Source organism: Stenella coeruleoalba (genome assembly GCF_951394435.1).
Source record: "Stenella coeruleoalba genome assembly, chromosome: 3".
Classification (NCBI taxonomy): Eukaryota; Metazoa; Chordata; class Mammalia; order Artiodactyla; family Delphinidae; genus Stenella; species Stenella coeruleoalba.
This window is the reverse complement of record NC_137148.1, coordinates 166,251,742-166,354,292: the sequence shown is the minus strand read 5'-3', so window position 1 is coordinate 166,354,292 and position 102,551 is coordinate 166,251,742. Positions and strand designations below refer to the sequence as shown.

Genomic DNA, 102,551 nt, shown 5'->3' with positions numbered 1-102,551 from the left:
AACTGAGGCTAGGAGACTTTAAGTAATGTGTCAGTGATTAGGGCCTACTCCCTCCAACTCTCAACCCTTGTATTGTCTGATTAGCTTATTAGCTCAGAATAATAGTATTCATGCTGCTTCCGCCAGCGGACTCACCCAGGGAAGGGCCTTATCTCCCTCAAAGGCCTCCATTCCTTCCTCAGACTAGGTTATTTGCCCCTTCACCGGGGGAGGAGCTAGGAAACGTCGATCTAGCTTTGATGAACAGATCACTGGACCAATGGAGAAGCTAAGTGCACTGTAACCAATGCGACCCCGTCCTGGGCGGGATCAAGGACAGGAACGGGCCGCCGATTGGACAGAGGTACGCTGCGAATGGCGGAGACGCTGAGGCGGGTGCTAAACTCGGGCGGCGCGGCTGGCCCCGGGGAGGAGAACACAGCTGAGGTCGAACCGCCTTTGCTGCTGCTCGGTGGTCACGGCTCTGGAAAGACAGCGCTGCTATTCGCGGCGGCCCTGGAGGCGGCAGGGGAAGGCCGAGGCCCTGTCCTCTTCCTGACTCGGAGGCCTCTGCAAAGCCTGCCTCGCCGGATTGGAGCTGCGCTCGAACCCTTGCGGTTACAGGTGGGGCGGAGCGGGACCAGAGGTGGACCAGCCAGTAGCGAGGCGGATGGACGATTGAGTGACAGGCAGAGACAGGCCAATGGCGGAGACGAAGGGAGGGCAAGCCGGAGCAGGCATTATGGGACGGAGTCTGGAACGAGTTGCGGGTGGGACTACGCGAAGCTTTGTTAAGATTGAGTGAGAAACCATCCAATGAGGGGGCGGAATTAGCAAAGGGTGGCGCCCAAAGACGGGAGTCCGGGGCGAGTAGGGGGCGGGGCTAAACATGGTCGGGTCTGGAAAGAGTTTCTGGGCCGCTGGAGTCAATGCTGGGGTCGGAAGTCATGGGCAGGTTTTCCGTGGAAAGATTGCCCTAGAGATTTGACAAAACGATATGCCTTGTTCTTAACTAGTACCGGGAAGTGATGAGTGCAGAATTAGAAAAACAAAAAATAAAACGGGGTGGGGGGGCGGGCGTGGCGAACAGAAGAATATTCGACCACTCTGAGCTAGCTGCTTCACTCTGGAACCAGCAGTCTGGGGAGTGAGAACCCCGTCCAGGAAAGTATGCAAGGAAGCAGGGCTGCTATAGCTGAGAGCCTGGCTTCCTGTGATGAATCTGGCCGTTTCCTTTTTTCCTCTCTAGAAGATCCGCTTCCAGTACCCACCCTCAACCCATGAGCTCCTCCGGCTCCTGTGCTCTGCCCATGAGACGCGGGGGCCAGCCCCTTCCCTCCTGCTGCTCGATGGCCTGGAGGAGTACCTAACGGAAGACCCCGGGTCCCAGGAAGCCGCCTACCTGGCCGCCCTGCTTCTGGACACAGCTGCCCACTTCAGCCACCGGGTTGGGTCTGGCCGGGGCTGTGGGCTCATTGTGGCCCTCCAGACCCAGGAGGAGGGAGACAGTGCGACTGCCCTGCAGTTGGCACTGCTTCAGAGGTATTTCCCTGCCCAGTGCTGGCTGCAGCCCGATGCACCAAGCCCAGGACAGCACTGCCTCCGAGCCTGCCTGGAGCCAGGTGGGCTGGGTGCCAGGGCAGAGTGGCGGGTGACTTTCCGACAAGATGGAGAGATGACAGTCACCCCGTGGCCCATGCAGGCTGGTGACACCAGCTTGCACAAGGGTTCAAGCTCTGGAGGCCAACCTTGAGGTTTGGAGTGTGACAACCTCTCTATGCTTCAGTTTCCATGGCTGGAATACCTACCTCAGGGACAGATGCAAATTCAGAGACCTAAAGATTATAAAGTGCTTTTTCTCTCATAAATATAGCATTATCCTGTACATATTGTCAACATATTGTTTAACTTTGCTGTTTTGAACTTTGTAAAGAGTTTCATGACAAATGTAATCTGAGACTTCCTTCTTCTCCCGCTCAACATTGTTACTAAGATTCGGCCGTGGGACTTCCCTGGCGGTCCAGTGGTTAAAACTCCATGCTTCCAGTGCATGGGACACGGGTTTGATCCCTGGTCTGGGAACTAAGATCCCACATGCCATGCAGCGCAGCCAAAATACAGAAAACATTCAGCCACATTTTTTCATTCATTCCTTTTTCCGTACTTTGTATAATTCCTTGGGTGAATATACCCCAATTTACTCATCAGATTGACTTATTTACTGCTATTAACACTCTTGTACACATATCCTGGTTCATGTGTGTGAGGGTTTTTAGCGTACATACCTAGAAGTGGCATTGCTGGAGTAGAAGGTATGCAGACGTTCAGCTTTCCTAGGTTATGTCAAACTATTTAAAAGCGGTTAAACCAGAACTCCCATTGAGCCACTTGATGACATTTGGTGTCATCAGAGTGCTGTCTTAGGACAGGGCCTGATTCAGAATAAAGCCCTAGGAATGAATGTCATCGGTATTATTATTAGTGGCAGAGACTAGCTAGCAGCTCATTAAACAGCTTTTCTCTCTTGGGTGCACAGCTAAACTACATCTCCCAGCTGTCCATGGTTCTCGCTAGGGTCACGTGACCGTTTTGTGAAGAAGAGATGGCGCCCACCTCTAGGCTAGGCCCCTAAAGGCCACAGAATCTTCTGCTGTGTCTCTCGCGTTGGCTGGCAGGATGCAGAGGAACCATCTAAAGACCCCAGGGTAGCCCTGGGGGATATTAAAGTTACAGTCTGGGCTTCTGACTCGTCCCAGGGATAGCTGCCCACCTGTTTGAATTGAGAAATGAGAGAGAAAATATTTAATGTGTTCAGCCACTCAGTTTCAGGGCAGCTTCGTTAGGGCAGCTAGCATAACATACTAACTGATTCATTTTATTATCATTATTCAGAGTGCCAGGGCAGAATTTCAGACTGAACTCAAGGCCTTTTCCTGCTTCTCCTATGGCCTGGGCCCAGGGAAAAGATGGAGCTTAGAGGTATTTATAGAAGCCGTGACAGAAAACTTATATATATTTATATATCTACACAAAAGACTGTACATTTAAAAATACTGCAAGGTTGTGACTTTCTGACCAGGATGAATTGAGCAGAAAGCCAAGGTCAGCAGGCCTCACTGACCCTGCCGGATAAATCTTGGGCCTGGAGTAGCACTTGAGGTCATTCTGGGTCCCCGTGCATCTGAGGGCTGGAGTCCTAGGAGCAGGCCACGTAGCTCGGGGGTGAAGGCTCGGGGGCTGGGATGAGGCTGTTCTCATAAGGGTTGGAGTAGGGGCCATTGGATGAGCCCCTCTGGGCTTCCTGGGAACCCCCAGAGCTGTAGTCAGTTGAGATGCCAGAGTCAGACACCACGAGGTAGAGGTACTTTAGGTGGGGTGGGGTAGGGGGCAACTCAGGGGGAAGTGCCCTCGGGCGCAAGAGCTGGGAGCTGGGATCCAGGATGGTGTACTCAAAGCTGGCAGCCGAGGCCCCCTCTGGCACAGGCTTCAGGGCCAAAGCGGATGAGCAGGAGAATGCTTCCGAGGCTTCATCCATGGCTGCTATGTCCAAATCGCCACCAGGCTGTGGGAGGTCCTCGCTGGGTGGGCTCCGGGGCAGCAAGCACTTGTCCAGCACCAGGTAGCTGTCTTGGGCATGCTCGCTGCCCACCGGCTCCAACAGGGGCCCCTCATCATCTGCCCCTGGCTCCACTGCCTGTGTCACCCCCCAGCAGCGCTCAGAGAGGACCTCCAGGGGGGCAGGTGGGTCCTCTGTGAAGGGGGTGCAGGGGCTCCACCACAGACAGCCATCAGTTTGGTACAGCCACAGCTGGGGAGACAGCAGCAGCCTGCTCAGAGACCGGGGATTCGGCCACAGGAGCAGGGAAACCCCAGGCCCTGAGGGGACAGCCAGGCCACCTACCTGGAAGTTACCCTTGTGGGTGGTGAAGAGGCCCTCGAACTCGCTCTCGGGGCTTGGGATGCCAGGCCATATCTTCTGCTTCAGAGTCCTAGTGAAGCCAAAAGAAACGAATACCTGGGCATGTGTCACTGACCATTCACCAGCACCCCCTCAGCACCAGTCGCAGGGCAAAGGTACTCCTAGCCCCTTGTGATCATGCTGAAGGCATAGGAGTGTGTGGGGCTGAGGAACAGGGGCTCGGCCAAAGCATCTGCCAGGCTCTACAGAAGGGCAACTGGAACAAAGTTTTGAAGGATGCATAGGAGTTCAATATGCTCCGTCTAAAACCCACCCAGTCTTGTCTGAAGGTCCATTGTTACTTCCCTCCTCACTCCTTTCCATAGTTCCTCAATGCATTCAGAATAAAGTCCCGATTCCTCCCCACAGCCCTGCAGAAGACCCTGCATGGTCTGACCTCTGTCACCTCCTTCATCTCATCATCCACCACTTACCCCCTTACACACTCTTCTCTAACCATACAGCTCTTCTTGCAGCTGCTTCAATGTTCCAAGCTCATTCCCACCACAGGGCCTTTGCACTTGCTGGTTTTTCTCCCTGCTTTTCATGCGGCTACCTCCTACCAGACTTCAGGTTTCTGCTCTGATGTCACCTCCCAGAGGCCTTCCCTGACTATCCTGTCATGGCCCCACCCCCATTAATTTCTGTGATATCACTCATCACAATTTATAATCAAATATATGTTGATTCCCTTATTTGTTGTGTGACTCAGCTATGAGATCCACAAGGTCAGTGATACGTCTGGTTTGTTCTACACTTTCTCCCCAGTGCCTAGCACACAGTTGGCATTCAGTATGTATTTTCCAACCAAGTAAATGAACAGGGCCTTGAAAGACAACGAGGAAATTGCTTGGCAGACATGGCAAGAAGGACATTCCTGGCAGAAGGAACAGTATGTGCCAAGCCTTGGGGGTGTGAAAACACATGGTTTGTACTTGGAATTACAAAAACCTCAGGATGGCTGGTCATATCGTAAAGCATCTAAGGAGCTTGACAACAGGGGTGGGAGGCACTTGGGGTTAAATCGTTTCAGTAAGCCCATCTGGTTGATTTTACAGAAGTTGATGAAATTGGGAAAAAGTACAAAGGAATCCAACAAGGGGCAGCCACTGAGGTAGGAGGAAAACCAGGTGAAAGTATGCCCAAGAGCAGAGAATTTTAAGTAAGAGTCTGCGTCTGACCTGGCTTGCATCCCAGTCCTGCCACTGACTCCTCATTGTGTGACCCTGGGCAAGTGCCTGCCCCTCTTTGAGCCTAGGTTCCCACAGGGAAAGGAGAACGTTGGTGGGGAGGAATCTGAGTTAGGTGCCGAGTGGGGCGCTCACCGGCGGTGGGAGAGCAGGGTTAGCACGGCCAGCAGCAGCAGAATGAGCACGAGGACGAGGGAGAGCGTCAGGATGAGGGGGTCCAAGTCTGGGGAGCAGGGAGGAGGTCAGGGCGGTGAGCTTGCCCCATGCTCCGCCCAGCCCCTTTTACACCCCTGCCTGGGGCCTCACCACTAGCCGTCAGCAGCGACACAGGCTCGGACCAGGCGCTCCAGAAGCCACCGAAGCTCGGCTCGGCCATACGCGCGCGTACCTTGAAGGTGTAGCGCGTTCCGCCCCGCAGGTTGCTCAGCACGCACTCAGTGCGGCCGTCGAGGATCTCCACCTGGAGGCGGGGCCCAGGTGAGAGGTATCGCCAATAGGGGCGGGGCGGGCAAAGGAGGGCATGTGAGGGTGGGCCCTGAGGGATCGAGCCAATCAGAGAAAGGAAGAACCGAGCCCAAGCATGGGGAGGCGGGCAATGAAAGCAGGAGGCGGGGCCCAGGAAGGGTCGGGGCCAATCAAGATGGGGCCCCAGGTAGAAGAGGGCGGGCTCGGGCTATTTAACTGCGGGGCCAGCGCACGGGGGGGCGGGCCCTGAAGAAGTCTAGGGTTTGGGACAAGGGTTTAGTGGGATTGAGTCCAGGTGGGCTGGGGAAAGGGGACATCGGGAAAGGGGACAAGTCGTTGGACGTGGAGCTGTCTTGGGCGGGAGGTGGAGGGGCGAGGCCATGGGGGCGGGGCCGTGGTGACTGTCTGGGTGGGACCTAGAGGGCCTGTCGACTCTGGAGCCCTTGGGGCTAGGCCGTAGGAGCGAGCCTCACCCTCTGCGCGCCACCAGCGGCGTTCTCTGCCGAGATGTTCATCTCATAGCGAATGAGGCTTGCCATGGGTGCCCCAGGCGGTGGGAGCCAGCGCAGTACCACATGGCCGCCCTCGTCTGCCCGCCGCGCCAGCAGCCCAGCGGGAGGGTCTAGGAGCACTGTGGAGAGGGGTTGCTCAGGTGGGCGGAGACTGGGACTTCCTCCCGACCACTCTCCCGTTCCCAGCGCTCTTACCCACTTCGTTGATGTGGATGATACGGCGGTAGCGTGAAGAGCCCGAGGAGGCCGCAATGACGCGCAGCTCTAGGGGCACGAAGCTCGACGTGTCGGCTGTAGGCAGCGAGCACCAGAAACGCACCAAGCCGCGGGTGGTGGGCGCCTGATGCAGGCGGCACGGCTTCCACGGCTCACCCCTGTTCGCCCAGGAACCAGCGAGGGTAGGGAGCAAGTTGGGAGGCATTGCCGGGACCGAGGGTGTGTTCTGGACACTACCACCAGGGGGCGTCCCAGCCCCGACGTACGCGACGCCTTAGTCCTGCTTTGGAGCGGTGTTGTCCCAGCCCTGAAGTTTGGGGTCGCACTCCAGCAGTGATCACGGGAGTGTTCCAGCCCCGACCACTAGGCAGCGTGTCGGCCCTGACCCCGTGGGCTTCCCAGTAGTGACTACCAGCGGAGGTGCCATCCGGCCCCTGGCACCAGAAGTCCCAAGGTGCGAGCTCCGGGGAGCGCTGCTCGGCCCGCCCGCCCCCTCCACCTGTGGGGCGCTCCATTTGCCCCGTCGGACTCACTCGAGCTGGTAGGAGAAGCTGTAGTTGTCCGGGCCGACCCCGGCGCTTGCCGCTTCCTCCCAGAAACACACCAAATCCTCCAACCTCTCGGTGAAGCACAGAAACTCTTCAGGCTCGCGGGCTGTCAGCAGGGCCGCTGGGGATGGGGGCCAGGGGAGGGGGTCAGGAGACCCGAGCCCCGTCCTCGGGCCACAGCATCCTCCCCTCCCTCCTGCCGCCTGTGCGGACCGATAAGAAAAATGCCCCGCCCCTCTGTCTACCCCAGCGGGGCCCTTCGAGGGGTCTGCAGAAGTGCTGCCCCCCGAACTCCCATGCGTAGGTTGAATGTCTTATTGTCTCCCCACACACGCCCGCCCACCCCGCGACCGGCTGAGCTGAGCGCAGCATTCAAGGCCTCCGCCTCCCGCTGCCGGCCCCGCCCCAGCCCAGGACGTGCGTGAGGGTGAGTGTGTGTGTGCAGGAGGCGGGGTCCCCTATCAGCCCCGGCAGGCTCCCGGCTGCCCGATAGCGCCAACCGTGCCCCCCGCCCCCGCTCCCTCAACCCCGCGGACCCAGGGATATGGCGCCCGCATGCAAACAGTGTTTACAGACGCCTGCGGCCCGGCCCCTCTGACTCGGACCCTGGTTTTAGCCTCCCTCCCCCACTGGAGGGTCGGCTAGGTCCCCTCCCCTTGGGGACCCTAGACTACAGGGCCTAGAACCAGCACCACCCCTGCCCCATTTAGTGTTTAGCATGTGTCAGACTCCTTGAGAAGATAAAACAGGACTCTTACGCCCCTCTTTAGCTTCTCCCGCAGACGCAGTCTGGGGATACAGACCCGCAGTATGCCATATCAGGTCCCAGTCTAGGGTTCAGACACCAGCTGGGGCTCCAGGACACAGACGGGTTCAGAACCTGGCATAGCCCCCAGGACCCAGGCTGGAAGTTCAGGCCCCAGCATTGCCCTCCAGGACCTAGTGCGGGGGTCCACACTCAGCTCCACCCTTACCTTTCCTTTCAAACTTGGGATCCGGTGGGTTGGGTGGGGGAGCCCAGGTTGCCCCAGCGAGTAGGAGACAGAGGAAGCCAACTCCAGGCCAGAGGGATGCCCCGAGATGATACATGATGCAGCCCCTGCCACGGGAGGCCCAGGGCTCCTGCCACCCCCTTCCTCCGCCCCAGGCACAGTCCACAGCTGGGTCAGCAGCTGCCTCCGCCGGACACAACTGACCAGGCCTTCCCGGCCAGGCGCCTCCAAGTGGCAGCTCCCCCGAGGGGGCGGGACCAGCAGGCAGCCTGGGCTGAGATAAGAGGGAGGCAGCCGCCCTGCCAGGGCCTGGCTAGAGAGGGCAGAGGCCCTCCAGGGCCTGGGGGCCCCTTGGGGGATGGGGTGGGGGGCTGGCGGGAGCAGCTCTGGTTTCTGCGTAGGACCCACTTTCTTGCTGTGTGACCCTGAACAGGTGACTTACCTTATCTGAGCTTCAGCCTTTTCATCTGTAAAATGCGACTTGGCACCTAGCAAACATTCCAAAACTGTAAGCTACTGATATGATCATGCTAATCAACATCCCTTCCCAGTCTGGGTAGGAAAATAATCATCGTAATAGTGAGTAGCGGTTGAGTGTTTGCACAGCGTTGGGCAGTGCTGCCGGGCAGTATGTGCGAAAGAGCCTGCATTTGTAAGATTACATATATTCTGGAGTGTGAGGTTTCATGTGTGATTTTTTTTGCTTTTTTTTTTCTGCTTACATTTCAATACTATTGGGATTTTATTTTACAAGGAATGTGCAGTTCTTTTAATAATCTGGAAAGTATAGAACAAACTATAAAAGCTTTTCACCTGGGCTGAGCTTTAACTGGGGTAAACACCCTCCCCACAGAGGTACATGCCTGGGGAAGGCGGAGGGGGTGGTGCTGATACCTACCTCATTGCGGCAGCCTGCCCCAGATTAGCCAGAGAGCTCCCTGGTGGCGCAGTGGTTAAGAATCCGCCTGCCAGTACAGGAAACACAGGTTCGAGCCCTGGTCTGGGAAGATCCCATATGCTGCGGAGCAACTAAGCCCGTGCGCCACAACTACTGAACCTGCGCTCTAAAGCCCGCGACCACAGTTACTGAGCCCGTGTGCCACAACTACCGAAGCTCACGCGCCTAGAGCCCGTGCTCCACAACAAGAGAAGCCACCGCAATGAGAAGCCTGCCCACTGCAACAAAGAGTAGCCCCGCTTGCCTTAACTAGAGAAAGCCCGCTCCCAGCAAAGAAGACCCATAAATAAATAAATTTATTAATTAAAAAAAAGAGAGGGCTTCCCTGGTGGCGCAGTGGTTGAGAGTCCGCCTGCCGATGCAGGCGACACGGGTTCGTGCCCCGGTCCGCGAAGATCCCACATGCCGCGGAGCGGCTGGGCCCGTGAGCCATGGCCGCTGAGCCTGCGCGTCCGGAACCTGTGCTCCGCAACGGGAGAGGCCACAACAGTGAGAGGCCGCGTATCGCAAAAAAAAAAAAAAAAAGAGAGAGAGAGAGAGAGAGAGAGCGCGCGAGAGAGCGCGCGCTCCATTCCCTGGAGCACAGTGATTGGTTCAGGGAGGGCATGTGACCGAAAGGGATCCAGTGAGCTTCCATCATGGGACTTTTCCTGGAGTTACTGGGAAATGGGGTGCCGCTTTCTGTTGGATGATGAGGTGAGCAGATGACTAGCCAGAGACATCTTTGCCATTAGGAGGGAAAAAATTGCCTGATAATGAAGCTAATGTGGGCTTCTGAACTGTCTGTTACCTCCACCCGTAGACTCTTCCTCTAACTAGACATGGGGCTCACTCCTTCACTTTACTCAGGCCTCTGCCTAAATGTCACCTCCTCAATGAAGCCCTCCTTGCTCACCGTATTTAAAATAGCAACCCTCGGGCTTCCCTGGTGGTGCAGTGCATAAGAATCTGCCTGCCAAGGCAGGGGACACGGGTTCGATTCCTGGTCGGGGAAGATCCCACATGCCGCGGAGCAACTAAGCCCGTGCGCCACAACTACTGAGCCTGCGCCCTAGAGCCCGCGAGGCACGACTACTGAGCCCACGTGCCACAACTACTGAAGCCCATGCGCCTAGAGCCCGTGCTCTGCAACAAGAGAAGCCACTGCAATGCGAAGCCTGCACACCGCAATGAAGAGTAGACCCCGCTCACCGCAAGTAAAGAAAGCCCGCATGCAGCAACAAAGACCCAACACAGCCAAAAGTAAAAACAAACAAACAAACAAATAAATAAATAAAATAGCAACCCTCTAGCCCCACACTCCCCATCAGCCCTTAAACGGCTTAGTAGCAGTAGTAGTAGTAGCAGCATTTTGCATTCCCTGTACTTATTATATCTAATACGTATTTGATGCTTTGTTATTGATTCACCACCTTTACTAGTCCGTTTTGTTCATTTCTGCATCCCAGTACCTAGAACAGGGCCTGCCATACAGTAGGAGGTCAGGAAATATTTGTGGAGTAAAAGATTCGTGAAAAACCAAGCTGAGAGATGTAGAGAAACAGTTGACTTTGTGTTAGCCACTGGATAGAGCTGTTCCTGAGTACTTCTGCACTTTTAAAAAAAATAAATTTATTTATGTATTTTTGGCTGTGTTGTTGATGCACGCAGGCTCTCTCCTTGCGGCGAGTGGGGGCTACTCTTCGTTGCGGTGTGTGGGCTTCTCATTGTGGTGGCTTCTCTAGTTGCGGAGCACGGGCTCTAGGCGCGCAGGCTTCAGTAGCTGTGCCATTTGGGCTCAGTAGTTATGGCTTGGGGGCTTAGTTGCTCCGCGGCACGTGGAATCTTCCCGGTCCAGGGCTCAAACCTGTGTCCCCTGCATTGACAGGCAGATTCTTGACTACTGAACCACCAGGGAAGTCCTGTTCTGCACTTTTAAAAACAGAAGTCGGGGAATTCCCTGGTGGTCCAGTGGTTAGAATTCCATGCTTCCCCTGCAGGCGGTATGGGTTCTGTTGCTGGTAGGGAAACTCAGATCCCACAAGCTGGGCAGTGTGGACAAGAAACAAACAAACAAAAAGAAAACAGAAGTCCAGGAGAATCTCTTCCTCTGGAAATTGGCATTTGGTTTGAGTGTGTGTGTGAGAGAGAGAGGGAGAGAGAGAGAGAAAGAGGGAGAGAGAGGGAGAGAAACTAAACTTTGATTGTGAGAAGCAAACTAGCCCTGTTGGTAAGTGCATGTGTTCTGATGTATTGCAGGCCATTCATGTTTGAACCCCAACCTTGCCACTTACCATGCCACCTTGGAAAAGTTACTTAACCGTTCCTAGTCTCAGTTTTTCATGTATAAAATGGGCATGATAATAGTGCACCCCTCCCCGCCCCCACATAAGGCTATTGTGAGGATTATGAGATAGATTATGTCAACTTCTGAGAACATGCCTGGTGCATTGTAAGCACTCAGTAAGGATAGCAATTATTTGCTTAAGCGAACTTAAGAAGGATGCTGTTACTTACATCTGGTTGGTCTTTTTTTTAATTAAAACTTTAAAAATTTTTATATTTATTTTTCATTATTATTATATTTTTAGCTGCGTTGGGTCTTCGTTGCTGCACGCAGGCTTTCTCTAGTTGCAGCGAGTGGGGGCTGCTCTTCGCTGCGGTGCACGGGCTTCTCATTGTGGTGGTTTCTCTTGTTGTGGAGCATGGGCTCTAGGCGCGCAGGCTTCAGTAGTTGCAGCACGCAGGTTCAGTAGTTGTGGCGCACGGGCTTAGTTGCTCCGCGGCATGCGGGATCTTCCCAGACCAGGGCTCAAATCCATGTCCCCTGCATTGGCAGGCGGATTCTTAACCACTGTGCCACCAGGGAAGTCCCGATTGGTCTTAATACTTAGAGAAAAAAAAAAATCCTGTAAAGTAGCATGCTGTGTGCTTAACTGTTCTTCATGAGACCCTACATGATAACTAGATTCTTCTAGTTCCTCTCCCACTCCAGACAATGCCTGGGCATTATTGTTCCAGGGACAATGTTTAGAACCCTAGGGATTGTTTTTTGTTGTTTGCATGTTCACCAGAATTCTCCCTTTTCCTAGTAACAGCAAATGTAATTTCTATTTACATGCCCTCCCAGACTCCATTCCTGTGATTTGAAATGTTTCTGCCAGCTGACAGAATGAGCACAGGACCCAGGCCTGGCCAATGAACATATCACATTCCTCTGAACACAGTGATTGGCTCAGGGGTGGTTACAAGACACGCCGGTCCAGTCAGCATCTGCTCTGGGACTTTTGCTGGAGCTGATGGGATGAAGGGATTTTCCTTGCATGGGAAGGTGGAGCTGGTGGGATGTAAGCCTGGCACTGCCCCAACGAGGGTGAGGCTGCCTTGGAGTGGGGCAGTAGTCATTTAAATGTTCTTTTGGCTACTGTAAGAGAGACTCAAATCATAACGTAATGGCTTAAATAAGATAGGCATTTAGTTCTCTCTTTTGTAACAATCCAAGTAGCAGCAATACAATATGGCTTCTCCCTGGTCTCAGAGGGCCACACTCCTTCCAGTTTATGGCTCAGTTATTCAGAGGGTATGAACCACCTACTCCAAGATGATCTACCCCACGTCTTCATTCTAACCACCAGGAGGCGGAAAAGGGAGAAGGAGAGGACACAACCCTTCTCTTCAAGGGCAGAGCCTGGAATTTACCCATATACTTTCCCTTTACATCTCATTGGCTAAGACTTTGTCATATGACCACATTTTGCTGCAAGGGAGACTGGAAATGTGGTTTTTACTCTGGGTAGCCAGCTAAAAATCAGTGTTTCCATTACCATAGAAGAATGTGAATGGATTTAGGGAGACAATGGACAGTCTCATTCTCAGAGCAAATCAGAGGCAAGAGATTTTGTTACAAAGTCCTGGTGACATCTTTTGAGTCCCTGGATCCAACTGTGCCTGAAGCTGGACCCATGGAACTTTACAATTACACGGGCATTCATTTCCTTTTTTGCACATACCTGTTTGATTTGGGTTTTTGACGACTTGAAACAGAAAGAACCCTGATTAATACAGTTAGATATAAAGCCCCTAGTTGATGTCTGGCAGAGTGGGAGTTCATGAGTCAGTATCATTCTTGTTGTTACTGTTGTTGTTATGATTATGTTGCGGGTGGCCCTACAGCTCACTTCGTCTGTGCCTTCTCTACCTGTTTCTTCATCCTACCCCAGTACCGCTAGCTCACCCCTCTCATCCTCACAGCCCTTAATGACTCACGGGTGATGATGTTATTTGTCTCTGATTCCAATGAAATTTCTTCTTCACTCTCCCATATACATGGCAGAAAAGAATCATACCACCCCAACAATGTTGAGGGAGGGAGTCCTGAACCCTCTGTTTGTGACAGAGACCCCCCTGGATTCAAGTCATGCCTCACCCTGTGGAGCACAAGCTCCGGACGCGCAGGCTCAGCGGCCATGGCTCACGGGCCCAGCCGCTCCGCGGCATGTGGGATCTTCTCGGACCGGGGCACGAACCCGTGTCCCCTGCATCGGCAGGCAGACTCTCAACCACTGCGCCACCAGGGAAGCCCTCAATTCTTATCTTGATGAAAAGCGAACATGAAGCACAGGCGCAGAACAAACAAGACTGACTCCTGTTTCATAACTTTGATCACTATTTTCATCCACTTCTATCACTTCAGCTATGTCTCCAGCAGTTACAAGATTTCTCTGGGAGAGGGTCTGACCCCTGACACCGCACCCCTTTCTATGTTTATGGGATGAAGCTCTCCACCAGCCACCCATGGGCTGATGTCTTTGGAATAGGGGTCTGGTGCCAAAAGGGTCAGAGGGATGAGGTCCAATAAAGTTTGGGGAGGGGGAGTTTACAGGGTATGGAGGACAATGGCCTCTACTGGGGAATGAGAGATTTCCAGAGAGGAGCTCCCTCCCTGCCCCCTGGTGAAAGAAGCCAGGCCCCTTGCTGCCCATGGGGCCCATGTCCTGGAGGAGGGGGAGAACCACCTCAGGCTGGGGACACTGAGGTTGTGTGCCGGGCCCCCTCCTTCCGCCGCAGCACGAAGTCTCCAGGGCCGGCTGGGCTCATTGCGTAGAAGACATTGGCATTGTCAGGAATCAGGAGCTCTGACCAGGGGCGGAGATGATGGTGAAAGGCCCACACAACCTCATACTTCCCTCACAAAGGACCTAGGTAACCTTCCACCATTCACCTTGGAGCCTGACAACCTTGGGTCCCTTCAGCTACTGCTAAGCCAACCTCATCCTCCTCTCTTTGTGAACCTAGACCACTTCCCACTCAAAGCCCGCACAACCTCATGTCTCCCCCCACCTCCAACCCCGTGAACCTGGGCTACCTCCTGCTATTTCCCCCTGGAGTCTAGACAACCTGCACTACAAGCTTGAACAAAGTCAGGCCACCCAGCCCAATCAACTTCCTGCCCATCCCACCCTTCCCCCACAGCCAGCTCCCAGCCAAGTTCATGCTGCTCTCACCATGAACTTGGACAACTTCTGACTTCCCACTTCCAGCCTGTACAAACCTCACACTTGGCACGTGAACAACCTCATGTATCCTTCCTAATGTCCAGCCAACCTCACATCATGCCCTTTAATGTGTTGCTTTCTCTCTGGTTTTTTTTTGGCCACACTGTGGGGCTTGCGGGATCTTAGTTCCCCGACCAGGGACGGAACCCGTGCCCCCTGCAGTGGAAGCACAGAGCCCTAACCACTGGACTGCCAGGGAATTCCCTAGCATGTCAATCTCTTGCCTCTCTCTCTTTTTTCTTCCTACATTATTTTCTCCATTTAAAAAACTTTTTAATTGAAGTATAGTTGATTTACAATATTGTGTTAATTTCTTCTGTACCGCAAAGTGATTCAGTTATACAGTATTCTTTTTCATATTCTTTTCGATTATGGTTTGTCACAGGATACTGAATATAGTTCCCTGTTGCCTTTCCCTCTTTTTTTTTTTTTTTTTGCGGTACGCGGGCCTCTCACTGTTGTGGCCTCTCCCGTTGTGGAGCACAGGCTCCGGACGCGCAGGCTCAGCGGCCATGGCTCACGGGCCCAGCCGCTCCGCGGCATGTGGGATCTCCCCGGACCGGGGCATGAACCCGCGTCCCCTGCATCGGCAGGCGGACTCTCAACCACTGCGCCACCAGGGAAGCCCCTGCCTCTCCCTCTTGAAAACTGGATAACCTCCTACTCACCTGTACACTGAACGATCTCATGCTTCCCTACCCTGAATTTCAGTACCATGTGGCCCTCTCCTATGCCAAATTCAGAGTCCCCATGCTGAGCCCGGACAAACTCATTTCCCCTCAGATCCAAGCCCAGACCCTGCTTCAGTCTTGTGCTCCACCAGGTTGAGCCTGAAGAACCTCATGATTCTACACGTTTAAGCCCGGATGACCTTCTACACTCCCTCTCCACTGGACCCTGGACAATCTCATTTCCCCATAAATCCTAGGAAGTCACCTTTGGTGCCCGCTTCCCTCACACTGAGACAGGACAACCTCATGACCCCACCTAATGAAGGTACCAATATTTTTCTGCCTCTTACCCCAACCCTGCTTCATCTCACCCCTACTCTGTGCCAGAACCAACCCGGTCAGTCTGCCGCCCCCCTCCTGAAGCTGTCCCCCCCCAGCTCTGGCTCCAAGCTGTCCCTGCTCACCCCTGTCCCCAGGAAGGGCTTGGAAGAGCTGATAGTCCTGGGCCCAGGGCTGAGCCACATTGTGCTTTTCCAAGGCTCGCTGCACCACGCTGGAGGCCTTGTCCTGACTAGTGAGCTGGGAAGAGAGGGCGAGAGGTGAGGGATGACAGCCCAAGCCCCAAGGGCAGGGCTGCCACCAGCAGGTCCCGGGCACAGCCCCTCACCAGGATGCTCCGATACAGATTTCCATGGTCATTGTCGATGCTGACTCGGACGACGCAGGCCTCTGAGCCCTGTTGCCCCGGGAGGGAGATGTGAGGGCCACTCAAGGGCAAGGCCAGGGTCCGGGGGCCTGGTAGGTCTGGGCTCAGTGGCGGCTGTAGGCAGTGGGGTGGGGACTGAGCGGTGAGAGCACGAGGCCCCTCCCTCATTGTATGCAACACGTCTTCCTGCACACCCCAAGCCTGGGACATGCAATTAGGGTACATACACAAGCCCACATCTATGCAATCCCATCATATACAGACTTTCACGCCCTGTTACATGAATTCACACACGACTCATGTTCACACACAAGAAACCCTGTGTAACCAGAGAGCGGCGACTGTACCCATTTGCTCACAATTGTTGGATACGCACAAGCCCATGTCCATGAAAAACCCTGCACATGGTCCTGTGGACACTGTGGATATTCACGCCCACATTTCCCCTCTAGGTATGCAAATTCCTAGGAAAATGCATATCTGTGCAAAAGTGGGTGATTGCACCCCAGAGTACCTTGTGTCTAAGTGGAAGCTCTGGTCCAGATCTGAGCATAACTCATGGACAGTCCCTCAAACGGGGCCATGGAAATGCACGTGCCTTCCTGGACATATCCCTAGAGTGTTCAGCCAGCTGTGTGCATAGTCTCCTGTGTACATACCTAGCCCCCAAATCCTGTACACACACACACACACACACACACACACACACACACACACACAGCCCCGGGTGCCCGCAGTCCCACATGTACACATAGTCCTGGTACCTTGGTGCTGGGGCCCTGCGGCCCTGGAGAGGCCGGAGGACTGCCGGGAGGAGGGTCCCTCATTCTAGGACTGGATGGGGGGGACGCTGGGGACAGACTGGGGGAGACACAGAGTCTGAAGTGGGGTGGCTGCCCTGATCTCTGATCCTGTCCTCTCCAGCCCCTTTACCAAATGGGATGCTGACCTGGAGGTGGAGGATGAGGGATCCCTGGGACTCCCACCAGGGGATGAGCCTCTCTCTCGGGACAGCTTCCTGAAAATAGAGACAGGGGGTGAGGCTGAGCCCAGACTGAGTCCCAGGAGCGGATGCCATCTCTGCCCACGTCACTCCCCACATACTCCCTGAGACTCACGCGCTGAGGCGCTTGGTAAGGCTGATTCGCCGCCGGACGCGTGGGGAGCTGGGGCAGGAGGCGGCCGGTGGCTCAATGACCCGGGAGATGCGGTAGCTGAGGGGTCAAGATGCAGATGGGATGGGGGGGTTGGGAAATGAGTTAGAATCGGTCGGGAGCTGGGTTTTGGGGGTGTGTGTGTGTGGGAACAGCCAGGGGGTGGGCACCCAATGTTGGGGTCAGGGCCGTTACAGCTGTGGGGTCTTATCAGGGATGAGATGAGATGGCTTGGTTGGCAGGTCACACAGGGGTTTACAGAGTGGGACTGAGGAGTCAAATTGGGTCGGGGATAGAGTTCAAGGTCAGATAATCACTGAGGTCAATTGTTTGGATCATGGATTCAGTAGAATGAAAAGAAACCATTGGGACAGTTGAGTTGGATGCTCTGACATAAGAGTCAGTTGCTCAGAATTGGGGGTCAATGATTGGGCTCAGAGTCAGATGGGGGTTATGAATGGGGTCATGGGTCAGATAGGGCCAGAGGTGGGGGGAAAGAAAAGATGAGATGGTTGAATGGAATGGCCAGCTGCATGTTAAAGGTTGAAGTCAGAAAGTCAGATGGGTTAAGGTTTGGGGTCAGAGGTCAACTGGGGCCCTCGACTGGGCCGCAGACAATGCAAGGTGACAGGCTGGGCGGGGGGGTGTCAGGGCTCAGGAAGGGGGTCTTAGGAGGAGCTGGAGAGGTGCATGGGGGAGGTGGATCCAGTGTGTGATCCAGGGTCAGTGGGTGGGAGGTTGGTCAGGCCAGGCCACGTGTTGGTCACCTCTGCTCCTCGCTGAGCTGGCGCTGGGTGCGCAGGGCAGCCAGGATGGGCGGGTGGGAGCTCAGGCAGTAGCTCTGACAGCGCCTCTGCAGCTGCTGGATGTGGGCCAGGATCTCCCACTCCTGAGGGGGTGGCCTCTGAGACCCCATCCATGCTCAACCCCCATCCTGGACCGCCCCCCCCACCCCAGCATGCCCACCCCAGTGCCCACTTACCTTCCTCCTCTTCTCAAAGTTGATGAGATCCCCCTGGGGGCAAATTTTGTCTGAACTGGAGCCTCCAGGGTCAAGGATCAAGGGTCAAGGTCAGGGGTTGGGATGTCAGGAGCCCTACCGCACTAAGGGGGCTGGGGTCAGGAGCACAAGGCAGGGTCATGGGTGTGAGGTCAGGAGGCCCTCTGTGCTGAGGGTGAGTGAGGCTGGGGTCAGGACTCAAGGGTCAGGGCTCAGACCTCCAGCATGTCCGGCAGGGCTGTATCCAGCATAACCAGGTCCGTGAGAAAGGTGCCAAGGTAGGGGATGGGGCCTGGGGGCAGTTTCTGTGGCCCCCAGAGCTCCAGTCACTCTCAGCCATCACCGACCCCACCAGGCTCCACCCCCCACCCAGGATCCTGCTTGTCCCTCATCCCAAACCACATCACTCACTGAGGGCAGGCTTCCTGGGGGGGCATTCTCCTCGGTAGCCTCCTCCTGGGGGAAGGGGAAGGACTGAGCAGTCCTGGGCTCTCTTTGTCCCCTCCCTCGGGGAAGATGCCTCCATCACAAGCAGTTGTAAAGGCCATACCCAAGGGAGAGTGAACAGGGAGGGGGAAAGAACAGATAAGCAGCAGGGGGCAGGGCTCACTGGGGATGATGGGAGGTGGGGCTTGTGGGTGCCTTGGCCCCCAAGGCTGGCCTTAACACAGGTGAAAATCCTTGTACCTGGAGATCCCCCAGAAATGCCCTGAACCTTGTTGGCACATTTTTTTTTTTCTTATCAAAGTCAAGTCCTTAGCAGAATTTTTTTTTTTTCCCCTCTTTGCTCTGACTCTGGCCTTCAGTGACCTTTTCCCTGTAACTCTGGTATTTGTTGAATGAATAAATAAGGCAGCCACCAAGTGTGAGCTATAATGAGGGCAGCAGAGGGAGTAAAAACGCAGGGTGCCCACAAACAAGAGGAAGGTCATTCTCGAGGCATAGGGAAAGGACACTGAATGTTATGACAATGACAAGCAATGCCCTGCCGGGCCCCTGGTCCCCTTCCTGGGCCCGGGATCTGAGGGGTCCTCATCCATCTGTACCTGGGAGAGAATCTCTCTGCTGCTGAGGTGATTGTTCTCATCGGAAAAAATCTGCGAAAGTTTCCTGAAAGTGGATAACGGTTCCCTGGGGGTACAGGAGAGGGGTCACGGGTGGCCGCGGGGAGAGTCAGAGCTGGCATGAGGTGGGCAAGGAGTACCGCGCCAGCACCCCGCCCCTTGCTCACCGGCTCAGGGCACCCCAGCTGCGCTTGAGCCGGTAGATGGGGTTAGACTGCAGGGCGGACAGGATGGCGCGCAGGGAGGAGAAGTTCCGCAGTTCCCGGCAGCGCTGGGGAGCGGGGTGGGGGACCGCTGGTCACACCCCCAAGCCTGAACCCCAAGTATGATCCACCTTTGATCCCGTGACTTGTGACCCCAGGTTAGATCCTTACAGCTCGCCCCATGTCTGACGGGCTACCCAGATTCAGCCTCCTCCCCCAGGGGCCCCCTCCCCCTCTCCAACCTGCAGTCCCAGCCCCTCCCCCAGCTGCCCCTGCATTCCTCTCCTCTGACCTTGGCTTCCCGTGTCCCCACTCCTTACTTCTCCCTGGGCCCCAGACGGACCCGTAGCATCTCTCCTAGACCCAGACTCCTCCCCGCCCGCCCAAGTCTCACCCCAGGTGTCACCCTTCTTCCCCCTTCGCCTTGCCACGCCCCCACTCTCTTTCCTGGCCCCCATTTCTACTCTTCCTCTCTGCTCAGGCTCCTGCCCCGCTTCCATCCAGTCTCTTTCAGGACCTCTGCCTCCGTCTCTTGGCTTTGGTCTCTCTTCCAAGCCTATCCCCTCCCCAGTGCCCCCATCCCATCCTTATTCCTAGACCAGCCCTGCGTCCCTCTGCGGTCTCAGGCGCCAGTCCCGTCCAGCCACGTCCTAGGCTTTCTCTTAGGCACCTCCCAGCCCCAATCCTCCAAGTATCCCCAGACCCCAGTCCTCGGCCTTCCGCCCGCCCCCGACCTCTCTCTGGCCTCGGTGCCCCATGCCCCCTTCCACCCACCCCCCGACAGGCACCTGCGCGATGCGGATCCACTTCTCCAGCCGCTGCGCCCTCTGCGGGGCGGCCAGGCCCGGCGACCCGAGCACCGAGCCCAGCACGCAGCCGGTCACCGTGTTGAACTGGGTCACAGTGGCGCGCACAGTGGAGGTGGTGCCTGTGGCCCCCGGCCGGTCCCGCTGCGACCACACGGAGCCCAGGCACTCGAAGGGCCGCACGCGCGAGAAGAGCTCCTGCGCGCGGGAGTTGGGGGTGGGTAGGATCTGTGCTCAGCTGGGCCTCTCCCCCTTCCCCCTCCTCTACGCCCCGCCCCCACCCGGCCGCGCCCAGCAGGGATCCTCACCGCATCCATCAGGGTCAGCTGCTCGGCCACGTCGTCTACACTGAAGTCCAGGAGCTCAGGACCTTCCCGCACGAGTCCTTCCACCTCCTCCAAGCAGCCTACCGGGGAGTCTGGACGGGGTATCTGGGCAACCCCTGGATGTCCTGAGGGAGCATTAGAGGGGGTTAAAAACTCTGAAGTTTGAATCCAGGACTGGCTGCGTGACCTTGGGCATCTGTGTCCTCACTTTTCTCGTCTGTGAAACAGAGATCTCCTTGAGTGTTTTTAAGAACGTCAGAGCAGCAGTAACTGTTCATTGAGCATCTTGGGTGGATTAACGGGGAAATTTATACACTAACCCTGAGAGGGAGGTACTATTATGCACCTTTCTTAAGGGCAAAACTGAGGCAGGAATTTGCTCTCACATCTTCAGTAAATGGCAGAGATCTGAAGCCAGGTGCTCAAAGTCTAGAATAGAAAATAGAGCTTTTTGACTTTGAACCTGTATTAGGATAGGATCCACCTGCCCTTTTCTGGTGGTTAGAGGTGGTATAACCTTGTGGTTAAGGAAAGGTTATCGTCTTAACGTCCCCAGTTCAAATCCAAACTGGTCCACCGGGGTGCTGTGCGAATTAAGCAAGACTTTAAACCTCTCTGTGCCTTGGCTTCTTCACTTGGATTTTTTTTTTTAATCACATGAAATCACGCATACCAGACGGCTATAAAGTACTCAATACATATGATTTTTCCGAGGTGGCGTTCAATGGTGGCGCCCCCTAGGGGGACATTTTGGAAGTTGAAATCTTGCCACAAGAGGGGCTTGGCACTCAGTGAAGAATTGCATCACCAGCCTCCAAATGTCCCTCCAAGAAATTTGTGTCCTTGAAAAACCTGTTTACAATACTTGGCACCTAGAACTCAACTATCTTCCTCATAAACACTAATTATTTTGGCTCTAGAAAGGCAAGGACTGTGAACTTTGTTTTGTACGGAAATGGCGAGTGTTGTTCACCATTTTGGAAATTGATGTCACCAACATCTATGCTGCTGCATCTGTGTCGCCAGTGCATCCCCCTGCATTAGTTTCTGGCTGCCATATTCACCATGATGCTATGGCAGGCGAAGGCACTGAACAACTTCATCATGTCTCCTGGTGAGGCATGCCCAGACATTGACATACCAACAAGTATAGCTGATTGTTGTGTAAATTGCTTTTGTTTTATTTCTCCTTCCTATTACAATTTCAGCATCATATTATTATTTTTTTCATATTATTATTTTTAAACTATCTGTGTAAGTCTGTTTAATTATCTGTCTTTCATTTCGTATTAGGACAGGTAGCATTGCAAAATACTACTTTATTTTTATTTTTTGGCTGTGCTGTCATGCTGCATGCAGGATCTTAGGTCCTGGAACAGGAATCGAACCTGTGCCCCCTGCAGTGGGAGCACAGAGTCTTAACCACTGGGCCACCAGGGAAGTCCTGCAAAATATTAGTTTTTAAAAGTGGGCATAGGGGGAAAAATTACTCAGCCATAGAAAGGAACGAAATTGGGTCATTTGTAGAGATGTGGATGGACCTAGAGACTGTCACACAGAGTGAAGTAAATCAGAAAGAGAAAAATAAGTATTGTATATTAACGCATGTATGTGGAATCTAGAAAAATGGTACAGATGAACCTGTTTGCAAGGCAGAAATGGAGACACAGATGTAGAGAACAAACACCAAGGAGGGAAAGTATGGACACCAAGGAGGGGTGGGATGAATTGGGATTGACATATATATACTAATATGTATAAAATAGACAACTAATAAGAACCTGCTGTATAAAAATTAAATAAAATAAAAATTTAAAAAAATCCCATAACTTGAGCACCAAAAAAAAAAAAAAAGTGAGCATGGGGAAAAAAATTGCACGTAAATCTAATCAAACCTTTAGCTCTTACAGCAAGTATGGTGAATAGAGGAACGTGCTTCATGTCACCATGAGAAAGCTAACAGGCAAATGGAGAAGAATGTGAGACATTCCTCGGGACAAATGACCCATTATTTTCTCCTAATGCCATTAATCAAAAGGCAAAGAGGAACAGTCATAGAAAAAAAGAGATCTAAGAAATGAACACTTGGGACTTCCCTGGTGGCATAGTGGTAAAGAATCCGCCTGCCAATGCAGGGGACACGGGTTTCAGCCCTGGTCCAAGAAGATCTCACATGCCGCGGAGCAACTAAGCCCGTGCGCCACAACTACTGAGCCTGTGCTCTAGAGCCACAACTACTGAGCCCGTGTGCCACAACTACTGAAGCCCGCACACCTAGAGCCCGTGCTCTGCAACAAGAGAAGCCACCGCAATGAGAAGCCCGAGCATCGCAACGAAGAGTAGGCCCCGCTCGCCGCAATTAGAGAAAGCCCGCGTGCAGCAACGAAGACCCAACACAGCCAAAAGTAAATAAATAAAATATATAAATTTATTTTTTAAAAAAAGAACACTTTAAATGGATCTTTGGTTTTGGAAGAAACAACTGTAAAGAAGACAACTTAGGAACAATAGGGGAATTTGAATATGAGTATTTTTTGATATTGAGTAATTATTGCTGATTTCGTTGGAAAAGATTGTGGGCATGAAAGTTATATATATTTTAAAGTCCTTGTCAATTACCAGTGAGAACCAAAGTATTTGTGTGTGAAGGGACGTAAGTCTGGGATTTGCCTTCAAATCATCCTGAAAAAAAATTTTTTTTTTTGGTCAAATTGATAATTGTTGAAGATGAGTGATGGGTGTTTCAGTGTTCTTTACATTACTTCTCTCTACTTTTCTATATGTCTGAAATTTTCCATGGTAAAAAGTAACCCCCAAACAAGGATACTAAGGTTCCCAGATCCTGGCATAAAGTCAGTGTTCAATAAATGTTCATTTTCTCCTCTTACCTCAAGAACTCATAGCTTAGGGCAGTACTTTCAATAGAATTTTCTGCAGTGGTGGAAATATTTTCTACCTGTGCTGCCCGATGTGGTTACTGAGCACTAGAAATGTGGCCATTGTGACCAAAGAACTGATTTTAATTTTTATTTAATGTTAATTAAGTTCAATTTTAATAGCCACATGGGGCTAGTGGCTACCCCACTGCCCTGTGCAGCTCTGATGACTTGGAATCAGCTGGTGAAATCTTGAAGGCAGAGGAAGAAAGATACTTGGCAACCAGCAGGGAAGATGAAGGGATAAAATGTATATAAATAACTCTCACCAGGGGAGAGAAGTGGTTGCTACTTTGTAAAGCAGAGAGGAATGTGGCCAGTTTAAGGATTAAAGAATGGATTAGGGATATAAAGCTCTTGTGACAGGGATCAGATCAAACACAGATGGGTGAAAGATGATACTTTATAAGCAGGATGCAATTACTCAGTAGACAAATCCGTGTTGTAACTGACCCTGGGGATAGCGTTGGGGACAAGACCAATAGGTTCTATGCAGAAAAATAAGGCAGGTAATAGGACTCAGAGTGGGAGGCTGTATTTGTTGGGAGGGGATCTGAGAAGGCATGTCTGAGGAGATGACAACTGAAAAAAGATCTGCGTGAAGTATGTGGTTATATTTCCTTCCCCACAAAGCTCTCTACAGCAGAGGTTGTAGACCTCTGCTGTAAAGAGCAACAAACGTGGCATGTGGGATCTTAGTTCTCTGACCAGGGATTGAACCCATGCCCTCTGCAATGGAAACGCAGAGTCTTAACCACTGGACCACCACGCAAGTCCCAGCAAACTTTTCCATAAAAGGCTAGATAGTTTGCTGACACCCACTTCACTAGAAAACATCAGTATGATTTATTGTATCGATTTCATTATAAGTGGTAGATTCTAATAAGTAAGAATCTGTGATAACAACAGTAATGAAAATAATGCTATTTGCCAAGCTCTCATTACTTGTTTATTTACTTGTCCACTAATTGTCTTCCCCAGGGAACAGGGAGCTCCTGTCCACTGTTACGTGCCCAGAGCCGTGGCTAAATATCTGTTGAATGAATGAAGAAGCCAATGAGGTAAGTACTGTCATTGCCCCCATTTTGCAGATAAGGAAACTGAGGCTCAGAGAGATGATTTATCCAAGGTCGCACAGTCAGCAAATGGCAGAACTAGGATTTGAACCCAGGTCTCTGTAGCTCCTAAGGCAAGTAGTAATAGATGATTTGTAGCCAAAAACACAGGGTATCCTGACCCAATGATGGACTATCTTTGTAGTTGGGATGTGTTGTGTGGGGGAGGTGATAGACAAATGCCAATACTTTAAACAAAGGGCTATTATCCCCATTTTACAGGTGGTGAAACTGAGGCTCAGACAAGGTTAAGAACCTTGCCCAAGATCTGTAGCTCCTCCGTAAGAGGAGAGGACCCCTGGGGGAGGGAGAATGCCTGTTCCGGACACTATAGGTTCCCCAACCCGCTCACCTGCCCATGTCTGGGACCGCTCCTCTTCTTCCTGCTGTGGCTCAGCATTCTTCAGGAAATCTCCCAGCAGCTTTTCTGCCTCCCGGGCCTCAGCCCCTGATGGGGCTGCCCAGCCCAGAAAGGTGCAAACACTGCCTAGGTCCGAGTGGGCAGGGGGATCCCAGAAATCCTGAGGGTAGTCCCGCAGCCAGGAGCCCAGCACTGACACCACAGCCCTGGCCAGAGGGGTGGGGCCTCAGAGCCCAGCCCAGAGCTCTGGACCTCTGGAGCCCCTACACTTCAGATCCTTTTGACCTCTATGCCCCCCTGCCCACACCCGACGGGAGGACAAACCTCAGGTTGTTGTTGAAGGTCAGATCTCTTCCCTCTGTCTTCTTGATCTCTACCCTGGAAAGACATCCCCCCTCCGCCATCAGGTGAGGAAGAGGGCGGCTGGAGGGGACTCAGGAGGAAGATTCTGGGGTTGGAGGGGGGGGTCCTGGTTCTAAACCGGAGGGAGCAGAGGAGTATCCAGGTGAAGGTCTGGGGAGGGAACATGAGAGTCCCCCGTTGGTACTGACCCCGGCGGCAGGGGCGGCGGCGGCGGTGGCAGGAGAAGGTCCAGCACGCGGGCAGTGGGCACAAAGGCCCGGTGGGTGGCCAGGAAGGCAGGCACGAAGCCTGGGTCCTGCTCGCGGTCTCCAGACACCAACTCCCGCACCAGCCGCTCCAGCCGCGCTGCCCTCAGCGCCCGCACCTTGCTGGTGCGGTAATGGAGGAAGGTGTCGGCACCGGGGCTGGGGGCCTGCGGGGCAGGGTGATCGCAGTGAGACACAGAGGAGTGGGCCCCAGCATCCCATTCCAATCGTGTCTTTGGGAAGCACCGATCTTGCATCTGATCCTGTCCATTCTTCTGAATCCTGCCCCCTGAGTTCATCATTCTTCCCCATTGCACAATCGACCCCCGAAACCCGCCTGGAACCTCCTCATCCGCCCAGGCCCCGCCCTGCCCTCTGCCCCATTTACAAGCCACCCCTACCTCACCCCCACCTCCGCCCCCAGGCTGCTCCCAGCTCTCCTGCCGCGCTTCACTGGCCCGTTCCCAGGCTCTCTGCCCCACCTCGCTCTCGCCTGGTCTCTTCTAAAGACCACTCCTTCAGTTCCGCCCCACTAAACCTGGCTTACCTAGGCCCTGCCGTCCAGTTCCGTCCCCAAGTCCTGCAAGTCACCTCGGCCTCACCTGGCCCCGCCTCCTCATCTACCCCACTCACCTGGCCGCCCCCGGGCCCCACTCCATCCTTACCTGGTCGCCTCTAAGCCCCGCCCCTCCTTCGGGCCCTAGTTCCTCCCCTCCACTCAGCCCCGCCCTCACCTGGTCACCTTCCGCTCGGCCCCAGCCTCCTACCCGTTCCTCACCTGGGTGCCCCGAGGCCCTGCTCCCGGACTCAAGCGCTGACTGCGCTGCCGCCGCAGGGAGACACTGTACACCGCGCCGTCCTCGGTCTCCTCGCCCCAGTCCTGCAGCGGCGCCTGGACGCGGAGGCGAGCTCAGGACGCCGCAGGGGGAAGGCTCCCGGGACCACGGCCCCGCCTCTTCCGCGGACTCAAGCCTGATCCCTCCAGTTTTATCCCCCTTTGCCGGCCAGAGTCAGTGAGACTCGGGGCAGGGGTCCAGGCTCGGGAAGTCCCCTCGGCGCCGCGGGTACCCTCCTACCTAGCCCTTGGGAGGATCGGGTGGCATCTGGGGACGTCCCAGGGTCCAGTCTTAGCGAGTCTGTCTCTAGTCCCTCCCGCAGATGCGTTCAGAGACACTCCCGCCACCAACCATCCCTAAAAGGAGCCAGCCACTTCACTGGGTCAGGGGCCGGGAGGCCAGAGGTAGGGACTCCCAGGCTGTTCCGAAGGGTCCGATTTGAGGGGAGAGAGGATCCAAGGGGCGGTCGGGGACCTGGAGTTTCTGGACTTGAGGGTCGCCAGGGATGTGGGGTCCTGGGACCCCAGGTCCCCTTACCAGGGCGAGCTCCTTGCTCGTCGTCCGCTCCATGGTCCGCTCCCGTCCCGCTCTGCCGCGCGGCTGAGTGAGGCGGAAGGGCCGGTCGGGGAGCAGTGGCCGGGAGTCGGGCCGGCGGGGCGGGGCGGCCGAGCAGCGCGGGGGCGGGGCGGGGTGGACCCACTGCTCGCGGTTGCCCCTGCCAGACCCCAGCGCCCAGCCCAGGGCCCTGGGGAAGAGGTCCGAGCTCTCCGGATAAATGTGTATCAATCTGAGCCCGGGAGACAGGACGCCCTTCTCTCTCTCCCAGGGGAGGGCTCTTTTTTGTGTCCCCAGGTGTGGAGGAGCTAATGTGTATAGCTAAGTGGGGTACAGGTCTGCGTCCTCAGAAGGAGAGTCCGCTTGCTCAGACGGGGAGGGCTGGTCCGCCCCAGGTGTGGAGGTATTTCTCATTTCTCTGCAGGGACGGAGGGAGCTCAATCTGCGTCCCTAGCTTATGGGAGTCATCACTCCCCAGGTCGGAGGGGGCTGAATCTGCGGCCCTGGTTTGAGGGGCAGCCATCTACGGGGTGGTGCAGGATCAAGGAGAGGCGAATACTCAGGGAGCTGGTGGTTGACCTTTAATGCGCGATTCCGAGGCCGGCGCGGACCAGCCTGGGGAGATTTACTGTGGGAACGTCCGGCAGCCCAGCCCCCTTCTCTACTTCGGGCATCGCCCGCCCGCTCCGCTCCCTCGTCCGGGCCGCGTTCAGCCCTTGAAGGGGCCCCGTGGGCCCGCCGCTGGGCCCAGAGGGGTTTGGGGGCTCCGCAGGGGCCCGCAAACGCCAGATGGGCGCGAGGGCGAGTCTAGGACCTCCGCGAACGACCGCGCCTCTTGCTGCGGGATTCGATTAATTTCTGGGAACGCATCTTGAGCTCCGCGCGGGTCACCACGTTGTTGTCTTCGTCCTCACTCTCCTCTTCGTCTGCAAAGGGCGATGAGGGGATCAAGTTCCCATTCCCGGCTCAGATGTTCCTTCCCAGCCTTTACCATCCCACCACCACCTTGGCCCTAGGTCCGGCCCCTGACCACCTCCCGATGCTCTGCTTGGGCCCCCGGCCCCGCCCCCTTTCCTTGCCCGTACATACCGAAGAACCTGTCCTTGAGACCGGCAACAGGCAGGGCGATGCGGGTGTTGTACATCGGCAGCTTTCCCTCTAGGGTGGAGTAGAACTGGGGGAGGGGGGAGCGGGAAAGAAGAGTGTGAGTGGGCAGAGGCTGCAGCGAAGTCCGTTCCCCCTCCTCCCCAGCCCACTCTGAGACATAACCTGATTCCATTCAGCACATCTGCCCACTGCTGTAAAGTTTTCTTTGGTCGCTGCCGCGTCATTTGTTCTCAGCGTGCATCCTGATACCCCTCCCCCTCCCCCTCCCAGGCCCGCCCGTGGTCTCTAGGTCCCACCTCTGGTCCTCTCGAGGCCCCACCCTTGATCCCCCCAGCCTTGACCTCTGGCCCGCCAGGGCCCTCTGGAAACTCTCGTGGTGCATCCCTAGCTCCTTAAACCTCACGCCTTGTCCCTAAGGCCCATTCCCGGTCCATGGGCCTCCTCTCTGGTCTCCTGGGGGATGCCCCGACCTCCTGGTATTCCGCCCCAGCCCCGGCACCCTCAGCCCCACCGCCTGGCTGAAGGGGTACCTCGCGGTCGGCGATGTGGCGCAGCAACTCTGGCACGTTTTGGTTCTGGAGTTGCGCCTGTAGCTTCAACAGTTTTTCCTCCACGAGGCCCAGTAGGTTGGGCAGATAGTCACCTGCCTTGGGATCCAGCTCCTTTCTGGCGAAGTGGCCGGCCTCCTGCGGCCGGGGGCGGAACCAGGTGAGTTGGAAGGGGGCGGGGTCTCTGGGGCAGGTTCCACCCAGGGGCGGGGCTTTTCCTCAGGGACCAGGCCTTTGAAGTTAGGGGCCACCAACCCGAGTGGTGCTATCCTCTGTGGGGTGGGGATTCTGTGGTCAAGGGCCACGCGTATAGGGCAATTGCCTCTGAATTCCAGACACCCAAGGCAAGGGATGGGGGCAGGGGGAGTCTTTTAGTGGGAGGGCAGGGATACTAACTGGAGAGAGGCCATTGCCGGATGACCTTAAGAAATGGGATTCTGCTGCGGGCAGGGTGGGGCTTCTCTCATCTGTGGTCGCTCCAGGATCGGAGCGGGGTCTCTGAAGTTTTGGGTGTGTGTGTGTGGGGGGGGCTAAGTGGGACTTTCCCATGGGGGCGGTTGAAATGGGACAGGGTCTCTAAAGTCCTGGGCCTCTTGAGGAGTAAGGGGGTGCCCCCTGAGACGTGGGGTGGAGACTCAGGAGTGGGTTGAGGTTTCCCCTGTGTCTAGGCCTCTCATGTCCTGGACAGGGCCTGCGGTGGGATCTCTCGAGTCGGCTACGGGGCAGAACCCCACACCTGTGCGCCGGCACCGCCTCTCACGTCTTGCGGGGATTCCTCGTGGGCGGCGCCTGCCACTAGGATGTGGTTCAGTTTGCCAGCCAGGTGTTCCAGGCCCTCTTTGGTCATTTGCATTGCCCACATGGCGAGCTGCAGCTGATCCTGTGTGTCAGCGCGCCGCTGCTCCTCCGCCTTGATGCGCCCCTGCAACTCGACTTGCAGCTTCTGCTCGCTGCAGGGAGCAGGGAGGCCACCACTGGAGCTCCACCGACCCCGCAGGCCCCACTCTCGCCCTCGGGCACCCGGGACCTCACCTCACGAGCGTGGTCTCCCCTGAGTACTTGAGGTCTTCGAGCTCCCGCTGCAGCCGCTGCTTCTCTTGATTCAGCCTCATCAGCGTCTGCTCGTTCTGGCTTTTGAGCGTCTCCAACTGCGTGAAGGTGTCGCCCTGTGCCAGGAACCGCTGCACCACCGCCTGGGGGCCGCCCAGCCCGAGTCAGAGCCAGGGCTGGGGCAGGCAGGGGTGCACTCCTCCTTCTTTCCCCCGCTTCTTTCCCCCGGGGCACGCAGGACAAGTGGCTGAGCTGATGGCTTCTGCATAATGGTGTTTAGACACTCTGTGAGTCCGACCCAGGGCTGCCTCGAGGGTGTGCAGCCCCGAAGAAATGATTTTTGCGGGCCCTTCCTTGTCTATATAGGGAAATTGAATCAGCCACAATCAGATTGCGGGGCAGTGATAGCAGTGAGCACAGCTGCTTTCCAAACTCAACATGCCAGCAACGTTCTGGCAGTGAATCTTGCCCACTTCCATGAGGAAATATGGCTGGGAAAGGCGCCTGGCCACAGTGCTCCAGATGACCCCATATGTCCAAGTCCTGGAACTCCTTGGAGGCTACCCCATAGGAGTAGTGGGTTGGAGAGCGCCGTAAGTGGAGAAACCCAACAGGGATCCAGGGGAATTAGTGTTCGCCAGCTGGGGACATAAATAAAGTCTTAGGAAATTTCAAGGAAGACGCTGCCTCGCGTGGGCCCCAGCTGCTCTGGGGCTGAGGCTGGCACTGGGCATTTTACTGCGCCCAGACCCTGCTACAGGTGCTGGAGGCACAGCAGAGAGAAAACACTCATAGTTCTCCTAGAGCTGATATGTCAAAGACGTCAGCACCAGTGTAAGCCGGAACATTAGAGGATGATGGCCAGTGTAGATAACTCGTGTGGGTTTTGCTGAGAGAGGTAGCGGATTAATGAGGCAGTAGCTGGAGGAAGAAGGGGTGTCTTTTGTGTGCTGAAGAATTGACCCGGCAAAAAGGGGAGGCTGGGTGTGTTGGCTTCCCAGGCTCAGCTCGGGCGTCTGGGAGCTGGGAGGGCCGAGGGCAGCACTCACGTGCGTTTCTGCCACGCCGGTGGCGTCCTTGACCTTGCCGAAGAGCACCTCCATCTGGTACATGTTCCAGCGCCGCCGCAGCTCCCCCTCTTTGGAGTGCATGCTGTCCTGGAGCCTGTCGTTGGACTGCAGCAGCACCTGCTCGCGCTGGGTCTGCTGGTGGGTTGAGGTCAGGGCCGGGGTCAGCTCGCAGACAACGGCTTAGGGCAGAGGCCGCGGGGGTTGGGGAAGTATCCGCACTGGGGTAAGGGAGAGGGTGGGGCCCAGGCGTGGGTAAGGGCACCCAGAAGGGGTCAGGAGTGCTTGGCAGGGCCTCAGAAGCAGCGCAGAGGGACGGGGTCCAGGGGGCGGGGCCTGTCGGGTAAGGGGTGGGGCCTGTCGGGTAAGGGGCGGGTTAGAGGCAGGATCAAATTTCCGACACAGGCAAGTCTTGTGGGGAAGGATGAGGATAGACCTGAGAGTAAGGGGAGGGCTGGAGGGCGGGGTCAGGGATGTGAGAGGAGCCCTGGCATCTAGTGGAGATGGGGCCGGAGTCAGGAGAAATGTCAGAACTGCCGAAGGGTCTAGGGCCTGGGCCAAGGTAGTGGCGCGGCCCCGGACACAGCACGGCCGCATCTAAGCAGGAGCAGGCTGGGGTCGTCGCAGCCCCGTACCCCTGGTGCGCCCACCTTGCGCTCCATGCGTTCGTTCTGCAGTTTCCTCTCCTCCGCGCGCTTCTTGCACTCTGTTAGGTAGCGTTCACGCTTTTTGCGCTCTCGGAACACTGTCTCTTCCAGATGCTGCAGCTGGTTCTAGAGGGCGGGAAAGGGGGACAGCAGGACCTGCGGGCTCTGGGCCAGAGCTGCAGGCCCAACTCTACACAGCTGGGTCAGGCTGTGGGGTCCTGGGAGAGAGATGGGACGGGTTCCGGGACAGCTGAGGTTCAGATGCTGGGGCCAGAACAGAAGACCATGGTGGCATCGGGGGTCGGGGGGCAGGACCCCCACCCCCCACCCCGCCCAGGACCTGACGGGCTGGCACCTTGGCGATGTCCCTCGCATTAAGCGCCTCCTGATTCACTAGGTTCAGTTCCTCCAGCTCCTGTTTTGTTCTCAGCACCTCAGCCTCCATGAAGTCCAGCCGGTTCTCCAAGCGAAGGCTCTCCTCCTGGGGCGTGAGGGATGAGGCAGGCCTGTGACCGCTGTCCCTAACAAGGCTGGCTCTCCCACTTGCCGCCTCCCACCCCCAGTCGCCCTGGTCCCTACCTGTAGATAGGCCTTGAGCTGCAGGTACACATTGGTGATGTGTTCGGCCTCCTCCACCTTCATCTGGGCCTTCTCCAGGCGGTTCTCCAGGTTCCGCATAGTCTAGAGAGAAGCAAGCCTGGGCTGGGTCCCTTCCCCCCTCAATTCCTCCCCCAGGATCAAGGCCTCTGCAGACCTCACTGGCCCCACCTTGGCCACCTCTGTGTTGCTATCTTTCGCCTCTGCCATCTCCAGCTCACGCAGACTGTGCTGCAGCTGGAGCTCCTCCAGCCACTTCTGTCGCAGCCCCAGCTGGTACCGAAGAGCATTCAGCTGCTTCACCTTCTCACTCAGCCGGTGGTCCAGGTGCTCCAGGGCCTGCTGAGGGAGGGGGGCAAGAGCAGGGGCCTGAACCCCTCACCTAGTCCTTCCTTCCTTCTCCCATATCTTTTTTTTTTGTTTTAATTTTATTTATTTTTTGGCTGTGTTGGGTCTTTGTTGCGATGCGCGGCCTTCTCATTGCAGTGGCTTCTCTTGCTGTGGAGCATGTGCTCTAGGCACGCGGGCTTCAGTAGTTGTGGTGCGCGGGCTCAGTAGTTGTGGCCCGCGGGCTTAGTTGCTCCGTGGCATGTGCGATCTTCCTGAAGTAGGGATCGAACCCGTGTCCCCTGCATTGGCAGGCGGATTCTTAACCACTGCGCCACCAGGGAAGTCCCCCTTCTCCTATATCTTGGTTCTCACCTCCCCTGACTCTTAGTAGTGTCTGACCTGGTTGATCCCCCTCCTCCTGCAGACTCTCTTTTTTTGGGGCTTCCAGGACCCCCACTTCTTGGTTTTCCACCCACCTCCCTGGCTGCCCCTTCTCCATCTCCTTTGCCTTTGAAGAAGTTCTTCTCTCCTCTGACCAACCTTACCCCCTTGGTGATCCTATCCAGTCTCAGGGTTTCAAAACTCACATATACACTGAAGACACCCCAATTTTGCCTCCCTCCTGAACTGCAGGCTGGTATATCCATATCTACACTGCCTTCCAGATGTTTCCACAGTCAGCTGATGACCATCGTGTCCAAAACTATGTCCTTGATCTTTCCCCAAACCTGCCCTTCTCGAATCTTCCCCATCTCAGCTCATGGCAGCTCCACCCTTCCATGTGCTCAAGTCCCAAACCTTGATGTCATCCTCACCTTCTCTTTTTCTCTCCCACCTGCATCCAGTTTGTTAGCAATTCTCTGTTCTATTTCAAAGGTTCCTCCAGAGAGAGCTCTTTCTTCCTATTTCTACCCCTTTTGTCCTAGTGCAGCCAACACCATCTTTCACCCGGTTGACCTCCTCCTGGCTTCTATTCCTGCCTCCTCACAGCCCATCTTCCATTTCTCTGATTCTTAGTATAAAATCTGCACTCTTGCAGTGAAGGCTGCTGCAAAGTCTTGCCCCTGCTGACCTCCCTGACCTCACTTCCTGCAGAACCCCCCCGTCACTCACTACCATCCCGCCACACTTACCTCCTTTGTGTCTCCAACACTCTACTTTTGTTCCTACCCTAGGCACTTTGCACTTCCTATTCCATCTGCCTGGAATGCTTTTCCCCAGATCATTACCTGCCTGTCCCATTCTCAGCTCAAATATCACCTTCTTAGAGAAAGCAAAGACCCCCATCCTGCAGTCTAAAAGGCAAACCCCTGCCCCCATCCATCTCAAGTAAGTCAGTCTGTTTTATTTTATTTGTTTCTCTTGTCACCACTGGGAATTACTTTGTTTCTATATTTGTTGTTCTTGTTTTTTTTGGGTGTGTGTGTGTGTGGGGGTCTGTTCTCTCCACCAAGATATGAGATTTTGGGGAGTGGGGACATGGTCTGTTTCTTTCACCTCACGGTGACCAACACCTAAAACCATGCCAGGCACATGGTAGGTGCGTGATAAAGGTTTAGAAATAAATGAGTGGCGCCAGGTGTGGAGAAGGGATTGGAGAGGCGAGATAGTGGGCAGGGAGGCCAGTTGGGTGGGGACCCAGGCTGGAAATGAAGGGAGATGGTCAGTGGAATGGGAGTGGGGCAAACCTGGCCTGTCCTGTTCTTCAGGTATGGCTTCTCTGATTTCCATTCCCGAATCACTGCCTGGATCACTTTCTCATCTCCCTGCAGAGAGAAGAGCCCAGTCACACTACTGATTCAGGCCACTTCTACTTGAGGTGGTGCTCTGCCCCTGGGGATGCTGCTCCCGCCCCCTGGCACCTCTTCAACCTCACCTGGAGCAGGTCTGTCAACTGTAATTGCAGCGCCCTGGTCTCCTCATGGAGCTGGTTGATGGTCTCCTGATTCTTTTTGATGTTCCACTGGCTGGTCTCATAAAAGGCCTTCCGGTCACCCTCTGGGGTCATGTGAGGTGGGCAGGCAGAAGCAGAGGATCATGGGAAGGGGGGACTTCCCAGAGGGAAGACCTTTCAGTAATTGTCAACCTAACACCGTAACGATATTTCACTTTGAGCATTTTTCATGTGTTGGATGCTGGACTAATAATTTTCTAGGTATCAAATAGCGTGTGCCAATAGGTACATGTCCATATACATATTATACCCATTTTACGCATGTGAAGACTCAGGCTTATTATATTGTTCCAAGTCACAAGCAGTTGGACTCCCCAGCCCATACCTTCAACCACTATGCAAAATTATCTCCTAATAATAAAACAATAATGGTTTATACCAGGATTTCCCAATCTTGGCACAACTGCCATTTGGGATGGATAATTATTTGCTGTGGCGAGCTGTCCTGTGCACTGTCAGATGTTGAGCAGCATCCCTGGCCTCTGCCCACTAGATGCCAGTAACCACCCCACCCCCCCCAGCAATGTGACAAACCAAAATGTCTCCAGACATTGCAGAATAGCCCTATTCCATTGAGAACTACCGGTTCACACTTTATAGTGTTACTATGTGCTAGGCACTGTCCTAAGCACCTTACGCATTTCAACCACCTATGAGGTTGTACTGTTACTATCCCCATTTCATGGCTGGACAGACTGAGAGCAATGAGGTTACTCTTGGTCCCTGAAAGTCAAACAATTAGTATATGTAGAGCCAGGATTTGAACCCAGAAAATCCAGCTCTAGAAATCTATATTCTTTACCACTCCATGCATGATAGAAGAGTTGAAATTACATAAAAGTATGAAATGCAGTCCAGTCAGTTCTGAGCTCAGGAAAAGTTTTACAAGAAAGGTGAGGAAAAACATGAACCAGTATGAGTTTTTGCCTTCAGAAACTGGCCACTGGATGAACGCCAGTGAAACGCTCCTGCCAGCTCAGAGGACTGTTGACTCTTGACCCTTCTGTGCCCTGTGGAGCCATCTTACCTAACAGTTGTAGCTTCCTTTGTAACTCAGCCACCTGCGTGTGCACAGCGGACTTCCCCTCGCTGGCGTGGAAAGGTGCCGCCTTGGAATGGAGTGAGTGCCAGGCCTGCACTGACCCCTTGCCTCGAGGGTGGTAGGGCTTGATCTGAGCCTGACCGCCCTTGACTTTGGAAGGAGCTGAAATCTGGACCTGAAAAGGCATGGCGTTGGCGGAGGCCGCCCAGCTCAGGGGAGACGTCATAATTGGGTTGAGGCCAAGGATCCCTGGTGGTTAGGGGATCCACTAGGAATTGCCTCTGTCCGGCATCCGTCAGCTCCTGTTCCTCGGGCTCTGGGAATGCACTTGTCTACCGCTTGGCGGGGCCTCGCAGCATCTACGGTTGCTAGGTAACCTTCCCCGCCTCCCTCCAGCGCTCCCAAGGAAATCGCCTGCATTCCAATCTACGGCTCTCATTGGCTGACGCTGAACTGAGGGGCGGTCCCAATAGGGGACAGACCGGACCAGCTCCTCAGAAAGATGGGGGAGGGTACTTTGGAGTCACGTGCTCATCCCTTTTCCTCCCCACCCCTCCACCCTAACCCCGCCGAGGCGGTTCGCGGGCGTTTTTCAGGAACTTTCTGTTCCGGCTGCAGAACCCGACACTCCCAAGATGGAGGCACCTTGCGCCGCCATTAAGCGCTAACCTTCAGAACTATTCCCTTTAAGGCTTCACAGTCCTATCCAAGATGGCCGTCTCGGTTCCGGCCCCGCCACTTGCCACTCACAACATGGCGGCCACGAACCGCCGTTCAGGGAACGCAGCGTGATACCGGAAGTGATGCTTCCACACATTTCCGCTTTCTTTCTGCGGGAGGAACAGTTGGCTGCTGGGTCGGGGGGCGCGGTGGATATTGACCTTTGCCCCAACCTCGTGTAGGTGGTGAACTAGTGGGCGGGAGGGCACCCCAATTTCCTCTTGGGGGCAGTCGAAGGTGGGAATTGGATAGCTAACCACCCCCTACTCATGGGGAGCGGAGGTTTTGAGATCTCCCCACCGTTGATTTGGGCCAAGTGAGATTCCCCTCCACTGGGCAGGATTGGGGAGACCCCCCCCCCCCGCCCCCAGTATGGGAAGCAAAGTGAGCCCTCATTGCCCGGAAGCGATGGAGGAATCCAGTTGGCTGGAGGGAGAGGTGCCTTCCTTCGGCTGGAAGTAGCCCTCTCCCACTGACCTGCCACCCCTTTCTTGCTGCAGCGCGAGGGCACAGCGCATCTCCCAGCAGCCTCCTTCCTCTGACAGAACCCGTTTCCGGCTTCCGAGGCTCCAGCGAGATGTTACTAGTGCTGCTGCTGCTGCCCATGTGTTGGGCCGTGGAGGTCAAGCGACCCCGGGGCGTCTCCCTCACCAGTGAGTCGGCCACTGGAGGTGGTCAGAGGTGGGGGTGGGGTGTGGGAGGCTCCTGGGAGAGGCACTTAACAGCCTTCGGTCTCAGTGTTCTGGTCTCTGGGCAGGAAAGGTGGCAATGCTCAACTGGTGGGTGGGGGGAGAGGAGCCATTGGGTGGAAAGGGCCTCTTCCTGCCCTGGGCTGAGCCCCTTGCCCCCCTCCCCAGACCATCACTTCTACGACGAGTCCAAGCCTTTCACTTGCCTGGATGGCTCTGCCAGTGTCCCTTTTGATCAGGTCAATGACGACTACTGTGACTGCAAAGATGGCTCAGATGAACCAGGTGAGCTCTTTCTTCATTCGTTCATTCATCATGCATTTATTGAGCAGCTGGTGGGTGCCAGGTCCTGTGCTGTGAGCAAAACAGACCCAGTCCTGTCCTCAGAGAGCTCGCTGTCGAGTGGGGGGAAGCGGGCACAGAAGCGAGTGGTCAGTGGTTTGGTGAGGAGAGCGGGAGGTGCTGTGGGAGCCCGGAGGGGGAGGGGGAGGGGGTTTGGCAGGGTCCTGTTCTGAGGGCCTCAGGGAGGAGAGGCAGGAGGGAGAACTGAAGAGTTTTGTTTCAGGCCCCGAGCGTGCAGCTGTCTTTCCTCCTCTTACTCGGGATCAGTTACTCTCACATTCCTTGTTCCTTCTGTGTATGCGGTGGGTGTGACACGCTGGATTCTGAGCACACTCCACAAACCCTCCCTCCCTTCGTCCCCCCAGGCACAGCTGCCTGTCCCAACGGCAGCTTCCACTGCACCAACACTGGCTACAAGCCCCTGTACATCTCCTCCAGATGGGTCAACGATGGAGTTTGTGGTGAATGAGATCTCCCTGGGGTTGGGAACAGCGTGCTGGGTGGAGGGAGGGAAGAGGCGCTGCCGGGTCCGATGGTGCCCACACCTCTTCCCTCAGACTGCTGCGACGGGACGGACGAATACAACAGCGGGATCGTCTGTGAGAACACCTGCAAGTACGTAGGTGACACCCCCCCATCCCCCCCCACCCCTCCAGACCTTGCCTTGCCCCACTGGGTGAATCAGGGTTCCCTCTCTTTTCTGTTTTTGTGTACTGAGTGCTCACCCCGTGCCAGGTGCCTTGGGAATGCTCCATCAGCAATTTCCTCTCTGGCCTGGAAGCAGGTGCAGTTTGCCTAAGAACAGATGAGGAAGCTCAAGGTTAGAAAGGAGAATGACTTCCTCAGGGTCACATAGCTAGGAGATAGCAGAGCCGAGACTCAAACCCAGGTCGGTCTAACTTGAGACTGCATGCTTTTAACTGCTGTGCTCTGCAGCAGGACCTGAAAACTGAAATGCCCACAGGTAGGTAATCTAAACAGCACAAGCAGGCTGAGTATAAGGCAGTAGGGAGTGGTGGGCTTGTGACATCTAAAGGCACAGCTGTCCTCCACTCCTGTGAGTTGAGGGCAGGTGGCAGGGCTGGATTTGTTTTTCAAAGAAGCTGAGAGTCCCAATACTTCTGTAAACTCTTTTGATGGAAGGTCTTTGAAACAGAGAGTGGATTAAGCGAACAGCTTACCGGCCAGATTGCCCTTAGTGTCTGGGGGGTCTGTGACTTCTGTGCTTTTCTCTCCTCCCTCTCTTGGGAGCCACCTCCCAGCCCCACATCCCAGCACCCCCCAGTCCCTCCCCTGACCCTGAGGGTGGACGAACCCTGCCCATTGTCCTTCCCCCCAAGGACAGGGATGAGGGACTCTGAGGCCAAGAGAGCCTGGGGAGGTGGGGAGAGGAGGGTTTGTTCTCCTGTCTTTGCCCACATAGAGGGTGTGAAGGCATGGGTGTTGAACCCTTTTGGAAGGAGCAGACCTGGTGGATGCTAAGTGCCCCCGACCCCATCGTGCCTATGTGTCCCCTCTCCCCAGAGAGAAGGGCCGTAAGGAGAGAGAGACTCTACAGCAGATGGCGGAGGTGACCCGCGAGGGGTTCCGCCTGAAAAAGATCCTAATTGAGGACTGGAAGAGGGCCCGAGAGGAGAAGCAGGTGAGGGGCCTGGTGGGGCTGACCCAGGACAACCTGGAGGTATAGGCTGAGGAGGCCGGCTGGCGTTGACGTCTGCTCCTGACTCGTGGTGTCCTGGGGCCAGTTACTGTCTCTCTGCGCCTTGATTCACTCGTTTGTCCACTTGGCGCTTAGTCGTCGCTTCAGCGGGTACCAAGTGGGTGGCAGCCAGTACAGGCATCGACCTGGGCCTTGGGTGCAGACTGAAGTGGGCTCAGAGGAGCTCTGCCGCCCCTAGGACAGGAGGGACACGTCTGCATCCCGGTCCCAGGGTTCTCTCATCTGTAAGTTAGGGTTAATGGCTATGTGACTTCCCAGTCTGGGGGAGGACTCGAGATGGGGGTCAGTCAGTCGCAGTCACGTTAGTTCAATAGGGTGGGTGCTGGGGGGGGCAGAAGAGGGTGTACCCCCAGGGGTGTGTCTCTCCCTCCCGTCTACCACCCTCTTGGCTGTTAGATGGGTCAGAGTCCTCAACACTCCTCCTGGGCTCTTGCCCGACCCACTGAGTAAGGGCTCCAGCTCTGTTTCTCTGCCCTGGGCAGCTTCCAGGTTTTTCTCTCCCACCCCCATGGCCTGGCTAGAGAGGTACCTCCCGAATTTATGGGGCAGTGAATTCAGAGCCAGTGTGACACCTCCCGAGTTCAGAGGATGCTGGGGAGCCACATGGTGAGGTTGGCTCCGGGTGATCTTTGCCCTCCTGGGCAGGTGGGAGGATCCTGGCAGCAGACCAGGCTGAGGTCTTGGGAGGAAAGTGATCCCGTGTGGGCTTGGGCTAAGACCCTACAGCTTGGGACCCCCATCCCTAGGCTGGAGTCCACCCAGCACACACATTCGTTTTTGAAATAGCCACAGAAGCCCAGGATGCACTGGGCTCATGCATCATGGCTAGAAGCAAACGTGGAACTAGATGTGGAACTGCCTCAAGAGTGCATCAACTAGTGGGAGGGACCCACAGACAAAGTGATAGCCAGGGCTGAGGGGAGAAGGGATGTTCGGGGCTGTAAGGCATAGAGAAGACTCTTGCCCGGTCCCTCTGTTCCCCGAACCCGTCTTGGGGGTAGGAAGTAGGGAAGACTTCCTGGAGGAGGAGGCTTCCATCTAAACTTAAATCTGTTGGGTAATTCAGAGTTAGCCAGGCAGAGTGTTCCAGACAGAAGGAAAGCATGTGTGAAGAACTGGAGGCAGAGAGTGGGGCTCTGAATGTTGTCAGGGCAGTTGGATCTTAGAGTTTAAGATGGCAGTGGGGTGGATGGGGCTAGAGAGGTGGGCAGGGGCCTGGTCATGCAGGGCCTCGGGGGCTACATTGACGTCTTTGGGTTTCTCTCCAGTGGGCTGCAGGGAACCATAGCAAGGGGGAGACCCAGAGAGGGGTGTGTACTTTGAAAAGATCCTGTGGCCACCCTGTGAAATAGAGTCAGGGAGATGGCCGTCTGTGAGTAAGAGGGTGGAACAGGAAGAGAGCTGGCCCCTGTCTTCTGCCTACCCAGAAAAAGCTCACTGAGCTGCAGGCTGGAAAGAAGTCACTGGAGGACCAGGTGGAGTTGCTGCGGACACTGAAGGAAGAAGCTGAGAAGCCAGAGAAGGAGGCCAAGGACCAGCACCGGAAGCTGTGGGAAGGTACATCACTACGTCCCAGGGTGGCCGTGACTTGGCCTTGGCTCCTGGCTGGGAAGAGTCTGGGCCCAGGAGCCTCTTGCTGGTTATCTCTCGTCTGTGGTTTTGCTGATTTTTTAAATCATGGCACTTTAGTTCCCTGCGTGCCTAGTTATCTTTGACTGTGTGTTGGTCGCTGTGTTTAAAAGTCATTAGTAGGAGTAACTTGCAGTCTAGGATGAGAGGTTCCTCTCCAGAGAGGAGGGGCTTTGCTTCCTGCCATCTCTGAGCACTACCATTCAGGGATCCCTTGAATCCAAATTCAAGGCTGGAGATTGTTCCGGCCTCACAGGCCGTGTGAGCCGAGGTCTAAGCATAGGCTGGGTAATTTCTGGCCCAGCTTATCCCTGAGGGGAGCCCCGTGGGGTCACAGTTATGCTGGGGGGGGGGGGCGGTTCACCTTGGACTTTGATTTTCATTTCTCTTCCCTCACAAGTTAGCAAAATGGACATCCACATTTGCCAGGATTGGCAACATCCCTTAGGGTGAAAGCGGCTTCCATATTCTCTTACCTTCTTGATTTTCTCTTGGTCCTGGAAACTCCTACTGTCTTGGTTGGTTTTAAGATGATTTTCTTAGGCTTTGTCCAGCATTTCGTTGCTGTTGGTAGATTGTGTTGCCATTATGGGAAATCTGAAGCCTTGGCATTTGTTCTCAGTCTGCTCTGTGCAGGGGCACATGGTGGAAGGAGGATAGAAGGGAGAGGGGGGACAGAAACCCATTCCAGGCTAGTTAAAAGACCAAGCATCGCTGGGAGCATTTGGAGGTGCGGCTCCAGCTGGTCACCGGGCTGGTGACCAGGAACCGGCAGTCTTCTCTCTGAGGCCATTCTGTGATCTCATCCATCTCTTTGAGCATCTGCTGCGTTCTCCCTTCCTTTCCTATCTCTGCTCTGATTTCTCGTAATCGGTAATTCAGTCATTGATTTAACAAGCATTTGCTGTGTACCTGTCATGGGCCAGGGGCACCCCAGGTGCCAGCAATACAGGATTGAACAAGACAGAGAAAGCCCTCTGACCACGGAGGGAGGGAGGGGGTGCCGGCAGAGGGAACAGGTGCAAAGGTTCCGAGGCAGCATCTTGTCTAGTTTTTAAGGAGCAGCGAGGAGGCCATGTGGGGGAGTGAGAGGAGACTCTCCCCTTTATTTACGTAACGTCAGCTGCTTTTGTGATACAGCTACAGAGCCGAGTGGTTGCCAACAGAGACCTCATGGGTTGCCAAACCTAAAATAGCTTAGCATCAGGCTCTTTACAGTAAAGTGTTCCGACCCCTGACAAAGACACTGATATTTTCTCCCACACTGATGATAGCTGGACCAGAGCACCCAGTGCTTGTTTCATAAGGATCATCGTGTCGCTCCTGCCTCCCTTCCCTATGAACTGCACCCACACGTAGCCCTGTTTCACAGATGAGGAAGCTGAGGCCTTGCCCAGCTAGGTTGATGCCCAAATCTCTCTGATTGCAGACCCTGTCCCTTAACTGGAGGCTTGAGTCATCTGCCTGTTACGCCTGGCTCAGGGCCCAGCATTGCCCTGGCCTCCTGATGGCCTCCCTCCATCAGGCCAAGCCATTCTTCTGCCCAGCAGTCTTCCCGGCTCCCCAGTGCCTCGGGTGGGACAGCGTTTGGGCCACCACTGCCTGGTTATGGTGCCCCCTGCCTCGAGGAGTCGAGCACTTTTCCCTGCACTGCACCCTGTGCACTCACCACATTGGTCTGATTGCCTTTCCCCTGAAACTGCTGCCCTTTATTGCTCCCAGGCCTCTGCTCTAGCCACTCCCACTGCAAATACAGAGGTGTCTAGTGGGCTCTAGGCCCCGTGCTCAGCAGCGACACATGAGGCCCCATCCTGCAGCCCTGCTCACCTTGAAATGGGAGCAGCAGATCAGTGAGTCTGTCCCACTGTGCCCCAAGCCCTCAGATGGCGCTGCCTCCACAGAGACTTTCCAGCTTCCTTCCTGAGATCAGCCCTTCTGATCACATGTGACAAAAACCCAACTTGAACCCACTTCATAAAAAGTGGAAGCTTTAGGCCCAGTGGGACCCTAGGCTCCCTGGATGGCAGGAGTCCTCCCTCCACCTCTGGGCTCTGCCTCCTCCTCTGTGGGCTTCCTTCCCAGGCAGGCTCTGCCCTCCTGTGCCAGCACAACCACAGGCAGCACTAGGTTTATTTCCTTCTGGCTCAGCAGCCCCAGCCAGTAGAGAATACCACTTTCCCACAAGTCCCAACACAAATTCCAGGGCAAGCTCCTATTGGCTTGTCCCAGGTCCCGTGGCTGCCCATGAACCGATCCCTGGAGCCAGGAGGTGCAGCACAGGTTCTGATTGGTCAGGCCTGAGTGTCGGGTGGGTAGTTGCCCACAGGGAAATGGAGGAGGGGTAGTGTAAGCAGGTGGGGTTGTTTGCTGGAAAGGTAAAGCTGAGGGTTGGAATTACCCTCCTTTGCTGGGGTCTTATTGCTTCTACTATTCTCTGCCGTCTTGGGTTTTGGAGTGAGTAGGTGGTGACCAAGTCAGACCTGTCAAGGGCCAGCACAACAGGGGGTCACCCAGCTTGGACTTTTAAGGGTGGTATGAGTTCCAAGGCCAGATCATTGGAGGTGGGGTGTGTGAGTGTGTGTGAGAGACGTGGGATGTGACTGGGGCCTTGAAAGAAGGCTGGGAGTTCCCTGCTCTATTTCTTCCTAGTTTCCATGTGATTTAAAATATCCCATCTGACTTCCATATTCTCTGTTAAAAAGATTTTTGGGGGTAACAATCCTGAAAGTAGTAAAGTAGAAAGGGAGAGTTTTCCTCCAGGTTAATCTCTACCAGGAGGCGTGAAACCTTCCAGACCTTTTTTTTTTTTTTTTTTTTTTTTTGTGGTATGAGAGCCTTTCACTGTTGTGGCCTCTCCCGTTGCGGAGCACAGGCTCCGGATGCGCAGGCTCAGCGGCCATGGCTCACGGGCCCAGCCGCTCCACGGCATGTGGGATCCTCCCGGACCAGGGCACGAACCCGTGTCCCCTGCATCGGCAGGCGGACTCTCAACCACTGCGCCACCAGGGAAGCCCTTTCCAGACCTTTCTTGTCCATCCCAGGCAGAGATGCAATTCTTCAGAGGGTAGTAACTCTGGGTGTCGACCCCAAAGCCACACTTCAAGTGCCCAGTGGCCACGTGTAGCTGGTGGCTGTCATTTTGGCCAGCAGATGTAGACCATGTCCATCTTTGTAGAAAGTTCTGTTGGACAGCACTGGTCTACATGGTGTATGGGTGTTGTGCTATGTCTATGTGTACCTCGTTTCCTTTTTTTTCACTCAGACCCTTCACTTTTTTTTTTATTGTGGTAAAATCCACAAAATGTACAACTTACCATTTCAGCCAATTTGAAGAGTACAGTTCAGTGGCATCAAGTACATGCACCATGTGCGCCCATCTCTGCTATCTAGTTCCAGAGCATTCTCGTCTCCCCAAAAGGGGAATTCCATGTCCATCAAGCAGTCCCTCCCCATCCCCCCGGCCCCCAGCCCCTGGCAACTACTCATCTGCTTTCTGTTTCTATGGGTTTGCCAGTTCTGGACGTTTCATATCAACAAAACCAGGCAGCGTGTGGCCTTTGTGACCGACTTCTTTCCCCGAACATCGTGTTGTCACGGGTCATCCACACTGTAGCCTTGTGTCTGGACCCTACTTCCTTTTAACAGTTGTGTCTATTCCGATGTATGACCCTGACAGGATTTATTTAATCCAGGTGCCATTTTTTTCTATCAGGTTCGCAGTGCTGGTTTTCATCATTTGTAAACGCCTGTTGTGTATTAGGGTGTTGGCCCTTTGTGACCGAAGTTGCCGGTGTTTTCTTATCATTCATCTTTGGTGCCAGGTTCCTGATGTTTTCTTGCTGGGCCATGTGTTAGAAAGTGAATTCAGGGACTTCCCTGGTGGTCCAGTGGTTAAAACTGTGCTTCCACTGTAGGGGGTCGTGGGTTCGATCCCTGGTTGGGGAACTAAGATCCCGCATGCCGCAGAGTGGCCAAAAAAAAAAAGAAAAGAAAAGAAAGTGAATTCACTCTTGTCTTCTCTCTGCTTCTGTTTCCACTGTTTTGCACCACGGCGAGCGTCCTTTTACACAAGGCTGGGCGTACTCATGCCCCGTTTCCCTTAGCCCGAGTTCTCAGCATGGAGTTGCCGACTCAGGTTCAGGGGTAACATGCCAGGGTTTGACCCAGATTCCCAGAGGGTGGTGGGGATGAGCACGGGCTCTGGAGGCAGACGGCCCGGCTTGGGCCCCCGGCTGTGCCCCTCGCCAACTGGGTGACCATGGGCGGGTCCCTTCATCCACCTGAGCCTCAGGCCCTCGTCTGTGAGGACGGTGTCGGCGGAGTCTGCTGGGGTCTCGTGGGGTCTCCTGGGACACAGGCCGCTTGTCCTGATGGAGAGGGCTGAGCTTCCTAATGGAGCTGCCCCCGTGGCTGCTTTCCTGAACCCCACCTGAGCCGGCTGGTGATGAGACAGACAGGCGGAGGAGGGACCATCAGAGCAGATATGGGGCTAAGGCTCTGTGTCCACTGGCCACTCCCAGTTCCCTTTTTCCGCGCAGGTGGCCTCTCCCCTCTCTCCTGGGCCCCCAGGACATCTCCCTTGCCTGGCTGCCCCCCAACCCCAGTCTCCGTCCCCTGACCTTTTTCCTGCTTGGCCTCTTCCCGCGGGGGCCTCCCGGACATGGCAAACCTAGTGCGTGGTCCCCCGCCTGCCTCTCACAGCCACCGATCGTTCAGACCATCTGCAGAGCCCTCAGGATCTCCCCCCAATCTGGTGCTTCCTGCCTCCTTGGCCCCCTTGCCCCTGCACCGGCCAGCCCTTGTCATCTCCTTGCTCCCACCCCCATAGCGGCCTGACTCAGGGCCCCAGCACCCAGTGGAGGGCCCCCCTGGGGCGTTGGGGAGGGCAGATTTTGGGGTGGCGGGAGCTGTAGACGGTGCAGAGGATGATGGGCTGGTCCCTCCACAGAGCAGCTGGCCGCCTCCAAGGCCCAGCGAGAGCAGGAGCTGGCGACCAGTGCCTTCCAGGAGCTGGACGATGACATGGACGGGGCGTGAGTGTGTGGCATTGCCTGCCCTGGGCTCCCTCCTCCCATCCCCGCCTTCAGAAACCAGCCAGAGCCCACCTCCTCGCCCTGGGGCCCCCAGGGCCCGAGCTGGCCCCAAGCCCTCTCTAAAGGAGCCTCTGCTTGCTCATGTATGAGGTGGGTTTAGAGCAACCCCGGAGGAGGAGATGAGGGAAACCACCCCTCAAGGAGCTGGGCCCGCGAGGGGACTAGGGATCCCATTACTTTTCACAAGCCTACTCTGTGGCCTGGGACACTTTGGTGAAAGTCAGAATCCCCCCTGCGCCCCTGAACTTGCTGGCTGATCCCAGGCAAAGGGCTCGGTGGAGGGTGGGCTGTCGGGAACGAGGAGGCTGGGCAGCCCCCTGGTGGGAGGCTTCGGAGGGACCAAGGGGGCAGAATGGGCAGGGGCAGTCCGCACCCTGGTTGGCGATGGTGCGGGTGGAGGGACAGAATGTGGTGCTGGGGCCGTTGTGGGTATTGGGGCTTGGCTGCGGGGAGGGCGCCAGGCCAAGGGCAGTTTCGATGTGCTGGGCTCTAAGGGTGGAAGGACGTGGAAGCTGGGTCTTGGGGGACACAGGGTTGTCCAGGTATCTCCTCCTCCCACCCCTGTGTCCTTCCCTCCCTTGAGCCCCTCAGGGTTGTGGAGCCTCAGGAGAGGGTAGGAGGGTGGGGACTGGGTGGCTGCTTCTCCTGGGGGGTGGGGGCCAGAGGGGTCCGAACCCCAGACTTCATCTTTTCTCAGCTTCCTGCTGCTCTCCCCTCCCTGCCCCAAGGTTCTGAAGCAAGTTCTCGGGGCGGGGGGGGGCCTGGCAGGGGGAGGCAGGCAGCTGGCCAGCAGCCAGTGGGCTCACCCCTCCATTGGCTTCTGCCTGTGCCCCTGCAGGGTCTCTGTGGCTGAGCTGCAGACCCACCCGGAGCTGGACACAGATGGGGACGGGGCATTATCAGAAGGGGAAGCCCAGGTACCCAACCGGCCCCTTCACTTGGGACTCCTGGAGGGGATTGCCCCAGGGGGACCTCAGGGCCAGGGGGCCCAAGACAGGCTGGCCGTGGGCTCCTCCCGTGGATGGTTCCCGGCTGGCCCCAGGCCAGGGCTGCTGGGGTGCCCACCGTGGCCGACGCGGCCAGGCCAGGGCCGCCACCCAGGGCCGCTTCTCCCTGCCCTTTGGGACCTGGTGGGGTCGCGCAGGTGCCCAGGGGTGTGTGATCTGGACGGAGCCAGGTTCCGCATACACGTGCCCCACCTGCTTCGCCTACCCCGCCAAGTGCACGTACCTGATTCACCTTCCTCACGGCTGGGCCTGTAGCTCTTTGTCTTTGCTGGTTTGGTCCCCCGTCCGTCGCTGTCCTGCTGGTCCCCACTGCGCCCCCCTGCCCCTCTGCCTCTGTCTCCGGGGACCTGGGCACCTCTGGTGCCCCTGCCTCTCAGTTTCCCTCCCTGGTCTCTCCAGTCCCCACCCGACACCTCTCTGGCCCCGCTCCTTTCCCACATGCCTGTGCTGCCCCCTTCTGGCTGCCGCGCCTCACCCAGCCTGGCCCCGGCCTGGCCACGGGAGGTCAGGGCGTGCTGTGCCTGGCACCACGGCCTGAGGGGCCCCCCACCCCCTCCGAGAGTGCCTGGGGTGCAGGGAGGCACATGGAGGTCCTGCTCCTGACACCACCCCAACATAACGCACACAGACCCTTCTCGGGGGAGACACGCAGACAGATGCCGCTTCCTTCTCTGACCGCATCTGGGCTGCCATCCGGGACAAGTACCGGTCCGAGGTCAGTGGGGGGAGGGAAAGGGATGTGGTCCTGCCCCCCCCCGCCCCGCCTCTCGATGCCTCACGAAGGAACGGCCTCCGTTTTCTGGCGCCGGGCCACCCTGGCCAGCTGGGCAACCCCACCCCCTCCACAGAGGCCTCCCCGCTCCCAGCTGACTGTCCCTCCCTCCCGCCAGGCTCCTGGGACGGGGTAGAGACGCGAGGCCTGGACCCAAGCCCTGGGGGTGGGAGGTGGAGTCCCGAGTCCACAGCACCGACTGCTCCGCACGTCTGCCAGGTGCTGCCCACCGACCCGCCGTCGCCTCCTGCACCCGCCTTGACGGAGCCCAGGGAGGAGCAGCCCCCGGTGCCCTCACAGCCCGCAGAGGAGGAGGACGAGGAAGAAGAGGAGACGGAGGAGGAGGAGGGCGGGGAGGAGGGGGAGGAGGAGGATTCCCAGGTGCCAGGGGAGCAGCCCAAGGTGTGTGTTCAGGGGAGAGGCGGGTGATGGGGGCGGGGGGGGGTCACTCGCTGACTCTGTCCCCCCCACCCCCCAGGAGACCCCACCCCCAGTCGTGCCCCCCCAGACAGCCAGCCCCACAGAGGAGGACAAAATGCCGCCCTACGATGAGCAGACACAGGCCTTCATCAATGGTGAGGGTGGAGCCTGGGAGGGGTGAGTGCCTCCTCATCGCCTGCACCTGCAGGGGCCCAAGAAAGAGGCCTTACCTGCTCCCAGAGGCGGGCTGAGGCTGGCCCCGAGCAAGCCCAGGGGACTTCGGGTGGCCTGGAGGGGGCTTCTGGGGCCTGGGGAGGGCTAGCACCGCCTCCACCGGCCCCAGGGGCCCTCCTGCCTCCTCACGGGCTGTTGCTTGTTTGTTTCACCTCTGGCAGGTGAGGAGCTGGCTGGGCCCCGGGAGCCCTGGCCCTGCTCCTGCGGGAGCTGAGAACCCAGGCAGTGGGGTGGGGTCTGCCCTGGGGCTGGCGAGGCCCACAGAATCTTCTTGGGCCCAGTCCTCGTCCAGAGCAGGCCCGGGGGCTGGGGGAAGCCGGCGTGGCTGCGGCATCCCCTTCCCTCTCTTCCCGGCTGGGAGTCGGGGCACCTCTGACCTCCTTCCCTACCCCCACCAGCTGCCCAGGAGGCCCGCAACAAGTTTGAAGAGGCCGAGCGGTCCCTGAAGGACGTGGAGGAGTCCATCAGGTATGGGTGCCTGTGTGGCCACGGTGCCGTCTGCACCAGCCCCACAGCTGCCTGCTGCTGGGCTCCCCAGGGGAGGTGGTGATGGGGAGTCGCCCGGGCGACCTCGGGCAAGGTGGCAGTGGCTCCTGCAGGGAGGGTCCCCAGGTGATGGGGAGCAGAGCCCAGCCCCCAAGAGGCCCTCCGCCACCGGAGCGGGCCTTCCTGTGCTGTCCTGAGTCGGGCTGCGGCGGCCCCAGCTGCCGCTTAAGCTCCCGGCCTCCCCTTTTAGGAACCTGGAGCAGGAGATTTCCTTTGATTTTGGTCCCAACGGCGAGTTTGCCTACCTGTACAGCCAGTGCTACGAGCTCACCACCAATGAGTGCGTCCCCCACGGACAGGCGGGGTGGGTGGGCTGGGAGGTCCTGGGCCTGAGCAAGGATGGGGGGAGTGAGGAGCGGGGCTTAGGAGCAGTCACTGGAGTTTGAGGTACTTGTGTGCCCCCTGCAGGGGGGGGATGTCATGTAGGTTGGGGCCCGGGTCTCCCCTACCCACGCACCCCATCCCGTGATAGGTACGTCTACCGGCTCTGCCCCTTCAAGCTCGTCTCGCAGAAACCCAAACTCGGTGGCTCCCCCACCAGCCTCGGGTGAGTGGGCTCAGGCTGGGCCCCCCTCTCAGTCCCTGGTCCCCCCGGCCGCCCGGCCGGCCTCGCTCAGCACCCCACTCTCCCGCAGCACCTGGGGCTCGTGGGCTGGCCCCGACCACGACAAGTTCAGCGCCATGAAGTATGAGCAGGGCACAGGCTGCTGGCAGGGTCCCAACCGCTCCACTACTGTGAGTGCCCGGTGGGTTGGGCCGGTACGGGGGACCCAGGCCCACCGAGCCTGCCTGAGCCCCGCCTGCCTGCCACCCGCCCCAGGTGCGCCTGCTGTGTGGGAAGGAGACAGTGGTGACTAGCACCACGGAGCCCAGCCGCTGCGAGTACCTCATGGAGCTGATGACACCGGCTGCCTGCCCAGAGCCACCACCGGAACCGCCTGCCTCAGGCAACCACGATGAGCTCTAGCCCTGCCCTGCCCCACCCGGCCTGGCCCAGAGGTGGGTGGGGAGGTGAGACCCCTACCGCCTCGGCTGGGGGATGCAGGGGGTGGTCTAGGTCGCACTGATGCTCCCCCCACCCATCTCCATCTGTGTCTCATTTGGTTTCTCTGCGGCCCCAGAACCTCAAGATGTGGAACCAGCCCCCAGCGGTGCTGCCCGCCTGCCCCTCAGTCTGTAGACCAAGGCTTGCCCCTCTGGGTCTCCTTGCCTTCCCCAGCGGGCAGGAACCGGGTGGGGCTCCATGCCCTGCTCTGGGGGCAGGCGGGGCAGAGCCACGGTCCCGGCCCCAGGTGCCTCTACAGGTGGAATAAAGGAGGCTGCCCTCCCTGGACCCCCGCCCTGGTGCCCCCCCCAACCCAACCCTGTCCCCCACCCAGGGCATCTGCCTCCCCTCCTGGCGCGGAAGAGTGACTTGACCTGTGACCTCCAAACAATAAACGTGATCTCCCCAACTCATCTGTCTGTCTTTGCTCGGGTGTGGAATCAGCCAGGGGTGCGAGAGGGCTAAGTGCAAGGGGAAGCAGCTCTGCAGATTCTGTGCGGGCCTCCTTCCCCATCAGGCTGGCACCACATTTGGGGGTCTCACCTGAGATGCCCCGTGGACAGCACAGCCTGGCGCCACTGGACAGACGGCCCCTGGGCCACTTCTGTCTGGGCTTCCACCTGGACTTGTCTCCCACCTGCTAATCACAAGAGTGCTGTGGGAAGGCCGAGAGGCTCCAGATGAGATTCAGGCCCAGAGAGGGACAGCAGCTTGCACTCAGCCACACAGCGGGGCTGTTGACACGTGTTCCAACACTCCCCGCACGCCGTTGTACACATATCTGAGGCCGTAAGATTCTGAACTTTTATTTTCTGGCATGAAAAGTACAAATAATTAAACAATTCCATGTAAAAGTCTGTTACCGCGGCCAGGCCTGTAATCCCGGTAATAAATAGTGTCTAAACTCAACGCAAAGTGTTCTTGTTGTTGGGTTTTGGGTTTGGTTTTTTTTTTTTTGTCTTTTTTTTTTTTTTAAACAGTTCTTTATCACCTCCAACATGGACTCTGTCTTGATTTGAAACCATCCAAATAAATAACAGGATGAAGGGAGGGCTGGAGGGGCTGAGCCCCTTCCCCATGGGCCCTGCCCCTGCCTCCCAGGGATGTGGAAGACCCCAGGCCCCCTCCCCTGGGGTGAGGGGCTGGCCTCCAGGAAGGGGGCCTGGCTGGCTGGGCTGAGTTCTGTGTTTTAGAAAAAGGAGTCCCCTCCCAGTCTTGGGGGTGGCAGGGGCTCAGGCCTCTGTGAGGGGGTATGGGGAGGTGCCCCCTCTCCAGAGCCCGGCCCCCCCCAGGGTGAGGGACAAACCCAGCCCTTATTGCTCACAGATGCCTCCGCCACGCTGCCCACGTGTGGACACGTGTCACCGCACGGAGTGCAGAGGGGAGAAAGCCCCAAGAAAACAGAGGGAGAGGGATGGACCCGCTGCGGGGCCTGCCCTGCTGGAGGGGAGCGGGGAGGTTGGGGAGGACTTAAAAACCACAAGAATAAATAGGTTTGTGTATCAAGAACAAGCTAGGGTTTCACCAGCTAAATAGGACTGAAAAAATTCTCAAGACGAGCAAAAATAATCCCATTAAGACCCCGGACGTCGCTGGCCGTGGGGACCGCCCTGCAGAGCACAGGTCCCCCAGGGCGCCGCTCGGCTACCATTACTGTTATTAATAATTATTATTACTTTAATGATTCCACTTCCCCTTTTATAAATAAATTAGGCATAACCACGTCTCGGCAAAACTTAAAGAAACAAAGAGAACATCGTGGTTCCTTTAAACTTGCAAACTGGATGAAGGAACAGAAATATACACAAATGTCCTTACAGGGCAACAAGGAGGATAAATAGTTAACATAGCAATAAGTTAAAACTACAAGAAGCTCAATTCGGCAAAAAAGTACAAGAAAGTTAACTGGTGCCAGTTTATGTCTGTTTTGTTTTTTTTTTTTTTCCTTTTTTTTTTTTTAAATCTCTTCTGTGTGTGTGGTTTTGTTTTGTTTTGTTTTCTCTTCCTTTTTTTTGTCGCTTTTTTCTCTTCTGTTTGTGTTTTTTTGTCGCTTTTTTGATTTTTTTTTTTTTTCTTTTTGTTCCTTGCAGCAGAAGCTCCACAGACGTTTAATAACAACACCGGGAGGGGTGGGGGAGAGAGAGCTGGGCAGTCAGATGGGGCCATGGCCAGACACCAAATGCAGGGACACCACAGAAAGGGCACTGAGGCTAAAATCGGGGTTTGCCATTCTCAGTTCTGACTGGGCCCTCTGCGGGGGTTGGGGGCTTCAAGGGCTCCCAGGGGGCTCCGGCTTTTGGCTTCTATTGGATTTTTGTTTGTTTGTTTTTTACAAAGAGTGAAAACTAGGGGGATGGAAAGTCCAGACAGAAGCCAAGGCCGGGGCTCGGGATAGGGGCTGCGTCCACTGCCCTCACTGATCTGGAAAGACGGAAAAACCCAACAAACTGAAAGGGGGTGACAAGTGGACGGAAAGGGAATGCGGGGCTGGGCCCCTGGGCCCATCCACCCTGGGCCTGGAGGGGAGTGTTGGGGCACTTGCTGCTGAGGAGGCTCTGGAGTGGAAAGGCTCAGGGCCTGGCCTCCCCCTCGGCCTCGTGGGCCAGGGCCTCGGCCCAGGGAGGCTCAGCCCCAGGGATGGGGGTCCTTTGGCCTCAAGCGTTGGGTGGGCTGCCTCCAGCCCACCATGATGCCAAAAGGACAACGAGGTATCGTGTGTCTGGATGCATGGACGCTGTGTGTTCACGCCTGTGTTCGTGGGCGGCAGGGACCACTGAGGAGCCAGGAGAGAGCTCTGCAGAGAACCTGGGGCAGGGGCGAGTGGGGCTGAGTGCCAGGAGGAGGGGTGGGCCGGCCTCGCTGGAGGAAGTGGGCTATGGACTGGGCTGGGGTCTGGGCTGTGACCTCTCGCCTGGGCCTGAGGGATGCTGTGGGCATGTCTGTGTGTTTCTGGGTATTGTGACTATGTTTCTCCATGACTGGGTGTCTAGATTTGTGTGTCCAAATGTAACTGTCTCCACTTCCATGTGGCCACAGGCACGTGTGGAAATGTTCCCATGTCCACGTGTGCACGTGTCCACATTTGTCCCCGGCCACATTCACCAGTGTCCACATCTGCCCGTGGCCGCATCTGCCCACGTCCACCATGGCCACATTTACACAGCCCCATACTTCAGTCTTCTGTTGTTTATACGTGTGTTTGTCTACGTGTCTGAATTGGGCCAGGGGGTTCCTGAGGCGTGTCTCTGGGTCCGTCTGTGCTGCTGTGTATCCCTGTGGGGTGTGTGTGTGTGTGTCCCTGTGTGTCTTCGCGTGGCTGTGTTTCTCTGTGTGGCCCCATGGACCCTCAGCTCCTAAGCCCTGCTCCCTGTGTCCCTGCCCCAGTTGGTAAACATAACCTGCCAAAATATTTTCTTTTTTTTTTTTTGTCTTTTTTTGTGTTTTTTTTTTTTTCAAGTTCAAGAATCCCCAGTAAAAATTCTCCACGAGGTCTTTTTTCCCTTTTTACAAAAATAGAGTTTTTCTTCCCCTCCCACCCCCCCTTTTTTTCATTGTGTTTCTGTTTCCAGCCCCTCCCCCTGCCCCTCACATTCCACCAAGGGGCTCTGGGCCAGGGATGCCCATACCCCTCTCACGTTTCGCTTTTTTGGGGATTTTTAAACCTGCTCCCCCCTCTCAGGCTCACCTAGGTGTTGGGGAGGCCTGGGCAAGGGGGCCTGGGAGGGCACCCCAGCACCCCTCCCCCAAGCCATCCACGGAGGGCGGTTGAGGGTGTGCTGGGGGCACGTCTCTGCTTTCACTTTAGCCGAAAAAGGAAACAAAAACCTTCACCATGAACAAAACCAAGACGAGAGAGTGAACAGCCCAGCCTGGGGGGGAGGGGCAGGAGGACGGGGTGGGGGACCCCCAGGAGCCCTCCCATTCCCTGCAGACCCTCCCACCGAGTGCTCACCCTGTGGCTTCTGCAGGGACACGGGGCCCTCGTGCCGTCCGTGGTCTGCCTGCGCTGTCTCTCTCGGGCCCCTGTCTCTCTCTCTCTCTCTCAATCTCTCTCTCTTTCTCTCTCTCTCTCTCTCTGTCTCTGCTGCCCGGGAAGGGTGGGGAGGGCGGCGGTGGCTCAGGCCTTGTGCTGTTTACTGGTCTTGAAGGACACCTGCAGCACGCGCTCGCCCAGGCGGTAGCCGTTGAGGCTGGCGATGGCCATGGCCGCCTCGTCATAGTTGGTCATGGTGACGAAGCCGAAGCCCTTGCACTTGTTGGTGGTAAAGTCGCGGATGACCTTGACATTGGTGACTGCCCCGAAGGGCCCGAACAGCTGCCACAGCACACTCTCATCCGCCTCCGGAGACAGGTTGTACACGAAGATGCACCAGCCAGCGCCCGCCGCGCCCCCCGACAGGCCCACGCCCGCGAGGCCGCTCATGCCGTCGATGGCGATGGGTGAGAACCTGGCGATGAGCGACAGGGGACTACTTTGGGGGTCACGCGGGCTCTGCCCTTACCCCCGGCATGCCCCCTGACCCTGTCATGACCCCTGACCGTGCGGAGACCTCGGGACTATGTGACCCCTGCCTTGGCCCCGTGACCTCCATCTGTGACCCCGCCTTAAGCCCCAGACTCTGAGCCACTCTGATACACCAGCCCCCGATCTCCATCCTGACCTGGAGCCCTGTCCTGACCTCTGACCCTCCCTAAACGTTAGGTCCTCACCTGCGATCTTGCCCTGAGCCCCTATCACCCCGACACTCCCTGACCTTGGACCCTACCTGGTCCTCAGCCCTCTTGACACTGACCCCCTCCCCACAACTGGCCACCACCCTTCCCTTGACGCCTCTTCCCACCCAACTCCTGCCCTCACCCCCACTCGGGCACCACCCTGATCCCGCCCTTGGCGATGCTGCCCCTTTTGCCCCACTGGCCACCCTGCCAGGTGGAGGCCCACCCGGAAGGGCAGCGCTGGAACCAGGGTGCGCGCGAGGCCTTTAAGCGCCCCCTCTCGTTATTCAGGTCTCAGCTCAGCTGTCACTTCCCCGGGGCGGCCTCCTTTGACTCATATCGTGGCCACCCCCTCCCTCTGGCCCTCTCTGGCCTTTTCCTATGTATGTATGTTATGTATTTTTTGGCCTCACCACGCGGCATGTGGGATCTTAATTCCCTGACCAGGGATCGAACCCGTGCCCCCTGTAGTGGAAGCTCAGAGCCCTAACCATTGGGCCACCCGGGAAGTCCCCAGGCCTTTTTCTATTTAAATCATGTATTTATCCTTAGCTCCATCTTCCCTGCAAGGTTCTATTCCCTCGGTGTCCCGGCCCAGAACAGCTCCCAGCACCAGTAGGCCCTCGGGGGGTGGGGGTGGGGTCTGTGGAGTGAACGAATGAGTGAAGGGGCATTGGCTCCCTGCCTTCCCGAGCCATTCCTTTGGTCACTGGGCTCACTCCCTCCTCCTGGCCTTTGCACAAGCCGCTCTTGCCGCCAGGAACTCCAGTTCTGCTCTGGCCCTGTCTCCTGAGCGATGTCTCCACTGGATCCTTATCACCCCGTCTCCTGCCCCCTTCACAGCCCAGATCACGGTTCATCTGTCTCCTTCCCCAGTGGACTGAAATAAGTAATAACAGTAACCATAATCATAAGAGACACTGCCTTTTAAACTGAGTGAGCCTGCACTCCATGCCAAGCACCGTGCTCAGTACCATTCCAGCTCCACCAGGGGCCAAGTCTGGCCAGGCCACGCTGGGTCCCCAGCTCAGAGCCAAGCTCCTGGCCCTCAGCATGTGCTCAATAGCTCTTGATGCTATAAACATGGGGACCTTCAGAGGATCAGGGATGTGGACAATGGAGTGGGTGGGGGGCCTCAAGGTCCACCCCCAGCTATGAGGCAGAAGGGGGCATTCTGTGACCCTCAGCATAGATGATCAACAGTGGCCAGTGGGGGCACAGCTGTGACCCGGGCAACACTGCCTGCCTTTCAGTGGGGTGGAGGAGGCCACAGACAGGCCCCCCAGATCCAGATTCTGTAGTAGCACTTTCTAGGCATTTAGTAGGCTCAAGGACCCCCAGATCTCTTAATGGCCACACTATGCCCAGACAGGGGTGGTCCTGGGGGATGAGGTGGGGGATGGGGGCCATAAGGGCAAAAGGGTCCAAGGAGGGACGGCGAGGGGCTGGGGGCAGTGGGGCGGGGGCACTGTTACCTCTTGACTCCGTAGGCCATGTTGAGCAAATTGTCCAGCCTGTGGAGGCAGAAGGGGTGGTCACTGGTGGCTTCAGGGCACACCCCCGGCTGTGACACCGGGCAGCCAGCCTGCCCTCCCCGCCCCCACCCAGCCATCCAGCAGTGCCAGCCCTGCCCCCGCCTGCCTGCTCCCCGCCAGGCTGGACACCGCCTGGCACGGAACCGTGGTCACTCGGGCACCGCCTCTTGCCTGCCCTGCTGCTGCCCAGCCTGCACTGGCGTCCTCGTCCTCCCCCTCCCGGCCGCCCAGCCCTGCTCGCCTGCCCCCCAGCCCCCAATCCGTCCGGGGCTTGGGTCCCGAGAAGGGAAGTCTCTTCTCCAAAGTGCCTGGGCCAGGCAAGTGACAACGCCTCTCTGAGCCTCAGGGTCCCCGTCCGTAAAATGAGGACAAGTTCTGTCCTCACGGGGTCGCTACGCAGAAAAAGTAAGGGTGCCTGGCCAGCAGGGAGCTGAAGCCACGTGCCCTTGGCGGGGTGGGGGAGGGGGTGGGTTGGCAGTCAGAGCTGGGCCTGGTCAGGTGATTCTAAAACTACTGACGCCAATAATGCCACCCTTAGTGGCCTGCACACATTGAGCGCCTGCTGTATACAAGGGTCTGGCCTCAGCACCTGACAGACCCCCACGTTTCCCCTTTTGCCCTGGTTTCTCTCCGCCCTGCAGGAATGGGGTTCGGCGAGGGCACCTGCAAGCCTAGGGCATCCGGCCCTGGGGGTCTGGGACGTCTGGGGGGCAGGGAGCGGCAGGGGGCTCACCGGAAGCGCTGTGTCTGATGGTGCAGGGGGCCTGCGTAGCGCCTGGCGGAGGACTGGTAGAGGTGAGTGAGCAGGGCCTGCCCGGTCTTCTGACTCGGGTTGTTGGCAAACTTGACCGTGATGGGCTCGGCCGCACCTAGCGGCTTCTGCCCGTTCAGTCCTTTGATAGCCTCCTCGGCCTCAATCCTCTTGTCAAAGCGGATGAATCCCACACCCCGAGAGACACCTGCCGGGGCGCGAGGGCGTCATGGGTCCCGCCCCCTCCTGGGGACCCGCCCCCCCTGCGTGACCCCGCCCCCCTCCTCGCTGCTATTTCCGGTTTCTCCACTCTGGTCCCACCTGGGTGCCTTAGCCCAGTGCCCCCCACCCTCCCACCCCCCCCTCCCACCCCCCCGCCAGGTGCACTCTCCCCGGCAGCCTGACCTGTGACCTGGTCCACCAGGATGCGAGAAGTGATGATGCGGCCGTACTGGGAGAAGAGCTGCTCCATCTCTTTCTGGCTCATGGTCTTAGGGAGCCCGCTGACGTACAGGTTCGCATCCCGGATGGAGGCGGAGCTGGGTCTGGCATAGGACACCTGGGGGAGGGTGTCAGGCGGACAGGGGTGAGGGCAAGACCCATTTCAAATGGTGAGGGAGAGGCCACATTCAAACCGCCACTGAGCAACAGAAATCCCTCATCCGTTTATTCAACAAATACCGCAAGTAGTCACCATGGGTGGTGGGTGGGGTCAACCAGGGCTTGGGGGAGGGGATGTGGCTGTGACCAAGACAGCGTGGCCCTGCCCGCGTAGAGCGGTGAGAGGGACCTGTCATCCGAGGAGGTCAAAGGAGCTGCGCCCTTGGGGTCACATGTCTCCCTGGGGGCCTCAGGGACCCTCACATCTCTAGCTCATGTTCTCAGGCTGGATATTCCATCAACATTGACACGTCCCACTCCCTTGGAAAGTGAACCTGGGATGCTGGCTGGCCCCTTCTCTTCCCGACTACAGTGGGCCCCTCAGATCTTTAGCGCCCAGCTCAACCCCGACGACTCCCAAATGTCCGAGCCCAGCATGCGCCTGGCCCCTGAGCTGCACACCTGCGTGACACCTGCCTTCAGGTACCCCACGAGGAGGCCTCATGGGGGATCACACTCAGCACCCCTGACTTGCCCTAACTCAGTAATGACAGTTCTGTCCTCCTGGCTTCTCAGGTCCCCAGCCTCGGGTTGTCCTCAATGCCTGTCTGTCACACCCGCATCCAACCACCATCCATCCTGTCAGCTCCACCTTCCTCATTATCTGGATAGAATGCACACACTTCTCCCCATTTCCACTGCCCTACCATTGCTCACCCTGACCAGTGCAGCAGTCTCTGCCCTGGTTCCCTGCTCCACCCTCGCCCCCCCACAGGCTTTTCCCCCCACAGCAGCCAGGGGGCACCTGTGAGCGTCTCAGCCAGGTCACATCCCTCCTCTGTTTAGAACCCTCCGTGGCTCCCACCTTCCTGAGTTAAAGTGCTTCTCAGGGCCACCAGGCCCTTCACGACCTGCCCCATCACCCCCCTACCCTCTGTCCCCCTCCACATCTCTATTCCAGGCACATGGGCCTCTTCCACATTCCCCAAACACACTAGGTGTGCTTCACCCTCAGGGCCTTTGCACTTGCTGTCCGCTGTGCTTGCAACTCTCTTCCTTATTTTTCTTCTCCAGGTCTCAGTTGAAATATCCTTCCTGTCCTTTCCCATCTGAATTTGGTCCTCCACCCTTATCCCTGTTACTCTGTCAAAGCCCTTCTCTCAGCTGTGAAGTAGACACGTTTTAGTATGATCCTTCGATTCATGTCATTAATTATGGTCCAGCCCAACAATGAAACTCTCTGCAGCTGTTTAAAAAATGGTGGACGTGTATATTTATTTCCCCGAAACAGTGGTGAGTATTGTAAAGTGGGGGAAAGAAAAGTCCATTTACAGAGCAGCGAGTATTGTGTGACCCCATCTCATTGTGTGTTTATCAATGTCCTGGAAACGTGGTCTGGAGGGCCCACCCCTAAACGCTAGCAGGGTGACCTAGAGCTGGTGGGGGAGGCGAGGTGGGATAAGCTCCGTTCCCCCTTATTTCTGCTGATGTCTATTTTCTGTTTCTTCTAAATTAACCTCTGGGTAGATGGGGGTCATTGTAAAGGGTCTGGCTTTTGTTTGGGGTGGTGAGTTGTGAGGGCATATTACTTCATTAGAAATAGCTAATTAAAAAACGAACAAAATGAATAAATTAGGCCAAGGGCGGATGGGGGTGAGGGTGTTCATGGGGTGGGGGCAGGGGGATTCTGACTGATGCAATTGTGCACACCTGGGATCCTCCAGAAAAAAGACAAACACCACAGCTGCTATTATTTCTGTAATAATAATTAAAACTCATGGCCATGTATTTGATGGTTTCCACTCTCCCCTACCCCGTGGGGCTGTGAGTTTTGAGGGGTGAGGACTTGTTGATGGATTGGAGCTGGGGGAGAGGGGAGGGGAGTCTCAGCTCCTGGGTGGGTTTTGGGGTCAGGGGTCATCTGAGGCACAGAGTAAGTGTTCAGGGACCTTTCCCATCCTTTCATGACATGGGCTGACCCAGGTCCCTCACGTGGTATGGGCTCCTCCCACACCCCCTCACTAGGACGGGGCCTGGCACACGATGAATGGCTGGAACTATTGTGGGCAGAATCTGCTGGAACACCTAGTCAGGACCAACCACACACCACAGCCACCCAGGCAGATGCACATGCATGCACATACACCCACACAGAGGGCCACGCTCTGGTATTCACTGCACAGCTATGGTGACTACACCAGCAGGAGGGTGACACAAGGCCACCGCCACATTCACGGTGACTCTGGGGGTCTGGGATAATTGCAGTAAGCGTCGCAGAACCACACACCTGTCACACCACCACACAAGCCCTCAATGTCACACACGTTCCATCCTGAATGGGGCACAAGTAGACACACCCACACAACTTCACCGTAACACACAAACACCCTGTCACAGCCAGACACACCCACGCAGCCCCACCAGGTCACAGCTGGAGTTGCAGTGCATCACAAAGCACCTGTCAAATAAACACGTCTCACAGACACAAGGTGACACACCCTCGTCTATAACAGCCAGACCCACATGATAACAGCCACTCACATAGCCAGGGGGTCCCATAGCCACGGGGTCCCACAAACACCATGTCTTATAGCTCAGGGTCCCCCCCCCAACATATGCACCACATCACACGCACACAGTGGCCCTCTGGGTCATACAGTTCATCACTAGGGTCCACTCTCACAACCTGGGGGCTTCTGGGTCTACTTGGCCATGGAGGGACGCATCAGGCCCTCGTCAGCCTCCACACCAGGGAGAGGAAGAGATTCCGGCACCTCTGTTCCCATGGCGAACTGGGGGCCAGATGGGCATCCTCCCCAGCCCAGCCTCCCCCAGGGTTCAGGAGCAGATTTGTGGGGCGGAGCCCAGACACCCACAGGCAAACCTAGAGAGGGGGTTTCCATGGTGATTCCCTGCAACCCCCACGGCCTCCCGGGAACCTGGGCTTGCAGGGTCCCAGCTGCAGCTGCTGAGAGGGGAGGTCATGGGGCGAGGGGCATTGTACAAAGGTGGGGGAAGGGCCCACCCCTAATCCCACCCTCCCAGACCCTAGTTAGGCTCCAGATGGCAGATGGGCCCCCACCTCTCCCCCATTTCCATGACAAAGGCAAGGAGAGGGCTGCCCACCAGACCCTGGTCACTCTCTCCTACTGCTGAGGGGGTGGGTACCTCCAGGGCCTGGCTGACTCCTTGAGTTGCCGGAGAATGTGGGGCTGATCATCTCCCCATTGGCAAGAGAGGAAACTGAGGTTCAGAGAGGCAGAGCCATTGGCCCCGGGGCCCCAGCCAGAAAGCCTTTGGGGATTGATTTGAACCCCTTAGGGGATGAGCCATGGGGGAGGATGGGCAGCAGTGGGGGGAATGGATGTATGGGGAGGGTATGGTCGTGGGGGGCTGGGTGGCCATGAAAGGGTCAGTCCAGGTGGGCGGTAATAAAGAGGAAACGGGCAGAGCCAAGATGGGAAGTCACAGGAATGGGTGGCAGTGGGGAACGAGGGCGCTGACCTTGATGGTCTTCGTCTGCAGTTTGAGGCCGTTGAGGGTGTTGATGGCTTTGTCTGCATCGTTGGGGTCAGAGTAGTTCACAAACCCGTAGCCGAGGCTCTGCCCTGCAGGCAGGACCAGGACAATGACCTCCCTGGACCTGCCAGTGTCCTCCCAGACCCCGGCCTGAGAGACTGACCACCCCCCTCAAGGTTATGAGAACCAAGATTCCACCCTTATTTGTTACCCCCAGAGTACTACCATATCCTGAGGACAGCTCAGACCCTCCAGGGTCCCACCTGCTCCCATCACCTCCCACCTGGGGTCACACCTGTCTCTACACCACACCTGTACTCCTGTACTCCTACCACCTCTGTCTCCTATCCCCACCCCCCACCTGCCAGCAGCCACACCTGTGATCTTGTCCCGAACCAACTTGCAGGACTCAATGTCACCAATGCTGCCGAAGAGACTCTTGAACTCATCCTGGGTCATGTTCTGGGGCAGGTAGTTGACGATGAGGTTTGTCTTGCTGTCATCACTGGCTCCGTTTGTACCAAGGAGTGGCCCGTTGGGCAGGGCCGGGCCAGCCGGGCCCCCCGCCACCTGAGACTCCATGGCCCCGAGTATCTGCTGGAGACAACAGGCCGCACCCACTCACGGCCCAGTTCCCACACCAGGGACCAGTGGGAGTGAGGAGGGGCTTGGTGGTGACAGATCAATCAGGTCTGCATAGGCTTGAACATACAGAGGGGATAAGGTATTATTCTTATAGTCCCTTCCGCTTCTTGAGCACTGGGCAAAATACTTTACAGGGGATTTTATTCTGAAAAAGTCCATATATTAATGCCATGTATGCCCATTTGCACGTATGCTTGCCTGTTTGTCCACAGCCAGTCTGCATTTTTAGAATAATGAAATGAATACTTTGTATTCAGAATAAGAATTACAACATTTTTATTAGCTTTGAAGCCCTCATAATCCCAAACCTGACCATGTACTTTGCTCTTCCCACCAAATGTAATTCCTATCCCAAATGTGTTAATATTTCTTTTGCTTCATGCATAATTTACCCCCACAGGTTTTCCACTGAGCCATTTTGGGTTTTTTATGTATATCATAATAACACCTGCAAATATAATGACAGTTTTGTTTCTTTATCTCCAATCTATACCTGTTATTTATTTTTCTTGTCTTGTTGCAGGGGCTACATTGTGACATTGGCTTCTTTATTCTTGACATTAAAGGAAATGTTTTAAACATTTCACAGCTAAATATGATCTTTACTATAGGTTTTTTGGCAGATGGCCTTTATCAAGTTAAGAATGTTTAATTTTATTCCTAGTATCTTAACAAGATTTTTTTTAAGGAATGGATATTGAATTTTATTGAATATCTTTTTCTGCATCTATTGAGATGATTTTTTGCTTCAATATTTTTTTTAACAGATAGGGAAGAGGGCTTTTTATTTTTATTTTTTAAAATTAATTTATTTATTTATGGCTGCATTGGGTCTTCGTTGCTGTGTGCGGCTTTCTCTAGTTGTGGCGAGCAGGGGCTACTCTTCATTGCGGTGCGCGGGCTTCTTATTGTGGTGGCTTCTCTTGTTGTGGAGCACAGGCTCTAGGCACGCGGCTTCAGTAGTTGCAGCATGCCGGCTCAGTAGTTGTGGCTTGAGGACTCTAGAGCGCAGGCTCAGTAGTTGTGGTGCATGGGCTTAGTTGCTCCGCAGCATGTGGGATCTTCCTGGATCAGGGATCAAACCTGTGTCCCTTGCACTGACAGGCGGATTCTTAACCACTGCACCACCGGAGAAGCCTGCTTTAATATGTTCATGTAATAAATTACATTAATTGATTTTCCAATATTAAGTCAACTTTTCTAAGCTACACTAAACTTGGTTATGTTGCAGTTTTGTTTATATACATTGTTTGATTTGCCAACTTTTTTATGGTTCTTTGTTTAGATTTTTAACCTCTATATTCAGGAAGATATGCTTTTTAAAAATTTAATTCACACAGAGGCTCAGGTAGAAGTTTATTATGCTATGACAAATAAGGAATTTGAGGCTCCGAGATGTTAAGGAACTTGTTGAAGTCACACAGCATATCAGTGGTGGCACTGGAATGCAAATGCAGACCTGTCTAGACCTGAAGACCACTCTACCATTCTCTATGACAGTCAACCAGGCAGGTACCAGCTCTGATGACTCTTCGCTGTGTGTCCTTGGATATGCTCCTTATCCTCCTGGGGCCTCTGGTTCACTTTGCTGAAAATTCAAAACAATTAGTAATGGCTATCTTAAGGGCCACGTAGAGAAGAATTATAAAGCCATGTCTGGGCTCAGAACGAAAGAGGGCTGGGATTGATTGGTATTGTCTGTCATGGGCATGGGAAGGGAAAGTAGCTAGCATTTCCTTAGGTCTTCTCCTATGTCACAGTTGGTGAATAGGTTGCCCTTACCTAGAAACCCAAATAGATCGGTAGAGTCTTCCTAGACGGATGAATTAAGAAGGATTTAAAGCTATATTCAGTTTCAGCAGTAAAGATGACTGTGATTGATGAGCAATATCTGTTGTGGCCACAGAATTAGAAAGAGCCAGCAGGTACACATCATCTCAGCCATCCCTGCCCCAAAATTCAATACCATAACTGTTCCCAAATATTGCGCATACTATGTGCCAGGCACAGTGCAAGGCCCTCTACAGGGAATGTTTCTTTTCTTTTTCACCACTCTGAAAGGAGGAGGGTTTTATTACCCCTGCTTAGGAGATGCTATGGACTAAATGCTTGTGCCCCTCCAAATTCATATCTTGAAACCCTGCTCTCCAGTGCAGTGGTATTTGGAGGTGGGGCCTTTGGAAGGTTATTAGGTCATGAGGGTGGAGCCTTATAAAAAGGGACGGGAGAGAGATGATCTCTCTCTCTCTCCACCATATGAAGACAGTGATAACACAGCTGTCTACAAACCAGGAAGCCGGCCCTCACCAGGAGCCGAATCAGCCCACACCTTGATCTTGGACTTCTCAGCCTCCAGAGCTATGAGAAATACGTGTCTGTTGTTTAAGCTACCCAGTTTATGGTATTTTAGTCAGCCTGAGCTGAGTAAGACAACAGATGAGGAAAGTGAGGTTCAGAGATGTTTGAAAAATTACCAAAGATCATGCCGCCCATAAACGGTGAAACAGGGATTTGCGCATGAGCTTTTCTGATTGGGCATCTTATTTCCAACTTCCACTGCCAACCAAGACTAGTGCTGGCTCTAACACTTCCCAGCTGCGTGTCCTCAGGTATGCTACTTAACAGTCTTTATGCTACGACCTCTGCTCCACTTTGTTGAAAACTCCAAATCACCAGCATAGTGACCAGAGACCCATCTAAAGCCAATTGTGGGTGCAGCTGGAAGGCATTCTGGGATCAGTTAGCTATGTCTGACACAGGCAGTCATGAGAAGTGGAAGTGGGCTTGTCTTGTCCACAAGACAAGCCCTGCCTCATAATGCTGCTGTTAATAATCATCCTGGTCCATTGACACCTACCGTGTCAGGTACCAGGGAAATAACGCAGAGACGTTGGGTGATATAAATGGGGAAACTGATTTCAAACCTGGATATGTTGGACTTCAGAGCCGTTTTTAATGACTGGCCAATACACTGGGGGCAGCTCTGCCACCACATAGCTGTATGTCTTCAGCGACAATCTTAGCTCTTCTTTGGGCTTCTGTTTCCTTGTCATTTATTCTTATTTAAAGGATAGTACAGAGGGTCAACTCCCCTGCAGCACCATTTGGCTGGGAGTGGCTGTCTGGGGGAGCTGCCTGGAGGATTCTTCTTCTTCTTCTTCTTTTTTTCTTCCATTTTTGGCCACACCATGTGGCTTATGGGATCTTAGTTCCCAGACCAGGGATTGAACCCAGGCCCTCAGCAGTGAGAGTGCGGAATCCTAACCTCTGGACCATCGCGGGGGCGGGGGCGGGGGGGGGGGAATTCCCTGGAGGATTATTCTGAAGCCACATCCAGGCTCACCAGGAACACAAACTGGGTTGATTAGCAATGTCTGCCACAGGCGCCTGAAATATAGCAGTAATGTACCTTCCACACATCTGCATCCTGGTCTTGTAACATTAATACTTTACGAACAACATGGCCACGTATTGAGGACCTGCTATGGGCCAGCCAAAATTCTTTATGTGAAAATTTCCAGGCAATTTTCCCCAAATTGAATGTTATGGGACTCTACTCTTATTTAACAGATGAGAAAACTGAGTCTCATTGAAGGAGGAGGGATTTGCACAAGTTTGGGTAGCATGTAAAAAGTGGACCAAGAATTCCAATTCAGGGTTCAAACTCTAGAGCCCACTCTCAATGAAAAGGCCGATTTAAAAAAAACAAAACAAAGCAAAGCAAAGCTGAGCACCCACTCTTTGCCAAGCCCCAGGCAACACTACATTTAAACCCACTTTGGGGGCTTCCCTGGTGGCGCGGTGGTTAAGAATCCGCCTGCCAATGCAGGGGACATGGGTTCGAGCCCTGGTCCAGGAAGATCCCTCATGCCGCGGAGCAACGAAGCCCGTGAGCCACACTACTGAAGCCCGTGCACCTAGAGCCCGTGCTCTGCAACAAGAGAAGCCACCGCAATGAGAAGCCCGCGCAGCGCAACGAAGAGCAGCCCCTGCTCGCTGCAGCTAGAGAAAGCCCGCGCACAGCAATGGAGACCCAGTGCAGTCAAAAATAAATAAATAAATAAATTTAAAAATAAACAAACCAAAAAGAATAAACAAACAAACAAAAATAAACCCACTTTGTTGGCCGAGTCTGCTCATTCAACTCAACAAATATTTACTAGATGCCACCATATGCCAGCTGCTGGCTCCACCCTCCTGTATATCCTCTGATGCTCATGTTGCCTCTCTAGGTCTCTGTCCCACTACTAAAGATATGGCACAGAGGTCCCCCGTGTATGGGGAGATGGAGTCTGAATTCCCGTCTGGGCTCAGCGAGCTAGAATTCTGTGATTTGTTGATAATGTCTATTATGGGAGCCCCCAAAGCAATCAGCAGTACATAAACCACTGTTTCAGGACACATCAGATCCCAGCTTTGGAAGCCCTACTGTGTGCCAGGCCCTGAGCCTGTGCTGTTTTCATTGCCTTTCCACAACCACCCTGAAAGCTGGAGATCATCTCCATTTCTCAGATGGAGAAATTGAGGGTAAATGGGACCTGTGACTTGCCCAGGATGACAGAGGGAAGTAGTAGCGATGGTGTTAGGGTTTGACCCCTTGATCTGATGACCCTAGAGCCTACATACAGGGTTACTGGTCCTCCACCCCCGGAAATGCTGTCCTCAACTTGGGGGGGGTTAAGAGGTGACTGGGGGGTTCCCACTCAGGATCTTGAGGCCCAGCCCACTAATCTCACCACCACCCCATCTCCCTCCCATCTGTGCCAGAGCTTAGAGGGATCAGTGTCGCATTTCCTCCGAGGCTGAGCCGGCTGAGCTGCTAATGGGGATCGGATTGGTGGAGGCCACACCCGCCCTGCCTCAGCCCACAGTAAATGCGTGGCCTGGGATGACACAGGGATCACAGGGACCTTCGAGGGCTGCCCCAGAACAGGGGTAGAGAGGTGAAGTCAGAGGGGAGGAAGGCAGATCAAAGATGGAGCAAGGGAACCTCCCCTCCCACTCTCTCCACCTCTTCCTCTGGGTCTCTCCCTCTTTCTGTTTCTCTTTCCCTCTTTTCCCCTCAGTTTCTCTCTCTTCTGCTCTGTCCCCATCTCTCCTCTCTGTCCATCTCTCCCCTCTGAACGCTTCTCTTTCTCCCCCTCCCTCTCTCTCTCACCCTTTCTCCAACTCTTTTGCACCATTATACAAACATCTGACATATGGATTTTGCAATGAACACACCTGAGGTTACTTGCTGTGTCAGACCCCCTTGGCCCCCAGCTGTGCCCCCTGGCCCTAGTCACAGTGACAGATGCCTGGGTACTGGCAACAATAGGGCATTGAGTGGCTATGCATGGTAAGGCTGGGCCACCACGTGGTGCTAAGTGAGCCTCCTACTTCTGGGCCCTTCTCCCTCCATGCAGGGAGGGCCCTCACTGTCTCAACTCATCCCCTCACTTCCTCCCAGCCTGTCCCCATGATGGGTCTCTGCCTGAGTACTCTCCATTGGAGTGACCAGGACTCCAAGGGCTTCAAGGCCCTTGTGTGACCTCTGACCACACCCTCTCCCCTTTGTGCAACAGCTTCCCTTTCTCAAATGAGGGCACAGATCGGAGCAATGTATGCTGGACTGCTGTGGGGGTGCTGAGGGTCCTCAGAAGGCCTCGCTCACGTTCCTAGATCAGGGTGAGCAGCGTGAGGCACAGAGAGGGGAAGGAGCTGCCTCGAGGTCACACAGCAGAAAAGGGTGGTCTCTCTCAGGCCTTTCTCAGAGCCAGGTGGGTGGGTCCCAGGGTCTAGTATGGGAGAGGCCCAGGCGTGGAGGTAGTGCTGAGCATCCCCCCACCCACTGTGCTCGTTACTACTCGAAAAAGAGATCCAGGAAGAGACACAGTGTACAGAGACACACACACAGAGACCCGAGAGACAGAAAGAGCGGAAGAAGGAGGCCCCGGCGCCAGGACCAGACAAAGGACGCTCGGCAGCGCGGGGAGCAGAGTCGCGCGGCGGGGGCGGGGGTGGAGCTGGGGTGGGTCTAGAATTGGCCAGCCCCGCCCCCGGGATACGCCCGGGCTGCCAGTGGAAATCCGAGGGCTCGGAAGAGGCAGGGCCCCTGGGGCCCCTGGGGCGGGGCTTAGATGGGCGGGGCAGGGGCGTGGTTAGTAAGGGCGTGGCCGGGCGTGGCCGGGCGCTCGGGAGCTGACCAGCTCTGTGGCTGCTGAAAGCCCCGAGCGCGGGGCGAGTGGTGCGGGCGGGCGGGCGCGCTCAAGGTCATCCCGCGGCCCAGAGCTCTGGCGGGGTGGGACGCCTGAACCTGGCCTAGGGGGCCTGTCTGAGCCCCTTACCCCATCCCCCGGGGGCGGGGGCCCAGGAGCGGCGGAGCACCCCCTACGAGCCCTCCTCTCCCCTCCCCCTCCCCGCAGCCTGAGGCGCCCGCGCGAGGCTACGGCCCGCGAAGAAGCGCCGAGAAACAAAGGGACGCGGCGGCGGTGGCGGCGGGCCCGCGGGGCCGCCGGGCGCGCCCCCTCCTCTCCCCTCCCCGCTTGCCGCAAGGTCGACGGGCTTGAGGACGAGACGCCCGGCTCCAGGGCGCGGTCGAGGCCCAGGGCGCGCGATCCGACGCCACCCCTTCCCTGGGGCTCTCGGGGACTCCTTGCCGCCTTGTCCTGGCCCAGCACCAGTGACTGGGGCCCTGCGTTTGCCTGGGAGGCCTGCTGGGTCCGGGCCTGGATGGAGGAGGCATCCTACGCCGCGGCGTCCCCTCCCCCATCAGGCCTGCTGAAGGGGGGGCAATCCCGCCCCCAGGGCGCCGTAGGATGCCCCCCGAATCGCAGCTCGATTCCCTAAGGCCTCTCAAGCCAGACTCTAAGAGCCCCCAGCACTCTGGGCGCGGCTCTGTCCACTCTCAGGCCCCGAGGCTCGGTCCTACCCCCCCCCCAACCCGGGCCTAGCTAGGCCTGGTCCTACCCCCCCTCCCATCTCTTCGGAGCCTGTGCCTAACCCCTCTCCGACTAGGTTCCCTCTCAGCGACAGGGGAATACCTACAGTGACCATTCTTGTGTGCCCGGCGGGCGCGGTCCGTGTTGAGGGTGGCTCCGGGGGTCGTGCACTCCTTGGGGGGCGCTCGATGCTCACGCCGGGGTCCTGCCCGGGCGGCCTCTGGTGCGGCCGCTGCAGAGGTCTCGGTGAGGGCAGCGACTCCCTCGAGGGCCGGGGACGGGCCCGAGCCCGGGTACGCGCGCGCGGATAACCGGGCCCCGGGGTGGCCTGCGGGCGGCAGGGGATGGAAAGAGGGAGCGGGCGCGGGATTGAGAACGCCCCCTGCGCGGCCCCGCGGGGCCCGAGGAGGTTGCGCTTCCCGACAGAGATCGCTGCGCTCTGCCTTTCGCCGCCGCCCCTCGGCCCGGCCCGTCTGGTCCCCGGTGTTCAGTCCTCTCCCCTCGCCCGCCCTCCCTCCCTCCCTCCGGCCCGCGCTGCGCGCTCCGCGCTCTGGGCCGCGCCGCCGCCGCCCCCAGCCCTTTATAGCAGCAGCTGCCAGCGCCGGCGTCGCTTATTGGCTACGGCAACCGAGCCCCGCCTCCTCGCGGCGCCCGACGGCGCGGCAGGTGGAAGAGAGGGCGCGCTGGCCAGGACTTCGCACGCCCAGAAGGCACATCCTGGGGCCTCGGGTTGCCAGATTCGGGCCCTTTTGCCCTCACGGATCCTACTTCCTGCGTTGGCGCCCTTTCTTGGGCGGGCTTTCTGCCCGGAAGACAGGAAGGGTTCCCCTCTGTCCAGCACCCAGAGCTGGAGGAGCAAAGAGGGCGAGGAGATATTGATGGCTCGATTGTACTACCTTCAGGAGGTGCTGTCCACCAAGAGCACTGCAGAGGAACGAGGAACCTAGACTTCAATGAGCAGAGGCCTGGGTCGCCACGTTTGGGAGGACCATATGTAGTCCCAAGACCAAGGGAGGAAGGTGGGGGTGGCTGGGGACCTAGTCAGCCTGAAGAAGGAATTGGGACCCTGTGGATTTTGAGCAGGCTAGGCGTCTCTAAGGTTTAAAGGGGGTGGGGAATGGGCATCCCACAGTGCAGGGGCACTGCTCCAAAGGGAGTGAAGAAGTTTGGGGCTCAGGGTTCCAGGCAAACCCCTTCGGTGCCCTGAAGACCCAGTAAACCATCGGGCCGTCTCGGACCCCATAAACTTCGGGTGGACGGTTTTGCCATGTAAATGTCCTGGCTTCCCGGGCTCGTGATTGGTCCGCCTGTGAGTCCCACTCCCTCTCTGCTAAGCGGGACCTGGCCTTTCTGTCAGGCGATAGGGGGTGGCGCAGTCTCTTGTGGTGTGCGGGCGCGAGTGCACGTTTTTGTCAGGGCGGCCACCAGGCGCGAGGAGGTGTTCTCACTAGAACACTAGGGGAGCCTTTGAGTGAGGCTTCAGCACCACAGACAGCGGTCCGACGGCCCTGTCCAGGGCGCTGCGGGCTGCGTAGCCCGGGTCCCCGAACCCGAGAGTCGCTATCCAAACTCTATCCTCGTCCGTGCACGCCCTTTTAAGCTCCAGACTGTCCGAGAGTGCCATCAAACCCAGCGAGGAGAACCCAGCCTGAGAACCAATCAGGGATGGCCCCCGAGAGGACCAATTGAGGGAAGATGCCTTCGAGATTGAGCCAATGGGAGCGCGAGCAGCAGACAGCGCTGCCACGACGATGGAAAGGGAAGGCCAATCATAATGGCCCGCGCAATCTGGGCGGTGGCGATGCGGATCCCCGGTTGGCCCTTCTTGGATTTGCCAGGGCGACCTGGCTGCCGACCCCGGGGACCCCGAGCGATGGCTTGTTCCCCATCCCGTGTTCATCCTCGCTCCTGTCGGATCGGAAACTGTGCTTGTGCCGGGAAGGAAGCTACTCCTGGGCGCGCAGACCAGGCTGCAGTTCCCATGGAAACTGCTGGCTCCCGGTTGTGCGGGGATAGCGAAAGGGGACTGAGTCTTGCGGGGAGGCTCGCGGGGGCGGCCCCAGTAGCCGGACTCGCTCATCCTCTCCAACTCATCCGTCCCCAGCTGGGGTAGCTCCCAGTCCGAAAAATAAAATGAGGCCTAGCTGCTGCCCCGCCCCCACAAGCTGGTGAGGGGCCGGCGGGGCCATTCTGCGCGTGGCGCCATAGAGCTTCCCCGGGCACGTGCCCTGGCTCGCGGCTGCGGTCCCCGGAGTCACGTGGCTGCGGCCACCAGGGCCCACGAGGTTTGCGCGCCATCTGGCGGCCGCGTGGCCTGGAATCGCTCCCCGTCCCTCTCCCAGAAGGCCCGCATAAGGAGGAGGAGGAGGCGGCCTCAGCATCATCCTCCGGGAAATGGGGCCAGTGCAGTCGCCCCGCCGCTGCCAAATCCCCTCCTCCGGCTTTCTTCTTGTTCCAGGAACACGCCGAGCCCGTTCCACCTCGGGGCTTTGGCACTGGCTGTTCCTTCGACCTGGGATTTGCCTCCCCCGTCTTTCTTCAGGGATGGAACCTCTTTGTCATTCTGGTCTATGCTCAAAGGCCTCCCCAGAGAGGCCCTCCCTGACCACCAACCTGAACAGCACTCCCAGGAACTAGCGTATCACTCTATTTTCTGCACGGCGCTTGTCACAGCTGTAGATGTTTTACTGAGAGGTTTACTGGACATCTCCCCAACTGCTCCCTGAGCTCTCTGAGAACCAGGAATGAGTGTTCTATGAGGGACTAGGAGAGGGAGTCAGGATCCTGAGACCTGGGACATGTTCAGTAGCCTCCAGGGCCCCCAACCTTCCACACCTGACCCTGTCAAAGGAGGGGGTGTTTAGGGTTGCCAGGCCCAGGTAGCCGAGGCAGAGCGGAGGTTGACAGGAAAGGGCAGGAGCGCTGTCTGGTGTGTAGGGGCATCTGCCCCTGCCCCCGTCTTGCTCGGGAAGGAACCAGGTTGGAGACAGAGAGGGGCCCACCTTCCCCCAATCATCCAGGCCTAGGGGAAGAGCAGCTCCTTTCTCGCTCTTTAATCTCGTTCTGCTCTCTTGACACAGTCCCAGCAGTGCAGCCCCAGGTGCCAGCTCCAAAACTCGGGCGGGGTCGGGGGGACCTGCCCTGAGGGCCCAGCCCTGGAGCGGGGCAGAGGCGCCTCCTTCTGGCCCGAGGTCCTGGCGGCTGGCCGCGGCTGTCCCGGCCCCGGCAGACTCGGGCATGGTGTCCGATGGGATGAATAAATAGGGGCGTTTAGTGGTTGGGTGGATCAGGCGGGCTTGTGGTCCGGGTGGCTTTTGAGCGTGTGGAACTTGACGCTGTCCAGCTTCTCGAAGCGCTTCCCGCAGCGCTCGCACGTGAAGTTGTACTGCACCTCGGCCGTGTGCTTCTTCATGTGCCAGTTGAGCGACGCACGCTGTCGGCACTGGTAGCCACAGATCTCGCACCTGCAGGGGAGCACGCGGGAGGCACCAGGGGTGCGGGGTCAGAGAGGGCGGGGCAAAAGGGAGCAGCACCGGGGAGGGGCCGCCTCGGGGGCGGGACACAACCACTAAGGCTGGGCAGACCACTGGAAGGGGCGGGGCACCATCTGGGGTGGGAGCACTCTGAAAACCCCACAGATGCAACACTGGGGACGTCGCCCGCCCTTGGGAGCTGCCCTGTGAGAGTCCAGGCCCGGATGCCCTCCCAGCCCCTCGCGGGAAGCCCGTCACTCACTGCAGAGGCGTCTCGCCTGTGTGCGTGCGCCGGTGCACCTCCAGGTGGTTTTTCCTCTTAAAGGACTTGCCGCAGGTTTCACAGGTGAATTCACGGACACCTGGGGGAGACGCGGGGCTGAGCAGGCCGCCGTCGAGAGAGGGGTTTGTGGGGTCACTGCGGCATTGCCGAGACCCAGTAGTGCGCAAGGCCTCTGGGCGCAGGCAGACGAAAGCCCACATCCTCTGGGCACGAATACCGACTATAATAGCTAAGGCAGCTAGAACAAAGGACAGCTACGGCCCCGCACGAGGCTCGCAGGCTGCCCAGGAACGCGACTGGGCAGAGCAGGAATGCGTACTCGGATTCCTGAGGTACACAGGGTGCAAACTGCCAAGTTAAAGTGGGGCTCAATTTGACTCTAATGTTTCACATATTGGGGCGATCTCACATAAACATCCAAAGTTCCAGCCTCTCGAAAAACCTGAAGCCGTGCCCTCCTGCTGGGTATAGGCACCAGTGCTCCCCATGAGGCCCGCACCCCGTGTCCTGGGTTAAGGAGGCGCCTGGAGCAGACGGAACAGAAATCCTGGCCCAAGTTCACTTCCCCACCCTGCCCACCTGGGGTGGTTCACTGTCCCCCCTCAGTCCTGGAACTGAGTCCCACGTGAGAATTGCTCATGGAAGTGGGGAGGCCAAGGGCCAAGTTGGGGAAGAGATAGCCAACCCCTGCCCAGCTCCACATGCCTTAGAATAGCAGATGTCCCTGTGACCCGTGTAGTGACAGCTTACTGACTACTTGGGAGGTGCCCAGCGGGCCCTAAGTCAAGCACTTTACTTCCACCGTCTCACACCAGCCCTTGTGGTGGACACAGAGGAGGCTCAGAGAGGGGCAGTCCGTGTCTGGGTTTCAGCCTGCCTGCCCCAGCCCCGGCCCCAGCTCCCAGGCCCAGGCCCCCGTGCCTTTGGCTCAAGCTGCCAGCCCCTCCCCGGCCTGACCTGAGTGGATGATCATGTGCCGCCGAAGGTGGTTGGATAAATAGAACTTCTTGCCGCAGCCGGGGTGAGGGCACACCTTGGTCTTCCCTTTCCGATGCACAAGGTTGACGTGGTTCTGGGGGCAAGAGGGGCAGGAGTGGGGCTGCGGGTGCCATGGGCCCGCCTCTGGAGCTCTCCAGGGTGGGGACAGATGAGGGCCAGCTAGGGCTGGCCTCCCTGGAAGAGGAAGAGGAAGAGGGGTGCCCTTGCCCTTGAGCAGGGACTCCCAGATCCGAGCCGGGGGCCAGGGGCACAACTGGGATCAAAGAGCAGCTTACTGAGCACCTACTCCAGCCAGGCTCTGGGCTGGGGCATCAGTCAGCCTTGTCAGAACCATGGGAAGGGGATCAGCCATGAGCCCAGTTTGTGGATGGGGAAACTAAGGCTCTGGAGGCTTAGTGGTTTGGCCCGTGTCTCACAGGTGGGCAGTGGCAGGGCTAGGACCGGAGTCCAGGGCTGTCAGCCCCACAGCGGCACTTTGCATAGTGCTAAGCTGCCCCTAGCGCCTGGAGCAGGCAGCCCCCAAGTCATTCATTCTTTTGTTCTTTCATTCTTTAACTCACTAGCACAACTGCTCCAGCGCCCAGCATCAGGCCTGGCACCCGGTAGGTGCTCAACACGTGCTTAATGAAAACATGACTTGGCAAATCCAAAGTTCTCCTGGTGCCACATCCTGCGCCAGGAGTGGGCATGTGACGGGATCCTGTCTCTGCTCTCAGGGCACCCTGTCCAGACCTCAGAGGGCAAACAGCAGGTATGTCCTGGTAGTGCAGTGACCCGGGGCTGGGGGGACTAGGGTGGGCTTCCTGGCGGAGGGGCGTCCTCAGTTGAGCTTGGAGAGGAAGCATCGTGAGCTGACAGGGTGGCCTGGGCAAAGGCAGGAAGAGTTCAGGCGGCTGGAAGAGGGGTAGTCTGTGGGGAGCCACCAGGACCAGGCAGGCCCCCGGGGTGTGCAGAGAGAGGCTGTGGCTGGTTGAGGAGGCAGGATGGCTGGGGCTGGAGAGCAGGAGGGGAGGGCACAGAGGTGACGGCTGCCTCTCTGTGGCTGAGGCTGAGATCACCTGGGGCTGGGTGGGTGCACGGCAGGCAGGCCAGTGGCACCTGGAGGGGCCGGGTGGGGCCCTCCACGAGCCGCACTGCCCAGACCCAGCGCGCAGGCAGCCCGACACAGAAGCAGTCCCACCCAGCCCACTTGGATGGCGGCCTCACCTGGAAGCTGCTGAGGGCCACGTAGACCTGGCTGCAGCCCTCGTAAGGGCAGTGGAACATCTCAAGCAGGCCATCGGCGTCCATCACCCGCGATCGCTTGCTTCGCCGCCTCCTGGAGGGGAAGGGCCCATGGCGTCGGGGCTCTGACACCAGGAGGGCTGCGGGCCCGAGGGCCGCTCCTCGTCCCTCCTCTCCCCCGCCTGCCCCAGCACCCACTTCTCGGGCTCCTTGGGGATCTCATAGATGATGGCTGACATGTCGCTGCCGTCCAGCTCCTCCCCGTCCGCCTCTGCCTCGGGCTCTGCGCTCTCAGGCACCGTCGCAGCCAGCTCTGCCAGTTCTGGGGCCACCGGCTCCTCCTTTTCCTTCTTGAGCACGTGCAGGTCCTCCTTCTCTACGGGGGTGGACACAGGGTGAGTGTCCGTGGGGACTAAGGCTGCTGAGGAGCTTCCTCTGGGGCCATTACTCGCCCTCCCCTTCCCAGGTCCCATCATGGCCCCCCCAACCTCCCAGACTGGCACGGCCCCCCAGACCTTTCTTGGTCTCAATGCCTGTCATGGCGTCAGGTTCCACGGTGCTGGGCTGGCTGCCCTCTGGCTCTGTCTGGGTGTAGGCGGCCACACCCTCCATCATTGCGCAGGGCACCTCATCACCCAGGCCCCCTCCGGGGGCACCGTTGCCTGCTGCCACGTTGAGGTGGATGCCCTCGGCTGTGAGGGCATCGTAGCCAGGGCCGGCAATGATGATCACCTGTGAACCGGGCACCATGCCTGGCATGGGACAGCTGGCCACCACCTCACCCAGTGCCTCCTGGGGCATGTTCTCAAAGAGGGTGCTAGGGCCCGGGCCCACTTGCACGGGCACCGGCACGCACACCACTGTCTCCAGGGCTTCGGGCCCGCTGCTGGCCGGGTTGGGGCACAGTGGGGTGCCCTGCTCAGCCAGGCTCTCCACGTGGTGGACATCGAAGGGGATGTGCATGCCCTCCTGTGTGATGAGCCCGCTGCTGCCCGCTGGGCTGGTGGGGGTAACTGCCGCCATCGCCACTGTCGCCTTGGCCTGCTGGCCCTCAGGGGGCTCCTCGGAGCCGGAGCTGGAGCTGGACGAGTCAGAGCTGCCGGCCACCAGGCCATTGCCCACTGTGGTGACAGAGGAGAGGGGACAGTTACGACAGTGGCGGCAGCAGCTGGTATTGCTTGAAGGCTCCCCGGGGGCTGAGCACTGTGACTCCCCTACCCCCATAAGAGCGGTCAGCTCGGTCCATATCCTCCACAGCCGGCCCTACTCCTTGAGATGCTCTCCTGACTCAGCCTCCAGACCCACACTCAGGTTCCTGGCTCCTCCCTGGTGGCCCCTGCTCAGCCTCTTCTGTTCTTATGGGCCTGGGAGGCTCTCACTGGGGCCTCTCCTCAGCGCTCCACTCATCCCAGGGTATCCACCAGGCTCATACCACCCTCATCCTTGACACCAGCTGGGTGTCCAACAATTCGATTCAGTTCTGACACTATCTGTCTGGAGACAGTGTCAGACCCTGAGGGTTAAAGAGCTCAGTCCCACAAGGCTGCCCCCACTTCAGATTTCAGTCACAAGTCCCGGGTCACCCATACTTCCGGCTATAAAGCAGAGGTTCCCACAGCGCCCTCCTCAGCTTTGGTAATTTGCTAGAACAACTCACAGAACTCAAGAAAGTGCTCTACTTCTGATCACAGTTTTATTATAAAGGATACAACTCAGCAATGGCCGGATGAACAGATATACAAGGGAAGGTAATCGGTAGGGGGGCGGGGGGAGGTTGGGGGTTGCCACGGAGCTGCCATGCTCTCTACAGACACGTAAATCTCCCAGCGCCTCAACGTGTCCACCGACCTGGAAGCTCTCGGATCACTGTTTAAGAGTTTTTATAGGGACTTCCCTGGCGGTCCAGTGGTTAAGACTCCATGCTCCCAAAACAGGGGGCACGGGTTCGATCCCTGGTCGGGGAACTAAGATCCTGCATGCCACACGGCGTGGCCAAAAAAATAAAAATAAAAAATAAATAAAAGAGTTTTTATAACCCAGTTTCTAGCCCCCATCTGCTCCTGGGGGCTGGGGGTGGGGCTGAGAGCTGCCACCCTCTAACCCTGGGTTTGGCCTTTCTGGGGACCAGCCCCCATCGTAAAGCTATCTAGGGGCCCCTCCCTGAGTCACTTCATTAGACTCAGGTGTGTTCCCAAGGGGCCTCTTGCGAAAGGGGCTCATTACAAACACTGTTTACAAACTGAAGGTCTGTGGCAACCCTGCCTCGGGCAAGTCTATTGGCGCCATTCTTCCAACAGCATTTGATCACTCTGGGTCACGTTTTGGTAACCGTTGAAACTTTTTCATTATTATTATATTTGTTATGGTGACCTGTGATCAATGATCTTTGATGTTACTATTGCAAAAGGATTGCCACTCACTGAAGGCTCAGATGATGGTGGAATTTTTTTAGCAATAAAGTATTTTTAAAAATTTTATTATCTATCTATCTATCTATCTATCTATCTATCTATCTATCTATCATTGGCCGAGCAGCATACTCAGCAGGCAGGATCTTAGTTCCCTGACCAGGGATTGAACCCGTGCCCCCTGCAGTGGGAATGCAGAGTCCTAACCACTGGACAGCCAGGGAAGTCCCCAGCAACAAAGTATTTTTAAATTAAGGAATGTACCTTTTTTTTCCCCACAATGCTATTGCACACTTAATAGACCACAGTATAGTGTAAACATAACTTTTATATGCACTGGGAAACCAAAAAGTTCGTGAGACTCCTTTTATTTCGATATTCACTTTATTGTGGTGGTCTGGAATCAAACCTGCAATATCGCCTAGGTCTGCCTGCATCTATTTTTATTATACCGTCACCACCCATACCCCAGTGTCTCCAGTGGACAGTTCTCGCCTGGACCTCCCGCGGAGCTGCAGTCCATCACGCCCCACTGCTCCCTCTGAGGGGTCTTACAGGCATCTCAGACTCTAGGCTCCGAATCTTCCCTCAGAGAAAGGCTGCATGGCTCACAGACACCCCCGTCTCAGCGGGCGGCAGCTCTGCCCTTCCAGTTGCTCAGGCCAAAGTCCTGGGGCTCTCCTTGACTTCTCCCTTTCTCTCACACCCACTTCCAATCTGTCAGCAAAACCTGTTGGCGCTGCTTCCAAAATACATCCCCAGGCTGACGGCTTCTCCTACCTCCCCCGCACACCCTGGTCACGGCCCCGCCAGCCCTCTGCCAGGACCATGCAGTTCCTTCTTCTGGGTGCCCCCGCTCCCATCCTTGCCCACCCCCAAGTCTGTCCTCCCCTCACTGGCCAGGGGGAGCCTGTGAACACCTGCTCAGGTCACGTCCCTCTTTGACTGAGAATCTGCTCATCACTTCCTGTGGAAGAGATAGGCCAGCTGCTCACCAAACCCGTCTCTTCCTCCTGACACCTGGTGGACTACATGTCCCAGCATCCTTTGCCATTAGGTGTGCAATACAGCTGAGTCTCACCGGAATGCGGGGGGAAGTGAGCTGTGTCGGGTCACAGGAGCTGGGGTGCGTCTATCTCGGCAGCTGGTCTTACCTCAGTTAACGCCCTTCCCAACTCACTTGGCATAGCAGCCAAAGCCCTCACCATGGCCACACAGCCTGAACATGTGCCCCTGTCACCTCCTCTCCAGCCCCACTGACCTCCCTTCTGTGCCCAGGGACACTGGGCAGGTTTCTGCCTCAGGGCCTCTGCACTCGCCACTCTCTCTGCCTGAACCCTCTTTTCTCAGACACCTGCGTGGGCTCCCTCCTTCACCTCCATCAGACCCTTCCTCAAATGGTATTTTTTCAGGGAGGCCTCTGACCACTTGGTCTCAAATAGCACCCTTTTCTCTCCTTTATTTTCCCCCCAATACTTACCGCCTTCCACTGCACTCTAGATTTTACTTGTTTATCTTGTTTACTGTCTGCTTCCCCTTTATACCGTAAACTCCACAAGGATGGGGGTCCCTGTGCACAGGCCCCAGTGCCCAGGTACACAGTGCTGCTTGGTACACATTGAGTGCACGTTTATAAAAATGAATGAACCCATGACCAAGGCTGTGATGAAGGCCAAGAGGGCTGGCATCTTACCCAGGTGTTTGGTGCTAATGTCTGCAAGCAGGGAGAAACTGGGGACAGGAAAAATGAATGCCTGCCCCTTAAGTTACACACACTCGTGACACAGTTTGGGTGTGCTGTCTGGGTACTACGTGTTCTACACTCCCAGAGGGTCACATGGAGAGTGCAGGCTGACTGCCGGGGCGGGATCCTGGTGCCCACTCCTCCAGCTGTGTGAAGGGGGGGTGCCTTATAACCTCTCTGGGCCTGGGGATAACTTGGTACCTACTCAGGGGCTGTTTGGGGTATTTAATGAGTAAATAGGACAGCAGAACTTACAGTAAGCACCCTATCAGTGTTTCCCATTATCGTTATTATCCTAACACCCCATCCCTGACTCAGCCCTGGGGCAGCAGCAGGGGCAGGGTAGGGCGATCGCCCCTCCTTCTAACACCCTGTAATCTGCAGGGTGGATTGAGCCCCGTGGCTCCGCTATGAAGGAGGGGCAGTTGCCTAGTGAGTTGGGGGCACGGCCAGGGCCTGTGCCTGGATCCCCAATTACAATGTCCGGCTGTTAAGCCGACGCTGGACTTCTTGCCAGTTGATAACGACATTAATGACAGAATTGGCAGGGCACCCACCGGCCTCCCACAGTCCTGCTGCGAGGTCTTCTTACTGAGTGCGAGGTGGCAGGGCCGCCCTCGGCAGAGAACTGATAAGGGTGCTGCGGAGGGACCAGGCTGGGACAGGGACACAGCCACTCCCTCACAGAAGATCTGGCTAATCGATTCCAGCATTCATTCCTGAGAGCCCAGATCCAGAGGGCACTGGTATCAGAGTTGGGTTGGGCTGTCAGGGGACTCCTCTGGGTGCCACCCCCATCCCAGCCAGACCCAGTGCCAGATGGGCCAGTCACATTACTCCCAGGGCCTCGGTTTCCTCGACTGCTAATGACAGGGCTGTCATTAGGCTGCGGAGGATTCAGGGTGGTTTGGGGCAGGGCCTGGAGTCGGGAGGACAAGACGGCTGAGGGGCTGGCTGCACACTGGGAGCCTGGCTGACACACAACGGGACAGCCGTTGGCTGGGGTGCCCACCTGGAACACCTCTCGCCCACGGCTTCCCCTCGGCCAGCTGGGATGCCACCTGCTCAGAGATGCCTGCCAGCGCGGGCTCAGCCCTGGTAACTGACCCCACCCTCAGCTCCGGCAGGGTGCCTGGCAGAGGGCCCCATGCTCCCCCTGATGCCAAGCCCCCGAGGCAGGCGGGCAGCCCCTCACCACCCATGGCATCTCCTCTGCTCCCCTACCAGGGCCAATTGGACCTTCATAAATGAGTCCCTCCCAGTCCTGAGAAGGACTCCAGCTCACATGTGTGTGTGACCAATGTGGGATGGCAGGGGAGGGGCTGGGCAGTGAGAGATGGGGACGGTGGGGCCGTGGTGTGGAGGAGAGAGAAAGGGATGAAAATGGGAGTGAGAGAGTGAGATGGAGGAGAGACAGTGGGAAGAAGAGAGAAAACGAAAGGAGATGCGAGAGAGAGAGAGAGAGAGAGAGAGAGAGAGAGAGGATGAAACACAGAAAGGTGAAAGGGGAGGATCAGGAACAAGAGAAAGCTCAAGAGCAGAGAACGGGGTGTAAGGAGGAGAACAGGCTGGAGGGCGGGAAATACGGTGAGGCTGCGAGAGACAGTGCAGAGCCTGAGAGAGAGCCGGAGGATGTAAAGGAGAACAAAGAGGCCAGGAGAGGCCCAGCACCTGCCTGTCCCTCCAGCCGCTGAGCCAGGTTCCTGGACCTCAGCCCTGCCTGTGACTGACCTCAGGCCCAGATGAGCAAACTGCGCCGCACCTTGGCTGTCCCTCCGCAAAATGGGGACCAGCTCTTGGGCTCTGCAAGGGCTCAAAGACTGCAAGGCCATCCAGAGCCAGGGCCATGTCAGCTGCTGTGAGGTCTGCGACGCTGGCCTGAGGCTGGCAGGGCCCATGAGGGGCTGTAGAGACCCAAACACTGGAGGCCACCATGAGCCCTCCCCTCGCAGACCCACCTTTGTCACTCTCAGGGTCTGAGTCGCTGAGCGGCTTCAGGGGCGAGTGCAGGTCTTGGAAGTAGCGGTGCCCAGCCTCGCACTGCCACACAGCCGTGGTGTACAGGCCAAAGGTGGGGTCCAGCTCGGCGAGGTGTGGCTCGTAGGGGCAGCGGTGCTTGTGGTCCTCGTACCAGATCACCACGTTCTTCAGGCAGTTTACGTTGCGTCGCCGCCCTGCGCACGTGGGGCACGGGCAGGCATGAGGGGCACGGCTCACCCCTACCACCCTCTCTGGGCAGCACGGCCCCCAGAACCACATGGGTCTTATAGCTCTGGGGGTTGAGACACCCTCCTGAGTATTATCCAGGCCTGTCCCCAGTTTACAGATGAGGAAACTGAGGCTCAGAGATGTGAGACCTGCCCCGGAGACAACAGAGACTGGCAGGGAATGTCCTCATTGTTTGAGTCAAGTCATATACATAATAAAGCCTGGTGTATGGCAGGTGCTCACGCAACGACTGTCAGCTGTTAGTTACAGTTATAATCGTCCTCATCAACTCAGCGTCTCCCGCCTGCACCAGCTCAGTCCCTCGGCCCTAGTCTCCCAGCTCTCACCCTTGCCCCCGGCAGCTGACAGAGGGCGTCTCTGAACACTTGAGTCAGGGCCACATCCCTTCTCTACTCAAAATCCACCAGGGCAGACTTCCCTGGTGGCGCAGTGGTTAAGACTCTGCCTGCCAATGCGGCGGACACGGGTTCGAGCCCTGGTCCGGGAAGATCCCACGTGCCGTGGAGCAACTAAGCCCACGAGCCACAAATACTGAGCCTGTGCACCACAACTACTGAAGCCGTGCGCCTAGAGCCCGTTGCTCTGCAACAAGAGAAGATACTGCAATGAGAAGCCCGTGCACCGCAAGGAAGAGTAGCCCCCACTCGCCGCAACTAGAGAAAGCCCGCACGCAGCAATGAAGACCCAATGCAGCCAAAAGAAAAAATCCACCAGGGCTCCCACCTCAATGGGGGTAAGAGCCAAAGTCCTCCCTGAGGTTCACCAGGCCCTGTGTGTTCTGCCCTGTCACCTCCTGCTGCTGCTGTCCTGGATCACTCCACTCGAGCCTCAGGGTCTCCTCCCTGTTCCTAAACTAGGCAAGTATGGCCCTGCCTCAGGACCTCTGCAAGGGCTGTGCCCTCTTCCTCTAGACACCTGCCTTGCCCCTCGCCCTTCACTCAGCTCTGAAGGTGTGCCCCTGACCTTCCGGGCTGGGAGATGACGGGGCCGGGGGGACCAAGGACACACCTCTCGGCCTGGGGGTCTCAGTCTTAGCTCGGCTTCTGCCTCTGAGCACCGTGATAAGTAGAGGGGCTCACTGCCATCAGACGGCCGTCCCTGGACCACCAGCCCTCACCCTGCTGGACATGGCCTGGGACCCACAGCCCAGGGCTCAGGGGCCGTGCTCAGGGGGTGGGAGTACGCACTCCAGCCTCTGCTCCGACTGCCCTCGCCCGGCTCCCCTTGAGCCTGGCACAGCACACGCCCTTTAGGCCTGGGCACAAGCTGCTCCCTCTGCTCTGCCTGGCTCTTCCCCGGCTGACTCCCACGCACCGGGCAGGAGAGCAGAGGAGCAAAGGGGACCCCTCGGGAGACACGTGGTCCTGGGTTTGCAGTTTGGCCCGGCCACTTTCTGGCTGTGCAGCCTGGGGCAGTGACTCAGCCTTTCTGTGTCAGATGGGGATGATGAGAGCACCCCCGGTGGGCACAGCACAGGTTCGGGGCCCCTCCAACCCTTCCTATCCCATCCCCACCCCCGACCCAGGCTGGGTCAGACCCCTCCTCTGGGCCCCCCCGTGCCTCTACTTCCCCACCACAGCCCTGCTCAGCCTGTCCCCTGTCTTTCCTATGAGACTGCGGGCTCTGGGAGGGCAGGGCTGGGTCTGTCCCGGACTGCACGGCTCCTGGCACACGCGGACCCTCCACAAGCGGTCCCTGAGGGAGGGAGGGAACCAACCACAAAGCAACTTACTCCCAACGCCACCTCCACCCTGGTTGCAGCGCCACTTACTTTTCTTCCGCTTTGGCTTTTTGGGGACTTGCTCCCAAGGCTTCCTGTAACAGAGAGAGGGGGCAGCGGGGAGTGAGCTTGGGGCCTGATGGATGATGACATGCCAATCCTGCTGGGGTAGAATGTGGGCTTCCGCTTCCTGGGCCAGGTCTACTTCCCCTGCCCCTTCACTTGGGCTCTCCTGCACCAACAGCAGCCCTGGCAGGGGTCTACTGTCATGAACCACCTCACGGAGTGGGAAACTGAGGCCCTGAGGGTAAAGCCGCCTGCCCAGGATCCCGTGGCTGGGGAGTGGATTATCAAGAGAGAGCTTATTCGGGGAGCCTGACCTAATCAGGGGAGCCTTTAAAAGGGCCCTGCTGAAGTCAGAGACTGGGGGCTGAGAGCATGAGGGGGCCTGTGAGGGACCAGGACCTGAGAACGACCTTGTGGAGCTGAGAGCAGTCCCAGCTGATGGTCAACAAGACCGCAGGGACCCCAGCCGTATAGCCCGGAGGAAATGGATTCTGCCAATGCTCTGAACAAGTCTAGAAGCAGATCTTTCCCTGGGCGAGCTTCTAGGTGACGTTGTGGCGTGCTGATAACTTGATTTCAGCCTCCTGAGACCCTGACTTGAGGAGCCAGCTAAAATGTGCCAGATTCCTGACCTGCAGAAATGTGAGATGATAAATCTGTGGGGTTTTAAAGCCACTAAGTCTGTGGTCATTTGTTACCCAGTAGAACAGTCATGGAGTTGACTTTGGACTACCCCCTCCAAGGACCTGCAGATCCTGGTCCTGAGGCTGGCCCAGAGCCCTGGGGAGATGGTTGGGTCCTAACTGCCTGCTCTATGAGGGTCCTGACCCTGCAGCCAGCTCAGGCCCAAAGGCCACGCCATCATGTCCGCCTACCTCTAGGGCCTTCCTCGCTCTGCCTGGGTCCCAATACCCTGACTGTGTGTCCCAGTGAGCCATGGCCTTGGGGAGCCCAGGGCAGGGCCAGACCCTAAGGCCAGGGGCCCCCATGGCCTCCCACACCAGGATGGCCACCAGATCTGCCAAGCAGGTTCCTGACCCTACATGGCACACTCAGCTGTGACCCAGCACAGGCTCCAGGCAGGTGCTTTGGAGCCATCTCTCCTGGACCTGCTAGGGCCTCCCTTTGCCTTCCTGCCACCATGCTTCAGGACCTGCCCACCTGACTCAGACTGCTTCCCTGCTCTTCCTCTTCTAAACCACAGCAGCAGGCTCTGTGACCCTGGGTGAGTAACCCTGCCTCCCTGTGCCTCAGTTTCCCCATGTGTAGTGTGGGCTCAAAACAGTACCTTCCTCATGGGGTTGGCGTGGGGTCACGCATTGTAAAGAGCCTGGTAATTAAGAATCACTCAGCAAATGGTAACGATGACCATTATGATTCTCAGTATTATCACAGAGCCAGGCACTGGAACACGGGTCTCCTCGCTGTGGTTGGGGCCACGCTCTTGCCACCAACGTCCTGACAACCAGTCCAGGGTCTCTCCTCAGCTCCACCGCCCACCCTAAGTGACTCTTGTCCAGCCTGATAGCAATCCTCAGCCCCAACACCCCATGTCTAGCCCAGGACAGCTCCTTGGGGCTCCTGCCCAGGCTCTGCCCTCTGCCCAGGAATCCATGTCCCCTTGTACCATCCCGGGAGCCTCCCAAGGCTCCACCTCCCCTCCAAGGGGCCAGGCTGGCTGCCTAGATCCTCACCCAAACCCAAATCCAAACACCCGTGACCACCTCCACCCATTCATAGCCTCGCCACGGCTGGGGTGCGGGGAATGCCACATCGTGGTGGAGACAGACTTGGCGTCAGTCAGATCCAAGTTCAAGTCTTATCTCTGCTACTGACTGGCTATGTGACCTCAAGCAGGATTGGTCCCCTCTGGGCCTCAGTTTTCCCATCTGTGAAGTGGGGGTAACCACAGTGCCTCCCACACAGAACTGCCATGCAGTTTGAAGGAATAAATATCCCTTAGTGTATTTTCCTGACTACTCATGTGCCCCGGGGTCAGGTTTTGCCACACACTGCCTGGGGTTGTCTCAGTGCCCCTGCCCCGGTCCTGCACAGCTCCCACACACCTCCAGCTCAGCCAGACAAGCTTCTGTAAATACCACTTTCAGCTTCGGAACCTCCAGGGGCTCCCTCTGGTCAGTGGTTCTCAACTCCAGCTGTACATCAAGTCTCCCTGGAAGCTCTTCAGAAAAAAATACAGGGTCTGCAACTCCACCCAGACTAACTGAATCAGAAACTCCAATAGCTGGGACTCTGGCTTGAAGTTTTATAAGCTCCCAGCATTTCCTGCCCTGCTCTTGGGCATATAAACCAGCCTGCCACCCTGGGGAGGGGGTGGGTACAATTCAACAGGTTCTGGTTGATTCTTGGCCCTCAGAATCTCCCCTGAGAGAAACATGTGAATGTATACAAGTGAAAACCAGGGCAGAACAAGGGTTTTGTTGCAGCACTGTTTGTGACAGGAAACAAACATCATCATGACAGCTAATATCCGGACTGCTCACTATGTGCCTGGCACCGTTTGAGGCCCTCTGCTGTATTTTAACTCATTTAATCATCACATCAACCTATAAGGCAAGAAGAGAAATATTCCTTCCATTACTGCTCATTCTCGAGATTCAGATTATGCAAAGGCCTCTGCCCTCCACCTGAGCAGCTAACTCGGGGTTTCCTCTTCACCTGAGTCTCCCTGGGCAGAGGTGTTCCCCAAGAGCCAAGAGATTTAGGGGAGTGAGATCTGGATTGTGAGGGGTGCTCTGGGAGTGTGGGGCCTCCCCAGTGGCCCCATTCCAGTGTGGGAATGGGGCCACACGCAGTCCCAGGTGGGTCACCGGAACCTCATGAGGGGTAGGGCTGGGTGGCCCGGGGTGTCCAGTCACAGCCCCAGGCTACATTGTGGGAGTTTTAGGGAATGAGGCATGTGACATGCCGGGGACCAGCAGGGACCTCGGGCCCCTCAGGGCTCAGGAGGCGGGGCCGCCCTTCCAGGGACTGGGCCGTTAGAATGCTTGGAGGTGGGGCCCGTACCAGGATTGGGCAGCCAGAGCTCTAGGGGGCAGGGCCAAGCGCCCAGGAGGCGGGTCGAGAGGCTGGGCGTATCCTAGGATTGGGCAGTCGGAGCGAAGGAAGGCGGGGCCGCGAGCCAGGCGCGTCCCAGGACCAGCAGTCAGAGACCCAGGCCGGCAGTCGGGGCGCTGGGCGGGGTTCACAGGTGCCAGGGGCGGGGCCCTGAGGGCGGAGGGGGCGGGACCAGGCTCAGCGGGGGATGGGGGCGTCTCCTCCCTCGCTCCCTCCCTCCGTTGGGCCGGGCCCCCTCACCCGTGGCGGCTGCTACGTTGGCCGCGCTCCAGCGAGATGAGGTAGGCGGCGAGCTTGGCGTCGCTCCAGCCGCTGCGGCGCCGCAGGTCCACCCAGGGCCCGTGCGCCTCGCCCAGGTACACGCGCCGCACGTCGTACTTCTTCCGGGACTCGAGCCGCCGCCGGGCCCGGTCCGACTCCGTGAGCCGCGGGCGGCCCCGCGCCTTGCGGCCCGCCGCGCCCTCCTCGGCGGCCACCTCCCCGCCCGCGCCCGCCTCAGCCTCCGCCTCCGCCTCGGGCTCCGGCGCCCGCTCCGCCATCCCCCCCTCCCTGGTTACTAGCCTCCCCCGTTGTTAGGAGCCCGGCCGGAAGTGGCGCGCATGTTCCGCGCCGCCGAGAAATTTCTCATGGACTCTCACTGGCTCGCGGCGCCAAAAGAAGATCGAGAGTGGAAGCTGCGCATGCGCGCAATAAGCGCCAGCAACAACCCACTCTCCCTTTACTCCCTTCTCTGTTAAACTTTCTGACAAGGCAGAGACGGAAGGGGTAGCGGAAGGTTTGAGGCTGATCTGGGAAGAGCCAGGAGAGCCCGTAGACCCTGGGGTGATGGGGGCTTCTTCCTCCGCACCTTTATCCTGAATGAATTGTGGGGATGACAAAGGAAGGGTGGGAGCTGTCCAGAAAAGGCGGACGGAAGGCCAGCGGCTCGACCGGTCAGTTCTGGATGATGTTTCCATCACTTGAAAAGACGTAACACCAGGCATTAAAGGGGCAGGGACGCTACACTGCCAGAGAGGAGGCAAGGCAGCCCCAAGCCGGAAAACTTTTATTTGCTGTACACTAAGAGGTCATCTCATGCTTTCACACCAGTCCACCGCCTGTGCTCCTGTGACTGCTTAGGCTCAGCTCTGGCTCTGCTGCTGTCGCTGCTGATTGTTTTCCTCTTCTTCCCGGCCCTCGGGTGGGGTCAGGGGTGTCTCCTCCAGCCCTGAGGAGGATGCCAGGAGCTCCCCGGAGGACGCTGACAAGCGGAAGACCACCGGGATGCGGGCCAGGGTTGGGTTGGTCTCCTGCAGGCCCTGGATCCACTTGGCCAGCGTGGCCTGGTCATGAGCACCCGCCATGCATATGGCGAAGACAGGGCCTTCCTCCACTGTCAGGAGAGACAGGCCCTCAGTTTGTGCAGTAGGGACTGGAGCAGCCCCCTCAAGCCCACATCCCTTCCAGGCCAAGGATGGGGGCTTTAAGCTCCCTTTGTCCTTTTCTGTGTTTCCAAGCCTTTGCACATGCTCTGCCTAGCCTGCCTGTCCCATGCTTCACCTAGGTGACACCTCCTGGCTCAAGTTTCCACCAGGAAATCCTCCTGACTCCCACCTGAGGCTGAGTTGTGTGCTCCTCCCCAAGAATGTAACTTGTCTGATCCACCGCTGGCCTGAGGGAAGGGACTGGGCCTGTCCTGGTCACGCCCAGTAGCCAGCACAGAGGTGCTCCATAAACGTTTGAAGGAGGATGTTTGAGGGCTGACAGGTCTGGAGCCCCTGAGTGGTGAGTTTTGTGCTTTCGTGGGGCGAGGTGGTGGGGTGGTGGTGTGTGTGTGTGTGTGTGTGTGTGTGTGTGTAACTGGACTAGGTCTCGGCCTGGGCCCCATCCCTCGACTCCAGAGGTGGCACCCCATCCCGTGCAGTGTTCAGAATCCTACCCATCCCAGTTTTTACCTTCATCGATGTTAAACTCGTAGTCATCCCAGCTGCTCCTCCCGTAGGCCAGGTCTAGCTGCATCGGGTAGTAGAGGTTCCACTCCTCTGGAATCTCCTCTACTTCCTAACCCGAGGGTGGGGGTGGGGGCCCGCGGAGGTGCAGGCAGAGGCCCAGGATGTTGCAGCCACCTGCCGCCTCTCCCCCGGCCCCTGCCCTCCCATACCCCCACCCCCCTCCCCACCTTTGAGCCAACTCACTCTTACCACCCCCGACTCCCACTTTGGGCCCTCACCCTCTCCTCGGGGGGCAGCAAGTCAGCTCTGAGGATGTGGTAATAGACACATTTGTCTCGAAGCCACAGGGAGAAGGGACCCTCAACGAAGATCGGGCGGGCTGGGTCGTGGTGGGCCAGGGCGGCCTGCTGATCAGGACTCTGGATTCCTGATGTGGAGACACACATTCCCGGGGCGTCCTGGCTGAGGGGCTATGCCCAGAGGCCCAGGGAGCCCACCCAGCAGGCCTGCTGAGAACCTGGCGCTCGCTCCCTCCCTCCTTCCCTCCGCAGGACCTTACCTACGATGTGGGGCTCCGTGGGATCCGTGGCATCTGTGGAGTCTTTGGACAAAGGCATCTGCAAGGAAAGTCGGAGTGGAAGCTTGCAGCCCCCACAGCCCCTACGGAGGAGCCCGGGAGAGAGAAATGGGGATTCTAGTGAATTCAGGACCCCTCTTGGGTCTGTCTACTGGGCCTCCAACAATCACTCGAGCCCACCGCCTTCTTGCTTCTATCTAATTGGGTAAGAGCCACTGACCCTGGATATACTCACATGGAGGGAACCCTGGAGCTGGCCCACCTGCGTTAAAATCCCGGCTCTGCCACTGTCTGCATGACCTTGGCTAAGTCACCGTGTGCCTCAGTTTCCCCAGTTCAAAATGGGGGCAATAACAGCACTTAGTTGAGATGGTTCTAAAATGCCGAGAACGATGCCTGGTACATGCTAAGTGCTCAGTGCATGTGAAATTTAAAAAAGGAAAAGAATTTCATGCAAACAGAATATGCCAGGAAGGAGACACAAGAAGCAAGTCACAGCATTTGCCTCTGTGGAGGGCAGGGAGGGAAAGAATAGCCTTTTGTAGCTTTCTAATTTTACACTCTGAAATGTGATTTTAAAAACTAAATGAGGGACTTCCTTGGCGGTCCAGTGGTTAAGACTTCACCTTCCAGTGCAGGGGGTGTGGGTCGATACCTGGTTGGGGAGCTAAGATCCCACATGCCTTGCGGCCAAAGAATCAAAACATAAAACAGAAGCAATATTGTAACAAATTTAATAAAGATTAAAAAAAATAATGTTACACATCAAAAAAAAAAGGCTTTTAAAACAAAAAACAAAAAACTAAATGAGGGAATTCCCTGGTGGTCCAGTGGTTAGGACTCGACACTTTCACTGCTGTGGCCCAGATTCAATCCCTGGTTGAGGAACCAAGATCCTGCAAGTCAAGCAGCGTGGCTAAAAAACAAAAACCAAAACTAAATGAAGTGCATTTTTGAAAAAATGCACATACTCTGACCGAAATACCTGTGAGTGGACAACTGTTGGCACACATATCCTCCACCCTTTCAGGTTAAAAAGAATGGACTCCTTTGGGACTTCCCTGGCGGTCCAGTGGTTCAGACTTTGCCTTCCAATGCAGGGGATGTGGGTTTGATCCCTGGTCAGGGAACTAAAATCCCACATGCCTTGCGGCCAAAACACCAAAACATAAAACAGAAGCGATACTGTAAGAAATTCAATAAAGACTTTAAAAATGGTCCACATCAAGAAAAAAAAGTCCAATACTTAATTTTTCTTTTTTTTTTTTGCGGTAAGTGGGCCTCTCTCGTTATTTTTAATATTAAAATAACATTTTTTCTAACATTGTATATCTTTTTCTCTCACAGTCAAAATCTTGGCTCCTATTACAAGTAATACACATGCTTATTTGACTTATCCATCAATATACATAAATGATTATGATATTACAGCTGACCATAACGCTAGGGGATTAAGTTCAGGATTCTCAGAATGCAGGCCACTAAGGATGTCAGACAACAGTGACTCAGAATTTTCTTCTCTCACTGGTTATGCTTGTCAATTGGATATTTAGCCACATATGTTTGTTTTCAACTTTGGTGGGTTCTTTCCCCTCTTTTTTGATTTTATATATATATATATATATATATATATATATATATATATTTTTTTTTTTTTTTTTTTGCGGTACGCGGGCCTCTCACTGTTGTGGCCTCTCCCGTTGCGGAGCACAGGCTCCGGACGCGCAGGCTCAGCGGCCATGGCTCATGGGCCCAGCCGCTCCATGGCACATGGGATCTTCCCAGACCAGGGCACGAACCCATGTCCCCTGCGTTGGCAGGCGGACTCTCAACCACTGCGCCACCAGGGAAGCCCTATATATATTTTTGATAGACTAAACATTTCCATAGTTTAGAAGCCAACCCATATTAAATAGATGTCTCCCTCCCATTCTTTTCTCTCTATCCCTATCTCCTCTGCCCACCCAGAGATGACCATTTTTATCCATATCTGACTTATCTTTGCATTACTTATTTTTTAAATTTTTTTATTTTTTGGGCATGCCGCCTGGCTTGCGTGATCTTAGTTCCCCGACCAGGGATTGAACCCGGGCCCTTGTCAGTGAGAGCTCTAAGTCCTAACCACTGGACCGCCAGGGAATTCCCTGCATTATTTATTCTTGTGAAAATAAACAAATAGCTATATGCCTTTTTATTTCTCCTCCCTTCTCACACTTTAGGTGGCTTACTACACCACTGTGCATGCCTCACCCTTTCACTTTTTTCACCAGTCTGATTGAGGTGCCACAGTGGACATGGACAAGTCCCTCTTGATAGATACTTGGATTGTTCCCATTCTAAATCTAGGTGGTGTCAAACAACAGGGTCCTACTGTATAGCACAGGGAACTATATTCAAGATCTTGTAATAAAGTATAATGGAAAAGAATCTGAAAAAATATATATGTAAACATATATATATATAACTGAATCACTTTGCTGTACACCAGAAACTAACACAACATTGTAAATCAACTATACTTCAATAAAGTTTTTAAAAAAATCTAGGTGGTGTAGGTGATCATTTTACCATGTTTTCAACCCTTCTGTATGCACTTTTAATAATGAAACAGGGGAAAAAAGGGATATTTAAATACAAAGGATATATATGCAAAAAACAAAGTATACATCTGCATGCAAATGCATAGATCTCTTGGGAAGGAGACATGGAAGTGGTCACCTCTGGGGAAGTAGCCTGGGGGCTAAAGGGTCAGGGTAGGAGAGGGGAACTCTTCACTGTGTGTTCTTGTGTACCATTTGGCTTTTTTTTTTTCCCCGCTGTGCCGTGTGGGCTTGCAGTATCTTAGTTCCCCGACCAGGGATTGAACCCGTGCAGTTCCCTGTTTGGCTTTTTAATGCATTACTTTTTTTAGGGGGGGTGTGTGTGGTGGCATGCCGCCCGGCTTGTGGAATCTTAGTTCCCTGACCAGGAATGGAACCCAGGCCCTCAGTAGTGAAAGCGCAGAGTCCTAACCACTGGACCACCAGGGAATTCCTTTTAATGCATTATTTTAAAAAACGAAGAAATGAGTTAAAAACTGCACTTCCTCTGCAATATGTTCTCTCACTGGGACACCGCATCACCACTCTCCTAGCCCCTCTGTCCTCTTCGCCTTGCCCCCAATCCAACACCATCCACACGGCCGCCAGGGGGCGCTTTCAAAGGCGCAAATCCTTCCAGAAACTTGACTTGCACCCCAACCCTCCTCTTCTTAAAACCTCCCCGTGGCCCTCTCATTACTAACCCGGTGTCCTACATGCCTCTTCTCTCTCACCCCAACTCCCTGCTCCGGCCAAAGGAAGCCCTTTCAGCATCTCCAGCCACTCCCAGCCACCCTCGAGCCCTGGCCCATGCTGCTCCCTCTGCCTGGAATGCTCTCCTCCCCTCTTCTGTTCTGCCTGCGCCCAGCTCACCCTCACCTCCTCCAGGAAGCCCTCCCTGCTCCCTTTTGGGCTCCCACAGCCCCCAGGATATGGGGAATATTTCATTTAGTCATTCGACAAACAGCTGTGGAACGTCCGCTTTGTGCCAGAACCTGTGCTGGGCCTTGGGAGACACAGGTGAAACTGAGTCACAGGGAACCAGGCTCAGCCAGGGTGGTCAGGAAAGAGGTCCTGACGAAAGGTCGGTGGAACTCAGACCTGAAGGAAGTGAAGTCCCGGAGGAAGGGTGTTCCTGGCAGAGGGAACAGCAAGCACAAAGGCCTCAGGGGGGAGCTGCCACAGACTGCTCAAGGAACAGAAAGCCATGCCCGGAATACAGTGAATGTGGGGAGAGGGGCCGAGGTCAGAGGTCAAGCTGTGCCAAGGGCCCTGGACTCTAGCGGAGGTTCTGCCAGCGAATCACGGCCTGTCTCACCACAATCACTTGGGCTTACTGAAGGGGGCCCTGCCACAGAGGCGGCCGAGGATGTGGACAGGGTGGATACCTGATAGACGGTGACCCTGGCACTGAGGTCGGGCTCCATGTGCCGCAGGGCCAATCTGGCCAGGTCCACTGGGTCCTGGGGCAGGTCCCGGGGCACGGGGAAGGGGTTGATATTCTTGAAGCGGGTGAACCACAGCTTCATGCGCACAAACTTGAGCATGGGGTAGCTTTTGCGCCCAAATATCTGAGTGAGCAGGAACTCCGTCTCCTTGTTGGGCATCACCCCTGTGCCAGGCAGATGGAGGCTGAGCCTCAGGGAGGGGGCAGAAGAGGGAAGGGATGTTGGGAGAGAGAGATGAGCAAGAGATGGGGGTGGGCGCGCAGAGGAGGAAGCCAGACAGAGAGACAGAGAGGAGACGAGTCAGAGCCAAGGAGCCATGGAGGGCCCCGAGACCCTGGAGAGGGAGGTGGCCCCCGCCCCTGCCTGAGCTGGCCTGCTGGCCTCACCGTGGTTCTCCATCTGCTCCAGGACAGCGATCCCGCACTCCTGCTGCCGTGGGTAGTGGAGGAAGATGCTGTGGAAGATGTTGCGAGGCCGGAAGACCTCCTTGGGGAAGATGTCAAGCAGCAGGTTGTAGATAGCCAGGTCCCGCTCGACGCCGTACTCCCGCATCTTGCGCAGGGCCAGGTAGATGAAGTCGACGTGGCCCCGCTTGTGCACGTTGTACTGCGTAAAGTTCTGCACCGCCTGCACGAAGCTCGCCTTGTCCCGCACCCCATCTGGCGCCTGCCTAAACAGCTCCTCATGGGGTGCCAGGGCCTTGACCAGCCCCCTCTGGGGTTCGGGTGGGCGTGGGACCAGCGGCGAGTCAGGGTTGTGGGCGGCTGTGCTGCAGTGGAGGCCCCGCGGGGCCTGGGGCGTCACCTGCGGATAGAGAACCACTGCTGGAATGTGGGTCTCCCAGTGCCCCTGGGGGACTGCCGCACTGGCTCTTTGCTGAGAAAGGTGCCAGCAGGCCTCCCTAAGGGCCACTGAAGAAGTGTGCTGCGCGCGTTACAGACCCATGATCAGGCACCATCACAAAGTGTGAGAGAGCAATGGTAACGCCCCGACGGAGGCAATGTTCACCACGATGACAGACACACACCCTCTGACGCAGCAATCCTGCATCTGGTATTTAAATCGGATAGCTCTAAAAGCACCTGCACCAAATGACTTTTGTTCGTCTGCTGCGTCAGTAGAAATGGCCCAAATGTGCATCGGCAAGGAAATAATTTAGCAAATGGCCAAGCACCTGGACAAGGAGCACCTACCGCTGTAAGGCGCACTGAGGAGGTCTTGTGTGACCTGGAGTGAGCTCCAGGGTATACCATTAAATGAAAAAAAAACAAGGTGTGAAACGGTGTGTACAGTAGCTTCCCATTTGTGTAAAAAAAAGAAAACAACAACAGCATATGTATAGTTGGTCCTCATTATTTGCGAATTCCATGTTTGCAAAGTTGCCTACTTGCTAAAATTCATTTATACTCCCAAAGCCAAAACTCTTGGCACTTTCTGGCCATTTGCAGACACGTGCAGGGGGGTGGAAAGTTGAGTTGCCCAGCGCCTATATTCCCAGCTGAGATGGAACAAGGCAATGCTTGGCCTTCTTGTATCAGCCCCCATGCTGTCAACAAGTGTCCTTTTATTTTATATTACTTTGTTTTATTTTTTTGTCTGTGCTGCATGTCTTGCAGGAACTAGTTCCCCAACGAGGGATCGAACTTGGGTTCCCGGCGGTGAAAGCACTGAGTCCTAACCGCTCGACCGCCAGGGAATTCCCAACGAGTGTCCTTTTAGAGGTTTATTTATTATTATTTTAAAATTTTTATTTATTTATTTTTGGCTGTGTTGGGTCTTCGTTGCTGTGCGCGGGCTTTCTCTAGTTGTGGTGAGCGGGTGCTACCCTTCGTTGAGGTGCACAGGCTTCTCATTGCGGTGGCTTCTCTTGTTGCAGAGCACAGGCGCTAGGCATGTGGGCTTTAGTAGTTGTGTCTCACAGGCTCTAGAGCGCAGGCTCAGTAGTTGTGGCTCACAGGCTCTAGAATGCAGGCTCAGTAGTTGTGGCACATGGGCTTAGTTGCTCCGCAGCATGTGGGATCTTCCCAGACCAGGGCTTGAACCCGTGTCCCCTGCGTTGGCAGGTGGATTCTCAACCACTGTGCCACCAGGGAAGTCCCTAGAGGTTTATTTAGTGTATGTTTTCTGCATCTTTTTTGTTGATTTGTGGTTGAAAAGGACCCCTAAGCCTGCCTAGTGCTCCTACGTGCAAGAAGGCCCTGCTGTTCCTTAGAGAAGATACATGTGGTAGGTAAGCTCAGGCATGAGTTATAGTGCTGTTGGCCGTGGGTTCAATGTTAATGAATCAAAAATCTATATTAAATAGGATGTCTTTAAACAGAAACACACATACAACAATGTTATGACTGATTGGTTGATGAAAATGTTACGACCTGAGGCTCACAGGAACCTTATCCCGTATCTCCCCTGGCAGCAATGGTTTGGTATTCGCTAATTCAGCGTATGCAGTGACTTTCTAGAATGTTACTGTGAATAATGAGAATCGACTGTATGGATACATATTTTTTGCTTTTGTGAAAAACATCTCTGGAAGGAAATACAATAAGCAGGCAACATCTTGCCTCTAGAGAAGGGAGCTAAGCGGTGGCCAGGCAAGAGAGAGAGAGACCCTTGTCACGGTACAGCCTCAGAACTTTTTGAATTTTGAACTATATTGTCTGTTGTAATTACCTATTTAAAAGATAGATTTCAAAAACTGAGTTGAGGGAATTCCCTTGTAATTCAGTGGTTAGGACTCCATGCTTTCAATGCTGAGGGCCTGGGTTCAATCCCAGGTCAGGGAACTAAGATCCCACAAGCCACGTGGCATGGCCCAAAAAAAACCAAAAAAAAAATTGAGTTGAAAAAAGAAAATGCAGATTCTGGAGTCAGCAGGAGCCTCAGCGTGACTGTCCTCCACCTGGTGATACCCACAACCCACTCTAATGCTCAGGCCTCTCTCCCCATCTATTATGATGGTACCTCCCTTGGGTCAAGGAGATCTTGTTCCCCAGAGTGGGGAGTGTATGCTGCTGGGAGCAGGTCAGATCCCTCTAGAACAGAAGTTGGCAAACTACAGTCTGTGGGGCAAATCCAGTCAGCTGCCTGCTTTTGTCAATAAAGTTTTATTGGAACACAGCCATATGCCTTCATTATGTCTGGTCTGGGGCTGCTTTGTGCTGCAGTGGCAGAGTTGAGTAGTTGTGACAGAGACCACATGGCCTACACAGCCAAAAGCATTCACTGTCTTACCCTTTACGAAAAAGTTTGCCAACCCCTGCTCTAGATGGTACCCTAATAGATTTACTTTCATTTAAATTGAATGTTTAAATTAGAATGGTTATACATAAGGCATCTTTTCAAATATATGGCTAATAAGAGCTAACATTTACAGAATTTTTTTTTTTTTTTTTTTTTGGCCGGGCTGTGTGGCTTGAGGGATCTCAGTTCCCCGACCAGGGATCGAACCTGGGCCCCCTGCAGTGGGAGCACAGAGTCCTAACCACTGGACCACCAGGGAAGTCCCTTACGGAATATTCTTATGTTCCAGGCATTGTTGAGTACTTTCTGAGAGTGAGGCTCATTTACTCTTCTCAACTGTCCATTGAAGGAGTGCCTCTTCGTGTACCCATTTTACAGATGAGGAAACTGAGGCCCTGGGAGATGAAACAAGATGCCTGGTGCCACACAGCAGCAAAGCAGCACAGCTGAGATTGAAGCCCTCTGTTCTGCTGCACCCAATAGCCATCCCAATATCCTGCTTAGGTAAGGAGATTTTTTTTTTAAAAAAAGGCATTCATTTAAAGTGGCACAGTGGTAAAGAATCCGCCTCCCAGGGCTTCCCTGGTGGCGCAGTGGTTGAGAATCTGCCTGTTAATGCAGGGGACACGGGTTCGAGGCCGGGTCTGGGAAGATCCCACATGCCGCGGATCAACTAGGCCTGTGAGCCACAACTACTGAGCCTGCGCGTCTGGAGCTTGTGCTCCGCAACAAGAGAGGCCGCGATAGTGAGCGGCCCGCACACCGCGATGAAGAGTGGCCCCCGCTTGCCACAACTAGAGAAAGCCCTTGCGCAGAAAGGAAGACCCAACACAGCCAAAAATAAAAATAAATAAATTTATAAATAAATAAATACTCCTGTTCTCTATTAAAAAAAAAAAAAAAAGAATCCGCCTGCCAATGCAGGGGACACGGGTTCGAGCCCTGGTCCGGGAAGATCCCACATGCCGCAGAGCAACTAAGCCCGTGTGACACAACTACTAAGCCTGTGTGCCACAACTACTGAAGCCCACGCACCTAGAGCTAGTGCTCCGCAACAGAGAAGCCACCGCAATGAGAAGCTTGCGCACCGCAATGAAGAGTAGCCCCCACTTGCTGCAACTAGAGAAAGCCTGTGCGCAGCAACGAAGACCCAACGCAGCCAAAAATAAATAAATAAATTTATATTTTAAAAAAATAAATAAAGTGAAAGTGTAGGAAACTAATACTACAGGTGGTATGTGCCTAGGGCAGAAAGCAGAAAAGAAGCTCTAGAATGCTCCAAAGAAGGGGAGACACCACAAATGAGATAATGCAAATGAAATGCATAGCACAGGGCCTGGCCCAGAGGAAGTGCTCAATAAGGGAGCTATTAATATTGTCACCATCATCACCATCCTTGTTATAATTTATGGCCGTTGATCAGCCTGGTCACTTAGGGTAAGGGAACGAAATTCAATTCACATCTTTACAAGTGAATACAGGAGTCACCCAGAGTCACCACCCAAATCTACTTAGCTCAGACCTTCTTGATTTCAAATTCAAGCCCCTCACTCATGGGCGCACCAACACTTCTTAAAATAAGAAGAGACATTCAACTGGCCCTCAGAGCAGACAGGCCAGCCCAGACCCCCCCACCCCCACCCCCGCCACCCCGAGCTGGCTTCACTGGGAGGGATCACTGGGAGGGATTTTGAGCAAATCCCAGGCCTGCCTGCCTCTCTCCACCCCATGACTGGCAGTTACCTGAGAGAAGGGGGCTCCGGTGAGGGCAGTGCTGCAGATACCTCCCCAGCCCCGAGAGAGGCCCCGGGCCAGCAGGATGGCTTGGGCCCAGCTCATGCCTTTGCCTGTCGGACAACCACCTAGAAAGAGAGAAGAAAGAGCATCAGCCTGGTACCCCACCCGCTAAAGGCAATGAGACCCCTCTCTTGGGCAGAGGTCACGTCCCAGACTGCATGCACAAGGTGGAGCAGAAGTGACTGTTACAATCAAAGGTCCCTGTTCTTCTGGGCCAAACCCTTCACTATCTTGAGGAATTTGCTCCTGCATTCGTCCCCCTCCCTACCAGATCATTCTGTTTTGTTTAACAGCTTTATTTGTGTACCATACAGTTGAACCTAAGTATAAAATCCAATGTGTTTTCAGTAGTTGACCCTTGAACAACACTGCTTTGAACTGCATGGGTCCACTTACACGCTGATTTTTTTTTTCAGTAAATACGTACTACAGTACTACACGACCTGTGGTTGGTTGAATCTTAGGATGTGGAACCGTGGATATGAAGGGCGGACTATAAAGTTATAATTGGATTTTTAACTGTGAGGAGGGTCGGCACCCCTAACCCCTACATTGTTCAAGGGTCAACTGTATATTCACAGAATTGTGCAACCATCACTAAATCTAATTTTAGAACACTTTTGTCACCCCCCCAAAAAAAACCCACCTATACCCATTAGCAGTCCCTCTATTTCCCTTCACCCTCAACCCTAGGCAACCCCTAATCTAGTGTCTATAAATTTGCCTACTCTGGGAATTTCATATAAATGGAATCATATAATGTGGGCTCTTTTGTGACTGCCTTCTTTCACTTAACATGTTTTCAAGGTTTATCCACGTTGTAATATGTATCAGACTTCATTCCTTTTAATTGCCAAAATTTTTTCATTATATGGATTTAACCATATTTTATTTACCCATTCCATTGATGAACACTTGCAGTTCTTCCCACTTTTTGACTATATGACTATTGCTGCTATGAACACTTGTGTAGCTTTTGTATGAACACATGTTTACACTTCCCTTGGGTATATACTTAGAAATCAAATTGCTGGGACATATAGTAACTCTATGTCTAATCATTTGAGAAACTGCCAAAGTGTTTTCCAAAGTGGCTGCACAACTTTACATCCCCACCAGCAATGTATAAGAGTTCCAATTTCTCTGCATTCTTGCCAATACTTGCTGTTGTCTTTCTTTTTGATTACAGACATCCTAATGGGTGTCAAGTGGTATCTCATTGTGGTTCCGATTTGCATTTCCCTAAAAGTTAATGATGATGAGCATCTTTTCATGGGTTTATTGGCCATTGTGTATCTTCTTCAGAGAAATGTCTATTTAGATCCTTTGTCCATTTAAAAATTAGGTTATTTATCTTTTTATTATTGAGTTGTTTATATATTCTGGATACTAGAAGCTTATGATTTACAAATACTTTCTCCCATTCTTTGAATTGTCTTTCGCTTTCCTGATGTTATTGTTTGCAGCACAAATGTTTAATTCCAATGAAATCCAATTTCTGTTTTACTTTTGTAGCTTTGCTTTTGCTTTTTTTTATGTTTTATCTAAAAAACCATTGCCTGGCCCAAGGTCATGAAGATTTACTCCTACGTTTTGTTTGTTTGTTTTGGCCACACCTTGTGGCTTGTAGGGATCTTAGTTGCCCCACCAGGGATGGAATCCATGCCCCCTGCAGTGGAAGCTCAGAGTCCTAACCACTGGACCACCAGGGAATTCCCCTCTGATCCATTTTGAATTAATCTTTGTGAATGGTGTGAGGAAGGGGTTCATTTCATGTAGATATCCAGTTGTCCTAGTACTATTTGTTGAAGAGACTATTTTTTTCTCATTGTCACTCTTGTTGAAAATCAATTGACCATAAATGTAAGGGTTTACTTTTGGGCTCTCAATTTAATTCTGTTGATCTATATGTTGAGCCTTATGCCAATACCACACTGTTGTGATTATTGTAGCTTGTAGGTTCTGAAATTGGGAAGTGTTAAGTCCTCCTATTTTGTTCTTCTTTTACAATATTATTTGGCTATTCTGGATCCCTCACTATTACATATAAATTTTAGAATCAGCTGTCAATTTCTGGAAAAAATCCAGCTGGGATTCTGGTAGGGATTGTGTTGAATCTGTAGAACAGTTTGGGAAATACTGGTATCTTAATAATATTATCTTCTGATCCATGAACATGGGATACCTCTCCATTAATTTAGATCTTTAATTTCTCTCAACGATGTTTTACAGTTTTCCGTGTAGAAGTCCTTTACTTCTTTTGTTAAATTTATTTGTATCTTATTCTTTATGAAGCTACTGTATAATTTCATTTTCACATTGTTCATTGCTAGCGTACAGAAACACAATTTATTTTTATGTGTTGATCGTGTATCTTGCAACCCTGCTGAACTTGCATTAGTCCTAATAGTTTTTTTTTTTTAATTGGATTCCCTGAGATTGTCTACATACAAGATCATGTCATCTGCAAACATAGACAGTTTTACCTCTTCCTGTCTAATCTGGATGCCTTTTATTTCTTTTTTTTGCCCAAGTGTCCGTGCTGGACCTCCAGTACAGTGTTGAATAGAAGTGGCCAGGGTGCACATCCTTGTCTTGTTCCTGATCTTAGCGGGGAAAGCATCCAGTCTTTCATCATTAAATACGATGTCAGCTGTGGGTTTTTCACAGATGACCTATCAGGTTGAGGAAATTCCTTTCCATTGCTAGATGCTGAGTATTTTTATAAGAAAGGGCATCAGATTTTGTCAAATGCTTTTTTTTTTGCTTCTATCAAACTAATCATGTGCTTTTTGTCCTTTAGTCTATTAATATGGTGTATTACATTAACTGATTTTCAAATGTTAAACTCATATTGCATTCCTCGGGCAAATTCCACTTGGTCATAGTGTATAATTCTTTTTATATGTTGCTAAAATTGGTTTGCTAACATTTTGTTGAGGATTTTTGTATCCATGTTCATAAGGGATATTGGTCTGTAGTTTTCGTTTCTTGTCGTGTCTGTTTGGTTTAGTTTCAGGGTAATGCTGGCCTCATAAAATGAGTTGGGAAGTATTTGGATCACTTTTATCACTGTTTAAACTTTCTCTAGCATCTTCTTCCGCCTCTGCTCCACATCTCTGCTCCATTTATAGCACAGCTTCTCCCAAGAGATGTCTGCACGCTGTGTTCCCTCCTCACTCTCTCCAACTTGGCTGCTGCCCCAACCACTCCACTGACACCACTCCTGTAAAGACCCCTTGTGTCTTCTACATTTAACAAAGCCAGTGAGCCATTTCTTTGGCTCATTTTGCTCAATTTCTCAGAAGGATTTGGCATAGGTGAGGTCCTCCTCCCACCTTGACACTCTTGATTTTCTTCCTAGTACCCAGGTCTATTTCTCAACCATTCAGTAAGACCTGCTTCCTTCTCTAAAGTTTGCAATGTTTACAAACTTGAATTTGCAGATGAATCACCAAAGATCTTGTTAAAATGCAGATTCTGATTCAGTGGGTCTGGGGTGGAGCCAAAGACCATACCTCTAACAAACTTCCAAGTGATGCTGATGCTGCTAGTCTGGAGACCACATTTTGAGTAATAAGGCTGCAAAGAGTCCCACGTTCTGAATTTATCTGTCTGCTACTCTAAGGCATCATTCAGCTTCCAAGAGAGGTTCCTCTCCTCTCTGTATTCCTGTAGGCAGCTCTAATGGTTCTTAAACTTTGTTCATATTAGAATAATCTAGGGAGCTTTAAAAATCCCCTTGTCCAGGCCATACCCCAGATATACTGAATCCAAATATCTAGAGGCATGGCCCAGGTATCAGCATTTTAAAGCACTCAAATGACTGTAACATGCAGCTGAGATTAAGACTTTAATCTAAACCTTTGCTATTCAAAGTGTGTCCCAGGGACCAGCTGCATTGGTTATTATCATCTGGGAGCTTATTAGAAATGCAAAATCTCAGCCCTAACCCAGACCTGCTGAATCAGAATCTGCATTTTAACAAAAGTCCAGGTTTCTCCTCTGTGTGTTAAAGTCTGAGAAATGATGATATATGCCATGAGCTCCAGCCTCCATACCTAACTGCCACTTTGGTGTATTCCCCAGCCATCTCAAACTTATGTTGCTCCAAATTATATCCCTGATGAAACTTGTTCTTCCTCATCCTAGCCAATGACATCACCATTCCCAGTCATTCAGACCACAAACCTGGGAATTCTGAGTCCACTGTGTCCCTCACTCCCCCATCCAATCCATCAGCTACTCCTGTTGACTGCTTCCAAATCCACCTCAGATGCATCTATTTCTCTCCATCTGCAGGCCACCACTCCAGTCCATGACCTCTTTCCACCTACCCAGCCTCACACTTCTTTCCTTACCTGCCTCCACTCAGTTCGCCCCCCAGTGGTCAGAGGGAGCTTTTTAAATGTAAAGTAAATTCAGTGTTCTCTGCCTAAAATCACTAATGTTATATCACACAAGACAAAATCAGGCAGGGTCCGCCCCTCCAAACTCAACTCTTAGTACTGGCAGCTCCAGCTACACCGTTTCTTAAACAAGCTGACTTTATTCTAGCCTCAGAGCCTTTGAACTTGCTTCTCTTTCTGTAAATTTCTCGCACCCCCCCCCCCCCCCCCGCCACACCCGCTCCCATCAGTCCAGAGCTGTCTCTGGTCATTCAGGTCTATAGTCAAATAAGAAGCCTTCCCTGACCAACGCCCCACTCCCAATCTAAAGTCCCGTCACCCTGATCAATGTATTTTTAGCAATTATTAGCATCTGAAATCACATGTTTCATTTACTTCTGATTTGTTCAATGTCTGGCTTCCCGGGGAGATTTCCCGGGGAGCTCGGGGATTTTTGTGTGCCTTATTGCTGCGTCTCCAGGACCTGGGACAGTGCCTGGTATATGGTGGGTACCCAGCAAATATCAGTTAATGGGAAGAGCTAAATTTCTACAAAACTTCTAAAAATCTTAATCCCTAGGCAGGGTGTACCTACAACAGCTGAGGCTGGCTGCCAGGATTTTGAGTCCCTTCGGAGAAAGGGACAGACGCGGGATCCAATTCCAGCCTAGCTGATGACTTGCGGCGTGACCTTGGAAGAAGGCTTTAACCTCTCTGAGCCTCAGCAGTCTCATCTGCAAAATTAGAGATTAGGGATGTGGGGAGGCGGGTACAGAGAGGGCGGCTTTTTCCAGCACATCCCCGCCCCGTACCCGGAAAGGTCACAGTGCCCTGGCCCTGCAGCCGCGGCCCTCCGGGGCCACCCTTCCGCAGTGCCAGCACAGAACTGGCCGCCCCGGGGCCCAGATATTCGCGCTTGCCTCCCCATGCGCGACCTACCTACTCACGCGGCCGGCCGCGGAATCCCTGCCGGTTCTACCTTACCGCTGGGCGCCGCCATGTTGCACTATCCGGGTCACGGGCCGCCAAGGCTACAGCAAATCAAGAACACCGGTTTCGAAAGGTCCCTCCCCCAAGAGAGGAGCACCAATAGGAAGGTAGAAAGGCCTTGGTCCCGCCTCGTAATGTGCCAGGCCCCGCCCTCAATGAGGCAAGCGGCGTCTCATACCTAGGAATTAAGGAGTTTTGGTTCGGGAAGGAGTGACTGCCCCATTTCCGGGCTGGGAGGCTGGACTTGGGGTGGGGGTGGGGCCTGTGAATCCTACTGGCAGCCCCAGTTTTCCCACCTGAAATGTGGGAATGAAATATTAAAGGTGGAAGTGATGTGGATTCCTTCATTTGTTCAACAAACATTTGAGCCAGGCACTGAGGATTGGACACTAACACTAGGGAAGGTGGCAGGCTCTGCTAATCTAGCTTCATGGGTCTG

General features: G+C 55.5%; 8 protein-coding genes and 1 long non-coding RNA gene across 28 annotated transcripts; 3 read left to right on the top strand and 6 right to left on the bottom strand.

Annotated features, from left to right (window-relative positions):
• Positions 1 to 354: 354 nt before the first annotated feature.
• On the top strand, positions 355 to 2,279 carry SWSAP1 (SWIM-type zinc finger 7 associated protein 1; the record flags this gene model as incomplete). The annotated part of the gene is made up of 2 exons (XM_079918078.1): positions 355 to 603; positions 1,229 to 2,279. The coding sequence occupies 2 exons, from the start codon at positions 355 to 357 to the stop codon at positions 1,730 to 1,732; spliced, it is 753 nt and encodes a 250-aa protein (XP_079774204.1). The 3' UTR covers positions 1,733 to 2,279.
• Positions 2,280 to 2,698: 419 nt separating this feature from the next.
• Positions 2,699 to 8,081, bottom strand: EPOR (erythropoietin receptor). 3 transcript variants are annotated; one of them, XM_079918011.1, is made up of 8 exons: positions 7,843 to 8,081; positions 6,854 to 6,989; positions 6,300 to 6,478; positions 6,066 to 6,223; positions 5,434 to 5,587; positions 5,263 to 5,350; positions 3,881 to 3,968; positions 2,699 to 3,787 (listed from the first exon to the last, which is right to left on the bottom strand). In XM_079918011.1, the coding sequence occupies exons 1-8, from the start codon at positions 7,955 to 7,957 to the stop codon at positions 3,176 to 3,178; spliced, it is 1,530 nt and encodes a 509-aa protein (XP_079774137.1). In that variant the 5' UTR covers positions 7,958 to 8,081; the 3' UTR covers positions 2,699 to 3,175. The 3 variants fall into 3 exon arrangements, with proteins under 3 accessions (XP_079774137.1, XP_079774138.1, XP_079774136.1); XM_079918012.1 differs by having other exon boundaries at positions 6,066 to 6,214; XM_079918010.1 differs by having other exon boundaries at positions 2,699 to 3,968.
• A 5,277-nt stretch (positions 8,082 to 13,358) lies between these two features.
• RGL3 (ral guanine nucleotide dissociation stimulator like 3) lies at positions 13,359 to 26,708 on the bottom strand (the record flags this gene model as incomplete). 2 transcript variants are annotated; one of them, XM_079917054.1, is made up of 19 exons in its annotated part: positions 13,359 to 13,932; positions 15,488 to 15,602; positions 15,691 to 15,843; positions 16,494 to 16,590; positions 16,679 to 16,747; positions 16,848 to 16,943; positions 17,651 to 17,772; positions 17,866 to 17,898; positions 18,102 to 18,188; positions 18,295 to 18,339; positions 18,930 to 19,014; positions 19,115 to 19,218; positions 19,939 to 20,154; positions 20,265 to 20,407; positions 24,686 to 24,900; positions 25,019 to 25,089; positions 25,245 to 25,469; positions 26,081 to 26,194; positions 26,676 to 26,708. In XM_079917054.1, 19 exons carry the CDS (start codon positions 26,706 to 26,708, stop codon positions 13,814 to 13,816), a joined length of 2,142 nt encoding a protein of 713 aa, XP_079773180.1. In that variant the 3' UTR covers positions 13,359 to 13,813. The 2 variants fall into 2 exon arrangements, with proteins under 2 accessions (XP_079773180.1, XP_079773181.1); XM_079917055.1 differs by having other exon boundaries at positions 16,494 to 16,608; positions 25,019 to 25,072; positions 25,246 to 25,469.
• Positions 26,709 to 27,243: 535 nt separating this feature from the next.
• Positions 27,244 to 35,696, bottom strand: ODAD3 (outer dynein arm docking complex subunit 3). 2 transcript variants are annotated; one of them, XM_079917814.1, is made up of 13 exons: positions 35,021 to 35,696; positions 33,916 to 34,037; positions 33,728 to 33,805; positions 31,881 to 32,051; positions 31,692 to 31,793; positions 31,468 to 31,593; positions 31,116 to 31,238; positions 30,448 to 30,603; positions 29,381 to 29,541; positions 29,085 to 29,298; positions 28,331 to 28,486; positions 27,783 to 27,867; positions 27,244 to 27,619 (listed from the first exon to the last, which is right to left on the bottom strand). In XM_079917814.1, the coding sequence occupies exons 1-13, from the start codon at positions 35,259 to 35,261 to the stop codon at positions 27,501 to 27,503; spliced, it is 1,854 nt and encodes a 617-aa protein (XP_079773940.1). In that variant the 5' UTR covers positions 35,262 to 35,696; the 3' UTR covers positions 27,244 to 27,500. The 2 variants fall into 2 exon arrangements, with proteins under 2 accessions (XP_079773940.1, XP_079773941.1); XM_079917815.1 differs by having other exon boundaries at positions 30,448 to 30,600.
• A 77-nt stretch (positions 35,697 to 35,773) lies between these two features.
• PRKCSH (PRKCSH beta subunit of glucosidase II) lies at positions 35,774 to 51,005 on the top strand. Of its 9 annotated transcripts, none has more exons than XM_079917808.1 (18): positions 35,774 to 35,933; positions 36,256 to 36,408; positions 36,613 to 36,729; positions 37,152 to 37,247; positions 37,344 to 37,401; positions 38,311 to 38,428; positions 39,934 to 40,063; positions 45,084 to 45,168; positions 46,067 to 46,145; positions 46,864 to 46,950; positions 47,227 to 47,409; positions 47,486 to 47,582; positions 48,060 to 48,129; positions 48,398 to 48,487; positions 48,680 to 48,754; positions 48,843 to 48,942; positions 49,028 to 49,206; positions 49,587 to 51,002. In XM_079917808.1, the coding sequence occupies exons 2-17, from the start codon at positions 36,333 to 36,335 to the stop codon at positions 49,172 to 49,174; spliced, it is 1,608 nt and encodes a 535-aa protein (XP_079773934.1). In that variant the 5' UTR covers positions 35,774 to 35,933; positions 36,256 to 36,332; the 3' UTR covers positions 49,175 to 49,206; positions 49,587 to 51,002. The 9 variants fall into 9 exon arrangements, with proteins under 9 accessions (XP_079773934.1, XP_079773932.1, XP_079773933.1 ...); XM_079917806.1 differs by having other exon boundaries at positions 49,329 to 51,002; XM_079917807.1 differs by having other exon boundaries at positions 49,028 to 49,218; positions 49,329 to 51,002.
• Positions 51,006 to 53,369: 2,364 nt separating this feature from the next.
• ELAVL3 (ELAV like RNA binding protein 3) lies at positions 53,370 to 68,424 on the bottom strand (the record flags this gene model as incomplete). 2 transcript variants are annotated; one of them, XM_079918076.1, is made up of 7 exons in its annotated part: positions 68,045 to 68,424; positions 60,751 to 60,970; positions 60,359 to 60,462; positions 56,660 to 56,813; positions 56,237 to 56,462; positions 55,444 to 55,482; positions 53,370 to 53,721 (listed from the first exon to the last, which is right to left on the bottom strand). In XM_079918076.1, the coding sequence occupies exons 1-7, from the start codon at positions 68,051 to 68,053 to the stop codon at positions 53,370 to 53,372; spliced, it is 1,104 nt and encodes a 367-aa protein (XP_079774202.1). In that variant the 5' UTR covers positions 68,054 to 68,424. The 2 variants fall into 2 exon arrangements, with proteins under 2 accessions (XP_079774202.1, XP_079774203.1); XM_079918077.1 differs by having other exon boundaries at positions 53,370 to 53,700.
• A 1,751-nt stretch (positions 68,425 to 70,175) lies between these two features.
• ZNF653 (zinc finger protein 653) lies at positions 70,176 to 85,711 on the bottom strand. 3 transcript variants are annotated; one of them, XM_079917797.1, is made up of 9 exons: positions 85,403 to 85,711; positions 82,070 to 82,113; positions 80,028 to 80,243; positions 74,433 to 75,038; positions 74,116 to 74,293; positions 73,900 to 74,011; positions 72,652 to 72,766; positions 71,674 to 71,773; positions 70,176 to 71,402 (listed from the first exon to the last, which is right to left on the bottom strand). In XM_079917797.1, exons 1-9 carry the CDS (start codon positions 85,699 to 85,701, stop codon positions 71,225 to 71,227), a joined length of 1,848 nt encoding a protein of 615 aa, XP_079773923.1. In that variant the 5' UTR covers positions 85,702 to 85,711; the 3' UTR covers positions 70,176 to 71,224. The 3 variants fall into 3 exon arrangements, with proteins under 3 accessions (XP_079773923.1, XP_079773924.1, XP_079773925.1); XM_079917798.1 differs by having other exon boundaries at positions 71,223 to 71,402; positions 71,674 to 71,790; XM_079917799.1 differs by lacking the exons at positions 70,176 to 71,402; positions 71,674 to 71,773 and having other exon boundaries at positions 72,692 to 73,686.
• Positions 85,712 to 86,280: 569 nt separating this feature from the next.
• Positions 86,281 to 102,137, bottom strand: ECSIT (ECSIT signaling integrator). 5 transcript variants are annotated; one of them, XM_079917800.1, is made up of 9 exons: positions 102,062 to 102,137; positions 101,714 to 101,856; positions 96,681 to 96,799; positions 92,084 to 92,518; positions 91,638 to 91,861; positions 87,653 to 87,710; positions 87,372 to 87,520; positions 87,097 to 87,202; positions 86,281 to 86,534 (listed from the first exon to the last, which is right to left on the bottom strand). In XM_079917800.1, the coding sequence occupies exons 2-9, from the start codon at positions 101,854 to 101,856 to the stop codon at positions 86,284 to 86,286; spliced, it is 1,485 nt and encodes a 494-aa protein (XP_079773926.1). In that variant the 5' UTR covers positions 102,062 to 102,137; the 3' UTR covers positions 86,281 to 86,283. The 5 variants fall into 5 exon arrangements, with proteins under 5 accessions (XP_079773926.1, XP_079773928.1, XP_079773927.1 ...); XM_079917802.1 differs by having other exon boundaries at positions 87,097 to 87,154; XM_079917801.1 differs by having other exon boundaries at positions 92,084 to 92,501; positions 101,718 to 101,856.
• LOC307184336 lies at positions 86,518 to 92,237 on the top strand. The gene is made up of 3 exons (XR_013827710.1): positions 86,518 to 86,926; positions 87,645 to 87,875; positions 92,106 to 92,237. It is a non-coding gene; the product is annotated as an uncharacterized lncRNA (long non-coding RNA).
• Positions 102,138 to 102,551: the final 414 nt, after the last annotated feature.

Coding starts and splice junctions, on each gene's coding strand:
- EPOR (XM_079918010.1), bottom strand. CDS start 7,957: ATGTATCATCTCGGGGCATCCCTCTGGCCTGGAGTTGGCTTCCTCTGT. Junction 6,990..7,842: donor TCCCAAGTTTGAAAGGAAAG/GTAAGGGTGGAG, acceptor CCCCATCCCCAG/CGGCCCTGCTGACAGCCCGC. Junction 3,969..5,262: donor ACCCTGCTCTCCCACCGCCG/GTGAGCGCCCCA, acceptor TGGCTTCACTAG/GACTCTGAAGCAGAAGATAT.
- ODAD3 (XM_079917814.1), bottom strand. CDS start 35,261: ATGACGTCTCCCCTGAGCTGGGCGGCCTCCGCCAACGCCATGCCTTTT. Junction 33,806..33,915: donor AGTTGACAGACCTGCTCCAG/GTGAGGTTGAAG, acceptor TTCTCTCTGCAG/GGAGATGAGAAAGTGATCCA. Junction 31,794..31,880: donor GCAACACAGAGGTGGCCAAG/GTGGGGCCAGTG, acceptor GCTTCTCTCTAG/ACTATGCGGAACCTGGAGAA.
- PRKCSH (XM_079917811.1), top strand. CDS start 36,333: ATGTTACTAGTGCTGCTGCTGCTGCCCATGTGTTGGGCCGTGGAGGTC. Junction 40,064..45,083: donor GCACCGGAAGCTGTGGGAAG/GTACATCACTAC, acceptor GTCCCTCCACAG/AGCAGCTGGCCGCCTCCAAG. Junction 48,130..48,397: donor GACGTGGAGGAGTCCATCAG/GTATGGGTGCCT, acceptor CTCCCCTTTTAG/GAACCTGGAGCAGGAGATTT.
- ZNF653 (XM_079917797.1), bottom strand. CDS start 85,701: ATGGCGGAGCGGGCGCCGGAGCCCGAGGCGGAGGCGGAGGCTGAGGCG. Junction 75,039..80,027: donor AGACCCTGAGAGTGACAAAG/GTGGGTCTGCGA, acceptor CTGTCACCACAG/TGGGCAATGGCCTGGTGGCC. Junction 74,012..74,115: donor ATCCCCAAGGAGCCCGAGAA/GTGGGTGCTGGG, acceptor CTTCCCCTCCAG/GAGGCGGCGAAGCAAGCGAT.
- ECSIT (XM_079917800.1), bottom strand. CDS start 101,856: ATGAGACTGCTGAGGCTCAGAGAGGTTAAAGCCTTCTTCCAAGGTCAC. Junction 87,521..87,652: donor CACGGAGCCCCACATCGTAG/GTAAGGTCCTGC, acceptor TCTCCACATCAG/GAATCCAGAGTCCTGATCAG. Junction 87,203..87,371: donor TGCTGCCCCCCGAGGAGAGG/GTGAGGGCCCAA, acceptor CCCTCGGGTTAG/GAAGTAGAGGAGATTCCAGA.